This window comes from Rhinolophus sinicus, chromosome 3, assembly GCF_057876585.1.
Source record: "Rhinolophus sinicus isolate RSI-liver-muscle chromosome 3, RSI-T2T, whole genome shotgun sequence".
NCBI classification, from domain to species: Eukaryota; Metazoa; Chordata; class Mammalia; order Chiroptera; family Rhinolophidae; genus Rhinolophus; species Rhinolophus sinicus.
This window is the reverse complement of record NC_142503.1, coordinates 183,681,437-183,825,615: the sequence shown is the minus strand read 5'-3', so window position 1 is coordinate 183,825,615 and position 144,179 is coordinate 183,681,437. Positions and strand designations below refer to the sequence as shown.

Here is a 144,179-nt window from a genome sequence, read left to right as displayed (position 1 = left end):
AGCAGGACCTGGAGACCACTTGCCAGGATCAAAAAGGGGACACTTTATGATGATCAGATACGATAATAGACGTAACATGACTAGCTCCTCAAATGATAGCTAGTAGAGGTTCTACAAATGAGTGTTCCTGTACTCTAGTAGAAAAAAAGGGCCAGAGTCCATGGCTGTAACAGCAGCTACCTATTACTTGACAATTACTATGTGCAAGACAGCGGATTATATACTTTCCATTCATTTCTCATTTAATTAGGAGAATTGGAGATCGAACTGAAAAGTAAATTGTGATCAAAAGGTGGGGAGGCCCTACGGTGTTTCCTCGAAAATAAGACTTAACCGGAAAATAAGCCCTAGCATGATTGTTCAAGATGACATCCCCTGAATATAAACCCTAATACATCTTTTGGAGCAAACATTAATGTAAGTCCTGGTCTTATTTTCGGGAAAATATGGTAGATGCCAGGCCAAGAAATCGTAGGCACATGAGAGTCGATTCTGATCTGTGAGCACAGGACTTACATTATGAAGAATATTCCCATCAAGGAGCCAAGGCAGTAAAGGAAGAAGACTTAGGGAACTCAAGGGAGAAATGGTTACAAAATGGGGGTAAGAGACAGGGACCTCAACTATGACTCTGACCGTGGGAAAGGAAAACAAAACAACAGCAGGGACAGCAATTTTGGAGAATAAAAAAAAAATGGGGATATTGAAAAAGGATAAGGAAAAGAAAGTAGTCAAGAACTACATTTTCCAAACAGTATGGAGGCTCCTCTAAAAATTCAAAATAGAACTAATTTATGACCCAGAAATTCCACTTCTGGGTATTCATCCAAAGTAATCTAAAACACTAATTTGAAAAGCTACAGGTACCCCTATGTTCATTGCAGCATTATTTACAATAGCCAAAATATGGAATAGACGATTGGATAAAGAAAATGTCGTACATATATACAGTGGAGTATTACTGGGCCATAAAAAAGAATGAAATCTTACCATTTGCGACAACATGGTTGGACCTGGAAGGTATCATTCTAAGTGACATAAGTCAAACTGTTGAGGATAAATACCATATGATCTCATTTATATGTGGAATGTAAAGAACAAAGTAAGCAAACAAACAAAACAGAAACAGATTCGTAGATACAGAGAATGAATTGTTGGTTGCCAGATGGGAGGGGAGTTGGGGGGCTGGGTGAAAAAGGTAAAGGGATTAAGTAGTACAAATTGGTAGTTATGAAATAGTCAAGGGGATGTAAAGTACAGCATGGTGAATATATTCAGTAATATTATAGTAACTATGTAGAGTGCCAAGTGGGTATTAGACTTATCAGAAGATCACTCTGTAAATTACATAAATGTCAAATCACTATCTGTACCCCCTCAAACTAATATAAAATGATATCAAATGTCAATTGTAACTGAAAAATAAATAAAAATAATTTTTTAAAAAAAAACCTAGATTTTCCAGGGGGCTGGAGACTTACTTAGTTTAAAATGATGATTCCACTATCTAGGTTTTTTAGAGAATCTACCCGTGTGCTCAGGCATGTTTATACTTCTCTGCCTCTGCTTCTAGCATCTGTCAGAAATTTTCCCCATTGGTGCCACTACAGAGTTCCCATAACCCAGTGAGACTTATTTTGGTCTCACAATATCCAGCAAGATATTATTTTTCAGCCAGTCAATGGACCCAGCTATTACTGCATTGTCACAAAAATTACAATTTTGTTGTAGTCCTAAAATTTAAACTAGGATTTAGGATCCATACGCATGAAATGTACACATAATATTTGCTTCTCTCCACCCGGCCCCTCTACCCACACTTGGAAACTCTGGATAGTCCAACAGCTCTAGTATCACAGAAAACTCCCTCGTTGTTAACGTGAGACTAGAAAATAAAGTTAATACAACGGTGCCATCTAGTGGATGACAAGTATTTCAAAAGGGCATGGATCCATCTTGAATTTCAAGATTCGAACATTTTACCCAAACAGATCCGGTGTAGAACAGGACTGGTATTAGATGAAGTTGTATCACGTCATCATCAGCCCTCAGAACATTGCTGTGTGATTGAACACTGCCAAATTTAGGGTGACTCTTACTGTAGGTACATAAATAAAATGAAGAAGTTAGAAATCCATAGTTTCCTCTAGAGTCAAACGTTAAACAACACTAATTGTGTGTTATTTAAGAATCTAACACTAATCGTGGTAAGATCGGCAACAGATTCCCGTCTCCTGATCCCAGCTCAGCACCTTCTGTGACCCTCAGCCTCTGGTGCCAGGAACACCTCCCAGCTCTGTGCTTAGTGCTCGGGTGACCTAGGGCAAGTGACACCTCTCTGACCTTTGGTTTCCTCATCTGCAAATAGGCAGTGATGATATAATAATACCCACCCATGGAGAGTATTCTGAGCCCTATATGAGGTACGGTTGGAAAAGTGTGTAACACAATGGTTTAGCATGATCAAAGGTAGTTCTTTCCTCCAGTCTTGCCCCTTCTCCTTTTTCTGCTCATTTACCAAATGAGAATGAGACACCTAAGTGTTTGTTTCTTTACAACAATGACATTAAATGTTTTCCTTAATAGATATTGAGGCCCCACTATGTGCCATTACCACTCTAGGCTCAGAGAACAGGCAAGCTTCCCCCCTGGTGGAACTCACTTGTAATATGAGAGGATCTTGGAAGAAAATCATTCAGAATCATGGTATAACGAGAGGTTGCTGTTTCAGGTCTGGTGGGGAAGAAAAGCCTCTCAGAATTGATTTTGATTGAGTTGACATGAGTTGGAGGGGGATCCGGACCAAAGGTGACATAAAGGAATATTCCTGTGCTGTCCTAGAAGACCAGAGGGAGCAGTCGCCAGGTTATCTAATCAAGTCACCCCCAAAAAGGAGAGGAACTGAGAGCGTTATCTGAAGGAAAAGGAGGTGTCCATCCGCCACGATGAGTAGTCCTAGCCCTTGATCAAGCCCTCCACACCACTTCCCCCAGGGGTCGCTCGCTCCACCATCATCACAGGGACTGGGGTTCGTCCATCACAGGATTGCCTGCCTCTGTGTTAACCACACTGACAGGCGGCAAAAATAAAAATCAGGACTCACCTCTGGCTTTCTTCCTCCTCTTCTCCCATTTCCCTCTGGAACCTCCAGGCCCTCTTCAGATGGCCCAGTGTTTTATGTAAAACAGTAACATTTTCAGTGTTCTGGTTTATCTGGTTTAGGATTTATTGCCTGTCTGACAGGGCTGGTCTCTGCTGCTCTTTAGCTCTGCAAGGTACACAGTCAAATCTCAGCTGCCTGCTGAGAAGACCTGCCTGCCTGTGGATCCAGGTTAGTGCTTTCCAGTGTCATACTTCACACTACCAATAATTTCAACTTTTCTTTAAAAATATTTGTAAAGCTTTATAATCCCACACTTTGGCTGGAAGATATAAAATTAAACAGTTTTTTTGTTTTTTTTGGAAGAGCTTCTAAGTCCTTGATATCCTTAAATCGTCAATTTCTGACTAGTGCATGCTATAATTCACAAAATTATTTAGCAGTAGAACCATTTCTGCACAGAAAAGTTTCTCCTGGAAATACACTTTGCAAAAGGCTAATTTCAGGTCTCTTTGGTGCCTACTCTTACTGCAGACTTTGCTAGAACCTTACTGCCTAGTGAAGCTTTTCCTAATGCGTCACAGCCCCCCATCCCACTGTCGCCTTCTCACCCAACTCGCTGTAAATATTTATATCACAGCCTCTCTAACACTTTGGTGCTCTTAATTGATTTTGTGTCTATCCCTTTTTACTTTATTGTAGACCCTTAGATCAGAAAGCTTGCTTTATGTGTAGGGTTCCAGGGAAGCTCATGAAAATCTCTGGTCCCTGCACAATGTGTGGCACATAGTAGGGGGTGTCTGTCACACAGGCAGAAAGCAGAGAAGAAGGAAAGAGGGCAGGGCTGACTCTGATTAGAGAGATGGTAGTCTCGGGTCCACAGTTTGACTTTTGATCAATTACAACCCCTCTGAGCCTCGTTTCCTCCTCAGCCAAACAAAGCTGAAAACGTGTGTCCTGACTTCCTTCTAGGACTCATGGAGGGCTCCACTGAGACCATCAATGCAAACTCAACTTGTAACAAGAAAGTACTAGACCAAAGTAAGGTAGCATCGTCATTAGCATAGGGTCAAAACATCCCCTCCATGTCTTCTCCAAAGATTCCAGGGTGCCATGCCCACGCTGAGATGGGCTACTCCACGCTGCATATACTTTTAGCTAGGAAGATCCTCTCAGTCCCCCCCAAAGCTCCTTTTTCTAAATCGTAACAGAATTCCTAAATCACTTGGAATTTCTAGAACAGAAGATAAAGGCTCCATTCACATTACATATAATTCTAAATACTTAAAAAGTGCAAATTATTGGTACCAATGCCTTTCCTGAGAGAAATTTCAAAATGGGAAAATTCTGAGCCTTGAAAATGAGTTTAAAAGAACTATATGCAGGGTTTTTAAAACAAAAACTAAGTCGGGAGCCACAAGAGGAAATGCCAACCTCTTTAGAATTTTATATAGGGAAATTTTCAGATTAAACTAGCTTTAATTGGATACCTACTCAATAAAAAATATACCAAACATTCTCAAACAAACTATAAGAATAGCTGTTGGCGCCCAATAACCCTAAGTGTTGGGAGGAATCCATTCTATCAGGTTGGAAAACCAGACACCGACCTAAGCCTGAATTCAATTAAAACCAATTTAAATTAAAAACAAATAAGGCATTTTGTTTGGGAACAGGAATATTATATTCACTTGTAAAGCCACTCCAGCATCAAGAATGGCTTGTTATCTGATTATCTAAATGGAAGTCATTTCTGAGATTATTTTTATTGTTAATAACTTCTATCCATTTTGGATAAGGCCATTAACATGTTAATGGGAATCAGATTTTGAAAGAAAGAACTAGACAGCAGTCACAATCAAGGTGACCGGATTTCTCCCAATTACTGCCCCCAATTATTTTCACACCTATTGCTGACATGTTTAATCTCCTTCTCCTGGTCTAACGACAGCTTGCATGGAGAAAGAATGCTAGCTAATGCACTGCTCAGCAGAGAGTGTAGGTCCAATTTAAATAATTAGAAGCCTATTTCATTTCTTTTCTCCCTCTTGTAAGTGCACTTGAAAGGAATGTGCAGGCCGAGGTTCATTCCTTTAACATGCCGGGGGATGACTTATTGACTTTCTTTAAGCCCCTTTCCTTACCAGCCCTTCTCTGTCTCGTAGGACACTGAGGATAATTTAAAGCTATTGGATGATAATCAATAAGCAAGGGTCATCTCTACTGCCTGGCTTAAAGGTCTTTGATCGAGTAAATCGTCAATTACTGCCGCCTGTTTTAGCCTTCCTGTTAACCGCGTGACCCAGACTGGTCCTCTTATTTATTCTTCAAGTAGATGAGACAGGAGCAGCCCAGCAGTTTTCTGCTGAGGAAGTGAGTCTGAGGCTCACTTGGGCTTGGGGCCTGTCTCCAGTTTCTCTGCAAAGTGACTTCCCTCCTTTCCTCAAGGGGTTAGAAATCTCTTTCCAGTTGGCAAAGGTCTGAGGCATAATGTTTTTGCTTGACATAGGGACATTGCTGTGGGTCCCCTTCCTCGACTGCAGGCCTCGGAGTGCCAGACTACGTGAGGTGCTTGAGTTTCAGCATGCTCATCACTGTCCCAGGACCGCTCACGTGCAATTCGAAGATGCTTGTTGCAAATGAAGATCGTCCTGTCAGAGGGCCCATGACATACTTTTGAGACAGGTTCTGTGAATTTTCATCATTAACCCTGAACTTCCCATGGACCAATATTGTCTGGACCAATAAGGTCGTGGTGATGAGACTATTCCAGGAATCTGCATTTTTCACAATTTGTCTGGGTACTTCTTTTGCACATCAAAGCCTGAGAACTTCTGGAAGGGGTATAAACAAGGAAACAACTAACTTGTATTATTCAGTAAGAATGAAACAGAGGCTGAATATAGCTAGTAGCAATTTGTTGCAGGAGAACAGGAAAGAACAAGAAGGGATCAGGGGTTCATTGGTGTGTCCTTTAAGAGGCCCAGTTAGGTGATGGTTGGGAATAGGAGGGATGACATTCCAGACAGAAGGAACACCATGGGCAAAAGCTCATGGAAATATAAATGCGGAGTTTATTTGGGAACTGGGAAATAATCCAATGACTAGGGAGCTGAAGTGTGCACTAAGATCTGAACCATGGTGGGAATTGAAACTGACAACTAGGTGTCAATCACAAAAGTACTTGAATGCAGTTCATTAGACAGTAAGGGCAGGGATCTGGTCCAATATTTAAGAATGAATTTAAATAATCAGAAATTACAGTGGGATGGAAAGAAAATGGAATGGTGACCAAAATGTTTGAATATTCACAAAAGCCTTTACCCACTACCTACTTCATATTCATGCAATCCCATATGTACTGAATGCCTAAGACACACTCAGGAATAGGCTCAGGAGAAATAATGCTAAACTACACAAACATGGTCCCCCTTCCATTATAGGGTTTACAGGTTAGCATGTGGCAGGCACTGGACTAGCAGATAAGAAACCAAAATGGAAACTCGAGGAATTTACAGTGTAAAAAAGGATTAAGTCTAACACACACACGGACACATTTACATTTGTCATAACAAACCACAAGAAAAGTAGGAATGAAATGTTAGAGAACTAAGTGAAGAACAACTGCTTGAAAAGAGCCTTAAAGCACAGGCAAGATTTTTGACCAAAGGAAGATGAAGAAATGGAGCATTCTTGTCAAAAGAAAGCAATTAAAGAGAATGGAGAATGGAAATAATGAGAAGAGACTATGACAATGATTTGCCATAATAGAGTAAGTACTAGGTGCCAGATACTGCACTAGGCTTTTCATACAATCCTTACCCCTCATCCTCAGAGTATCCCTTCAAAGTAGGTAGTATTACCCCTGTTTTATATATAAGAAAATAATTCTTCAAGGGGTTAAAAAACTTGCAAAGATGGCAAGAGGAATAAATTATAGAGTCACGACGCATTCATATACTAGTACATTCACTCAATTTTTTCAAAAATATGTATTGAGCATCTATTATGTGATAGGCAGATCTGTCTTACACCAAAGTTCCTACAATTTTTCTCTATAACACCCTAAAAGTTAATAGCATGAGTAAAATCAGCACTAATAAATAATAGCATGAACGAGAAAAAAATGAGGACCATGGAAGAAAGGATAATATTTATAGCATGTTTTGTGATTTTTCAAAGCGTTTTTACATGCATTATATAACTTAGTCTCCTCTCCACAAACACCTCAAAAACAAGGAGAAAAAGAGTAATGCCTGGTAAGTATTGGGTATTCAATGTCTAATCTTTCATCTTTACCCGAATTCTTAAGATCTGATTCTTAAGGATTTTTCCCAAGGTTTTTATTATTATTATTATTATTATTATTATTATTATCATCATTATTTAGTCAAAAACTAGTTTTACTGTTTTTAAGAAGAATACAAAACAAAATAGGCCATACTACCTAAATATTTCTTAAATTTTTATTTTAAAATTATTTTAGACTTAGAAAAGCAAGTCTGAGCTTCTATACTATAAAGTTACTATTTCTCTCTTTGTAATTGATAAATACCTGGGAGAGATGCTTTGAGATCATACTAATATACTATTTCTCCTAAATGTTTGCCCACTGAATTTAGCATCTACCCACGAGATCTTTCTTATAACAATTATTACTGTGGTGTTGCCTTGTGGTGATTTGATATTTCCGTCATTCCTTCTACATATATTAATTGGAATTCTTCTGTAAAGAAGGGCTATCCCTTTTCTCCACTTATTTATGTATTTGATCATTTTTATCAGAATGGACACCTAGATTTATTTTATTCTTTGGATCATAATCCAATATTATTGTTACTTATTAGTTATTCCAATTGTCCACTTTAGTCATTAGGACTTCTACTAGGTTGGTTTCTGTTTCCTTTCGACATTGCTTCCTCTTTTAACATTTTTTAGAACTTCTTTACTTTCAGGTACTATAAGCTGCCCCAGCTCTAGAATCAGTCATTTCTCCTCAAAGGAGCCCATATTTCTGTTATCAAAAATGAGATGTATAAACCAACATCTAGGCACTAAATGTGCCCATTACTACTGAAGTGTCATTGTTCCTTGGCCTTCGAAAGATGTTCTAATCCAATTTCAGGGTTGGGGGTGCATTCTCCCCACACTACCATCAGTCAATGCTCAGGACAGCAGCTGGATGTTCTACAATTCAATGCAATTCTGACAGTAACTACCTGGAGATAATATCAGATCCCACATGGTAAAGGTTCAGGCTCACAACACCGCCCCCCACACTTCAGACATGCCTCTGACCAGCCAGGTATAGATTAAAAGTTGCAACAACCACCTCCTTGGTTTCAATTAATTTTCTAGAGTGATTCACAGAACTCAGAGAAACATTTTACTTACTAGATTATGCATTTATTATAAAAGGATATAACTTAGGAACAGCCAGATGGAAGAAATGCTTGGGGCGGGTTATAGGGAAACGACACGGAGCTTCCATGCCCTCTTCAAGCACACCACTCCCCCAAATCCCCATGCAGTTACAAAGACCCACCAACGACCCTTGAGGACTTTTACTATTCTCATTTTGGGCCTTTAGAAGACAGGGTTGTCCCTCAGTGTTTACAAGAACTTTCTGAAGGCAACCATGGGTAGGTCATTGGTCCCACCTGTCCTCAGTCCAGAAGTGAGGTGGGAGAAGTGTATGGTGGATAATAGTGCAGTTTCTGGAGTCAAAAGAGCTGTCTGTGTGCCCTTAGGTAAATTTCTTCCTGTCTTTGAGCTGCAATTTCCTCATTTGTGAGGAGAAATAAATTATATGTATAATTTATATATGTATGTATGTAATTTATACAAATATATAAGTATATATCATTTATACAAGTTGTTGAAATAAATTTCTAGGCACAAGATGCCAGCGGTGCCACATCAGCAAAGCCAAACGTAAATAACTTTCATTTCCCTGAATCTACTCCCCTTAACCAAAAACTCCATATATCCAGTCAGCCAATCCCCAAACACCAAGCCAACTCTGGGCCTTCTCACCCCAAACAAGTTGACTATGTGGCCCCAGACGATCAGATTGTTTCTATTTTTCTCTTACTTATTTTCCATTTTTTATCCTAGAAAAGCTTCCTGCCTCCCACTCGCACCATTTTGCAGTTCTCCAAAAGGAGACTGACCACATCACGAAGCGTTAAATAAAGTTTGTTTGTATCACCTAAGTTGTCTTCTTTAATCATTTGTAGCAATATATTATATATAATCTACATTAGTTATCCCTATTTTCAAATGAGGAAATGGAATTGTAAAATTGAATGAAATTATGTGCCAACTCTTTGAAATCTTCAGCATCTACAGCAGTCAGCAAATGTCAGCTCTTATTAGTACTATTATCTTTTAAGTGCTATTCAAAAATATACAACAGTAGCAGATGTTGTTCAATAACTGATAGTGTTTATTTTGTAAAAGAATAGAGTAATCATGTGAGTTGGAGAAGAGGCAGAAAAAGAGAACTGACATTTACTATACCTCATAGCAATCTAATGCTAACAATAACTCAGTAAGGTCAATATTAATAAATTCATCAGTAAAACAAAGATAAGTAACCTTGGATAAGTAAATCAGGTGACGCACCCACTGAGTGACAAGGCTGGGTACAGATCCAGATCTCACCATTAAAAAAGAAATACTGGGGAGTAAGTTAGAGATAGACATTAGGGCTTTTGAAAAGGGTCCTGAATCATTGCCAAGTGGCCCCAGAATACAGCCATAGAGTACGGCAAAGTCACTCCAGAGTGGAGGGCATGTACAATAGGGCAAAGGAGGCTTGGAACACGACCTGGTTCCTGGGTAGGAGCCCTCATTGGTAGGGTCTTCTTAGATAAGGCAATTCCATATTCTGGATTTTCCAGGTCAGGATTTATCCCAAATATTCCATGTCATTATCATCATTTGCACTTTTGGGTTAGGTTACGACTCCCATACATCCAAGGCACTACAGAAGAATTCCTAAGAGTTTAGATCTGTCATCTCAAATTGGCACCCTGTTTTTCAAGGCCTACAAACTCATTTTATTTGGGAGACATTGCTGAACTGAATCTGAATACTTTACAATGTTGTATGCAGGCTCCTTGTCCCCCAAAGTCCCCATTCCTCTCTGTTGCCTTAGTTCAACTCTTTTCATCCATATATCTTATGTGCATAGTCTCTAAGTGAGAATTTTTATGTTGATCAGGCCCAACTCCAGAGTGATGCATTCAGAATATCTGAGGTACGGCCAGGATAGGGATTGTGTAAAGGTTCCCTCTCTCCTCCAGTTTGTCTAATGAACAACCAGTGTTAAAAATGCCCAGTCTAGGCCCTTCCCTCAATCCATCCATCAACCTTCTCTTTCTCTTGTGTTTCTTTTATTCCTTTGTAGTGGGTTGGATAGAGTACCCCCAAAATTCATATTCACCTGGAATCTCCAAATGTGACCTTATTTGAAAATAGAGTATTTGTAGATGAGATTAGAGTGGACTCTAAATCCAATAACTGATGTCCTTATAAGAAGAAAAGAAGACACAGGAAAACACATAGGGAAGAAGGTGATGTGATGATGGTGACAAAGATTGGAGTGATGCATCTACAAGCCAATGAATATGAAAATTTCCAGGAGCCATCACTAACTAGAAAGAAGCAAGGAAAGACTCTTCCCTAGAGCCTTCAAAGGAAGCATGTCCCTCTTGTCAACTTGATTTTGCACTTTTAGCTTCCAGAACTGTGAGAGAATAAATTTCTGTGTGTTAAGCCACCCAGTTTGTGGTAATTTGTTATGGCAGCCCAGGGAACTAATACACCCTATCAATAACTTAGCTAATATCTTCCAAGAATTACTCAAATATCCTAAATGTCCATAGATGTCCTGGTGCCTCCAGAAGTCAACTGAAGCAAGCCTAACATTTAAAGGCACCGAAAGGACTATAGAAGGAAGTAACTGTCACAAGACACATGGTCAGATAGTCATGAGAGTCTAGGACCTTCCAGGGGCCTATGGAACCAGCTGGCAGGGAAGAACCCAGACTTCCCCAGTGCATTTTCTCCTCACTTCAATACCCCTCCATTAGTGGCAGTGGAGGACATGATTTGTCTCTTTAGTGCCAAAAACATTAAGACAATGAACTCTTACTATTAAGTTATTAAAGTCTTATTGCCTTCTCTCTAATTGTCTTCCTTCTTTTCCATGGTCTCTGTGCAGGTCCCATTTCTCACAGTTATTCTGCCTTTCTTTTATTCCTGCTACCTCTTCTTTTCACCCAGACAGATGGAGAAACAGCTCAACATCTAAAAAGCTAGACTTACTCCCCACCTCTCCCAGGCAACAGCTGCTTCTGCAAAACAGCCTTGTAAATATCAGCATCAGATCCATCATCTTCAAGCAAAGCTGGTCCCACACCAGAAGTCATAGCTGAGTCACCAGCAGTGATGCAGGAACCCAGGATATACTGGCAACCCCTTGGCTTTGCCAACCCTCACTACTGCCTGAGCATCTTCGTGAAAGTCAGGGAATGACAAATAAGTTTAATGATAAATACCTCCCAGCCACACCCCCACACAGGCCCCTGCTGTACTCATTCATGATTTGTACAATTCTTTCCTCGTTGTGACTTAAAGACTCTCAGTATTTTCTTTCCTTAAAAACCCAGTTCACTGATCGGAAAACTACTTCCCAAATATTTTCTATCAATTCAAAATGATGTAGAGAGACAGTTACCACGGAATAAATTTGTTGTTGTTTTCTTTTAAAACAACAGGTATATGTTGATTTGATTATCTTCTCTCTGAACACTCCACCACAATATAATTCCTGCAGGAAGACAGTGATCTGAGCCAACCTAATATTGGCTGGAGGTGGGGTAGGGCCATCCCAAGAATTCTGGAATTGGGCTGTATTTTAAATGCCTCTTGTCCTTATTAGAAGCATTGATTAGGAGTGAAAAACAGCAATAAGAATGGAGAACCCAGTGGGGAAGGGTAATTCTAACAGCTCTGCCACTGGCAATGCTCACTACTGATAAGACTTCACAGAAATATTCCAGACCAAATGCCTCTACCTAAGTGGTCTACGAGCTTTTCTGCACATTCCAATCACCTTAGGAGCTTTAAAAAATGCTGATGTCCAGCTCATCCCCCAAAACAATTCAATAGGAATGTCTGGGCCTGGGCGTCAGGCTTCCAGCTTATTTTAATATGCGGCAAAGTTTGGGATACAGAATGGTTACCAAAATGACCAAACGTTTAGATCCTACCATGGCTCTAAGACTCCACAAAATGGAAAGAATATGATCTCTTCCTCCCAATCAGAAATAGATTTTCAAAGACAAGGAGGTTTGAGGTTCTTAGAGAAAGACATTATGCAAATACAGGCTATTATTATTGCAAGTTGGCAGGTGTCTGGGACTTATATTTCATTCCTTTAATCATCCAAATGAGGCCAAAAGTCCCAGGGATGTGGAGTCAGCCCATCAGTACATCTAATGGGTACTGAGGATCCAAACACAGGTGTTGTGAGCAGCGGCAGGAGCAATCATTGAGTTCCTTTCTACCACTGGGATAACCTCCAGCTACACATTTTATTGGAGACCACTCTCCCCTTCCACCAAGGTCTTGGAACTGCCATTGTTTACTTCTGGCTCAGCAATGTGTGCTGCAGAGCAAGTGGTCTTTTCTTCACTGACTGCTAGGTATAAAAGGCACACCCCCACACCCACCCTTTTCTCCCAGGCACATCTAGCCTCGTCATGCAAAATGAGAGTTTAATATTAATCCACTCATCTGAGTCTAATTCAACATAAAACATAACCCAACTTAATGGCAAAGTTTAGAACTGCTGATATAACCACACAGTAACCTCCTGAGTCTTGTTTTTTCTTCAGCAGTAACTACAGCAGTAAAAGGTTGGAGGGGAGTATAAATATTTAAGGGCCAAAATAAATCTTTAAATGTTGAACAACTGGGTTATGTGATAGGTAACATGGCGACTGGTCCCGAGATGGTAACTTGTCAAATAATGATAGAAATAGCAAAACCTTGGCCATTCCTCTCCTATCAGTACCGCATTAGTGCATGTCAGCTTTGTAATAGCTTAACTGGCTAGAGCCAGCAGATGGTGTTTTTATGGCCCTATATAAACAGTATTAAGTCATTTTAACTCTTTCTCCATAACTCAGGTTTCTAATCTCGGCTACAGTTGTCCACCCCTCTTGTCCTCTGAGATGCTCATGAGGAAGAGTACTCACATTTATTAAGCACCCATTATGCACTAGACACTTCTCATAGGGATTTATTAACCCCAATTTATAGCGTGCAGCCACTAAAGGCAGAGCTAAGATTTGAACAGATTGCTCGATTTCGTGGCTATGGCTCCTCCCACTGTCTTATCATCCTGAACCTGTTTGCATTGATTAAATGCACAGGCAGAGGGAAAACAGCAGAAAACTATTTGCTAAATGATTGTCTTCATAATCCATGCTGAACAGCACCCAAATAAGTGTGGCTTGTTTCTATTAGAAATTACTGCTATGTGGGGTTTGTCACGTGTTTTTTGATATATTGATTATTCTTGCAAGAAATGTTATTGTCTTTTCAGATATGAAACTTAATCACTTGCTTCTTCAATAAAATTAGTTTTACCATGCATTGATTAAACTCCTATTTAAGCACTTCAGCGTCTTAAAACACAGTGCTCAGAAAGGTAAAATCATCACTCTCATTCAAAATCATGTATGACAAAGATTTTATTTGGCTCATTAACTAATGAGGGAACAAGTGAGAGATATATAGCCAATTTAATAAGTGAATGTTAAAACTGCTGGATTACATACAAAACTGACTAACGTCTTACTGGGCAATAACCATAACCTCTTGGATTACTGCTTCCAATAGACAGGTTTTATTTGCATATCTATGGACAAAAATTGACAGGTTTATCTATGCCCTTAATAGAGTTGTAAAATAGACCAGTCAATAATAGAAAGTCAAGCCCAGATCTAGGCTTCAAAATGCAGTGATATCTTTTGCTTATACTCAAGTTTGGGGTAGTTTTTCTGGCAGTGTTTAAGACACTGAAGTAGAAGAGATATGAATAGGCCTAATCACTGTCTGCAAAGCCCTACAATAAAGTTTCACGGTACAAAACTTGTATATATTCATAACTTGAAAAGTATCTACAGGCATGCCTGTTTTATTGTGCTTTGTTTTATTGTACTTCACAATTGTTGATTTTTTTTTTTTTTTTTAACAAATGGAAGGCAAGACCCTCCACTAGCAAAAAGCTTACGACTTGCTTTATTGCAATACTCACTTTATTGCAGTGGTCTGGAACCAAAACCACAATATCTCCGAGGTATGCCTGTATAAGTAATTGGGTGATAATGTAGTGTAAATTGTACACATTTGTGCTAAAGTAAATCAAAGTGAGGGGGAGATTATTATGAGCTAAATTTATAAGGGAAAAAAGGCATCTTGGATTAAAAAAAAAAAAAAGATACAACCTTGAGATGACCTTGATATAAATTATAGGACATGGCTTAATGAAGATGAAAAAGAGAGTGATCCAGATCAGCATGAGAGTAAAGATGGGCACAGAGATAAATCTGTTCAATATTGCCACCTTGGCAGCCCACTGCAATCTCAATGATTCTGCCAAGATCACAGGCTAGGCCAGAGTGCCTGAGGTGGAAAAAGGGCCTGGGGCATCTTATGTCATGTTTGCATCTCCTAAACATGAGACCATGGATTTAGTATTGAAGAGAGTACTTGACAACTGAAGTTCTTTAAAATCAGAAAGGAGATCATATTTGTCATTTCCACATGCTAATGCAAATTTCACATCACCTTTCCATTTCAATATCCATCCGTACCGCTTGGTCAGTGTCACCAGATAAGATTCTTTAAATATTCAGCACCTTCTCCCTACATTCTATCCCATCAGTCCTGCTGTATCGGGAGGTTTATAGATGAAAAGATGGCCATGGTATATGGAGTATTTAATGTGACAGATAATTCTCATGTCTCTGGATGCCCCTGCTGTCTCTTCCGGTACTGTGGCTCACCCCAGCTGGCAACCTCCATAAAACAGAATACTTAAGTGTCACAAGAAGTATTTAGGTGAATAGCTGAAAATTTGCACCTGTTTTCCCCACACCACCAAAGTGCTTGATAAACCTCACATACAGAAATCCTTTAACCTATTATGAAAAGTCAGTCAACAGAAGCAAATGGTAGGCTTTAGACAGAGCCCGGCACGGAGCAGGAAATTGTATTCCCGATACCTAGAGATTTAGCTGGTGTGAAACATAGTGTTCAGGAATAGGTGACAGATATCGGAAGACAGGTTTCTGACAAGAGACATAAATGGTCTGCTTTCTCTGTGAGGCAATAAAGGCTGTTGAATTCAGATCTGACTAGAGCTACAGACTTTTTCTATTTGCGAATTCTCATGGCCATCTTTTAACACCACCCTCACCAGAAGTCATCGGCAACCCATGTTGGACACTGAACAAAGGGTCTGGGTCTCAATTTTGTGTGATCTTGCTATCTTAGTTTCACTACACTGATTCCAATAGACTTAAACATACATCAAGCAGAAAATCCTGAACTAACATAAGCAATTTCCAGGAAAACAAATTTAGGCTTAAAAGAACTAAGTGGTGGGGGGTGAAGACAGAATTAAGAAATTCCATTTTCAGATTAATAATAGTACACAGCACCAAATGCAGAGAATGAATGAACACCGAAACCCACAGCTGACTATCCACTGTTACCATGTGTTTCGAAGAGAAGCATCAACATATCTGGATGAATGGCCTGGATTTCACACAAACGTGTCACTTTAAAAAATGGTGTTTCAAAGAAGATGATGTTTCAGGAGCTCCTCACATGCTGAAAAGAAGAAATGAATAAGACCAACATCCACAAAGCAATAGCATAAAGCAGTATCCTCTGTTGTCTGATAGGGAATATGTGGACCATAGGAATTTAGAGGAAGAGGAAACAGGCATTCTAGACTCAGGAATGACAGGACAGTAGGAGGTTTGCAAATTGGAGTCCAATTTGCAGATTGATCAATGTTCATATCTGTGCAAATAATAAAGCCATCTTTGTCCAGTTTTGTCCTCTGTCCAAGGGCACAACTGTCCTTACTGAACGAAGCTAAACAGAAAGGCCAGAGATGGTATCTACATGCACCTTGCCCAGCTAGCATGCCCTGCCAAGGTAGACATTTAACAATAGCCAGCAGAGGAGTGAGGAGAAGGTGGGGGAGGCGCATGGTGCAAGCACAGATCTGGTCCATGATGTATCTTCTGCTATTTCCAGGACAGAAGTAAGCCCCTATCGCCCCTCTGACAGAGCAGTCTCCAGGCATACCCAACACATACACACACCTTACACACCATATACTTTAAATTTATGGGTTTCAGTCCCAAGCAAGAAGAGCCAAGTGGAAAGGGGTGATGCTTGTGGTCATTTTTAATTTTTCTGATGTCCACATTTCAGACCCTTCACTTCCTAGTATATGTGAAGGAAGTATATACAAAGCCCCTACTGTATCATAGATGCTACCCCCACTTTGCAAGCTGAAGGAGCCAGATCCTCCCTCCTTCCTGCCCCTACATGACCTAAGGTGGGCAAATGATGTGGGCTAGGCCAATTGGGTGATGCTCTCTACTAAAATGTAGACTCAAATGACTATCACGTAGATGTAGGAACAGTGGAAGTTATTATAGCAAAAGAAGCTGACCAGATTGTTCTTACTGCAGGACCATTTACTTCAGTTCCTTCCCTCCAGAGCTCACTTGGTTCCTGCCTGTTTTCCAAGCCAACTCCTTGAGTCTCCTTGTGAAAATGCAAGATGCTGATATCCTTCCAATAAACGTCCCTTTGCTTACATGAGCCAGAGTTGGTTTCTGCTGCTTGCAACTAAGAATCCTGACACCATTATAGATTCCGGGGTCTCCTACACAAAACCCTTCTGAACCTAGTCCAACATGTCAAGAACCATTCCAGGGGCCAGCCGGGTCGCTCAGGTGGTTGGAGCGCCGTGCTCCTAACGCCGAGGTCACCGATTCGATTCCCACATGGGCCAGTGAGCTGCGGCCTCTACAGCTAAGATTGTGAACAACGGCTCTCTCTGGAGTTGGGCTGCCGTGAGCAGCCAGTGGTCGGCGTGAGCTGCCAGGGGGCTGCTGTGCTCCCATGGGCTACCATGTGCTGCCAAGAGCGGCCAGTGGCCAGCGTGAGTGTCCGGCAGCCGGCAAGAGCTGCCCTGAGCTGTTGTGAGTGGCCGACTGGCAATGGACTGCCTCAGCCAAGGGGAACACAAGGCTCATAATACCAGCATGGGCCAGGGAGCTGTTTCCTACACAACTAGACTGAGAAACAATGACATGAACCGGAGGGGAAAGGCAGAAGAAGGGGAAGAAAAAAAAAGAAGAACCATTCCAGCTGCACCTCTCCATGCCCCAGCTCCCACTTGTCTGCTGGAAGCTACATCATGCAAACAGCATGCTCTCTAAGCTCTGCCTTTGTATTTCTTTGTCTTCCAGTTCCTTTTCTGGTGTACTTATTAAAGCCTAAAAGGTTTCTCTGAAACGCCACCACTTGCTCCAAATAGTCCAGCAACATAGAGTTCTTAGTGGAATTACCTGGGTGCTCTGGGAGACACTAAGGAGACTACAACTGGACAAAATGCAAACTTTTCAATGCTTTAAGTTCACTGCATTCTCATCATGTACCCAACGCTATTTTATTTAGTTAGGTGTTCAGGGAATCCAGCTTCTATTTGTCAGGTTTATGGTGTGGATGCGTCTCTCTCTCTCACTGAGGTGTTCAGAGTCTTAATTAGATAGTGAGTGTAAAGTGCCTTGACAGCATCAGATGAAAGTGCTAAAGAAATCCCTAGGGAATTTCTTCATTTTTTGGGCTTAAAACACACAAGAAAATTAGAAAGCTTTAACAATCGAGCTAAGGTTTACAAGTAAACTTTTTGGTTTTTCCTATGCATCTGTGTGTGGTATGGTACAAAGTTTGATTTTTTTTTTTTTAATTTGTATTTTCCTAACTGTAAATGGAAGAGCCATGTTAAAACCCCCCGAAGGACACATTAAATTTAAGTTCTCCATGATGGGTCTGTGGGATATAAATAATCAAATTATTGTCTGTGGACCCAGAATCTTTTGAGCAAAGGGGAAACCTGCCCATTTACTTAACACTTTCAAGGGGAAATCTAGGATTTAAATTTTAGCAGAGTTATGAAAGGAAACACCCTGTAAAATACCCTCGGTAGAGGGTCACTTCCCTGAGATTGACATAATATTCATTTGTTTTTCGGGTTTGGATTTGGGGTTAATTTAATTACTTCTCAGGAAGCCAAATCCTCTGCTTTGAGGCAGATAAATGATGGTAAACAGTGGTCTGCATAGATCAAAAGCCTTTTCATTTAGAAAGAAAGGACGTGGGTAGAGGCAGCACTCTCCACTGAGCCAAACTCCGCAAACAGTGACTCATGCACACCCCAGGGAGGAAGGCAGATGTTGACCTGGAGTTGTATGCAAGTAACAGACTGGTATGTTTGACTGACTGAGGGTGAGACCAGATCAGAGTGAAGAGAAACCCAGCAGGCCTGCAGCTCTGCCCCAGAATCTGAAGCTATGCAAGAGCCAATTTTCTAGGGAAGCTTTTTAACATGCAAAACTCACCCACTACCCAAGCTGTTCACAACATACTCTTTTTCCATTTCTTATTGTAGAAAAGGTTGGCTTTAAGAAAAACAAAACAAAACAAACAAACGAAAAACACTTTGAGTCCATATTTGAAAACAATTCCCAAGAACTCACTAAGGGAAATTGGAAAATATTTGGAAATAAACATGTTAATCTCCTTTAAAAACTGCCATGTATTTTCATAAGAAAGACAAATATTTATTTGTTAATATATAATAAAGTTTCAATTCAAATCAATGAGGAAAAGCTGGAGCTGGACACCTGGCTGTTCTTTTCGATAAAATAAATCTGGATCCCTGTAGAACTCTTTGCACCAAAATAAATTCCAGATGGATCAAGTATCTAAAGATAGTTAAATATATTTGCCAAAAAAATTAGTGAGAGAGATTTCTGGTCAAGATAGTGCAGTAGGTAAATGCTGTGCTTACCGTCTCTCACGACCACATCAAAATTACAACTAAATGACAAAACAACCATCATTGAGAATCACTCAAAATCTTGCTGACCTAAAGGCCTACAACTAAGGACATGGCAGAAGAAGCCACCTCGAGACTGGTAGGAGGTGCAGAGATGCAGAATGGGCTGGTCCTACACCCACATGTGACCATTAGAAATTGGGAGGCATATCTTGGCTGCGGAGGTCCCCCCAGAGGAGTGGGGTCCCAGCCCCTCCCCAGCCCAGGGTTCCATTGCTGGGGAGAGAAGTCCCCATAATGTCCAGCTGTGGAAACCAGTGGAAATTGTAACTGAGTGAGATGGTGGGCGATTGCACTCCCCAGTGATCCTCTTAAAGGGATGGACTGTGCAAGGACTTACCCACTGATGGAATCATTTGCTCTGAGCTCCAGGGCTGGGGCAGCAGCTGGAGAGGCAGCAGGAACATAAAGGTGTGGGGGGGAGGGGTCTGACTTGTCTGACTTTAGGATGGGGCTGGAGGGGCAGCTTTCTCCTGGACAGAGGAGCTGGCGGAGGCCATGTTTTCTTTGTTGAGTGCTACCTCTTCCCAGCACACACATGCAGGTGGCTGTCATATTTGAGTCTCCATCAAGCTGGCTAGTGCCATTTGTTGACCACACCCTGGTGACATGAAATCCCACGCTGCCCAATATTTGGGCACACCTAAGTCGCTTCCAGTGGCTTTTTCATACAAAACACCTGTCTTGGCTCATGCTACAGACTTCCCTGAGGTATCTCAAAGGTTCATGGAACCCAGACAAGCAGCATCTGGCTAGAGTGTGTCCTGTGCCTCTGGGTGAGAAGCTCTAAGCCCAGCACTAGCAGCAGCCAGCCTTGGTTCACGGCTTGACCTCTCAAGGTACCTCCAAGCACAGCACAGCCAGTGGCCATCTGTGGATTTCTTTGTGGCTCCTGCCAGGTGGCCCTGGGTGGGGCATTTGCTGCAGTTGAACATGACCTACAGCGGGTCCCCTCCCAGGTGGCCCTGAAGCTGGTGCCCACAGTGGACAGCTTCAAAACAAACTGGAGAATTACCCAGCGGCCTCCAAGGATGACACACCCAAGGGGCAGATTGGGCAGGCACCAGACCTCTGCTGAGGCACATCCTGCTCTGTAGGGTCAGCCCTGCACCACAACTCCTCCACTGTAGTCAAGGCCAGTCCTCACAACCAATGAGCCTGAGGGTCAATCCCTCCCACTAATGTACAAATAGCAACCAAGGCTCAACTACAACCCCCAAAAGGGACACATCTGGAATGCATGGTAAAGTGACCAGGAATATTGTGCCACTGAGCCCCACAGCACACCTACTGCATGAGGCCACTTTACTGAGACCCAGAGACCAGAAGACATAGCAGCCCTACCTAATACATAGAAACAAATACAGGGAGGCAGGCAAAATGGGGAGACAACAAAACATGTCCCAAATAAGAGAATAGAACAAAGCTCCAGAAAAAGACCTAAACAAAATGAAGACAAGTAATCTTATCAAACACAGAGTTCCAAACACAGGTTATAAGGATGCTCACTGATAGCAGGGAGAATTTCAACAAAGAGATGGCAAACATAAAAATGGAGATAGAAAACATGATTAAGAACCAGTCAGAAATAAAGGATATGACAATAGAAATGAAGAATACATTACAGGGAATTAACACTAGATTAGATGAAGCAGAGGATCAAATCAGCTGTTTAGAAGGTAAGGTGGCAAAAAACACCCAATAGGAACAGCAAAAATAAAAAAGGATCAAAAAAATTGAGCAGAGTTTAGGGGGCCTCTGGGACAACTTCAAGAATACTAACATTTGCATTATAGGGATACCAGAAGGAGAAGAGAGAGACCAAGGAATTGAAAACCTATTTGAATAAATAATGACAGAAAACTTCCCCAACCAAGCAAAGGAAATAGATATACAAGCCCAGGAAGCACAGAGTCCCAAACAAGATGAACCCAAACAGGCCCACCCCAAGACACACATATAATTAAAGTGCCAAAGGTTAAAGACAAAGAGAGAATCTTAAAAGCAGAAAGAGAAAAGCAGTTAGTTACCTACAAGGGAGTTTGCATAAGATTATCAGCTGATTTCTCAATAGAAACTTTGCAGGTCAGAGGGGTTGGCACAAAATATTCAACAGGATGAAAAGCAAGGACCTACAATCAAGATTACACTACTGAGCAAAGCTCTCATTTAAAATCGAAAGACAGATAAAGAGCTTCCCAGACAAGAAAAATCTAAAGGAGTTCATCACCACCAAACTATTATTACAAGCAATCTTAGAGGAACTTTATTTTTTTCTTTTTATTTTTTTAAATTTTATTGGGGAATATTGGGGAACAGTGTGTTTTTCCAGGGCCCATCAGCTCCAACTCATTGGCCTTCAATCTAGTTGTGGAGGGCACAGCTCAGTTCCAAGTCCAGTTGCCGTTTTCAATCTTTAGTTGCAGGGGGCACAGCCTACCTTCCCATGTGGGAATTGAACCAGCAACCTTGTTGCTGAGAGCTCGTGCTCTAACCAACTGAGCCATCGGCAGCCCCTCCAGAAGCTCAGTGGCAGCTCGTTGTCTTCAATCTAGTTGTGGAGGGCACAGCTCACTAACCCATTTGGGAATTAAACCAGCACCCTGTCGTTCAGAGCTCACACTCTAACCAACTGAGCCATCTGGCTGACGCTAGAGAGACTTCTTTAAGATTAAAACAAAAAAATGTCAAAAATATGAATAGAAAAATGTCAATAACTACATACCTATCAACAATTACTTTCAATGGAAATGGGTTAAACACTCCAATCAGAAGATAAGAGAGCTGAATGGATAAGAAAACAAGATCCTTACGTATGCTGCTTACAAGAGACTCACTTCAGATCGAAAGACATACAGACTGAAAGTAAAGAGATGGAAAAAGATATTTCATGAAAATGGAAACAAACAAAGCTGGGTTAGTGATACTTATACCAGACAAAATAGACTTTAAAACAAAGACTATAACAGGAGACAAAGAAGGACCTAGTTTTATCCAAACTCCTGGGTATTTATCCAAACAAACCCAGGGGATGTACTCATCCATATGTTCATTGCAGCATTATTTACATAAGCCAAGATATAAAGGTACCCTGGGTGTCCCTGAATGGATGAATGGACAAAGAAGATGTGGTACATATATACAATGGAATATTACTCAGCTGTAAAAGAGGGCGAAATCTTGCCATCTGTGACAACATGGATGGACCTAGCAGGTATTGTGCTGAGTGTAGTAAGTCAGACCATGAAAGGCAAATGTCATATGATTTCACATATAAGTGGAATCTGAAGAACAAAATAAGCAAATAAATGAAACAGAAACAAACTCATAGATACAAAGAACATTTTGATGGTTGCCAGATGGGAGGAGAATTGGGTGTAGGTGAAAAGGGGAAGGGATTAAGAAGTACAAATTGGTTGTTACATTATAGTCATGGGGATGGAGAGTGTAGCATAAGGAATCAAGCCAATCATATTGTAATAACTATGCATGGTATCAGATGGGTACTAGATCTATCGGGGTGATAGATGGGAGTAGCGTTGGGGGCAGGGTGAAAAAGGTGAAGGGACTAAGAAATACAAATTGGTATTTACAAAACAGGCATGGGGATATAAAGTATAGGGAATATAATCAATAATATGGTAATAACTATGTATGCATACTGCCAGATGGGTAATAGTCAGGGGGATCACTTCCTAAATTATATAAATGTCTAACCACTATGCTGTACACCTGAAACTAATATAAAATAATATTGAATATCAATCCTAACTGAAAAATTATAAAGGGTGGGAGATAAAGAAGCATAAGAGGTTCAAAGTTCCAGATATAAAACAAGTCTTGGGGATGTAATATACAACATAGGAATATAATCAATAATATTACTATAGTGTGGTACAGTGTCAGATGGTTGCTGGACTTATCATGGTGATTACTTCTTTAGCACAGGGAATATAATCAATAATGTGATAATAACTCTTGTATAGTGCCAGGTGGGTACTGTTGAATATGATGTACACCTGAAACTAATATAATGTTGTATGTTAGCTATATTTTAATAAAAATATTTTTAAAATTAAGTAAATTTTGTTTATAATTTTGAATGGCAAAATCCTTTCTAAATATGATATAAAATTCAGAAGTATAATGGAAAAGATTGGTAAATTTAACTATGTAAGATATTAAAATTCTTTATGACAAAAATGTCATAATCAAAGTCAAAAGATAAGTGTCAAACTTTGACAATTTTTTAACAAATATGACACCGAGGGAATGTCATGAAAAAATTGAGATTTCTTACAAGTCTATAAAAAAAAGCGAGAGAGACAAAGAGAAACAATCTAATAACAAAATCAATAAAGGACCTAAACAAGCAGATCACAGAAAATAAAATAAAATAAAATAAAATAAAATAAAATAGCCCCTAAACGTAGGAAAGGTTGAAAGTCACCCATAATGAAAGAAATATAAATTTGAAAACAAACAAACAAAAATGAGTTTCTCCTATTACCCTGACAAAGATGAAAGCATTTGCTAATCCTCAGTGTTATAGACGTGAAGAAATGGGCACTCACATACATACACTACTGGTGAGAGCGTGAATTGGTGTAATTTTTGAAAGGCAACTAGCAATATTTAGTAAATTTATACCTGTAGGAATATATCCCACAGAGACACAAATATAAACATAAATAGATGTTTGCTACAGAATTATTTATAAAAATCAAGATTTTGGCAACATCTTGTACATTCATCAATAGGAAATTGGTTAAATAAATTATGGAAAAACTATACAATGGACAGCAGCCATTTTAAAGATTGGCGTATGTCTATACACACTATTATAAAAAGATGTCTGAGACAGATACTAAACTATAAAAAGGCTAGCTGCAGAGATGTGAGTGTAGTGTGATCTCATTTGTGAAAACAAAATATGTGCTTAATATACAGACACATTGGACATTTCTGGACAGAGACACAGGAAACTTCTAAAATGATTTTTCTCTGCACAGTGGAAATTTCATTTTTATTTTTACCCTTTTGTATACTTTTAATTTTTGCCATTGACTTGCTTTACTTTTACAATGAGAATCTGGTTTCAAAAATTAAAATAGAGGCTCAGCTACCACTTAAAATTAAATCAAAAGTTATACTCAAAGAATATGTAGTGAGGGTGACTATTTACTGGACACTGAAGATATTAGGTTGATGCAAAAGTAATTGCAGTTTTTACAATTATTTTTAACCTTTTAAACCACAATTACTTTTGCACCAACCTATATAAAGATGGCTACAATGCAAGCCCTGCCCTCCAGGATCTTATCTCATGTCTAGAGGGGTTGAAAGAGCCAGACACCAACAAAAAAGTAATTACCCACCTAATGAGTGCTATAAAAAAGACCCTATCCTTGGAGATACCAAGTGCTTTGCCAAGTAGGACTCCAAAGAAGCCCACACTAGACTCGCACAAACTACAGTTCGTCTTGTGAGCTCAGACACCAGAATAAAAACCCCACGAGGAGATGGTCTACACAGCTTCCCCGGGATTTGGAATATAGTCCTCCTTTGAAAGACCATTGTCAGTCATTTGATGAAACATTAACCTTTGGAACTCATCTCTCAGAAGACCTGGGTTAACAGATCTAGCTTGCAAATATGAGTCCACTCTCCTGAGGAACTGCAGGTCTGTTAAGCCTTCAAGACAGAGCAATTATGAGGAAGAGGGAGAGAAAATGCCTGAGGCCTTCATGATGGGCAAAGGGGTCTCTGCTATGGCTGTGTAACAAGTATTATTCGCAAAGCATCATTGCTTTTTCCTCCAACCCCCACTTTAACACTAACACCCAGCTTATCACAAGAGCTTCTTTGATAGTTGTATGGAAAGCTCAGAGGTGGAATGATTTCCCAGCTTCCCACACTTCCGCATGGCATGACTCCAAAGCCTGTGTTCTTCCTCACACAGCCCTGCTGTCAGAAGATTGAGGTCAAGGAACAATCCAACATCTAAAGCCTCACTGGGCCCTTTGGGCCCTGGGCCCCAGGCAGTCCTTCCACCTGAAGCTCTTGGTGAAGGCCAGCAAATTGGGACTAATGAGGTAGTATAGTCTGATCCCGCTGGGAATATGGCCTTAGGCGGAGATCCAAATCAAAAAAATTCACAAACGAGCAGGAATTAAGGATGAGGGAAGTTCCACTAGGTTGGGCAGGGGAGAATGTCAGTACCCCTCATCAGCAGTCCCAAGTGAGCACAGCTTTCATGAATAACTTTGGACTCTTTCCCTTCATCCTGTGTGTAATTCCAACGGGCCTCCAGAGGGGCTCTCTGCATGTGATCAGCATGAAATAGCCCCTCCGCCTTCCCAACCTCTACACAGAGAGACACACAGAAATATTGTGAATGCCACAAATAAAGTGGGAAGGAGATGATGGAAAAGGTCTCACCCCTTTCCACTGGTAGCAAAAGCCCCTCGACTGGTCAAGGTAGACTAGCAAGAGGCAGTCAGAGACCTGGTCCTCTGTGCCAATGTGGCAAGACCTTAGAAAAATCTATCTAGGACATAGTCACCTTATCTGGAAAATGCTGCCTACCTCACAAGCTATCAGGGTTGTGGGGGTTCAGAATGAGCCAACCCAAGATGTGTCTCAGTAGTGTGTGGATTATTTTGAGCTAATTATTTTGCACGTCCCTTTAACAACCTAGAAGAACATGAATTAGGGGTCTTGCCCATAATGAGAGATTATCAGCAATAATCTCTTTCAACCTACCTATATGGCAGGGCAAATTTCTACTTCCAAACATCTGCTCTTTTGTTTTATTTTGTTTTGTTTTCTATTGGGAAATATTGGGGAACAGTGTGTTTCTCCAGGGCCAATCAAATCCAAGTTGTTGTGCTTCAGTCTAGTTGTGGAGGGTGCAGCTCTGCTCCAATTCCAGTCTCTGTTTTCAATCTTTAGTTGCAGGGGCCACAGCCCACCATCCCATGCAGGAATTGAACAGGCAACCTTGTGGTTAAGAGCTCGCGCTCTAACCAAATGAGCTATCCGGGTGTCCCTCAGGAAGTTCAGCGGCAGCTCATTGTCTTCAACCAAGGTGCGGAGAGTGCAGCTCCCTGGCCCATGTGGGAATCAAATTGGCAACACTGTTGTTCAGAGCTCAGACTCTAATCAACTGAGCCATCTGGCTGCCCCACATCTTCTCTTCTTATCATCCTGCAATGACTCTTTGAAACCGCCCCAAAATGCATTACCTCACTCCTAGCTCAGAATGTCTTATATACCTAGATCCCTCTTTCTGTCTCTGAACCTCTCCTGCATGTGGGGTCTCTGATTCTGCTATGTATGTGGTGTTCACATACATATATGTGTATTAAATTTGGTTATTGTCTCTTGCTGATCTGTCTCATGTCTATTTGACTATTAGACCAGCCAGAAGAACCTTGGGAAAGTTTGTTCCTCCCCCTTACAGTGTAAATTAAGACAACACTAGTGAATGAGCTTCATTAATGAAATGTCATATTCACACGTACCCTTTGGTGCCAGATAGCTGACTCATGTCCTCCCTACTCTGGGAAAAAGGAGGCAAGCTCTCTGGGATGTTGTCACTTCATAGACTAGCAGCGGGGAAATGCACGATGGTATCATACTGTGGAATTCCTGTGCAATGGGTGCTCAAATTTTATGTTTTTAATTTGGAGGGAGGCTCAGCAGATAATAAAAAACAGACTTATTTCACATTGGTCCTGCAAAAGAGATTAGATAAATTTCACATTATTTAGCGTTTTGTTTTTGTTTTTTAAATACCAAGTGGGAAAAAAGCCTGTTAGCGTGACAGGACGCTGCAATCGTGTGATGGTAAGAGCCTCAGGAAGCTATTCTACTGCTTGGTGCCTCGGTTTCCACATTTGTAATAGTTCCTACTTAATAGGTCATTGGAAGCACTTAGAACATGCCAAGTACCTAGGAAGCACCCAAGACCTGCTCTCTTGTTAGTGGCTCCATTTTGTGCTGGAGGAAATGAGGCAGAGATAACGTCCTTTCTCAGAAAGCAGAGCAGTTTCCTGAAAGGCTGACCCCCAATCTGCGGCTCTTTCTCGTATCTATCCCTTTCTTTCACTTACCTACAACACAAAGACAAAATCTCCTTACTGGTTTCCCAGCCTCCTTATCCTGCTGCAATCCTTCATCATTGGTTCCTGTCATGTTTCTCTACTTCTTAAGAATCAGGTCAAACTCTACATTTTCCAAAACGTACTTCACTTCTACTTAGCATTTATAAACTCAGTTTGGGTCCCTCCCAGAGACCGCCTCTACTCTCAGGCCCCACCCACTCACAGGCCCCGCCTACACTCAGATCCCACCCACTCTCAGGCCCCGCCTACAATCAGGCTCTACCCACTCATAGGCCCTGCCCACTATTGGGCTCCTCCTGCTTGTGGGAGTAGCTGCTCTTTTACGGTTATGAACCAAGGTGACTACATATTTCACCTTCATTTTCCACATATTGGAAACCCATCGCTACCCAGTAGGATGGGGCTTGACCCCCCCAATCACCAACAGGAAAACTGCTTCATCTCTAAGTCTGAGCTGTATTAAAGGTACAGTCTAGGGTGACGTCCCCCATCTCTGCCTTGCACCTTTCTTACTGCCTTCCTCTGGTGCAAGGTGAAGATCAGTTCTGCTGTCCTTCTTGCCCTCCTCCAGTCTTCACACCTCCACAAATAGCACTCTTTAGCCATAGCCCATTTTAAATTAACACACAGAAAAGAAGCATTTCTCTGAAAGAGACACACGTCTTCTGAGATGCAGGAAACTGACAACATAAACATTCAGTCTAGTTCCTTAGAGTCACAACCTCTCAAACACATATTCTGATTATGATGTGCATTACATTTACCTAGTAAAATTACATATTTGGGTTCTTTCCAGAACAAAGAAAACAGACTGCTTCGAAAACGCGCTCCAGTCTTTATTTCGTACAAGAGAGAAAATTGCGTGGAGCTTTCAAATGCAGGTTTATCGCTTTTTGTCACTCCCCTCTTGGTTTTGAGAATTTTAGGGCCAGGTTTTAGCCAAGACTCAGATTCACAGCACTTGGTGTCTCTCATCCTGCTAGCCTTCTCTGCTGAAAGGACGCACAGAACTCAGGAATGGCAACTCAGACTCATTATTGCAATAGAATATCTATTTTCTTCCCCCACACTACTTGCTCAATAGATCTTTACCTTTTCCCTCTGGAACTGATAACCAAACTTTCTCAAAAATCCATACCCATCCTCTCCAGCTGGGACGTCCTTTGTTACCCTACTTCTGAGAACCAAGAAGTATGTGAGGATGCAAGCCCTTTGGAGTTTCCAGACATTGGGAAGGGAAAAGTCTCCCTGGCATGAAAGCAAAATGCCTTACAGAAACGTCCAATTTCTCTCGAAGAGAACTTCTTACTTTGACACAAATTATAAAGAAGGAGGAGGGAAAGGCCCTGCAAAACAAATGAGCAACTTTTTAAAAAGCTTTCAGAATCAAATGTAAAATTCATTAAGAAAAGTAATGGAAATTTTATGGCTGGTGCACAGATAAATTTATTGCTGCCTCTTAATTCATCAAGCACACATACAAGAGTATATACCAAATTAATTGGAACTAACAGCCTCTTAGAAACTCTAACCAGCTGCAGACTCAGGGTAAACTAGTTGGAACAAAACAAAGAACCCCTCCTCCTCCTTCCCCCAAGGTCTGATTGAATTAAAGGCTAAGCTTCTCAACTCTAAAAATGTTGAACAACTTTTTTTCTTCCATGATTGCCAAGCCTATCTGCTGTTCAGACTGAAGCAGGGTCAGAACTAGCTACAAATAAGGTTTCTTTGGATAATAGGAATCCCAATTCTATTTCACCATAGCTGAAAGACACAATCAAAGAATTCTTCAAAAGATGTTCTAACACTGATGTTATATGTTGTTCTGATCCAAGTGCATGGATAAGGTGAAGGAGACTTGGATTTGAGCAATTCTCTTCCCATTACTTTCTAGGATAACTTGGAGAGAACCCTCTTTACTTCTTTCTTCAGCTTAATGCTCTCGTTCTTGGACATGGTTTCCAAACAGGCTATCCAACAGATCCAACAAGAGAACCAAAGAAACTCTGTAAGTCATGACAATTATTTGTTTAAAAAAGAACACAAAGGCCATATGCTCCTGAAGACAAAGTCAGCACTTGTCTACTTTAATCTAAAATAAATTTTTGTCAGACTGCTGAAAATACTATTGTATTAGTAAATATTAATTATTCATAACTGACAACTTAATGACATTAATCTCATGAATAACAAGTACCATTGTTGAGGGCTTAGTTTATGCAAAGCACTGTGCTAAGCCTTCTACCTGTGTTACCTCATTTAACCATCACGACAACCTGACGAGATCAGTACTATTGTAATTCCCATTTTAAAAAGAAACTGAAACTCAGCGAAGTGAAGGAACTCACCCAAGGTCAGACAGCTACTAGCATATCTGTTCCAACCCAAAGGTAAATTGCTAAAGCTCAACTATCAATGATGGCCTGGTAGGTAAAAGTTGAAGGCAGAAGCCTACAGGTTTTGGTCTTCAGAGAAACCACAGAATTTGGGTGAGCCAACAGAGAAGCTTGATTTTAACAACCACGTACAGAAGGCGGGTTTGGTCAGAAAGTGTTCAGACTGATTTTGATCCTTCCGTTTGGGGTGCCACATAGGAACTCTGAAGGTTTTGTCTTCCTACAGTAGCTGCCTGGAGATTCACCCACATGGACAGGGGAGAAATGTTCCCTATGGGTCTACAAAGTACTCATGTGAGGTTTTATGTCTAAGAAAGTAAAGATAATGTGGAAAACTAACAACTTCTTATTTACGTTATTAGAAGTACCAGGTAGTTACTGTGAGAGGGGAAAGTCTTCCGAGGAAAACAACTCCCTAATTTGAATTGCCGATTTCTTTTGTTCCTCTCCTGCTGCGAAGGTCTCTGACAACTTCCAGAAGACATCTTTAGGGTAGCGACTGCCTGGGTTAGTATTGTCCATCAACTAGGGCAGCCTGTTAAAAGTTTTAGGATCCTTTCCCAAAAAAGGGATAAAAATGAACCAATCCTGAATGAGAAGTTAGTTTTACTTGCACAATGCCTTCAATTTATCCATATCATAAACATTTGCTGCTCGCTTTCTACACGTCAGGCTCAAGGCAAGATCTAGAGACATAAAGATGAATAATCGTAAGTGGTTTTTTTTCCCCCTTTAAATGAAGAGAGTGGTGATTCAAATAAAAAATTGCAGTCATTTAAAACAAGGGGCTTTTGGGCTGGAACATAAAGGCAGATGCTTCGATCAGTCTATACCTTTCCAAAGATATAACATATCTAATTAGGTCTCTGGAGAATTGATAACTTCAGACGAGCAGAGTTTTGTGTGTTTGTTTATTTTAATTGAGTTTCTGGATGGCTGCTTAATTAGCTACTTGTAGGGAGCAGCAAGAAAGCAAAAGCATACTGAGTTTGTTTTAGTGGTGGTTTTGACAGAGCCTCTATATCAGATAGAAATTCATTTTCCTGTAAGTATAACAAAATCTAATTAATAGTGGCTTAAACATATAAGGTATTTATCTCAGATAACAAGAAGTCTGAAACTGCTTCCAGGACTGGCAAAGAAGCCAAAATTACTGTCAGATACTAAATCATCTATCTTTTTTCCCTAGAGTCAGCATGTTGGCCTTCATCCTCATGTAAATTCCCTCTGGGTTGCCAAGTGGCTGCCACATTGCCGGCCATCGTGTTTGAATTCCAGAAAGGAATATGAAAGAAGGGGAAGAAGAGACACGAGGAGATTTTGGCGTTTATCTCATTGGACAACAGTATCACATGGCTACTGCTGACTTCCGGGAAGATTAGAAAGTCAATGTTTTGTTGTTGTTGTTTTAACAGCCTCTTTAATAGAGACAGAAAAGAGAAAGAGGTTGGAAATGAAAGGTTGGTCGAATAAGAATATCTGTTACTCCTCTCACCTATAAAGAGAGGCCGAGGCCATTTAGGGGGTTCCTAAATGGATTTTTAAAGAAAGAAATGCAAAAACAGGGGGGGAAGTTGCAAGAAATGTAGCATAGTATAAACACGTATACTGTACATATCAAACAAATGATTTTTTTAATGCAGTAACTATAGGTAGAACCTCATTTGGCAGCACCAACCTTTGAGAGGCCAGGCCAAATGGTGCTCCCATAGAGCTCCATGGCAAGCCCTGGATATGGGCTCTGGAAACAATGATGACGGGAGGGCCTGGCAGCCTGAAGGTATTGCCCATCAGTGTTCTCAAGAAAAATTGATCATGACAGTTTTTACTATATAAACCAAAGGGAATCTGAAAGCAAAAGGACAAAGTTCCTGAAAAGTCCATCCTTTATAAAGAGAGATCATTTAATAATGTTCACAAAGGAAGAACAAATAATCCTAAAATATTTGGGAAGATTATGATTTAAGTGTTATTTTGAAGAAAATCACTGACTGTTTGCTTTATGCCGGTCCTTAATGAGTGCCCTTCTTATATCCATTTGGAACTCTGTGGTCCAGTGCAAGTAGCCATAGCCACATGTGGCTACTGAGCACTTGAAATGTGGCTGATCCACACTGAGATGTGCTATAAGTGTAAAATGTGTACTAGAGTTCAAGGACTTAGTAAGAAAAAAGATGTCTCCTCACATATTGAATATGTGTTGAAATGATATTTTGGACACAGGAAATTAAATAAAGTCTACTATTAAAATTAATTTCACCTGTTTTTTAATGTAGCTACTAGAAAACATAAAATTAAGTATGTGGCTCATATTTTTTGGCTTAGTTTATATTTCTATTGCACTGCACTGGTCTAGAAGGATGACGTCTTACAAAAAGCCTACCTGTAACAGGTGTCTCACTCTTGTCCCCTTGGCCCATTTCTGAGTACACCAGCAGCCTCCAAGGAGAGTTGCATGTGTACCAACAGCTTCCCAATTCCTTTCTCAAGGTGGTGTCTCTCTGCTTCTCAGCCTGAAGACCTCCTCTAGAACCTTAGGACCTTGCTCAGGTCAGGTGGGAAGTGTCCAGGATTGGATGCTCCCAGGAGCAACCCTCAATCAATAGGGGATGGTGACTAAATGCCCGCCATTTTGAAGTATATCCTGCATGGTCTCTCAGAGGGTCCCCAGCAGGATGGAGCTCCAGTTGCCCACAGCTTACTCATTAACACAGATTTTTTTTTACTCTCCTCCCTTTCCTATCACCTTCTATCTACCTTCCCTCCCTTATGCTTCCTGGGATCACCTCCCAGATAACTCCCTGATCCCCAGTGTTTGTCTGAGTTCTGCTTCAGTGGGTGCAACTAAGAGAACAACTCAAACATCTTCACAGCCCTCTTGGTAAGACCCATGCCAAGTAGCCTTTGACTTTACAACTCATGCTGAGTTTTTCTTTCTGAGCTATTATCAAAGAAGACGTCTTTAATTGCTATTGTTTTCCATCAATTCATGTAGCTATTGTTAATGGCTTTTTAAAAAAGATTCTGCTCTAATTAAACAAATAGCTATCATTGGAAAGAGTTTCAGTATTTTTTCCCTTTTCAAGTAATTTGCTTACATTTAAACTGTGCTTATGTAGTGTTGTCTTAATTATTAAGTCATCAAAGACATTGATATGGCCCTTTGAAACATTTTCTTCTGCCTTAGGGCAGTGGCAGTTTCTTTTACCCAACAGAATCAAACTTCACAGGACTATAAATCACATTTATCATCTGATCTGCAAAAAAAAAAGGCACAACCAGCAGGGCAGCAGTGTTGGAGGGGGACAGCCACCGTTCCCTGGGCTCTGTAAATAAGAATCAAACAGTAGGTACAAACATAAGGTGCTCTAGATGCCCTGATCTGCAATACAGCTCCTGCAGTCTGCTCCTGTGTCTGCCTTGACAGTATGATACAGTTAAAAAAGAAAAGGGGCGGGGGGGGGAGGGATTTAGAGCCCAGTAGATTCAGGTTTAAATTCTGTCTCCACCTCTTCATTAGTATGATCCTCTTCAAATCACTCATTCTTTCTGAGCCTCAGTTTTCCTACTGACAGTATGAGAATGGGAGCTATTACAAAGTGAGCAAGAGGGACATTTGGCCCACATTTAATAGTGTGTCATGTTTAGATTGCTTACGTGGTCTTCAAATAAAATCTGTGTGCATGTATGCACACATGAATATATTATGTATCGTGTTTTCCCGAAGATAAGACCTAGCTGGACAATGAGCTCTAATGCGTCTTTTGGAGCAAAATTAATATAAGACCCAGTCTTATTTCACTATAGTATAAGACCAGGTCTTATATAATGTAATATAATATAAGACCAGGTCTTATATTAATTTTTGCTCCAAAGGACACGTAAGAGTTGATTGTCCTGCTAGGAAAACCGTTTTCAGGGAAACAGTACATTTAAGGTTTTTAAAAACACCTACATTTTTTATATGCTTTTCTGGCATTTCTTCAGTCTTTTGTGCACTAGCAACCTTAGATGTATCCTGGACCTCTCTTGACCCAGACCATGATGAGAATAATAATTCCTGTATGTCCAACAGCTCCTTTCATTGATGCACAAGGAGTATTAGAGAACATGAGACTTGTTTCAAACCACCCATCCTTTCTTTCTTATTTCTTCACAGCAGGCTCCACATGCAGCTTTTCTGTAGCCGCTGGCATCTCCAGAACTCATTTCTCTTGTGTCTGGCTCCTGAACTGGGCATTCATAGGACCTGTCATTCCAGGAATAGGTACTTGATGTGGCCTCAGAATGCTCTCCCTCGTGAACTGTCTCCATGGAGGGTCCTGACAGTCTCTTCCTAAATCCCTAGAACTAGACCCTCGGCTCTCTCTCCCTGTTGGATAACATATCTAGCAATATCACTGGCATATAGCACTCAATCGTTGCTAGGCTTTTCCCTCTTCTAGTTATGTCTCTTTTGGTTTGAAATCTTCTCAGGAGGCTGGGACTCTATTCAGTGTCTCATTTAATTAGAAATAATTATTGAGTGCCTACAAAGTGTAGAGCACTTTGCCAGATTCTAAAATAAGGAGGAAAAGAGGAAAGCTACAAAGAAGTTTAAAATGTAGCCCCTTGCTCTTCCAGGACTTATAATCTAGTTGAATCTAGTACAGAGAAACCTATCATGTCCCCAGTAAAAGCTTGTTAAGTGAATAAAAGACATACATACAATGAAAAGCTAAAAAAAGTTACTGCCGGGATACAAAACTAATATTCAGAAAGCAGTTGCATTTGTATACACCAATAATAAACTGTCAGAAGGAGAAATTAAGAAAACAGTTCCATTTACAATTGCTTCAAAAACTATAAAATACTTAGGAATAAATTTAACCAAAGAAGTAAAAGACCTGTACTCAGAAAATTGTGACACTGAAGAGAAAAATTAAAGAAGATACAAATAAATGGGAACACATACCATCCTCATGGATAGGAAAAATTAATATAGTTAAAATGTCCATACTGCCTAAGGCGATATATATATTCAATGCAATTCCTATCAAACTACCAAGGGCATTTTTCACAGAAATAGAAAATATAATCCTAAAATTTATATGGAACCATAAAAGACCCTAAATAGCGACAGCAATCTAGAGAAATAAGAACAAAATGGGAGGTATAACTATACCTGACATCAAATCATACAAGGCTATAGTAATCAAAATGGCATGGTACTGGCATAAAAACAGACACATAGATCAATGGAACAGAATAGGGAGCCCAGAAATAAATCCATATCTACATGGTCATTTAATGTATGACAATAGAAGCAAGAATTTACATTGGGGTAAAGACAGTCTATTCAATAAGTGGTGCTGGGAAACCTGGACAGACACATGCAAAAAAATGAAGTTGGACCACCTCCTTACACCATATACAAGAATAAATTCAAAATGGATTATAGACTTAAATGTAAGATCTGAAACCATAAAACACCTAAAAGAAAATATAGGAAGCAAATTTGCAGACATTATCCTTAGCAATATTTTTACTGATATATCCCCTCGGGCAAGGGAAGTAAGAGAAAAAATAAACATGAAATTACATCAAACTAAGGAATTTTTTCACAGCAAAGGAAACCATCAATAAAACAAAAAGGCATCCTACTGAATGGGAAAAGGTATTTGTCAATGATATATCTGATAAGGGGTTAATATCCAAAATTTATTAAAAAACACATTCAACTCAACACCGAAAAAACAAACAAGCCAATTCAAAAAGGAGCAGAGGACATGAAGAGACACTTTTCTAAAGAGGACATACAGATGGCCAACAGACGTATGAAAAAATGCTAATCATTACAGAAATGCATACCATTAATCATTATAGAAATGATTAATCCTTACACTAATCATTACAGAAATGTAAATAGAAACCACAATGAGATACCACCTCACTCCAGTCAGAATGGCTAGCATCAATAAATCAACAAACAATAAATGTTGGCGAGGATGTGGAGTTGGTGGGATTGCAGATTGGTACAGCCACTATGGAAATCAGTACGGATATAACTCAAAAAACTGGAAAGGGAACTACCTTATGATCCACCAATTCCACTCTTAGGTATCTATCCAGAGAAATCAGAAACGCTAATTCAAAAAAATTTATGCACTCCTATGTTTATTGCAGCACTATACACAATAGCCAAGATGTGGAAACACCCGAAATGCCCATTCGTAGATGATTGGATTAAGAAATTGTGGTACATTTATACAACAGAGTATGACTCATCCATAAAGAAGAATGAAATCTTACCATTCGCAACGATATGGATGGACCTAGAGTATATTATGCTAAGTGAAATAAGTCAGACTGAGAAAGACAAATATCATATGATCTCACTTATATGTGGAATCTAAAGACTAGAATAAATGAACAAACTAATTAGAAACAGTCTCAGAGATATAGAGAAAAACTGAGGGTTGCTAGATGAGAGGCGGGTGGGGGTGAGGGAGAAGGTGAGGGGATTAGAAAGCACAAATTGGTAACCACAAGATTGCCATGGGGATACAAAAGACAGTTTGGAGAATGTAATGAATAATGTTGTAAAGATTTTGTAGGGTGCCAGATGGGCACTTGTCTTATTAGGGAGACCACTTCATGGACGGTGTAGATACCTGACCACTGCGGTGTATACCTGAGGCTGAAGCTGAATAACGATGAATGTCAAATATAATTTAATATGTATATGGGCACAGGATGTGGAGTACAGCATAAGAAATACAGTCAATGGAATTGTAACAGCTGTATATGATGTCAGACGGGTAGTAGATTGGGGGAGGGGGGTTATCACTTTGTGAGATGTATAAATGTCTAGTAGATTGTTTTGTTCACCTGAAACTAATAAAAAAAAAATTACTGCAAGGGTTTTGATGAGGTTTGACTTGCTATTGTCAGAGACACCTAGGAATGCCTAAATCCTGCTTTAGACAGCCTCCCTTCCACACTGTGATGTCCCTCACACAAGGGACAATGAGTAATAGGAAATAAAGAACCGTACTATTTTTAATTACCCGGAATTATGCTCTAAATTCCTGTAATGGGTTGGTTGATAACCTGGTGGGTTCATGTGTTCTGCCTGAAGGCCATCTTCCCAAGCCCAAGCCCAAATCTTGGGATTGTACCTCTGACTGGAGGTATTGCACAAGCTAGGCACAGACTGGGCACCCACAGGAGAGAGGAAGAGAGAGAGTAAACCTGGCTGGACCTGTCGAGGGCCACCTGTACAAGCACTGGTTAAGTTTCTGAGGCCACTGGTGGGAGACAGTTCCCATGTGTGAGACTTTTTAACACACAGCTGCCCTCACCATTCAACAAGGCCCAAGGAGTGAATGGAAATGTCATCTCTCTTTCCCCCTATGCAGACATGAAGTAATCATGTCATGAAGCAATATCTCATTAATGGATAAGAAAATGGCAGACAGAAAATGCAATAAAACTCAAAGAAGAGTGAATTCACTTTGGGCCAGAATAATAAAGGAGGTAGCAGGGTGAGGGTAAACAGGAACAACTACATGGTGATGGAAGGAAAACTGACTCTGGGTGGTGAACACACAATGTGATATATAGATGATGTATTACAAAACTGTACACCTGAACCCTATGTAACTTGACTAACCACTGTCACCCCAAAAACTTTAATTTAAAAAAAAAAGAGGTAGCAGGACATTATTTGACAGAGTTGCTTCTGCCTTAAACACTGAAGAGTCCTGTCGTGTCAGGTAAGGCCAGAGGTAAATTTGTTCCTGCCATTCCTTCCACTGAACCTCCTCGGCATTCTTATGAGGGAGCCTGCTGTGCACCACTTCTCATGCCTTACAATCTCCATCAACACTGGCTCAAGTCGGCAATCAATTACCCCCAAGTTCACAAGCTACTTGCTCGTTTAATGGTATTCTTTTCACAACTTCTTTCTGGGTATTTTCATAATTGAATTGTCTCCAAACAAAACAAGGATTGCTGTTTCTAATAGCATGTGGCACTTTGTAGACACCTTTGAATGAAATGTAACAAAGCACTTCAAAGAAATGTTCATTAACTTGCAGCTCTGTTTGAGAGCAAGACACTCTACGTGTCTCAAATGAAAGAGTTCGAGCAATCTAAACATGTCTAAGAAGTCCTGAGTAACTCTTGTTCACCAAGTATTGTGGAAAATGGCATCTTTGGACAAAGATTAATTTTTCAAAGGTTGTTCTCTCTTTGTGTTTCACTTCACTAATGTATGTGTATAGAGAAATGTTTTATTTTGCATTGGCTAGAGGAAATGACTTTAAAATTCTGGGACCCCAACTGCCTTTATCTATTCCACCCCATTCTATTATCTGTATGTCTTTCTGCCCCTTCGTCCAGGTGTGCAGCCCAAATACGTTTTGCTCCCTCATCTCCATCTTCATGGACCTGGAAACTGTGATAAACATAATACAGGTTGTGAACCTGTCTTTTCCACAGTCATTCAGTTTTTTCTTGTGTAGTTGGGTCACATCATCAAGAGTCTTTGTTCTTGAAGATTTGGCCAGAATGGAAAAAACAAAATCAGGAAATAAGAGATGAAAAATTATCTGCATTTAGCATGCATTTGTACCTCTCCGTATTTCTGTTATCCCTTTATATTATCCTGATTTCAAAAGAAACAGTATATAAGAAATGGAGAGAAGGGGCATTGAACCACTGGACAACTCAGGTACTCTAGATGGCTCCAGCTTTCAATTCCTACCTATGGCATTTGGAAAAATATCCAAAGCATATTTATTCCTCCATATATATTTTAATATTCAAAAATACCTTAAAGAGTTTGGGGAATTAGGTATCTAACACATCACACGTTGATGTCTCCCAAGGCTGGTAGGAATGGTATGCAAATTTTTGCCAGGGATATATTGAATAGGATTCTGGTCTGTAAAAATGTGTCAGCATTCACCCAAAAGACAAGATGATAAAGGCATTACAGGCCGTGAGAACACTTGGGCAAGATGCTTGCATTTTCTGTTCCATAAAATACAGCTTGTAGTCTGAATCTACTCTTTCAATAAGAAGAAAGACTGCAAAATTAGTATAACATTCCTTAAAAACAGAATATACATTTTAGCAATTGTTTTTTTGTTTTGTTTTGTTTTTTTAATAATCTAGAATAGTGTTTCTCAAACGCTGATATCCAGACCAGCAGCATGAACGTCACCTGAGAACTTGTTAGAAATAAATACAGATCCTTGCCCCCCACCCACTGACTCAGAAACCCTGGGGTAGGCAGCAGCATGTGTTTTAAGATGCACTTCAGGGGACGCTCATGCTCAACAACTGCCCCAGAGCAAGTTACTTCGCATCATCCTGTGACCTGCTTTCTGCATCTCACCAGTGAAAATAATGAAAACTTTCTTAAACATAATTCATAGAAATGCATTACATTGCTGGTTCCTAAACTTCTGTCCAGGCATCAGCGCCTGTCTTGACAAAATTTTTCACTGATCCTCAGCTCAATGGATAAATAAAACAACCAACAGATTTTTATGAAGCTAAGTTTTTTATTCACTGAATAAATGTGAGGCCTTTATTGTGAGATTATATTCTTCCTTCCTTTTTACTGTTAAAGCTTCATTATTTGTACGGAATAATGGTAGTAAAAAAAAGTGACTAGTTTTCAAATAAATTTTATTGGAAAAATAGATTGCAGTCCTATGTTGGTTCTCAAAAGGTTTGTTTTTTGTGTTTTTTTTTAATGTATTGGTTCAAAAATCCAGACATTTATAAACCACTGAAATTGATAAGATATGCATAGCTCTGGCAGAAAAAAAAAGCCATCTGAATGTATTTTTCTACTGAGAGTCAAGAAGGTTTTACTGAGATATTTATCTATTTGTATTCCAAAATGTCCAAATTAAGTTTGAGATTCATAAAAACAAGTTTCAGTAGTATATAAATTTAATAAATGTCCACCATTTCTAATGATTTTTATTCTAGGATTACCATTTACTTTATGAACTGTCATTTCAAAGATTTCTTATTTGTGATAAAATTATATAACTATATATATGCGTGCGCAGGTGTATTTGTTTGGTAGCTTTTTGAGATCCCCAAACACTTGGCAGGGAAAATAGAAAGAGTGAGTAGAGACAGTATCATAAACTATTATTATTTATAATGTACATTCTTCATTCTCATGCACTAATGCACAATATTATTTATTAGTTTAATCACTGTTGTGAGAATTATTATTATTATTTCATGACATAAAACTGAAAATGGAAATTGGAAAACAGGAAAGAGAAAAATACATTCTCTCTGGAGGACATGTAAGACCTAATCTGTACACAGACAAACTATATTTCGATTACAATACCTTGTTCATCAATGTATTAAATTGCCTCCTACGCTAGTAGCCATTAAAGCATTAGTGACCAGTGGAACATAAACCTCATTTTTTTCCCATCACCCTCCCTTGTCCTTCCCTTTGTTTCCTGTCCTCCTGTAACTATCCTAGTCCCAGACTTTAACACCTCAAGACTCAAATTACGGCAGCGCAGAACAGGTCCCAGGCTTCAGAGGTTTCTAGGAATTAAAAAACTCTGCATCAATTCAGATGTCCCCATTCCTACTCTCAGAGTCCTCTGTCCTCCCACTCAGGGTCTTGACCTGGTGAGGTATACCTGCTGGATTGTGAATTCAAACTTCTCTGGAGATTTGCGGTTCTTATAATTAAATACTGGACCTGTTCTTTAGATTTTTCTGTTCTCTGGCTACAAGAGAAAATACTGTTTATATCTACCATGGAGGACCTCTAGCTTTCACTACTCAGTGTCCTTAAATTGGCCATTGATTATTCTCAGTCCCTCACCAGTGCATCGATAGCCCCCAGCAAGGACTATTCAATTAGTAGTCCTTATAATTACCACGCTCCCAAACCTTCCCTAGGCCTGAGCTATTGAACCCACCAGTGTGTTCTCTTTCATTGGCATTTCATCCTGGTTGGCCACTGATGAAAGTTCTAATGATTGCACCATTACTGCATGCCAAGGGCTAGCATTACTCCACCTGCCACCAGCAATGGGGTTTTCATTGCAAGCAGCTTCCGTAGAGTCTGCTTCCTAAAACTACTTCTGTCTCCACTGGCTTAGGTCAGGTTCCCAAGGAAACAGACACTGAGACAGTACATTTCCATGCAGAAAGTGTACTGGGGAGTGCCCTCCTGAACCACATCTGGGAGGGAGTCAGGAGCACAACAGAGCAGAGGGAGACGTTGAACTGGGGCAGAGACCTCAGCCCATCCCACAGGAGCTCTGAAGTTGAGATGGCCCTTGAGAACTGACCCACCATGGGGCAAGAGAACTGGGGCCTTGTATCATCTAGTCTTTGAGTAGGGGCGCAACACTGAATGAGACAGCTGCCTTCCCAGGGAGGGACTCAGCTACGAGATCTCAGCAGGCAACGCTCCTAGCAGCTGGCTATGAAAGGGGCACCTGGGCAGCGCAGGCACCACAGCATCTATGACATCCCTGGGAATCAAGAACTAGGACGACGTCAATGATAAAGATTGCCAATGCAATCCAGCCTCCTCCAGGCTCATCTACCACCACACCTCTACTCAGACTTCTTCAGCCAACTGGTCTCCCAGGACTTCCATAAATAACCCACAAAGCATACTGTCTCTGGCCTGGGATACCCTGCTCCTCCCCTCCCTTTCTCACTGTTTCACACTCAACCCAAGCCCCAACTTTTCCAGAAATCCTTATGGTTGTCTCCAGCCACACTGCCCTCCTCCTGTGACTCCAACAGCAAATACCCTATACTCATCATATGACACTGAGACAACCCTACCTCTACTAGTTCATATTCTCAAAGACATTTTCCCCGACTTCAACCAGAACTTAAGTTCTGCTACTTGCTAGGATGCAATCTTGGGTAGTGAGTAGGTCTCTGAGCTTCAGTTTCTACATTTGTGTTAAACCCAGAACTTACTCGCTTATTACTTTAATGACCATCTGAGCACTTACTATATATCTAGCCTAATAACAGTCCCTTTCTTCCAGAGCTGGGAGAGGAGGGTGGGAAGCAGTGTGTGGGGACAGAGCCCCAAAAAGCAGTTTCCAGGCTCTCGGCTTCGCATAGAAAGGTGCTGGCTCAGGTAGTAAATGGCCATCAACTGTGATTGGATGGTCATCAGCTGTGGCTAGTTGGCCATCAGCTATAACCAGTGAGCCATTGGCCACTAATATAACTGCTGTGGCTACGCTAGCAGAAAATGGGGGCTAGCAAGAAGATGGGGGCTGAGCTAGAAGAGCGGATTGCAGAGAGACGGATACCGCCAGGCAGAATATAGTGATATGACTCCCCCATCTATGGCTCCGTGGGTGTCCCTTTTTGACCTCACCATATCCTGCGTTCTTATGTGGGGAGCGGGAGCAGAGACCCCGCAGGCCACCCTGCATGACACATGGCACAGCGAGCAGGGTCTCCCGCATGACACAGTGCAACCTTGTTAATGCAATCTTTAGCTCAGCATATAAAAGCCAGTAGGAGGACAAAAGGGGAACAAGGGAAGAGAAAGGTAGATTCTGAGGGAAATGGGCCTGGAAGTAAATAATACCCAAACCCCAACTCCATACTCACTTTCTTCTGCTGTGACTGACTTTCTATCTCTGAGCCATTACTAACACCTAATGTCTGTAGCTACTAGTTTTAACCCAGTTCTCCCCAAATCCCAGAAATATTCTTCTCCCTCTTTCCAAATATAAAAAGAAATTCAGGAAAAATGGCAAAAAATAGAAAATTAAAGTCAGTGGGGATGAAAAAGTAACTTTAAGAGTTTGTCTCTAAACCTACACTAGTTCCTTTCAAGATTTTAGAGCCCTGAGGCAATGACCATTCTTTACTCCCAATTTTCTGTAAGGATCCAGCTCCCTCACAGGTGTTTGTCTCATGGCTTTAAAATTGTGCCCTCAGAATGAACTTCTCCAGGGCTGGGGTAAATAAACATCCTTCTTCAATGAGATCATGTCTCCTTCTCATAAAGTATTTTTGTTCCGTTCTCCTGGAATTTCTAAACATGTGCTTTCTCAATTTTGCAAATGGGAAGGCCCTGGAGAAAGGAAAAGAGTGAGGAGAGAAGGGGCAGGTGAGGGCTGAAGATAAAAATGTGGCAAAACACAGATCTCAGCCCAGTCCTGTCAGAGCATCTGCCAGGGGCTTATCTTGAAAGAAGCACAAACTTACAAGATACAGACTTTTAATCCCCAGGTGAGAGAATCCTGTCGGTCAAATCTGCCAATTTTAGGCTAACGACCTACGTCTGAGAAGGTGAATGAGGCAGTAACTGCAACTCTCACCTGCTCTTAAGCTTCCGTGGACCTGTTTACTCCCTGCATTACTTCATCACCGATCCTCTCATTCCCACGGTCCTGAAATAAACCCACAGGTTAGACCTTAACAGTTGTGCACAGGGACCCATCTTGTTCCTGAATGCTCTGCCTCCACTCCCTCACTGCCAAGTGGCACCTTGCCTTTGGGCCGTTGCTTCTGTGTCCACCAGCACTCCTGGTACCAGCTCTGACTTTGTTCCCGAACGTGGTCTTCTCCAGCACCCGGGATTGTCCAGGTTCAGCTTCTCTTCCATGGACACATCATAGAGAACTGTGATGCTTCTGTAATTGGATAATGTGCTGAACTGCATGTGAACCGAGGAGAGGAGAAAAGATGGCAATGTTTTCCTGAAATAAGGAAGTGAGCGTTTCACCACAAGGACACACATGCTACTGGAGTTGGAGCATCCTCACGGATGGCCCATGGGCTATGCCAGGCAGTTTTCAGGGTCCACTTTATCCCCCAGTCTAGTTTCTGAACTGCTGCGCTTCTCTGTAAGCCAGTCCTTCCATTCAAACTCCTTACTAGCCCAAAGTAGAGGTGCTTACTATAAGTCGGGATGCTGAGTGCTTTTGTCACAGCACTATTACCACTAATATGAGCCTAAGCAAGCCTTCACCCCTCTGGGTCTCAGGGTCTTTACTTCTCAAGTGATGATGCTAGACCTGCTCACCTGTGTGGTCCCTTCAGCTCTCAGTACACACGAAACACATGTGCCTCACACACCTGTTATTCTCTTACAGCTTCGGGGCCATCGGCTAGAACATCTCACTTCTCCCTCTGAATAAAGTTTAATTCATGTGTAATTTTGCAGGTCCCCCAGTGGACTCCTGTGGAGGTTGGTAATTGGTCAAGTTGGAAATAAAGAGAGCACTTAGGAAGAGAGCACACACCTTTCAGGTAACAGCTAGCTGGTCATTCCAGAAAACAGGAAGGCATTTGCCCTGCTCATCAACTTGCTCCCAGAGCAATTGCTTCCATCGAACTGTGCGTCCCTCTATATATACATCATCTGAATCAAACCCAACGAAGAGAAGGAAACTGTAGGTAGAGAAAGAAACTCTAAGATAATAAAACTAGAGTAGGAAACTGTCGATGGACGAGTGGGAATTTGACTTTAACCTTCATGATATTTTGACCTTGCCATGCCTGCCTTAAAATACCAAGGGAAGGGTCAGACCAGCATTGTTAGGGTATTATGAATGAGCTGGTAACTTTTTAGCCATACTAGGTTTATGTTTTACCTATTGCGTGGGTATCATATCTTCTTCCTATTAACATAGCAAAAAGTGCTCTCGTTTTTGGTGTAAAACTTTTGTTTCACTACTTTTCATTGACGTATTTACCTCTGTGTCAAGTGCTTAATAAATAGAATAAAATTCCATTACAAGCTCAATGAAAAAATTAACACTTATAAGCGTTCCCAGACTTTACTAGGTGTTACGCTTCAGGGGGAAAATTGAGTCATGGCATATTTAAGTATATGCAATGATGAATAGGTCTAACTGTTCTCTTGAAATTTCTATGATTTTCCCAGTGCCTCAGAAGAGACTCCCAGTACCCAGACACTGTCACTTTTCTCCTGGACCACCCATGTGTTGCCATATGCCATGGCAGCTCGTCAACCTGCAGCTTGTTATGACAGATCGCACAACCCATTCTGGCCAGCCAGTCCTGCTATCCACCTGTCCTTGAATTTCTTAGGCAGCCCATAAATGAGAATTACATAATTGTTATTCATTCTCCTCCTTTTTATTTTTCTCTCTATAATTTTTTTAATTAATACAGAAAAATACAAAGAAAAAAATCTAATCATCCAATTTTCACCTGCCCAGAATTAACCACTGTAATATGCCATATTGATTTCCAGTCTTTCCTTTGGTTTTTAAATAACAAATCACTCATTTGGTAAAAATGGCAAATGTCTGTTACAAAAATGTAAAGAATGTAGAAAATAAACAGTGGAAGGTAAAAAAAAGAAAAAAATCCCATAGCCAGGAATAATTGTTCAAATTTTTTAAATGATCACATGTCTTTCTATGCATGAATGTAGAAAGAAGGAAATAGAGGGAGTAAAATGCATTTATTAAAAGATACTTATCCTTATTTATGCATTTTCCATTAAAAATGTTAATTTCAAATTTACTTTGATTTTACAAAAATAAAAGATTAACTACAATGAAATAGAAAGAACTGTTGAACATCAAATAAATGCTTCCTCACTTTTTAGAAAGATACCTCTGAGGTTAAGAAATGAGTTTATTAAACCTACTAATTTTTTAAAGACTTTTTTAAAGCTACTAATTTTAGTCTAGACAGTTACTTTTCATTCCCTATTTGCTAGGAAAGATGAAGACCTTCCTATTTTCACATTTCTTCCCATATGCTCCCCCTTCTTCGTGCTCTTTGTTATATTATTTTTACATTGTCTGTGTTTACAACATTCACATTTTGCTCTTTTCCCATAATTCTCATAGTTGTTTAGTATTAATTCTACATTTCTATGAATTCAGGGTTCACCCCCGATATATACCAGGGCATCTGTATTTCTGTAGTTCATATTTTGATTCACAATGGCTGGATTTTACTTGCATGTCATTTTTTCATTTTTTCCAAAAATTTCTTAGGTTGCTGCATTCGTTAAGTTTTTTGTGTTTCTAAATCCCTTTACACCTGAATATTATCTTAGACAAGTAAAAGGATTGAAGGTCAAATATTTCCCCATCAGGATTTTAGAGCTCTGGTTCCATTGTCTTCTGCTATTAAACATTGTTGTGGGGAAATCTGAAACCAGCCTGAGGTTTTTTTCCTCCTTATAGAGAACTTTCTTTTTCTCTCTAGATTCCTAAAGAATTACTTCTTTATGATTGAAGTTCAGCTTCTTAACTAAAATACATCTTGTTGAGCTTTATGCTTCTAATTTTCCTAGAAGCCCTTTGGATTTGCAGATTCAGTTTTGTCTTTAATTCAGAGAACAGTTTCTCCATTATTTCCTTGAATACTTCAGAGACACCCAATATTTTTATGCTAAGTTTTTTTATTTTTTGTGTGGTTTTTTTTTTTTGCATTTTACATCTGCTAGCTTTAATTTTTATCTTTTTAATTACATTTGGTAAGACTGTCTGAAACCTTTGTTCTATGTTAATAGTTCAAATTTTAGACATGTTTAAATTTTGTTCTTACTATTACCAAATATTAGTTCTGTTCTACTCTGACCCAATGTCTTCTGAATTTTTTCATAGTGACATTGTTTAGTTCTTAAATTTAACTCCATAGCCCTTCCTTAACTCTGATTTTACTCTATTTTTTATTATCTTTGAGTTCTAGATGTATTATATTTGTTCTCTTATAAAGTCAAATTATTCTATTACATAAAGCAATTACAAAGAATTGTTCTTTTCTTAAGTTACATTTTCTTATAAAATGAAATTTGTGTGATATACTTCTTGCTTGCTCACTTCAGTTTGTGGTTTGTTTGTTATTTCTTTTGCTGTAGGTTTGCATTGCCGCCACACAATATTTTGCTCATGCTCAATAGCCCTGAATAGACTTTCTGGTCTGATACAGTGGGCTGGCTTCCTGGCTCTCTTCCCACTGTATCTGAGACCAGTTTAGTTTCCTGTCCAAGACACATATGGGAGAACTCACCTGAGACTGTGGGCAGGGCAGATTGGCTTGGAAAACTTAATCCTGCTCTTTCTTACACTATTGGGATATCTGAACTGTACAGAAAGTCACCCTACCTAGTGCACATGGTGATGGGTGTATCCCATTCCCACTGACAGGTGACCTTGGGCTTCAGTAGGTTTCTCCAATTCCATGCCAACCCATGCCTACCCTCTTTCTTTGGGTATCTGTTCCCACTATTTCTCAGATGAAAAAAAAAAAAAGAAGGTGAGTTTGCTTAGCTTCTCTTCAATAAAAATTTTCAGAATTCTATTGTCTCACTGGTCTGGCTTCTGGAGGGTCTAGGCTAGGATAGGATTCTACTCTGATCCAGTGTCTTCTGAATTTTTCCATAACAGCTAGCTTTGTAAGCATATTGTACTATACGTTTCTTTCCTCCTTTGCTTACTATTTATGACTTTTTTGTTTTTTATGCTTTTTCCTTATGTAATTAGTTTTTGGGAAAAGATGGAGTTTAAGTTTGCCATGTTAACCCAAAGTCCTCAAGTTTTTCTAGATGACGTTAAATTGCACAACACACTCCCACAAGCACATGTGAGAAATTTCCGGTACATTAGTCGTGCCTCCTTCCTTTCTCTCCTACTCAAGGATGCGTATAAAGAAAGTAATAAAAGCCACCTACTCATTCAGTAAATACTGGCTGAGCATTTACGTACTCTATGGTCTACACTGTGTAGACACTAAAATACAGCAATGGGGGGAACAGGGCAGAGTCTGAGTCCTCAAGGAGCTTAGAGCCCAGTGGAACCAACCAACATTAATCAAAGTATCACATAAATAACAAAGTTAAAAAAATTTCAGTTTTATAAGATGAAAACAAAATTCTGTGGAAGGATGGTGGTGACTAACAGTAGCATATTGATGTGAATGTAAACTTAATACCATGGAAATGTACACAGAGAAATGGTTAAGATGGCAAACTTTATGTTATGTGTTATTTTACCGCCATTTTAAAAACTGAGAGTAAGTATTATTAGAGGGAGATGAATAGTGCTATGAAAGCATAGATGAGTGTAAGTCAGGGGAGTCTTCCCTGAGGAAGAAATGATTGAGCTAGCATCCAAAGGAACAATAGGATGGAAGTCATTATAGGGATAACCTTGAAACCACTCCAATTTATAAAACAGGTAAATCACTCACAAACGTTAGTACTTTATTATTGGTGTGGCAGGATAATATACTTGAAATATTAACCAATATTTTTCCATGTATTTCATCTCACCTTTCTCCCCGTCTCCTCATACCCACCCCCGAGCAGCTGGGTCAACCTGGGCTTATTGTGTAGGGAGAAGAAAGGCAGAGAGACACAGCAAGGAGAAAATCAGACAGTCTTTAAAATTCGTTCTGGGTTTGGGATTTTTGTGGCATTTGTTTCTTGTGTGTTTTTCTTAAAGACTAGGAATTTAGGTGAAACAAAGAGAATTTTAGGTACAGGTTTTTTGAAGAGAAGAAATAAATCATGAATAAAAGAGCAAAGATACTTCCCAGTTCTAGAATTAAAAGAATTTCCCAAACTTGAGATAGAAAGCCTAAGGGGAAGCTATGAGATCTTAGAAGTTGACGATGCAGAGAAAGAGGCACGTTGGGCCAACTCCAGGGAGGCATTAAGATCCTCAGGCAGGTGTGAAATGCAGCATCCGAGGCTTCCCATTCTCAGGGAAGAGCCCTGGAAGGAGGCAGAAAGAGGCAGAGAGGTAATGGCTGCCTGGTGTTTGTTTTCAGGACAGCTAGATGAAGCCATGGCAGCTGTACAAAGCATGACAGAGCAATTCCTGTGCCCCCAAAGACACAGGAGGCAGTAGAGTGAGCTAATGAATCTGAAACTTGTGTGAGAGAGGATGGATGTCTCCTTGACAACCTGAGTGAACTGATAACCAAGGACCAGATGAGCAATGGACTTTCCAACACATGCCTACAGTCCAGATAACATCCGGAGCTTAAAGGACTGCCCCTGCACACACGCCAGGGCCTACACATCACTCTCTGCCTCCTGTGGCACCACTCAGCCCAGAATTAGAGACATGAGCTGACTAAGATGAAGTCTCTGCCATCCTAACAAAATGAGGGAGCAAAATAAAATTAGAATGACTCATAGGCAGATAAAGCAAGCTACAGATTTGGCTCCCTGATCTCCAGGCTAAGATTCAAAGCCCAGGCATATCTCAGATACATTGCAGGTTTGGTTCCAGACCGCCACAAGAAAGCAAATATCTCAATAAAGCAAGTCACACAATTTGTTTTGGTTTCCCAGTACATATAAAAGCTATGTTTACACTGTACTCTAGTCTATTAAGTGTGTGATAGAATTGTGTTTAAAAAAAAAATGTGCATACCTTCATTAAAAAATACTTCATGGCTTAAAAAATGTTAACCATCCTCTGAGCCTTCAGCGAGTCATACTCTTTTTTCTGGTGGAGGGTCTTGTAAAAAAATATGCAATATCTGTTAAGCACAATAAAATGAAGTGCAATAAAACGAGGTATGCCTGTAATGGCTGATTTCCCCTATGTACTCCTTACGTTCTTAGGAATATACCTGTGTATCATGGCACAAAGGTTTAGAATCACCGATAAAAATGTTCCTTGCTGGGACATCATTGGCAGAGGCCAGCCCATCAGCCATGAGCAAAGGCTATGCTGGGCCATTCCAACAAAGAGATTACAATATTGTAGTGGTCCTGCCCTATGGTTTCAACATATTGTGTTTCTTCTTTCTTGTTTGTTACTTTCTATTTAGGAATTTGATAAATCTCATACACTGCTAAATAAGCAATGACGGCATAATTTTTGTCCTTTTTTTAATGTCCTGCTGAATACTCAGCTCCTAGAACAGTGCCTGGTACATTGTAGGTCCTCAATAAATATTTGTTGAATGAAAGACGGCATCTTTGAATCCTCTATCTGGTATAATGTCTCGAACAGAGTAAAGAATTTATGCAAACTTCAAATAGCTGCCAGGCGGCCTAAGCTGAACAGCTTGGCCAACTCTCCATGAAATTCCACATATACCCAATGACAGCCTGATGTTTTCAGATAAGTTGGCCTAATTTTTAAGACTCAAAAATTCAGATCCAGCTGATCTCTAACTGCAAAAATATTCTCAACATCTGGAACACAGAATACTTAATTGATCATTCCTATCGATACCCAGTTGAATAGAAACCTGGAGGTTAGAATCTGCCACTTTTAAAATATTATGCTAAGCTGTTTAGGCTTTTAAAGGTTGTGTTAAACTCAATACCAGGGTAATGCTGTGTTGGATGCTGAGAGCCATCTGTGCGGGGGAGAACAGCAGGTTCCAAATAGTGTGGTTATGCTGCCATCTCGTGGAGAAATGCCATAGCACCGGAAACATTTCAGGGGAAAAACCTCCTCCACTACTACTAGTACGTAGTACTACCAAATGCTTACTGACCACTTTCTATGAATTAGTAAACTGTACAGATGTTATTTATTTCACTTCATCTTCGTAACAACCCTACTTTCAAGGACACCACTAACGTCCTCGCATTACATATGAGCAAACTGAGGCTCAGAGAAGTTAGCATGCCCAAGTTCACTCCAGAGGGAGGAAGTGAAAGAGCTGGGATTCAAATCCAGGTGTGTCTGATTCCAAAGCCCATATGCTTTCCACTATATCATACAAATTATTAACAACATTTTGTCACATAATATGTTGAGCGCCTGCCTTGCATACATAGTATTTGATTATGCTCAAGCTGAGCAAAGTTAGACTTGTTCTGATATATTTTTTAGCTCATTATTTAAAAGCACTTAAGCACTTTCTTTATACAGATACACGTATTCATCCGTCAACATGCATTTATGAAGAACCTACTCTGCTCCAAACACGGTTCAAGATGCAGTGAGGCTTCAACAGTTTGAGTTTCGTGCCTAAAGCCTCGTAGCCCATCTGCTGCTTTTCCCTTCACCTAAGAGCTGGAACTAGATTGCAATCCTGCATCTATTCGCCTGGGGGGTTCTTGGAGCATGGGCCTCGGTTATTAACATCCTCGATTATCTAAATTGCTTAACAGTTAGTAGCATGTAAGAGCTTTTTAAAAAGAAGAAGGAGGAGGAGGCTTGCGTTGTGTGTTTTAATTGTACTCATGAAGACAGCCCTGGAACCATTGTCAGTATTTGTAAATCTGAACCTTGGGCAGTTTCTGTAACTGTCAAGGGGACCACTTCAGAATGGCAGGACTAAAGCATTAAGACCCCAAGCACTGCCTGTTTCCCAGCTTAGTGAGCCACTCCACAGCCGAACATTCAGGGAACGTGAGCAAAGAACGGGAAATTTGAAGGAACAGCCATTTGGGTATCTATCCAACAGATATTCTATTCAAAAATGAAGATATTTGAATATATGTTATTGAACCAAGGTTCAGACAGGGAGAAATGCAAGTCATTAAATTCCTATTTGTACAATAGAAAACCGAATAATCACTAAGAGCCCTTCATCTCCATAATATTCTGATTGAAATTAGAAAAAAATTGCCTTCCTGTTTTCTTTTCTCTGAGATCAGAGATTCGATGTTAAACATACTCCACTGTGTTCTGAAACTTCAGCCTTCTTGTTACTGCAAATTTATTCATTCAATTAACAAAGATATGTTGACTAAAACTATGTGTGCAAGCTTCGTATCATTTGGGGGCTGGGTTTTGAAATGGAAAGAAAGCTGGTATCATTGCTTTGTATTCGCCCTTCAGGCTTTGACCTCCTTGGATGTGTCTTTCTTACTTTGGTGATGGGGACACAGGGGGAGTCCACAGTAGGTGAGCAGCTTTCCAGAAACTGAGAGTCTATGAGGTGATGGCTTTGTGTGGCTTTGGTGATGGCTTTGGTTGTGAGTTAACCCTAAAGAGGACATTCCTGCTTGATGTAAGGATGCAAAATTTTCCAGCCCAAAATTTGTCTCTCTGGCACAAGAAAATATTGTAAAGAAATATAAGACTCAGGAAGAACCCCCCCAAACTGCCTAAAAGAGTTGAAGATAGGTCTGTTCCAGGAAAAACTATCGCTATAGATAACCACAGTAGAATCTGAACTATAATTAATCTGAACAGTGGTAAGCAGGGAGGAACCTAGCAAAGCCCATTGGATCAAAGTTTTCTCAGCCCTCTCTGTGATCTACTGTCTCTACATCGTCCAGCAAACATTTATTTATTAAACATGAACTCTTTCACCTCCCTGTGAATTGCCTTACTTCCCTTTGAAGTCCAAGACCCCTACCTTCTTTTCCAGTCCAGAATGTCACATTTACCTCATTTTGCCTTACTGTCTATGGTTCATGGTTATGTAAATTCCCCGAGCGTACATACTGTGTTTCCTCGAAAATAAGACCTAGCCAGACCATCAGCTCTAATTTGTCTTTTGGAGCAAAAATTAATATAAGACCTGGTCTTATATTAAAATAAGACCAGGTATAATATAATATAATATAATATAATATAATATCTGGTCTTGTATTAACTTTTGCTCCAAAAGATGCATTAGAGCTGATGGCCTGGCTAGATCTTATTTTCAGGGAAACACGGTATTAAAATTTGATTTTCTCCTGTTAATCTGCCTTATGTTATTTTAATTTATTCAACCAGCCATAAGAACCAAGAGGGGAACAGGGGAATTTTTCTCTTCCCGACACTAAAAAGTGGCCATGAGAAGGGGACAGACTGGGGGTCGGTCATGCAGACTTAATTGATCAAATACAAGATGTACTGACCTTCCCATTCTCAAATCTGATGTCTGGGTCTCCTTTCCCCTAGTGTCACCAGCCTGCAAATAAATTTTTCTTCATGAGAACTCGCTAAGGAGAAGGAAAAAAAAAAACAGCACAAAATCCTCTGTATTCTCCTAGCTATGAGTAGCTGACCATTGCAGGCAGCCAGAGGCCAAGAGGTGATGGGAGGAAGCCCATTCAAGCAGGAAAGCAGGACTCCCTGACCAATCTAGGGTACTCTCCCCCTGGCTGTCAGGAGAACAGACATTCCCATAGGACTTACGCATGGCATTTGAGGGGACCCTCAGCAGATCTTGCTGCTCAGCATGTCACACGTACCCCACAGACAAAGATCCCCCATATTCCAGTCTTATCAGAGCATGCCTTCGGCCTACCATGATCCTGGTTGACCCATAGCTAGGTGTTATAGTTTTAGGAAAAGCTGTCCCTTTTACAGGTCTGTGATCTTTTCTAAAACGAGAGGGTGAAATTAGGTGACATTCAAGAACTAATCTAGCTCTAAACTTTCCTTTAAAACAAAGGAAAGGAAACTGCCATCTGAGGTCACCTCTTAGTCTTCAAAATCAAATGCTTCAGAAGCTGCAGATTTGCAAACCATTTCCACCTTCTTACCTACTTGCCCACAAAATTGCACAAGACATATAAAATTTGCTTGGCTGCTACCAACAATTTTAAAGGCCACGCTGTCTTTATGGTTGGATTTATTAGATTTCCTTCTGTAGTCCTAGTAAAAGTAGAATGTAAAATAAAACAAGATAAATAAATAAGGAAAGGCCTGGATGCCCAGTGTGGACAGAATGGCTTACTTAGCCTGAGCTTCATGACTCCTGCATTATTTGGTTTTTGTAGAGATGTCCTTTCCTAAAGTAAACCCTACTGAGCATTCACCCAAAATTCCACATAGGGTTGAATTCAAATCAATGTTTCTTAAGCTTCAAATACATGAAATGCTCTTCTGGGGCAGTCTGACCTTCAGGCCTAACTGCAAGTTTTTGTTTACATTCCTTCTAACAATGGCTTTTTACTCAGCTCCCATCTGAGTTCAAGCTGTTAGTTTGTTCCACCAGCAGCAGCCCTTCTGGTGTGCCACAGGATCCCAAGCTTCTGCAATGTTTTTAAGAATAACAGTTTTACTACGTTTTTGCCTCTTATCTGTATGCCAGGCAAGCCCCCTCCCCCACCCCACCCCCATCTCCCTACAGCTCTTTCCTCTAATTTACCTTCCACAAATACAGCTGGCGGGCTCACCTACACCTGGGCACCTCCTGAGCCCAGCAATGGCTGAGCCTTCGCAGTCCACCGCTCCACTCTAAGCATTGATCTGCTTTTGTTTCCTTACTTTCAATGAATAAAGCTTCTACTCTGAACATTCATTTGGAGCTACCCCATTTATGTCTATCCACTTCCTTGTTATCTGTCTCCCAGTTCAAGGCCCCTGGCCATCTCACACAACCTCACTAACTCTCTCAAGCCATCATTTCAAAAGAAGTGAAAACTGGGGTCTCTCTTTGAAGCCAGAGATGCTAGGATGCCTGCAGGCTCAGGAACGCTGGGACTTTGGTGATTTTTGCCCCATTTAGCTATTTCCATCACCCCCAGCCCAATATGCTGAGAAAGAAGGGCCCAGCAAGCATGCTGAGAAGAGCCCCTATTTATTGTGTTGACCTATGCGACATATTCACACAGGCTATGCACACACTCTATCCATCGTGTCCCCAAATTTGTCCTGTTGTTTGCACAGCCCTGATGTCCTTTCTCTTGCAATTCTACTCCCAGTGTGCAATATGGTATTTTTTTTATTAAAAGAGATTGCAATTTTTTTTTTTAATCTCTGGAAATGTTTAAAATACCTCCTGAAAAAAAGTGGGGAATAGGGGATTGTGAGTATTGCCTATATCCTCCAAGGATATAGTTGAACTTGCAAAAACTAAGGCATCTCTCTTTGAGTAAGTCATAAACATTGGCAGCAAGCAGACATGTCAGTCATGTTATCAATAATAATGCTGTTTTTATCTCTGACTCCTGTGTCTTATTTCTTAATAGATTCTGAACCCAGAGAAGGAAGAAGGTGGGATTTATTATCTTCTTCAAACCTCATCAAAGAAAACAAATGTCAAACAGATAATATATATTAAAAATTAACTGCAAATTAGGGTAAGTGCCATGGAGTATAACAAAGTGCATAAGAAAAAGCTCAGTCTTCCTCTTGTGTCTCTGCTTTACTCTCACACTGCTACACCACTCAATACTTGTGACACCAGATGTGGGGGTTTTCCCCTTTCTAAGCAAGTCTGCGAAACCAGCTGTGTTTCCTACAATTTAACTCAATTCTGACACTCTCTTAACTGGAGATAGAATCAGATCCCACGTGTTAAGGGCTGTCCCACAAGATCCCCCCTTCCCACTTCAGATGCCGATAGAAAGGCCAGGATGTCACCTGTGCTTCTGACAAATCAACTATAAATCAGAGGTTCCCACAACCTACTCCTTGGGTTTGATTAATTTGCTATAGTGACTCACAGAACTCCCGGAAAACTGCTTACTCCTGCTCACCAGTTGACTATAGAAGAATGTCATAAAGGATACAGATGAACATTCAGGTGGAAGTGATGCATAGGGCAAGGTAAGTGGAAAGGGGGCACCACTCTCCCAGCACCTCCACATGTTCACCAACCCAGAAGCTCTCCAAACCCAATATTTTGGGGATATTTATGGAGCCTCCATCACATAGGCATGATGAATCACAAACTCCATTTCCAGCCTCTCTCCCCTCTCTAGAGAATGGGGGGTGGGGCAGGGCTGAAACTTCCACTCTTCTAATCATGGGGCCTTTCTCATGACCAGCCTCCCTCCAGGAGCCCACCCAGAGTTGTTAAAACAAAGGACAATCCTATCCCCCAGGAGATTACAAGGGTTTCAGGAGCTCTCTGACAGGAACCCCAACTGGGGGTAGGGACCAATACATATATGTTTTCTATTATTCCACACAGGGAGACATAACCTATTGATATTATGCACACGGCTCTTTTTCATTTGTGGATGAATATTTTTTTTGGATTACCTGTGCACTTGGAACTATAAAAAACATTTGGTGGTCTGGAAAAAACTATGGTTATTACTCACTTGACAATATTTTTGAAGGTTAGTGTTTTCAAGTAGGGTTTTGGGGGGATTGTTTTGTTTGTGTTTTGGCTATTACCTTATAAGAATTTAAGCTCATTTTTGTCTTCAACAATTATTTAAATTAGAAAAAAAAGACAAAATGGATTCCTAACTATAAATATATTCTTCTACCCACACTGTTCTGATGGCAGGTATCAGTACTGCCCTATTTTGAATAAAAGGGGATTTGTCCTGGACCCTGTATATTAAGGTGCACACAAAGGTGTGTGCAAGCACCGAGAATGTACTCTGGCTCAGTGCAAACTGCAACCTAAACATTACTCATGACTCGTACCATCCAGGCTCGGGAAATGATTCTGCATATCTCCTGCCCTAAGCCCTTGACACAGAAGGCAATTGCATCCAGATGTCCTACAAAGGTTTGTAATGCTCTGCTGCCAATGTCAGAAATAGACACTGCTTTGGAAGAGACAAAAAATTAATTAACTTGGAAGACAGCATAAATGTAATCAATTCTGCTATGGTCTGGATGTTTGTGTGCCCCCAAAATTCAGATGCTGAAATTCTGACATCCAAGGTGATGGGATTAGGAGGTAGGGCCTTTGGCAGATGATTGGCAGGAGTCTCCACCTCTATGATGGGATTAGTGCCCTTACAAAAGATGCCCAAGAAAGCTCTTTTATCCCTTCTGCCAAGTGAGGACACAAAGTGAAGTCGGCAGGAGCAACCTGCAAAAGAGTCTTTAGAAGAACTCAACCATGCTGGCACCCTGATCTTGGATTTCCAGCCTCCAGAACTGTGAGCATTCAATTTTTGTTGTTCATAAGCCATTCGGTCTAGGCTATTTTGCTGTAGTAGCCTGACCAGACTAAGACAGATATTTTTCAAAATAAACTATCATTTCCCAGCTGTGCCAAGCATCCATTTTTCTTGATTGGCTTCATATTCCAGTTGACACTTCTGGAGATTGTCACAAATTTCATGATGTTCATAGTAGTTGCACATGGCAGTGAAGGGACATTTTGCAATTTTCAACAATTTATATTACTCTTAAATTTATAGACATTGGCTTAGCCATAACAGATATAGCTTAATACTAATTCTTCACATTGGCAGATGGATGTTGGATGCTGGAATTGCAAATAGTATTATTTTTATAAAATATTTAATGTGATTTAAATTTTAAAAATTAAGTTAAAATATTTCACCTTTCATTTTTATTTAAAAAGTTAATTATAATTTGTACATTACCTTTTAATTTTAATATATAATTTTGAATAGTTCAAAAGAAAATTCTTGAAAAGATATATGTAAATTTCCATTTTTCATTTTCCTTTATATTTTAGATAGAAATGTCCAAATTAGGTACACATTGAGTTCTATTGTGTAATGCTGTAGATCATTGAGATCATGATAGAAATAAAATATATGCAAGTGGAACTCAAAAAGAAAATTAGTTCTTCATAAAGGCATATTGCTTAAATATATTTAAGTTAGAAACAATGAAAATGAACAAATTTCTGTCAAGTATGACTCAAAATTCCTGACTAATTAATTATATATTCTCTATTTAATGGAGATTTGATAGCTACCTAAAAAATGAAAATTAGCAAATTATTCTCATCAATGTGAACAGGTCAGATGAAATTCCTACAACCTCATATTCTTTACCAAATGAAGATAAAATTACACATCACAAAACAATGTGCACACAGAAAAAGCACAAATGCAATTAGCAGAACTGAAAAAATAGACAGAGTAATTGACAATATTCAATAAAAACAAGTAAACGCCAATTGAGAATCTTACTGTATGTTCTTAAAAGGATGACACTATGTACCCAAAATTTGCCAAGCATAGTGATGCTTTTTGTGTCACTTAAAGCAAGTATTTACAGAAAATAATGGAAAATGTCTAGGTTTAGTACAAATGTTTTCAACTTTTGATGCTAAAATGAACAAAAATATAATACAGATAAATATAGGAAGAAAATGATCACTCTCAAGAATAGAAAATTCAAAATGAGACCATTAATTTAATGAGTAATAAGGTGAGGGAAGAAAACACAGATAAATTCATCAGAGCATTAGTTATAATGGGGGGATGGAAACAACTTAAATATCTAACTTCAAGACAATAGCTAAATACAGAACAGCCACTCAATAGAAAAACATAGAGCCATTAAAATTATTTATGTATTTATTTGTGTAAATAAAATCACAGCTGGTAAACCCTACCCATGAGCTTTAGTTGAAATTTCTCTGACCCCTCTAATTTTATACCCTGATGAAGTGTCAAGCTCCTTCCTTTGGGTGGGAGGTGGCAGGGGAGGGTGGATCTGCATTTATGTCTCTTTGTCTTAAATGCTCTGTCTTCCTGGTGTTCTGCCTCTGTCCTACTGTTTCAGTCAGGGTTTAATCTGAGAAGCAGTTTTCAAATCTGGGTATTTACATAAGATTCGTATTTGTTATAGAGATTTATGTATCTTTCCACAATAGTGGGAATTTATTAAGTATTCTTTGCATCTGATGTTAGAACTTGAAGTCCACTAGGCAGACAGGCAGGAAGGGAAGATGATGTAAGGTAGGGAGAGAAGGACATGCTGGATGCCACAAGAATGAGCTGGAGCCCATGAGGACATACTAGTGAACTGTGTCAGTTCTTGTGGCCTCTGACTGTAATGATTGTTATGGGCTGAATTATGTTTCCCACAAATTCATATGCTGACGTCCTGACTCCCATGTAATGGTTGATTTTATGTATGAACTTGACTGGACCATGAGGTGACCAGGTTAAACATTATTTCTGAAAGTGTGGATGTTTCTGGATGAGATTAGCATTTGAATGGGTTGACTCCGTAAAGCAAATGGCCCTCCACAACGTGGGTGAGCCTCAGCCAACCCACTGAGCGTCTGAATACAACAAAAAGCATAAGAAGGGAAATTCATTCCCTTCCTGCCTGCCAAAGCAGGAACATCAATCTTCTGCCCTTGGAGTGAGATATACGCCATCGGCTCCCCTAGTTCTCAGGCCATCAAACTCAGACTATAATTACATACTGGCTTTCCTGGGTCTCCAGCTTGCAGACAGCAGACCCTGGGAACTTCTTAGCCCCCATAATTGCATGAGCCAATTTTTTATATTATTACAAAGAATTTTATGTATTATAGAGCATGTATGTAATATATACACTTTATATATTACCTATAACATAAATATTATATAATATATAATACATAATACATAATATAAACAGGATATCTATAGACATATATATCCTATTGGTTCTGTTTTTCTAGAGGACCTCAACTAACACTACTTCAGAATGTGACTATTTGGAGATGGTGTCTTTAAAGAGATAATCAAGTTAAAATTAGGTCATTAATGTGTGCCCTAATCTAATGGGGCTGGTACCATTATGAGAAGAGGAAATAAGAACACAAGCACACACACAGAGGGGAGACCATGTGAAGAAACAGGGAGAAGGTGCTATCTATAGGCCAAGGAGAGAGGCCTCAGGAGAAACTAACCCTGCCAACACCTTGATCTTGGACTTCCAACCTTCTTAACTGTGAGCAAATTAATTTTTGTTGTTTAAGCCATGCTGTATTTTGTTATGGCAGCCCTAGCAAACTAATGCAATGACACTGGTGTCCTATAGAAGCCAGAGGCTTTCTTCATTAAGCTTAATATACCCAGAGTTGGAGATGCTAGAGGGTTCAAGGAAGGTAGAGCTGTTGCTGGTCCAGCTGCTGCTTCATCAGCCAGGTGAAGCAGCAGATCAGCAAGAATGTGTGTGGGCTACACAATGTGTGTGAGTTGCTGCTTCCCTTGCACCTTCCAAATCTCCCACAAAAATTTCGTGACCCACCCTAACCAGAAACGTAAAGGAAAGGGAATTATGAGGAATACGGTTCAGCCAGGACAAGTTGGCATATTACTGATAGGGTAGGTCGAAAGGAAGAAATGCACAGGAGAAGGAGAGAACTAGCCTTGTTTAGGAGGCTCCTTGCAGCTGCTCTCACTTGAGGCACAGATACCTTGCAAGATATTGAGAACAAGATATGTCATTAGAAAAAAGAAAAATGCTGGAGAGAGAAGCCATCCCATGTATCAGAATGTACACTGTGCTTCTCAGAGCCATTGTAATGAGCTCAGACAACCTTGGGAGCAAGAAGCAGGCATGCCTGCTGGGAGAATGAGAAATACTGGAGAAGGAGAGGAAGAGACAATTCTACCCATAGAAATAAAAACTCTCATGCAATGTAAGGAGAGGCTGCTTCCCTTTCTTGGGTCAGGCTGCTCCATGTCTCAGAGTACACTCACATTTACTAATAAACTGCTTGCTGTCCTATGCCGCACAAACTGTCTCTTAACTGAATTCTTTCCTTCAAGAAGACAAAGCCGAGGTACAACGTTATTCCCGGTAACACTACAAAGCCAACACAAAACTTAGCCCCTTCTACCATTTCCACGGCAACAGTCGTTCTCAACTTGGGCTGATTTTGCCCCCCATATTTTGCAATGTCTAAAGATACATTTAGTTGTCACAAGTTGGGGGGTGAAGCTGCCATTGGCACTTAGCAGGTAGAGGTAAGGGATGCTACTAAACACTCTTCAATGCCTGGGGCCCCACAACCAAGAATTATCCAACCCCAAAATGTCAACAGTCCCAAGGCTGAGAAACCGTGCATTACAACAAATTCCTTCACACCAAGAATTCAGAAGTATAGGAGATGTCATGGAAGCTGAGCTGAGGAAAGGGACATGGGCAGTCACACACAAGTACCCAGCATGCCACCATCTCTTTTGCCTCTCCTTTATCCCTCCTTTTGCTTTTCGCTCCCACCTCTGTCTTTTAGGTGTTCTACATTCTTCTCCTCTAGTTTGCAGAGTAGCTTCCCTCTTCTCAGAAATTTTAACATCATATCCAACATCCTGAAACTCGGCATCTCAAAATCCCAAAGGGAAATTTGCATGCTAAGAGGTAAGGTAAAAAAAACATTCTCACTTTTATATATACATATGAGTATATACCAAAAAATGCCAAGACAAAAAAATCTGGAAGTATGTAACAGGAAATGTTATTAGAGCTTACTTCTGAATATTACAATTTGAGTTGTTTTCCTTGTTTACTAATCTATATTTTCCATTGCTTTTCCCACTTCAAAGACATTTTCAGTAAAGGGGAAAATATGTCTATGGAGGTGACATATATAACATGTAAAAATCCTTACAAAATAACGCCAAGTGAATAACGTATCAAATTTAGTTGTATATACAGTAAGTCCTCACTTAACTTCATTGTTAGTTTCTTGGAAATGATTACTTTAAGTGAAACAAAGTATGACAAAACCAGCTTTACCATAAGCTAATGGATATAAACAAGACTTAAATTCCTGTAACATATTCCTGGTCACAAAAACATCACTAAACAGCCAAAACACTTACGAATATTAAACATTGAAACAAATGTGAGCTATACACACATTTAAGAAAACTTAATGAAAACAAGTGAAATGATTCTTTTCCATCCTGCTTACTCTGATTTGGGGATGGCCGGAGCCTCTCCCGGCAGCTCAGGGCAGAAGGCAGGAAGCCATCCTGGACAGGACGCCCTTCCATCGCAGCGCCACTCGCAGCCACACTCACTCAGACAGGAACAATGTAGACACACCAATTTATGTCCCATGTGTATCTTTGGGATGTGGGAGGAAACCCATGCAGACATGGGCAGGATGTGCAAATTCCATACAGACCATGCCCCCCAACCCGGAATCCATGTTTTTTTCTCATCAATGTTACAACAAAACCTTTAATAAAATCATGTTAGCCAAAGACCTGCTATACTGTATGGCTCTATTTTTTAAGTGAAAAAAAAAAAAAAAAACACACACACAAAAAAAAAAAAAAAAAAAAAACCCAAGGGGCATAGGAACAGTAACAAAAAGAAATGACTAGAAAGAAATACATCAATATGGCGTTTCATTCAGGAAATCAAACAAGAAGTGATCCAGCAGTGTGCTGGAAGGTCCTGGGGATTTGTCTCTTGCTTCAACAGTGTTTGGACAGAACAGACTCAGGGACGCCCCTTCTTCCTGCCTCCCACCACCCTCCATCCTCTTTCCAGTTGCAACTTTCCGAACCTTTTTCTCAGCCACCCTTGGCCTCCAGGACCAGCCAACCACCACCATTTTGAGCTTAGCTCCTTATTGCTCAATAACCTAGAGCTCCCAGATTCGTCAATTATTCCACCCAGGTGGAGGCCGGGTCAACCACCAGGTCAACCTGCATCTGTGAGTCACACCTACCTCTCTCTGGGCTCAGGAGGTGGTTCAGGAGGGTATGGGCCATGTCTTCCGCAAATTGGTGGAGGAGAAGCAGGAAGGTGTCCAACAACATCTCTTGAAGATGCAAAACCAGCACAGGGGGCCAGGGTGGGTGGGGAGCAAGCCCTCTTCCAGGATGTGCAGAAGCTGCCCCAAGATGAGTAGGATAAAACTCAGGACACCGTGGTCCTGGAGAAGAACCTGAACCAGGCCCTTTTGGATCTGCATGCCCTGGGTTCTGTCCGCACAGACGCCCATCTCTGCTACTTCCCGGCGAACCACTTCCTAGTTGAGAAGGTAAAACTCATCAAGAAGATGGGTAATACCTGACTGACCTCTGTGGGCTAGCTGGTCCCCATACTAGGCTGGGTGACTATCTCTTTGAAAGGTTCACCCTCAAGGACAAGCAGGAGCCTTTGGCGACCAGATGCTTTTGAGGGGCCCCTCTGGATGTCCCTGGTTCTGCCTGAGCCTCTCCCTGCAGCCACTCGGCAGCCTTTTAACCACCCGAGAGCCCTCTTCCAGGCTTTGGACCAAATGGAAACAAAGTTTTCTGCAGGAAAAATAAATAAATAAAAGCAAGAAGTGACTTTGTTTTCCCCTGTTGCTGTTTCTCCTAATTTTTAAAAAATGTTCACAATGTATACATCCTGTATAACCCTTCGGCCTAGAGTATGGTAGGAACCTTCAAATATGATGGATATCACTCCTATGATTAGGTTACATTATATGGCAAAGGTGAGAGATTTTCACAGCTGTAAGTCCTCTAATCAGATGACTTTGAGTTAATAAAAAGTGAGATTATCCTGTGAGGACCTACCCTAATGAGGTGAATCCTTAAAAAAAAGGTTTACAGTCCAGAGATTTGAAGCAACAGACTCTCTCCTGCTGGCCTTGAAGAAGCAATGAGTTTGCCGCCATGAGTTTTATAGCTTCAAGGTAGGAACCTCGACCAACATCCATGTAAGCTTGGAAGAGCACCCCGGGTCATAGATACCTCATCTGCAGCCTCGTGAGGCCATAGGCCCAGGACTCAGCCCAGCCTTGGGGAGACTCGTGACCTATGGAAATGATAAGATGATAAATGTGAGTTTTAAGCTGCTAAATTGTTGTAATTTGTTAAGCCTAAATAGAAAACTAATACAACCTACTAAGTCTCTAAAGAAAAAATCTATTTTAGTAAATAAACATCAGACTGCAACCTAAGAGAACTGGGTCTATATCACCACAATCAATTCAGCGATATGACCATAAATAAGTCACTTCTTAAGGCATGGAGTTTTTAAAATATACAATGTGAGAGATAAAGGTTTGAAAATTCTATGATACTAAAATCTTGCCACAATAAACTACTTACTGGGCTTCCCTCTCCCCCTTGCTTATAATGGAGTCGCATAGTGCTAAAGAGAAGTAGCCCATGGAATGGGTTGTCAAAACCTTTTCATAACAAAGAGATTCTCTATATAGCAGTATTTATTCTGCAAAACATGGCACGTGCCTCACTACAACCCAGTTATAATTTTGGAATAAAGTATGTAGCAAAATGCTTAAGATCAAATATATACGAGCTAAACTAACACAAAGGACTATTTTATGAAAAGGGAGAAAATCCAGCAAAAGAAGGATTAAACTGGATATATAGTTCTTAGAATTAAAAACTGGGTTTTGAAAAGGAAGATTATCAGAAAATAAGGGTAAGCAGTCCAGCTGGAGGAAAGATGTAGGACCATGCAGGACAGTGCAAGCAGCTGTAATTGCACCTGAAGCAGAAAGTATGTGCTATAAACAGAAATTGTGTCACCCAAACACCACCCCCCCAATCCACATTTTGAAGCCCCTAATGCCCAAAGTGATGGTGTTTAGAGCTGGAGCCTTTGGGAGGTGATTAGCTTTCAATGAGGGGGAGTCCCTCCTGGTGGGATTAGTTAGTACCCACATAAGGAGAGACATCAGAACTAGAGAATCTGCTCAGTCCCTCGCCTTGCCATGTGAGAACACAGCAAAAAGCCGCTGCCTGCAAGAGAACTCCCATCAGAGCTCCACCACGCTGGCACCCTGCTCTCGCCCTTCCAGCCTTCCAACTGTTAGAAATACATTTCTGTTGTTTAATCCACCCAGTCTATGGTATTTTGTTATGTCAGCCTGAGCTGGCTAATACATATGTGTTAGGGGAAGAAGAAAAATATGATTGGGGATGTGGCGGAAAGGAGAGAAGAAAGATGCTTGGTGGTCGAGCAGGGGAATTTGAATTCAGTGCCCAAGGTCATGGGATACGCTTATCACTTCTTGAGAAGAGCGTTTGAGGAAAATGAGTCTGATGCTGATCCCCTCAGCAAGTTTATGTGACATGAAGTCATGAGGGCGGTCACTAGGATGGTGACCATGAAAGTAAAACTTTCAGAAAACATTAGGTGACAGCAATTGCCAGGACTTTGAGAGGAATTTAATTGTTATTAAATAATGAACTCAGTTCTTTAGCCAGAGAAGTGAGAAATTCTGGGGAAGGAAATAATTGGGATCTGGCTAATTAATATGGAGGAGTTGGCAAAGGAAGCTGGCCCTTATTACTGTTGGAACCTGTTACATATGCTCCCCGGCTAAACCCCCAAGGGGTTCTGAAGAAGCCATAAAAAACTGAAAATGTGTGTTGATAGTTTTTCTAAGATTGCTCAACAGCAGAATACCCAGGTTGACCTCTTTTTTAGCTGCCAACTAATCAGTGCCAAAAAATTGCTAAAAATGCTGTTTCTAGGCAGTCTCCAGTTTTTTCCTCCCCTCTTTTTCTCATAAATCCTAGTTTGCCTTTGTTCCTTGACTGAGCACAAAAATCACCCCCTCGTATGTATATATGCACTCCTCTTGCATGTGTGTTTGTGTAAACTATATAAATGTTTCTATGTTATTCTGTGACGCTAGCTCCCACACTCTGAGCTGTACACGTGGGGGAAGTTGCTTAACGTTTCTATGCCTTGGTTTCTTCGTCTACAAAATGCGGATAACGAAAGTACCTCCTTCATGTTATTATTCACATGAGGCGTAAGTGGAAAGTGCTACCAGAGTGCTAGGTACTTTGAGTGCACAGTAAACCTTAGTGATCACGATTAGGGACTCAGTGAACCTGGGAGTTTTCCAGAATGCCAGCCAGAGTGAGATAAGCAGAGAACAAACAGGAGTAGAATAAACTGTCAAAAACAAACAGGAACATATTTTTACAACTTTTTATGAGTTGTAAACTATTTCAAAATAAAAAGTGTTTTTTTTAAAAAAAATGAACAAAGACAGCCCGATAAGAAGTTCTTCATGGGACTTCGCCCCTCTACTCTAGTTTTCTGTCCTGCAGAGCTAGATAGCCAACAGCCTGACCACTCTTGGTCACTGAGGCATTTATGCTGGATAATGTATAATGTTTTTGAGAGTCATTCAAGATGTGCACATGTCACTCATGCTTTTGATTGCCGAATAGTATTCCATTGTATTAAGATACCACAATTGTGGGGGTTTTTTTACACCATTTATCAGAAGGTGGACATTTTAAGTTGTTCCAAGATCTTCCCTATTGTAAATATAGCTACTGTGAACATTTTCCACAAGACATTTCGTGGACGTATGATTTCATCTCTCTTGAGTAAATACTAAGAATGAAAATGCTGAGTTATAGGGTAGGTAGGTGCTTAAATGTATAACAACTGCTGTCAAACAAGTTTACTCGGCGATTGCAACCTTTTACAGCCCAACCAGTTGTATATGAAAGTTTCAATAGCTCCATATCCTCAACATTTAACATTGTCAGGCTTTTTAAACTCTATTCATGTTGGTGGGACTAAATGGTATTTCATTTGATTTTAACTTACATTTTCTTGATGAATAACAATGTTGAGCACCTTTCACGTGCTGATTTTCTACTTACATATTTTCTTTGTGAGGGTCTGTTCAGATTTCCCATTTTTTACTGTTTTTTGGTATTTTTATTATTCAGTTGTTTATAGTTACATCACATTTGCATTATGCATATTAATTAATTAATATTATTATGTCTATGTTTATAGTACACATGGTTTTAAATAATATATTCCTTATATGCTTATTCTTGTGGTCTTCATATATTTTGAACACAAGTTCTCTATAAAATATATGTACTGCAGATATTTTCTCTGTGGCTCATTCATTTGTTTCTTCAGAGGATTAATATATAGAAAGAAAGAGATATATATAGGAATGGGTATCAGTGTGTGTGGCTGTGTGTGTGCATAGGTAGAGATATAGACATAGATATAGATAGATATAGTGTGTGTATACATACATATACATACACGCATATATACCACACACTCATACACACACACACACACACACACACACACACACACACACACACTTCCCAGGTCTGTCTGCTAAGAAACTTCAGAAGCATTAATATCCAGTAGCAATGAATACTCCTGGAATATAAACATCATTCTCCACTGAAAGAAAACAGGCCTCCTTGGAGAAATGGCTGATTCCAAGATTGGGTCAGGGGAAGTAGAAAAATACAAATGGTACAAAAATGTAAGAATGTATTCAAAGAATGAGGGGATATGTCAAAAGATACTGGAGACAGTTTGAAGGGCACCCACTTGCCAAATCTGAGATACTCTGAACATCAAAATAATGATAGTAAGGATTATAATAAAGAATATATGAATCTGTACCAATATAAATTAATTAAATGAATAAAGAAACAAGAAGATAAAGCTCTGCCTAAACTAGAGACCTAATAAAAAATATAGAAGGAATGATAGAATGAGAAAATCACTATTTGGCAACCATATTAGTAATAATGATTCAGGTCAGAATCGTGACTGAGGTAGGACAATTAAGTTCACGAACTCATCCTAAAAAACGTGCTACTTACCTCATTGCTGAATATCACCATGGTCACCTTCAAAGTACTCCCCTTGGGAAGCTATGCACTGATGCCAGCACCTAGTCCTCCCTTCAAAGCAATTTTGAAACTCTCTTTCTAGAATGGCCATCAGAGCTGTCATCATATTACCCTTGATGTCCTGAATGACATCAAAATGTCTTCCTTTCAATAGTTCCTTTATCTTCGGGTCAAGAAAGAAGTCATTGGGGGCCAGATCAGGTGAGTAGGGAGGGTGTTCCAATACAGTGATTTGTTTACTGGCTAAAAACTCCTTCAGACAGTGCCATGTGAGCTGGTACATTGTCGTGAACCATAAATTGTTGGCAAAAAGTTCAGGTCATCTAACATTTCCACCCAACCTTTTCAGCACTTCCAAATAATAAATTTGGTTAACTGTTTGTCCAGTTGGTAAAAATTCATAATGAACAATCCCTCTGTTATCAAAAAAGGTTAGCAACATCGTTGCAACAAGTTTGTGAATTTAATTGTCAGACCTCATATACATGGTAAAACTAGTAGGTAAATGAGGAATAATGAGATATTTACAGAGTCTCAAAGTATCCTCTACAAGATACAAATTAATTACGGAAGGTAAATACAGTGGAAACACCTTCTTAGCCAGTTGAACAAAATTATCATTGCCAGGGTTTGGAGTAACCAACATTTGGCTCCTGACATGATGCACTGAGAAGAATTCAGCATTATTTCCTTTTTTTTTATTTCCCTTTCTTCCACCTCCCCCCTCCACTCTGGTTCAAGCCGTTGTTTCTCAGTCTAGTTGTGTAGAACACAGCACCCCTACCCATGCCCGTGTTACCAGCTTTGCGCTTCCCGGGGCTCAGGCAGTCTCACAGCTCACGCCAGCCCAGCTCCAGAGAGAGCTGTTGTTCACAATCTTAGCTGTAGATGGCGCAGCTCACTGGTCCATGTGGAAATCAAACCCACCACCTCAGCATCAGGAGCACGGCACTCCAACCACCTGAGCCACTAGGTGGGCCCCAATTCAGCATTACTTCTGTGGTGTTCTTACCAAACGTGCAAAACCTGAATCTAATCATGACACAAATTGAAATTAGGGCACATTCTACGAAATAACTTGTTCAAACACTTAAATAGTGCCATTATTATAAGGTTTAGGAAAACACACACACACACACACACACACACACACACACACACACACACTCAGGAACTATTCCAGGTTAACAGTTTCAGGAGCTGTTAATGAGACATGAGAAACTGGAGGCACCTCATGATCTTGGATTTTCTATCGTTAGAAAAGACATCATTGTGGCAGATCAGCCCAGTCTAAAGTCTGTAAATTAGATGATAGTATTGAATCAGTGTTTGAAGTTCCTAACTTTGATAACAGTTCTCTGGTTATGTAAGAGAATTCCTTGTTTTGGGGAAATACACACTAACATATTTAGGGATAAACAGGCATCATGTCTGCAACTTATTCTCAATTGTTTTAATTACATATGTGTGTGTGCCTGTGTGTACATACATTTTTCATGTATATATGAAATATATGTTTATTGATGTATATTTTAATATAGATCTAACACATATATTGTATTTCTTTTTTGTCAATGCCGTCCTTCAAGTTGGATCACATAAAGTCAATGTGTATAGCTGGGAGCCTATTCGAGAACTGGAAGTTATCAAAAACGCTATTTTGCATCATAAATGTTTTCGTGTGTGTGTGTGTATGTGTATATTTAATAAAAGAAAATGTTTATCTGCTTTTAAAACCTGTGGAAACTACACTGTAGACTTACCTTCTCAAAGTTTATGTTTTGTTTTCTTTAATTTAAAAAATTTTTGAATTACAGTTGACATTCAATATTATATTAGTTTCAATATTATATATATTATAATATAATATATTATATATAGCATGGTTGTTAGACATTTATATAACTTACAAAGTGATCCCCCCATATGTCTAGTACCCATCTGACATCACATATAGTTATTATAATATTATTGACTATATTCCCTATGCTGCACTTTGCATCACATGACTACATAAATATTTTCTAAACTTATTTCCCAGTGACTTGCATTTGCAAAAATATTACTTAAATATTTCCAAGATCCTTATTTGGAGATCCTTCTCTTAATGGCTATTTTGCACTTATCCATCTCAATTTCTAACCAGGGTATGAACTTCCTCTGAATCAAACTTTTGAGTACAATTGTTTTAATTGGTTATTTAAGCATTATGTCCAAACAATTAACAAAGAAGTTTGTGTAGTTAATTTGGCCATTTCTGTGCAGAAAAGGGGAAATCTTCAGGCCATTATCCAAGTCACACTTCAAGATAGTCAGTCTCAGAGTCATAACGAGTAGCATTCTGATTAGTCCTTAATATTGAACTTAAAATCCCTAAGCCATCTGACTCCACAAACACTTCTCTGACCTTCCCAGTCCCCTTCTCCTGCCCTCCCTCACCCTCTTCTGCAGCCACAGGTCTCCCTTGTATTATGAAAACATAACAGATATGCTCTTGCCTTGGAACCTTTATTCCAGCTTCTGCTTATCCCTGGAAGGCTCTTCCCTCCCATATCTTCACAGCTGGCTCCCTCATCACTTTAAGTCTTTGCTTAAATGTGAGTTTTACAAGGAAGACTTCCCTGAACTCCTTACTTTAAATTAAATAATTCCCTCCCCTCCCCCAGGATCCTTATTCCACTTACTTGCTTTACGTATTTTCTCTATAGCATTTATCACCTTCAATTATATCACAATTTACTTTTTTATTTTATTATCTTTCTCTCCCTGGCTAGAATATAAACTCCATGTTTTCTGTCTGTTATACTGATTGCTGAATTCTCAACATTGAGAACCCAGTGTGCCTCACAGTAGGTGCTGAGAAAGAAAAACGAAGAGAAGCCCGTGACAGTCAGAAGCTGACCTGCCACTCATGGCCACACTGTTATTTTCCTATTGGACATAAACAATCACACAGAATAACAACCACAAACAGCTTACTCTGAGACCGAAATACAATGAGACAAAGCAAGGCAGTTTTGCAATTTTATCTAAACACAGACAAAAGCTAGTTCTTGGGGCCACTCACAAAATACTAAACACTTCCTCTCTTAGCCAAAATCAGTAACTGTTACTTCTTCATCAACAACAGTTTTATCCTCATTCTAGTCACTTTTCCCTTAAGATAACTTTTATTAATTGATTGCTACCAAATCATAGAAATCGGAGGTACTTCTAACATCATTCAATCTAGAGCAAACCTGGCTTCCCTGGGTCTTCCTACAAATCACCCAACCAAAGCCTAAATCCTGTAAAAGGGTTTGTCTAAAGCCTCTGGGGGGACAGAGCCCCAGAGAGCAGTTTCCAGGCTCTCGGCCTCACATAGAAAGGTGCTGGCTCAGGTAGTAAATGGCCATCAACTGTGATTGGCTGGCCATCAGCTGTGGCTAATTGGCCATTAGCTGTAACCAGTGAGCCATTGGCCACTACCACTATAACTTCCACGGCTACTCTAGCAGGAAAGGGGAACCAGCAAGAAGATGGTGGCTGAGCTAGCAAGCTTGGATTGCAACTAGCAAGCATGGAGTGTGGCAGAGTGTGGATTGCGGATTCTGTGGTTCCTGTTTCCTGTGTCTCCAACCCAGTCCCCAACGAGACTGTAGTGAGATGACTCCCTTATCTATGGCTCTATGGGTGTTCCTTTTTGGCCTAGCCATATCCTGCATTCTTGTGTGTGGAGTGGGAGCTGAGACCCTGCAGGCCACCCCGCACGACACATGGCACAGTGGCACAGGGAGCAGGGTCTCCCACATGACAGCCTCCTTATTGAGACCCCCCCCCCCAGGGTATGTGTCCTTCCTCATTACAATAAGTACTAAACCTAATGTGTTCAGCTACCGGTGTGTCCCTGGTGGTCTTCAGCCAGAGGGCATTGACTGTGCCCCCAAAATATTTGTTGAATGAATAAAGGAAGAAAGGAACGATTATCCTATGAATACAGTCAAGCACTGCAAGATGACATTTCAGTCAACCACAGACCCCATGTAAATGGTGGTCCCAGATGATTATAATGGAGCTGAAAAATTGTGATTTCCTGGTGACATTGTAGCCGTGGTAAAGTCTTAGCTCAGCCATTACTGTGCTGTGTGTGTCTCAGTCCATCAGTGAGGCTGGAAGTGCCTGTGGGCACTCACCTGGCCCTGGTGAGCTTCCACAGACATTTCCCCTTTCGAAATCAATGTTACTATTGGATTGACCCTTGTGGTTCTTATTACGTTTGCAAGATGCCCTTCAGTGATAACCACTAGGAAAATTTGAAGAAAAAAAGAGTTTGTTATTTACAGGCCCTGGAGTGGAGCAGACAAGTCATGCCAGGGAGTACACAGGCAGTTGTAGGGAGAGAGGGAGAGAGGGTGGGAAGAAGGGAAGAAGGGAGGGAGGGAGGGAGGGAAGAGAGAGAGAGAGAGAGAGAGAGAGAGAGAGAGAGAGAGACTGATGCTCTGCTTTGATTGGGGTCTAGCATAAGGTGTTATCAAACCCCAATAGGTGAGTCCATCCACCTGCTCTCAATGGCCAAAAGAAGATGAATGAGCAGTTTACAGTAGAGAAAGGAATTGATTTATTAGGATTGACGTCAATACAGAGTTCTGGTGAGCTCCTGTTCCAAAAGACCCCGGTCCCCATTGGCAGGTCACTAACACAAAGTCACAAGACACCATAGATTAGGGGCTTGGGAGTCATTTTAGTAGGAGATGATGGGTCAAAGGTGAGGTAAGGGTAGTAAATCATTTCTTCAGGTCACAAGGACAGTTCTGGGGTCAGCTCCAGAGCCCCTCTGGTTTCATGGAGAGGTAGCTGAGGTGATGGTTCTGCCATAGGGCTCAGGAGCTGAAACATCGGTCAAGATGTTATCTTCAGCCTGCCAGAGCCTCAAACCTTGTGCCATTAGTCAGGACAGAGCTATTGCCTGTGTTTCAAGGGTTAGTGATTATCAAGGGGAAATGCTAAGGTCTGTGAAATGTGCAGAGGAAAAAATTGTTTTTAAAACTAAGGCTGCAAATCAAATCAAAATTATAAGGACTCTTGGTTTCAGTGGGCCTAGGGTTTCATGGGCTCACTCTTTACTGGTGAATTTGAAGCATAAAAGAAAATGTAAAGCATGGGAAGAGAAATAAACAAGTAGCCCAAATAGTCATCAAAATCAACCAAGATCTCTAAAACAATGGAGTCTTATTTAGGGGAGGCAGGCTGGATATTTATCTAATCTTGTGGCTGGCAATGTGTTTATTTGGGAGCCTTCCTTGAAAGGGATGCCTCTTTAAGATGGATGCCAGCTTTCAAGTGGATACCTTTGCAATGAAAGCTTAGGTCAAGCACTTGCGTTACAAAGAGAAAAGCCCCATTTATACTACAATCAATCACTCAGGTGTTTGTGGTGATATTAGTGTAAACAAACCTACTGTGCTGTCAGTCCCATAAAAGGATAGCACATACAATTACAGTAGTAGGGTGGACCATCTAGGTTTGTGTGAGTGTACTCTACGATGTTGACACTGACAAAATTGCCTTATGACACATTTCTCAATATGTATCCCTGTTGTTAAGCAGCCCATGACTGTATAATGTTCATAACCCAACATTCACTCATCACATACATTGCCATCTACTCAGGATTAAGTACTTAATCCTGAATTTGATGAAAGCTCCAAACTTTTTATTTCTACCTTGTAAAGTTCACTCATTCAAGTTGTTATTGAAAATTAGTTTTAATCCAGTCTCTCTCCAGAAATGGTAGTTAACAAATTTATGGGGGGAAAATGGACTAAAAGATGCGTGTCCATGCCCTTATTGCATAAAGGTATCCTGGCTTTTCCTTTATCTGGTAGGAGTCAACACTGCTCAGAAAGAAAACACACCTCCAAAGTAAATGTCACTTCAGGATGAAACTTGGTAAATAGAACCTGAACACACACACACACACACACCACCACCACCACCACCACCACCACCACCACCACCACCACCACATTCATCCTATCAGCTTCAAAGCTTAGGTGTTTTAATTAAATACAGAGCTCTACACCCTGGGATCTACACTGATCTTTATGGCTTTTAATGATAATCATAGAAAGTGACATGAACGTTCAAAGCTTATTTACTTTGATTACTGATTATGTACCTGCCATTCATAATCCTGAGATTGTAGGTGATACAATGAGGTATAAAAACAATTGTCCATTTACTCAAGGAGTTCAGAATGTACATGAAGAGACGCCAGGTCCTTTCTCATGATATGGTGCAAGGATTTGTATTTTCACTTATCCATAGAAAAGAAACACAAAAATAATGATTTTAATTTACCTCATCATTATCAAAGAAAGTACATTCTTCTCCAAGCCCTGAGGGGAGAATATATTTTTTCCCTGCCTCTCCCTAATCCTACACAGGCAGATATGTTGATACAAGAGCTGGCAGCCTGATCCCATTGTCAACTCACGTTGATCCCTAAGAAGAGCGCAGCAAAGGATATAGCAGACTAGAGTTAGTGACAATAACTCTTTTTTTGGGAAAAGGCTCTGGGCATTGTCTCTTCATCCTTAAGTAAAGAGCAAGTTGGATTTCTGCCCTCTACACTTTCAGGAGGATCTCAATATTTGCTGATTGCTTGATTCATTTCAACCAAATGAGGTCACGTTACAGACATCAGCATAAAAAGGTACTTCTTATCTACCTCATTGGATCCAATGCTGTGTTGTGTTGCAGAGCAAACAGGTTTTCTGCAACTTGGAAATCTATGGCAATGACGCAGGACACTGATATGGACAAATTGAACAGAGTACAGACAGCTGAGCAAACATTAAAGAAGTCTATGAATTACTAAATAATATAACACAAGTATAGTGAGTACATAACGTTAACTGGGAATGTTGGCAGGAATTCTTAAGGAGTATATGCTCAGACTGGATAAGACCATGGAGAATTCACAACCTTTTCAATAATTAATCAACATGCAATCTAGCAAGCTGATAAAATAAATCTGGCTTTCCCACACTATGTTCTAGACCAGCTTTGGAGCCTTGAAATTTCTTCCAAAAGTCAAGGTCCTATGAGCATTTTCAGAACATGTCAATTACTCATTTCTAGCTAAAGACAATAGCTCTAGCAGCTCTAAACTCTTTTCAAATTAAGGGAACAAAACTAATATTATTAGTCTTAATACAATTATTTTTTATTAGTTTCCTTTGTTCCTTTGCTTCAACCAAGCAAAGAATAAGAATAATATTTGTAGAACATTCTGTAATGAAGAAAGCACCATTTTTCTTGCGTATTTCTTTTGAACCTCACAACTGACCAGGTGAAGAGGCTGTAATACAGGGACTCAGCTCCCGCTCCCTGCACCAGAACGCAGGACATGGTGAGGCCAAAAAGGAACACCAATGGAGTCATGGATAGGGGGTTCATACCACTATATTCTCGCTGGCAGCTGGGTTGGAGATACAGGAACCAGGAGCCGCAATCTGCCATCTGCTTCTCTGCCAACCAACCAATGCAGCCACGACAGCTATATCAGTGGCTAATGGCTAACTGGTTACAGCTGATGGCCAACTAGTCACAGCTGATGGCCATCTACTACCCAAGCCAGCACCTTTCCACGTGAGGTCAAAAGCCTAGCAACTGCTCTCTGGGACTCTGTCCCCACACTCCACCCCTCAGGTCTGGCCTCACAATCTACGTGACAAACGTCTTCTGTGAGGGGCCCTGTGTCTGGAACCCAGCTCATGAGAAAACATTCTAGTCCAGTTCGTCATGTCCCAGGGGATGTCCCTCAGTGTCCACCTCCTTTCTGGACACAGCCAGGGTTCTCAGTGTACCACCAGTCCTTCTGTACACTGAGAACCCAGGAGCCAAAACTCCTGGGCACAGCCAGGGTTCTCAGGACACTGCCAGTCCGTCTGGGCACTGCCAGACTTCCCGGGCACAGCCAAGGTTTCTCAGGGTACTGCCAGTCTTTCTGGGCACAGCCAGACTTCCTGCACACAGCCAGCCAGGGTTCTCAGGGTACCATGCTGGAACAACAGTGGTTCAGAGCCAAAGTGCTTACATATTCTCAACAGCGGCCGGTCGAGACACAGGAAGTAAACATCCACCAGTTCCACTACAAGGTAGTACGTTCCTAAGCAAACAGTCAAGCTTTCCATCAAATCAGGGATGGGAGGCAATTCCCCACAGTCTAGTCATTCACCAAGGCTGTGTGTTGGCCTCATAATGTGTGCCCTCTCCACAGGGCGAGGGCTCCAAGTCCTCCCCAACCTGGGGGTAAGGGATGACCTTGACCTCACCTGTATCTTCCACCAAGGACTCAGCAAGCATTTCCTCCTGGGATTACAAGTCCCTCACCTGGGCTGCCTCAGCAAGCACTTCCCAGCCCACAAGGCCACAACAACCTTCACTTTCTCCGGCTTATGCTGGTTGGAGAACTGTCCATATCTTTCCACCTCTCCATGGGAGTCCAGCTCTCCAGCAGCTGCTTCTCATGGGCTTCCTGAAATTGAGTGTTCATATGCACAAACTGCTCCCCTGCCCTTCAGAGAGCTTTGGCTGGCACCATTCCCTGCCCGCTGTGCCATGCGTTGTGTCACGCAGGGACTCAGCTCCCGCTCCCCACACCAGAACGCAGGATATGGTGAGGCCAAAAAGGAACACCAACGGAGCCATAGGTAGGGGAGTCATACACTATATTCTCGCTGGCAGGTGGGTTGAAATACAGGAAGGAGCCGCAATCTGCCATCTGCTTCTCTGCCAACCAACTGCAGCCACAGCAGCTATATCAGTGGCTAATGGCTAATTGGTTACAGCTGATGGCCATCTGATCGCAGCTGATGGCCATCTACTACCCAAGCCAGCACCTTTCCACATGAGGTCAAGAGCCAGGAAACTGCTCTCTGGGACTCTGACCCCACAGAGGATATTATTAATACATCCATTTTACAGATGAGGTGCATAGGAGTGAAGTAAATTTTCTGTCATAGGGGTAAAAATGGTCCTTAATGTTTTCCTGTAAGATATTTTAAGATTAAACTTATGGTAGATAGCAAGTACTCTGAAAACCTTATTATTAAAACACTTTAAAAGTAGGCTGTATCTATCAATCAACAAAGAATTATCTAGGTTTAGTAGGTGGAAATGCTATATACCTATGTATGCTATATATCTATCCAATGCTATATACCTGTATTGTTTTATATAATTGTCTCTGGCCTCAGCAAGCTTACAACCCATTTAAAAGGCAAAATTGTGAATGTTCTGTAGACACTTAGAAAAATGAAGATCAATGAAGACTGGCCTGGTGAGAGAAGGCTCAGCCAAGATGAGATGCAAGTGAGAGCGGGAAGGATGCCAGAGTTGTGAATAAGAAGCAGCAGCAGGGGGGCAGTGGGGAGAGGGGAGGGGGTCCCATGAGAAGGCAAGGGTGTGTTATTGTGGAAAGCTGGTGAGGGGAAGCAGAGTTTGCCCTCCCAAAATGTGCCTTCTTGGGATATTAATTATTTTAAGCTGATCTTTTTTTTTTAATGACTCAGAAAGAACACTTGAACCTCTACCTTTACTTGCCTAAAGAAATTCAAATAGAAAAACCTGCTTAAAGGAAGGGAGCGATCACCTTAGTATCATAACATGATCTAAGTGTGGCAGACAGGGAGAAGCCAAGCCAAGTTTGTTTGTTAGACTCCCCTCTGTGTCCCACTGTTTCTGGGTGGCCCAGAAAGAATTTGTTTACTGAATCGTTGCTCTTTTTCATTTACCAGTGAATTGCCTATCTTTCCCCTGGAATCCCAGACCCTTCCCTCCCTCTCCTGAGTCCAGAATAGCACATAAGCCTCAACTGACCAATATATCCTGAGGTCCCCTATTCTTTGGGAACCCTCATATGTACATATGTAATAAATTTTTGTTCTTCCCTGTTCATTTATTTCATGTTAAATTATTAGAACAGTCAACAAAACTTAGAAGGTAAAAAAAATATTTTTTCCTCCCCACACTAGAAAAGAGTAAGAGAAGTGGTTAATTTGTCCATACAGCACCTAACACAGGGCATTAAATATAAGAAGCACTTTAGTAAAGAAAAGGATGAAAAAAGAATGAGTCTTTACTAAGCAGTGAACTTTCCCTAATCTTTTTTTTTTTTAAATAATAGTGCTTTAATATAAACAATTGTTGGAATCAATCAATATCCAAACTTTGCCCAATCTTATCAATCAGATAATAACTGCTTCTCCTGTGGAAAGCAGAAGTTTCTTCCCCAATTCTTCCCAAAGAAGTAAAACTATCACTATAAGTTCCTATTTTGTCACTAGAAGTTCTAATTTTTTTTATTTTATGACAAATGCGGCCATTGAAAATTTTGATACGAATATGAAAACAGTGTTTAAGGAATATTAATCTGGCCATGGTATGTGGTTTAGGTTAGAATGAAGAGAGAATAATGTTGGTGAATGCAGCTAGAACTCAGGTGCATCAGGTAGGTATGGGAAAATAAGGGCCAGGAGGGAAGTTTTCAGTAAGAAAGAGAAACGTGGTTACATAAAAGAGTGATTACATAGTTTAATTGTTAAGACTCGATGATCAATTGGATGAAAAAGGGAGGAAAATATACCAGATTTTACACTGTGATTTATAATCGGACAAAATCTAAGGAAACATTGTTAGTGACAGAAATAGAGATGAGGTTGTGACCCTGGAAGGCGGATCCTGGGAGAGGTCAGATTCTGTGGTCAAAAGGGAAGCAAAGGAAGGTTTGTCCTGCTCGTCCTGTCTGTCCTCTGCCATTCAGGGCACGGCCTGAAGTGCCACAACTGTCTTAACCCAAGTGGTAGCTGCACTGGCATCTCCAGTGGTTCAGATAATTTTGATGAGTGTCTATCCATCAAAATCCAGACAGAAACATTGTCATGCAGGGAGGCCGGCGGGGTCTCTGCTCCCGCTCCCCATACAAGAACGCAGGATATGGCGAGGCCAAAAAGGAACACCCACGGAGCCATAGGTAGGGGAGTCATACCACTATATTCTCTCTGGCGGCACTATACTCTCACTGGAGGCTGGATCCACACTGTCCGCAAACCGCCATCCACACTTGCCAGCCCAGCCGCCATCTTCTTGCTAGCCCCCATTTTCTGCTAGCGTAGCCACAGCAGTTATATTAGTGGCCAATGGCTCACTGGTTACAGCTGACGGCCAACTAGCCACAGCTGATGGCCATGCAATCACAGTTGATGGCCATTTACTACCTGAGCCAGCACCTGTCTATGTGAGGCCGAGAGCCTGGAAACTACTTTCTGGGGCTCTGCCCCCACAAACATATTATCAGTGTTGGAGGTTTGATCATTGCAATTTCAACTACGTTTCAAAAGGCTTAGGGGAGAAGGAGCTACAGTACAACCGCTGACAGAAGGCTCTGTGTAACAATAAACGATGGGACAAGTGTATCAGGAAAAACACATCTGCTGGTGACCCTGCTGCTGGCAGCAGCCTGGAACCTTTCTCTAAATCAATAGCAGGGGGTCTTCTCCTAACCTCCATGTCGTGCGGGGGACCCTGCTCGCTGCGCCATTTGTCGTGCAGGAAGGCCTGCGGGGTCTCTGCTCCCGCTCCCCCCATAAGAACGCAGGATATGGTGAGGCCAAAAAGGAACACCCACGGAGCCATAGGTAGGGGAGTCATACCACTATATTCTCTCTGGCGGCACTATACTCTCACTGGAGGCTGGATCCACACTGTCCGCAAACCGCCATCCACACTTGCCAGCCCAGCCACCATCTTCTTGCTAGCCCCCATTCTTCTCTCTTCTCTCTTCTCTCTGCTAGCGTAGCCACAGCAGTTATATTAGTGGCCAATGGCTCACTGGTTATAGCTGACGGCCAACCAGCCACAGCTGATGGCCATGCAATCACAGTTGATGGCCATTTACTACCTGAGCCAGCACCTGTCTATGTGAGGCCGAGAGCCTGGAAACTACTTTCTGGGGCTCTGCCCCCACACTCCATTTCTGTGTATTCCTTATTTCCTTTGCTGCTATGTTCCGTTTATATTATAGAACTAGATCCTGTTGGAAAAGACTAAAACTAGCTTGAGCAACTTGGATAAGAGAGAGACCCAGAAACTTTGAAGACCAGTCTTGTTTGCAGAGAAGGCTCATTTGTGGGAAGAAGTTTATCAGTGGAGAACGTATGATTTGAGCTGGGTTACATGCTTCTCCTTCTGCTCTTTGCAGTGACAGCTTGACTAGATTCTCTGCAATCCTCAGTTATTTCCCCTCTGATTCCTTGGATGTAGTTAAATAGTATGATCAATACTTTGGGGAGTTCTTTCCAACAATCTCTTTCACAGGAGATGCTTTCATCCTCTCCTTTCATGGCCATTGTGTTACCATACAGGTATGATGAATGTTCCAGATGTAGGCTGTTCATCAGGGGCAACAAGATTCTTAATGCAGTGTGATTGCAATGAGTGTTATATTCTCAACAAGAAGGTGTCTAGCAGAGTGGGAGATAAGCTTTCCAGATGACAAGGCATAGAAACACCAGGTCTGTCTTTGGAAAGATACCAGTGGCTAAAATCTGAGTTTTCTTCTGTCCCCACATTTTGTACGGGCTTTTGCTGTCTTTCACTAGAAAACCTTAATCGCATAAATTAATGGTGTGTTAAAACTATTCCCTTCCCTTTTTTATTGGAATATGGTGGGATATTTTGGCATTGTCACACAAGGTTCAAGATTGAACATTTGAACATTCTATGCTACATGTGATTTGCAGTAATAAGTGAGCTTGTTTAAAATATAACTGGTGAAAATACCCTTCAAATGTGTATGTATACTGTATGAACGCAATGGGAAGAGCCTTTGGAGTTGCAGTTTGGGAACTCCAAATGTCATCATAAACAGCAACAGGTCTGCAGGGGATGTTTTACCTGCTGACATCAAGCCTGGTGTTGACGCCTAGCTGACTTGGCACAGATTGTGTAAAATATATTTATAAGGACTATTAGCATATCGCACATGTTGAAACTTTCAGAAGTTCTACTGGTTTCCTAGAAAGTGATACAACTTTACAAGAGTGCAAAATTTTGCCTTTTTCTTGTGAGTGGTGGTAAATAATTCTCAAGATCCAGAAGACCTAACGACATTTGTTTTCTTATAATTTTGGCTGTATTTAACAACATAGCCTGATTTTTGCAGATGAAGGTGGAATTTCTTAATTAACATTTTTAAAACCGCTTGATTATGTAATCTGTTAGACAAAGTGGAATAAATGATACCTTTCTGAAAATAAAATCTAATTAAAAAAAGGAAGGAAGGAAGGAAGGAAGGAAGGAAGGAAGGAAAGAAATGAGTTGAGTGACAACAAGATAGTAGAAAAGAGAACCCTTTTTAATGGGACAGTATTTTTCCTTCATCCCCTCCATTGTGAATGTGGAACAGAGACTCTATGAAAGAAGATGGGCGATAAATGCCCAGAAGTATCAGCATATGCAGCAAGTGTGACTTTTCCAGAACTCGGAACTCAGACTACCTAGGTTCCAGGCCTAAGAGCTGTGGTTAGATCCTAGGGAAAGCAGAATGACACAATTTGATGAAGTTGGCAGGAACACTAAGCCATTGCCCTGCCACCCAGCTGGAGCATGCCTGGAGTTGGTACTGTCGACTGAAAAATAATATTGACTAAATAGTCCATCACCAAAAAGGTTTCATTTGGGAAAAGGACAAAGGAAAAGAAAAAAGGGCTGCAAACCAGCACTTGCACGTGCAGACCCTGCAAGCCATGTGCAGTGCACATACTGGCTTGTGTGCCAAGATGGAGAACATAAAAGGCAAAGAGACAGGAAGTTAGAACCACAGAGTTTTATGAAGTTAGGACCGTAGAGTTCGCCTAGGTGGGCCCATCAACTTCCACGAGCTCAACTACTCCCATAGACCTGCCAGCCTGATCAGTTTCCTTAAAGCCCCAGTTCCTATCAGTACTTAACACACAAGACTAGTTCCATTTCTGCAATGCACTTACTGTCACCTTTATTTCCAAAAATATCAACCTAGCTTTCTGAATCTAGTCAATGAAGAAGAGAACAATGTAGCTTGCAAAAAGAGAGAGATGAGGACAAGTGATTGAAACGGTTTTGCAAAGGCTGTTGGAACGTTTTCCAGATGATTAACATCTGGTGGCCCTCGTAAAAATCAAAACTAGTATTGAAATGATCTGCACTGGATGGGGTTTATTTCCTTTTGTTTTGTCAGGGAAAGGAGGATAGGTAGTGAGTTCCATCCTGGTTTCCCTATATACGGTGCTGTTTTATCTAAGTTAAAAAAGAAATACCTCATTTACCTCTGTGAAAAAAATTTAGATTAGAAAAGTGTATATTATAAATTTTGACCTATTTCACATACTTAAGTGTCATATCTTTTCTATTCAAAAGGAGTTAATAAATGTCACAAAATATGAAAAAAAAAAAAGAAATACCTCGAATTCGCTCTAGCTGTCGCATTTTTTCCTCAGTGCTGGTATCACTGTTTCAATTCAAATTTTCTAAATAAAACAAAGAGGAAGAGGAGCTTAATACATTACAAACTCTTCACCTAATAGTGGCTCAAAAAAAAAAAACACAAAAAAAAACCCGTGGGTTCAAAGCCTTGAGTTACTGTCTGGCCCAGGTGTAGCTAAGTTCTCTTCAACAGCCACCTTCACTTTTAAATTTTGTCCCACGAATGGACTGTGCATCCCAAGAGCACATTCCGAGAGAAGCCCATGAAGTGCATTGTGGGAACTGTAGTGTTCGGTGACTTGATGTTCTCCTAGCCCTGGACTCACGCTCTAATTCCGGGATGGTTGAACTCCGAAGCTGCCAATTAACTGGGGCCATGTCGGTGACGCCGTGGTCCAACCGGGAAAGCCGGTGTGAGAGCCTCGCATAATGATTGGCCAATGCGTGACACCCCGGGGGCGGGGCAGTGAGGTGGGCGGGAAGACCACGGCGATTGGGCGAAGCGACCGCAGCGGCAGGCGGGGATTGGCTGCGAGCTAGGGCAGAGAGGCCTGGGAAGGGGCGGAGGAAGGAGACCAGAGCAGGAAGAGCAGCGGCGAGGTGGCGGCGGCTGAGACGGTGGTGGCAGAGGCGAAAGCGACAGCACCAGGGGGTGACAGCAGCCCCGAGAGCAGGATGCGGGTCCGGGTCGGGCTGACACTGCTGCTCTGTTCGGTGCTGCTGGGCTCGGCCTCGACGTCCTCGGGTCAGTATCCGCCCCCTTGGACTGGAGGCTGGGAGCCACCGCCCCCCGGCCTCCATCCCGGGGCAGGGCCTTCGGGGCTCAAGCTGGAGACTCCACTGTCTCTGGTCACTCCTCGCGCTAGCTTGTCATTCGCTGTGCTTCCTTGGGTTTCGGTTGACCTGAGCTAGACAAGGTGTTTAGGGAACTAGAGAGGGGAGGACAAGAAGGGGCGGTCACCCTGCCCACACCTCTTTCCACTTCACAAACTTTACACGACTCCTCACGAATGAGGAATTGGTTCCTTGGGAGTGAATTCCGACAGCTGGCTTAGACCCACAATGACACACTGGAGCTTCCTCGATTTTCCCGTAGATTTTGTGCTGCATCGGGTCTGAAACTCAGTTTGGGATTTGTAATTTACGTACTTGACTCGCCTGGGGCTGTCACTGGGCAGAGCCAGGTCCATCAAAACCAGAATGTTAACAGTGGTTTGCTTAGTACCTGAGATGGTCCCTGGTCATCTTTGTCTATTTAATAATGAAAACTTTTGTTGCATTGGTGTCCATTCCCCCCTTTTCAGAAGTATTCTGAGAAAGTGGGTTTTACCTCTGTCACAGTGTTTCTGAGTTGTCCCATGTTTGTTGACAGTAATTTTATGGTTTGGGAGAACATCATGGTCCCTATAAATTTAAAAGGGATAGCAACTCATAACTTTCTATATAGATGAAGAAATTCATATGCTTTTGAATCGATCTTCCAATTTAGCTGATTTATACTCTGGTTCTGAAAATAATTTTCTGTTTTAATAGTTCAATCTGCCTATATCTGAAAACTTCTATTTTGAAAGTGTTGGTATGAGAAACACTTAGTGTTTCTAAGTGTTTGTAAAGAAACAATTAGTGCAAGAAAGCTTTTGAATTTTAATCAGTCCCTGTTAACAAGACAGCTGTTCTGTAGCTTTAAATTTTTTTGGAACAAGGCAGGGTATAAATGTCAACTCTTTTTTTTTTTTCCCAACAAAAAATTTCCCAGATGGTTATTTGAATCCCCAAATTATCTGTCCTAGTTGTAAGTCAATGCCATAACGTCATTCTGCTTCCAAAATAAGACTACTAAACCTAAAATTTTATCCATAATGTGGTCTGAGATACGATTTCAAAAGCAACAAGCATATGCTAGTTACTTTACTGCCAACATCATGCTTTGAGGTCCGCCTCCCCCACCCTTGTAGTGATAGTTTGCATCCATGACCAAAACTTTAAAACTTTACATGACTCTTGGAATGTTGCCAGCAGTTATATGATCAAAGAACGTATGACATGAAACTGTTGAGTGTAACGGATGGAGGAGCTGATGGACCATGTGCCACCTGCATCAAAATCTCTCTTAGGGGTTTGTTAAAAGTGCAGTTTTAGATCTGGCACAGGTCAGGGTGTCTGTAGTTTAACAAGCTTCACAAGTGATTCTTTAAACTGTGAGAACTGCTAGTTAAAGAACATGGTGTATACCCCTCTGAATTCAATTTACAGACTATAAAGAAAAGCATACAAACATTTTCCTGTATCTTCCTTTGACTACATTTCATAAACTTTAGAGTTTCATGTTCGTGGAGATGATACGTGAAGTCATTTAATCAACACTTGGGAGTCCCAGTATGTTATAATAGGAGACTCTTGATACTGACATGTTAACTCTCTGGGTTGTGTTCAGGTAAGCAGAGGACTCGTTTCGAGAAATGTCTGCCGTGATTTCCCTCACAGTTAAATTGGGCCCAAACGTTTCTCTGGTAGGGGCAAAAACCTTACTTAGCCAGAATTAAAACAGTATAGATGTGCATGCTGACAGGTGATAAAGGCTGTACTGTGTCACATGAAGGGAAAATGCCATAAAACACCTATGTGAAGTGAAGTTTTATAAATTGAGTACGTTGATTTTCAGTGGACTTTTTTACTCATTAAATTGCTTATTTATGTGGGATGTCAGCCTCGTTTTTAGCTTAGATTTAAAGATTTGCATCTATTTAAAAATCAACTTTTAGGTCATCATGTTGTGTTGACGTAAAGTTTGAATGGTAATAGTTGCACTTATTAGCAGGTAGAAGATGTTCAGCCAACAAAGAGAATCTTGAGCCTATCACTGTTAGTAGCTGTTGTCTAATATCTTGCTTTTGAAGGCATGTAAAAAATGATACTTTTATTGGAAGTATTTTCCTGTGAGTAAATACATTTAAAGAGGAGATTAAAAATATTTCTCCTTCAGTTTCAGTGGCATATTCACTGAGACATCAGAAGACTGGATGTCTCTTTGCACCGAACTCTTAAGACTTTCTGTATTTGAAGGTGTATCAGTATAATTTACATAACAAATGGGAAAATGAATTTTTAATGATTACTTTTCCCTGAAAGAATATCCCTGATGCTTTGCAGTTTTGGTAGATGATGAAATAAAAATGTAAATTGGTCTTTTTCAAAGGAAGGTGTACAATTACTAAAGTAATGTAAACCATTATATTTTGGATATGATATTAGTAGAGTAAGAAATCCATAACTCCTCACTCAAGTATTTTGCATTTTTCTTGTTGTTTGATGTCTGTGTTGTGATAAAAGAATTGCTATTTTGTTTTTAGTTATGCATAACTTCAGTGTCTTTAATCCTTACCTATTACATATCATAAGTTTCTAGGGTATAAGCAACTTCTTTAAATGTACTATGTGAATGGGTATATCAGTTTGAAAGAGAAAATAGCTTGTGCTTTAAGACTACCATCTGGAGTAGCTTCTCCCAGTTTAGTAAATGAGAAAGAATTCTCTTCTTTACCAGTAACCTTAGTATGTCTTCCTAGTTTGTGAAGAGAGAAGAGAAAGAGAGAGAAGCATGATGCAATTCACATGAAATAACCCTGATGTCACAAGTTCCCACATCTCAGAGTTCAGAAACACATTAATGGCTAACAGCTTGTAGTGTCTCAAACATACATGTCTTAAAATGTATTTATAAACATCTGTATTATTTACCGATGAGCTACATAAGTGACATGTTGTGACAAGGTACTATATTTAGTGATTTAAGAGTTCCAGCTAACTAAAGTTTCGGTATTTGGAAATATACTGTATATATTTGCATATTTAATGTCTGCTAGTTATTGTTTGTGATTGATTAAATACATCCACACATACAACTTCCATATATAACAGAGATGAACTTTTTTCCCTTTATCCAAAGATTTGCTGAGAATGGAATTTGAACCATATGTTAGAACTTGGGCTTTGGGTGATACTTGTGAAGAAGTTAGCATGAAGGATGATTGTCACTACCTAAATGTCATGGGCATTATGGGACTAATAATACATGCCATCCACTCCTCCTCCCTACCCACCAGCAATGAAACATATACTGAAGGTGACCTAAAAGCAGTGACTGTGAAAGTAGCCATAGTTTAAATTCCTTTGAATTGACAGCACTTTTGTGTATGATAATACCTCACGAAGTAGACTGGTTTTTCCCCAAAATATTCAAAAGAAACAAATATTGTGAAATAGAGTTGTGTATTTCTTACATAACTTTGAGTTGACTATACTTCTTAAAGTTAGCTCAGTACTGTGGTAAAACAAATTCCAAAACATGTTTTTGTTACACTTTAGAGTTACTAGTTACAAATAATATTTAGGATATGTGAGGTGAGGTAAAGATAAATGGCAACCATAACACCAATTTTTCTAGTAAAAATCACATGGTAATTTTTTTCCACTAGTTAGTTTCTCACATAACTTATGGAACGGGCAAAACTGAAATTCACTCCGAAATGAAATCAGGTAATTTTCAGAGTAAGAAGGAAACTTAGAGATCATCTGACAGTTGTTGGTTTGTTTGTTTTTACCAGGCCAGGAACACAGAGATCAAACATTTGCCTTGGGTTGTTGAATGTGTTTTTATAAGAGCAGAAAAAAGAATAACAAGTGGCAAAAATAAAAGTAATAATAGGAAAGCACAGAAAGAATAATAGAAGGAAAATTAATGTAATCAAACAAAGCCAAAGCAGCCGATATAAATTTGGAAGAAAGGCGTAATTAGTGGCTGGATTCATTGTTGATTTAATATAAGCTATTAATTTCTTAATAAATAATAAATATGTCTCATGTGAGTGAGTACATGATAGTAAGATGGGTATCTGGATATCTCTTCAGTAAGATACAACACAAATTCTAAATATCTCAGCCTGGCAACTCTGCTGTGAATAATAATAATTATTATTATTATTATTTGAAATGTCCATCTTTAGTAGTTTTAGTGAACAATAAAGTGCTAATTGGCACTAAAATAAACTAGTGCAACTCCAGATGCTGAGCAGAGGAAAAGAATAGGTGGAATCCTGAACCACAAAATCAGAGATTTATTTTTATGAACTTAGTAACTCATTCTCTGTAGTAGAGTAAATACTTGCAGAAGAATTGGATGATATCTGAAGTGTGTGTTTTTAGGGTGGTGGTTGTTGGTTTTCCTACCTGTGTAAACTTATCAAATGCTTTCCTGTAATAATACCTGTGATTTCCCAACAAGAAAAATGACTAAATTGTCTTGAAATTTCTTTACAGATGAGGAAGGCGGCCAGGATGAATCTTTAGATTCCAAGGTGTGTACTAAAATTTGCATGGACCCATATTTGATGCCCAATTTAAAAGCGTGATTTATGTATCTTAGAAAGGATATGAAATCTGCATCTTTTTAGCAACATAATTGGGTTTTTTTGAAAAAAGAAAAAACGATAACTGATAACTGGTATCAATATTAGTTCTAGTTCATCAGGAGGCAAAAAATCACTGACCCATGGGAGAAAAAATAATAAGTATTTCCCTTAAGAGTGTTGGTTATTAGGTTTAATTTAAACTTGAATGTACGTGTGTCTGTCTGTCTGTCTCTCTCGCTCACTCGCTCGCTCGCAGATAGAGAGAGAGAGAGCACCTAAAGGCACTAACATTTTTACTACGAGAGATTGATTTTATTCCTATTTTTCTAGTTTTTAGGTTTTTTTTTAAATTTTAATGACAACCTCTGCCATTTATTTTCACTTAGGTCAATTTTTAAAAAATCATTGCGTTAATGCACTTAAATTGGTTAATTGAATGGATAAGGCTGATTATTACATATCCAAAGAGACCAATCAATTATGATCCCTGATCTCTAGACTGAAAGGAATATAGATAAGAAACAGGAAGTTACAGTACAGGGCTGTCACAGGGGAAGTGTAAGGTACGTTGGGAGCATGTAGGGGAAGACCCTAACCCAGACTCGGGAATTAAGAAAGGCTCTGGGGGAAGTTGTATCTAAGTTGAAATTTGGAGAAAGAGGGTTAGGCAAGTGATGCAGACAATGTGGTGAACACGTACCAAAGCCTGCGGACATGAGCTGGTACGGCACATTCAAGGAGTTGACGGAGATATAGCTGCATTTCAAAAGTAATGGTCACATTCGGTGGGAGGGAGTTTGGTACGCTTAATAACTGAAAATACTTCCTGTTCTCAGACTTCTTTGCCATCAGATGAGTCAGTAAAGGACCACAGCACAGCAGGAAGAGTAGTCGCTGGTCAGATATTTCTTGATTCAGAAGAATCAGAATTGGAATCACCTATTCACGAAGAGGAAGACAGCCTCAGGAGCCAAGAAGAGGAAAGTGCCACAGAAGAAATCAGCTTTCTAGAATCTCCAAATCCAGAAAACAAGGATTATGAAGAACCAACGAAAGTACGCAAACCAGGTAGTCTGGACATTTTCTTTGCTTTTGCCTGATTTAGGAAGGAGACAACCACAACTTTAAAGCTAGTATAGAAAGATGTGACAGTCTGGTTTTACTGATTATTAATCACATACGAGGTCTGACAATTAAGTTCACAAACACATCCTAGAAAAAGTGCTACTACATACCTCATTGCTGAATATCACTACGGTCACCTTCAAAGTGCTCCCCTTGGGAAGCTATGCACCGATGCCAGCGCCTAGTCCACCCTTCAAAGCAATTCTGGAAATCTTTCTCTGGAATGGCTATCAGAGCTGTTGTTGTATTACTCTCTATGTTCTAAATGTCATCAAAATGTCTTCCTTTCAATATTTTCCTTTATCTTTGGGTAAAGAAAGATATCATCAAAATGTCATCAAAATATTTTCCTTTCAATATTTCCTTTATCTTTGGGTAAAGAAAGAAGTCATTGGGGGCCAGGTAAGGAGAGTAGGGAGGGTGTTCTGATACAGTTATTTGTTTAGTGGCTAAAAACTCCCTCATAGACAGTGCCTTGTGAGCTGGTGCATTGTCGTGATGCAAGAGCCGTGAATTGTTGGCGAAAAATTCAAGTCGTCTAACTTTTCCAAGCAGCCTTTTCAGCACTTCCAAATACTAGTAAACTTGGTTAACTGTTTGTCCAGTTGGTACAAATTCATAATGAATAATCCCTCTGATATCAAAAAAGGTTAGAACATCATTGCAACAAGTTTGTGAACTTAATTGTCAGACCACATATAATGTACAGAAGGTAGTTCTACAGGATTTTCTAGATTTTAATATATCGACGTTACTCACTTAATGGATTTGGCACATTACATAAGCCAAATTCGGTAGTCCAAATTGCATTTGCATTAATATCCTAACATTTCTCTTTGGACTCCAGTATGTAAGAATCTGTTGGCGTGGTCCACACAATAGAAAGTCAGGAACGATGGTCTAACATGCTGCTTTGGTTGTTTTCAGAATTGTGTTAGTAACCTTGTCAATCATGCTCGGTAATTTGATTTAGGTGTTTATCCCTCTCCAGTTGAAGCTTACATAAACTTTAAACATGACCTTTTTCTTAAATTTAAATTTTTGAATTCACAACATAATCATTCTCACAGTAGAGTGTGCTAAATATCTATCCTTTAAAGAATTAATTATTAATGTGTCCACTTTGCCCTGTCCCACCACCCTGTCAGTTAGTGGTATGTCAAATATCACCACCGTACTTCTTATTTCATTATTAGCCACTTTCAGGAATTGATCCAGATTTTACCTTTTAAAAATACAATTTTTTATTACAAATATTCTGTACTCGTGAACAGAAAAACCATTTTTAAAAAATTTAAAGTACCTTAATCCCATCAACTAGAAATAACAACTGTTAACATCATGGAGAATAATTTTTCGGGGTTTTTTCTAGATGTATGGTTTCAAGAAGACTAAATTGGGTCAACATATATACTATTTTACAGCCTGCATTTTGCACGTAACAGTTTATTTTGAACATTGTGCCATATTATTTAGTACTATTTGACAATTTAGTGCTTAATGGCTATAAAATATTTTACATATAAATCTACCATAACTTAGAAATTGGTTGTTTACAGTGTGCGTTTGTTTGCTGGGTGATCATTTTAGATGTATCTTTGTGCACATCAATGAAAATTTCCTGAGAATTAGTTCGTAAAAGTGAATTTGCTGGACTGAATGTAAAATTTTAAAAGACGTTCCATACGTACTGCTAAATTGTTCTTCAGAAAATTAACTTTGTTTACTGCCTTTGAAACTACTTTTTTTCCTGTACCTCTTCCAAGTGTGTACTACCATTTTTAAATTTCGGCCAAATATTACAGTTTATTCTTTTATATTTTTTAGCAAGGAGATTTCCAAACTTGCAGAAACATAGAGGGTGTGATGACCCCCTTGTACCAACCGTCACTGAGATTCAACACTCTTGTTCTTGTCTCATCTTTACCACTCCACACACATTTACTTTGTTTTCTTTCCTAAAGTATTTTAAAGCAAATTCCACATATTATTTTACTTATATATGTATATGTACAAATAATTGTTTGCAAAAAACCACAATAGTATTTTAACACCTACAAAATTAGCTCTTATTCCTGTATCACCCAATACCCAGATTCTGTTCAGTTTTCCTGGTTGTTTCAAATGTCTTTTTATAATTGGTTTGTTTGAATTAGTATCCATGCTTAGCTCTTAGCTTTCTCTTAATCTATAACACTTCTCCCTCCCTTGTTATTAAGTGTCATTTTATTTGTTAAAGAAACAGTGACCTTTATGCTATACAACTTCCCACATTCTGGATCTAATTGGACATATCCTTGTAATGTTGTTTACTTTGTTCCACTTTCTGTTGTCCAGTCCATAAACTAGAAGTTAACTCTAGAGGCTTGGGTACACTTAGTTCCATTTTTTTATTGAGACTATTTCATAGATAGTGTTTTCTATTTTCTATTGCACTGCATTGGGAAGCATATAGTATCTGATTGTCTCACTTCTAGTGATTTATCGGTGAGATTGGGTGGTATCAACCTGCCCAATCCAGCCATGCAAAAGTTCCTCACTGCACTTCACCTAGAGGTTTTGGCAACCATTTTGTTTATTGTCTAGATCCATTATTTCATTAGAAATGGCAAAGTGATGGTTTTCTAATTTATCATTTCTCCTGCATTTGTTACCTGAGATTCTTTTATAAAGAAGTTTACCTGAAATATAGTTCATACAGGGAAAACAGGATAAAAGCTTGATTTGTTCCCTTAAAATATTTTCAAATAATAATTTGGTGCCTTAGCAATCTACAACATAGACCAGTGAGTGTGGTTTTTGTGTGTGTGTGTATTTGTTTGTTTTGCGTTGCTTTTGAGTATCATTACAAATCCATGGGTTTTATATTTGGTTGGTGCAAAAGTAATTGCGGTTTTAAAAGGTTAAATATTTTCAAAAACTGCAATTACTTTTGCACCAACCTAACACATTTATGCTTCACTCTACTGTAATCATTCTTTTTCGTTGCTCATATCCCATTTTTTGGCCATTGAGAGTCCTTTTAAGGTCATTCTTTTGTCCTTTTGACTAATTGTAGGTGACTTGAACTTTTTTCAGGAAGGACAAGATGTCCCAAATTCATCGTATACTTTTCATGACCCAGAAATGAATTTTCAGCCATTTTTCCAAGGAACCCAAGTTCCTTTTAGAAAATTTTATTTATGTACTCCAGTCTGGGCACCAGGGATATGCATTGCAACCGAGTTGTCATTACTAATAAGCCTTGTTCATGGATGGGGTTAGGAAATGTATCATTCATACTGATTCTTCCAGTTCAAATTAAGTATTACACGTGAGATAACACAAAGGGTCGAATTGACAAATTGGACGCACAGGAATTAGAAGTAATACCCACTATCAAACTGGACTAATATTTTCAAAGATACAATGATCACAAGACAAAGGCAAAGTGTGGAGAAGTGACTGTCGAGCTGTGCCCAGGTCCGGTCTCAATTAGGATGCTCTCTGGTCCAGATTTCAACATAGGAGGCCTCTCAGTGATGCATATGGAGTGTGACTTCCACAAAAGGAGCTATTTCAGTTTATTCTGCAAAACCACACAAGTATCAGTTACCAGAGAATAGACATCTCCAGTTTATTCTCTGGTAACTGCATACTTGTGTGGTCTTTTGTAGGAAGTCATGCCTCATAAATGCATATGTCCCAGGTTTATGTCCAGTGAGCAGTCTAGACAGACCAGGTCCATCCTCCTAAAGCATCCCATAAGTAAGGATTCTCCCTGCCAGAAGGTCTCCTGTTAGCAGGGTTTCTACGATGCTTTCGTTCTGTCACCTCTGTGTTTCTCTGTTTCTTGGGTGGTAAAAGGAGAGAATGGACTGCAGTTCTGCTGCTAGCCCTTTCCATCAGGGTTTTTGCTTCTTCCTTTTATGTTTGTGTCTCCTTCCCCTGATGCTGAAAATCTTGGTACCTCACCACTTTAATGTTATCCTAATATCCATGTATTGCTTTATCTTAATATACATGTCTTTATAACTATGTATATATAGTTTCAAAGTAACAAAGCCCACCTTACCACTAATAATGGGACCACTGAATGCAGTTTAAGATTTTTTTATGGTTCTTTTTGTTTCTTATATATACTGGAGGTGCCAAAAAGAAAAACTGTATACACATGACTGTATTCATCTTTCATTATCGGTATATATATTGAGTATTACAATTTTAATACAGTTTTTTCCTTTCTTAAAATACATATACATTTTTTTGGCATCCTCTGTATTTTAGTAAGGATTTGTAATAATGGTGTTTTAAAAATCACTCTGTGTGGTTAGACCAACAACTTTATAAACGTTTAGATTCACTTGTTTGATTTATTTTAGTTTTTCAATAATTGCCTTGTTTTTTTCCTTTTCATTTAGACTTTTTTTTAATTTATTATTAATACATGGAAAGGCTTATGTACTTATATATAACACAAATACATATGCGTGGTTTTGTGTGTGTGCAGTCCCGACTACATTAGCACTGGGTTATGTGACAGTTAGTTCTGGACTTGCTTCCTTTGTCAGCCTCTCATCCATGTCGCTGCCATATTGATCTTCCTAAAGAAGTTCAGCCTACCTGCCAACTTCTGTGACTTCCCCTCTGTGGCTCTCCCCCAGTCCCCCTTCTCTGCAGCACTAAAGCCATCACCATTCTTCAGATACACCATGCAGCGTATGCCTCTGGACTTTTGTACAAATTTTCCCCACTGCTTGGAATACCTTTCTCATTCCCTTGCCCAATTCATCTCTCACATTTACGCATCCATAAAGCTAGCTTTCTCCTGTCTGAAGCAGTTCCTGAGCCACCCAAGGATAGCTGAAGAGTCTCGTGTGTGTAAGAACTTCCTATCTGGTCTCCCTGTTTTTTGCCCCATTGTCAGTTCACCAACAGTAGCCAGACTGATCTCCCTTCCTGTTCAGAAGCCTCCATGGCTTTCTGTCACATGCACAATAAAATCCAGCTCCTTACCTCTACTAACAGGACCTTATGTGATCAGGCCCCCCGTGTCTCCGACTTCATCTTCTGCCACTCCCCTTCACTCACGTGATTTCAGCTACACTGGCCTTCTTGCTGGGTCTTGAACATTTCACGTTTATTTCCAACCGTATCGGGGCTCCCCGAGAGCATACCGCCCAGCTCAGTGATTCGCTAGAAAGACTCACAGGACTCAGCATATAATCATATTTACAGCTGTGATTTATTACTGCAAAAGAATACAGAAGTGCATGGGGTGAAATCTGGGGAAACTTATGCAGGCTTCCAAGGGTGCTCGCCCAGGGGAGTCACACAGTATATGCTTAATTTCCCCAGCAACAAGTTGTGACAACACATGTGAATGTTGTCTACCAGGGAAGCTCATTAAAGACCAGGTACCTGCAGTTTTTAAATCAGGGGCTATTCACATAGGCACTCTGTCTAGCATGTACCAAAATTGCAGACTCCCAGAAGGAAAGCAGATATTCAGCATAAACCATATTGTTTATACAGTTGGAGCGAACAGTTAGGGTAGTGGGAACCCTTCCAAAATCAAGTTCCCTGACACCAGCCAAAGGCCAACCTTGTAAGCAAGGCTTTTCAAGGATGTAAATTTAGGCTGAGGTACCTCTGTCTGCACAGTGTGCCCCCTTGGTCATCGGCCAAAGTGTCTTTATAGCAGTTATTATCAGTAAAACCAGACAGTTGAGTGAGACCAACCTGCACTGTTAATTTCAGTTATGCCCTTCATGGGTCCTGGATTTAGCCAGGTAGCAAATCCCATTACTCATAAAGGTCTTTCTTAGAAAGCGGTGACTTTCTCCTTATGTTTCTGTATTTACCTTTTTTCACCTGGTCCTAAGCATCAATTCAGGCCCAGCACAACTCTGGCCAGTAAGTTGAAGCTGACTTGAAAACCATCCACGGCTGAGGCAGTGCCGTGGTAGTCAGGGTACATACAGGAGTGCAGTTCCAGAGGACACATGTGGTAACCCTGGAAACAAAAGAGTTTACAAAATCATCGGGGCCCCCCAAGCAGGACATAGGTGTCTGTTAGGCGGTACGGTGTGGCCTCCCACCATGGGTGTCTTATCCTCGGATTTCCAGTCCAAATAACTTAGTTCAGTCGTTAGTTTTAAAGGGACTACCAGTCAGTTCCAAACAGTTTTGTTGTCCATGACATCGATTCATCCACCCCATATGTGTGGACAACATCGGAGGTGGAAAGTGCAGGGCTGGGCCGCCACCTGCAGCCTGCCTAACGGTCAGCCCTGCCAGTGTGCTCTTAGGCTCAGAGGTCTGAATGCAAAGCACTCTCCTGGTTTGGAAAGGTGCACAGAGAGTTTTCCTTTAGTAAGAGGGAGATGTTTCTAGAAATAGTTTTGATAAACAAAGATCATGATACCCTTTCCCCTCCCTTATGCATCTCCAGATGCAGGGCTTTTGGTTTATTTTCCTTGGTTTTCACAAAATCACTGTTTCCATTCAATAATCATAATTTTATTTATTTTTTTCAATCATCCCTTACTCTCATCCAGAACTCCTGTCTAGAGGGGTTGTATGCAAGAGGGTCAAAACAGTTTCAGAGAAAACGTTTTTATACAACTGGACCAGAAAGACATCACGTGATGTTCAGGAATTGGTCAGGACAAAATTCTGAATTTTCAAAAAAATTTCAAAATGGGTTTACGTAACCTCCTTCCCCTTTCACCCTGATTACTTATCCAGTGAGCAGCCTAGAAAAGGTCACCCCCTTTTTGAGGACAGCGCGTTGAATAATCAGATTGTACTAAGATGTATGCAGTTTGAGAAAGGTGACAGAAGCAGTCAGGCCATACGTCCTTTGTCTCAAAGAGCAGCTATTCAGGAGACGGGGTCACAGGGAGTCAGCCAGAGTGACACATGCTCCAAAGGGGGTTGGGAGTCCTTTCAGCCTGTCAGCAGTGCATGGAGGGTCCCGGGCCCTGTGATGTGTCCTCTTCCAGCGTGTAGCTTTGGGCTATAGTCACAAGTTACATCAGCCTCTGTCAGAATACACAGCCAGTCAGCAGCTTGATTTCAGATGGTCCCATCAAGGAATGAGTCCTTTCAGGTAGCATTTGTGTGTGACCTGGACAGTTCAGCCAGGCATTCATGATTTCCTCACAGTGCAAGGACCCCCAGAGAGGTGGCCCAATGTGCGGAGGTCACAGAGTCTGAGTTCTATTTATCGATTCTATGCCTGCTTTCAGTTCAGCACAACTCACACCGAGGCTGGAAGCCTCTACCAGACATTATCAGGTTGTAGCTTAGCATCAAGTCTGGGAAATTAGGATGTGTAAATTCAGGAATTTAAAAAACCCGGAGGTGCGTGGCCGGGTAGCTCAGTTGGTTCGAGTGCGTTGCTCTTAATAAGGTTGCTGGTTCGATCCCTGCATGGGCCACTGTGAGCTGCTCCCTCCATAACTTGGTGACCTGGAGCTGATGGGTCCTGGAAAAATACACTTAAAAAAAAAAAAAAAAAAAAAAAAACGCCAGAGGCTTTTCTGTGGCAGCGGCCAAGTCAAGTTGCTGCAGGGCCAGAAAGTCCAAGCGGCAGGCAAGACTTTCCTCTACCGTTTGTCTTGTCTGCCTTGGAGTCCAAATTGACCCACTCGCAGATAACAGCAGTCTCTAAGGGGCAGACCTCCACTTTCACAAGCACTCGTTAGCAAACTAAAATGTACTTTTCAGAATTCCAAAAGGATATCTCCATTTGTAGATTACCTCTCTCAGTGTCTCCCTTTTTTCAGAGGCTCTGATAAGCAAAAATCCTTATTGTCTATACTGTGAGAGAGGGGAAATTTCCCCTCTTTTTCATTTTGGCTGGTCTAATAATCAAATTGACATGAGACAGTAATAAGAGAAAATAACCAACCTCATTACGTATGTACATACGGGGGTCCCTTAAAAATATGGGACCAGTGGGCAAACGGGGCATTTGACACTTATATGCCATCATGAGCTAAGGTGGTAGTGGTTTGGACATCAAAGGGATGATAGGCAATTCACAGGTGGATGAGAAGGAGCAAGTATTTGGTGAACAAATTCTTGCTGGGCCACCCAGAAACAGTGGGACACAGAGGGGAGTCCAACAGATTTTGCTGGGTGCGCCACTTAGTTCATACTGTGCTAAGGGGATCCCCCTTCTTGGAGCAGGTTTTTTACCTGAATTCCTTTAGACAGTTAAGGGGGAAGTAAAAGGCTCTTCTTTTTAAATTAAAGTTTATTGGGTGACATGGTTAGTAAAGTTACATAGGTTTCAAGTGTACAGTTCTGTAATACACCATCTATATATCACATTGTGTGTTCACCACCCAGAGTCAGTTCTCCTTCCATCACCTACAGGCTCTTCTTGAGTTTTTTGTTTCTTAAAAATAACCAGCTTAAAAGAAACGATATCTCAAAAAGGCATATTTTGGGGTGGCAAACTCTGCTCCCCTCAATAGCAAAACCCATCAGTTACAGAAACTTGTTCTTTTTCCAATACTCAAGAGTTCAGATTCCACCCCGCCCACCAGTGGCAAAAAGCATGGAAGTTGTGTCCCACTGACCCATTTCTTGTGTGTAGCTTCCCCGATTGGGATGATTCCTCTGGAATGTATAAAATGACAAGCATTTAATATATCACTTGCTACCATACATTCAGAGGTGATAGCCACAAAGTACAAAGCCACGAAAAACATCCCCTTTATTTTTCTCATTGCAAATTTACTTAAGTTCCCAGCAGTAACTTTAGTATTTGTAGTGTTTATATTACAGCTGCCAGAGAAGATCCAAGATGGAATGCAGGGAGGACAGGGAATGGGGGAGGTTACTGCAGTCGCAGCAAGGCTGAAAAAACTGCTGAAATGTTACCTGCCTCCCTTTTTTTCTGTTTTATCTAGAATTTTGCTCCAGCCCTGGGACCTGTTTTAATTCCCTTCCCTTCACCACACCCCTCTCCCCACTTGAGGGAAAGAGCAGTGCAAGGTTTTAACATTTTGATCCATTTACTTTTGGGAATTTGGAGGCCTTTTTTGCTCCCATCTGGAGGAGAGAACAAAACCCAACGGCATCACTTCAGCCAGCATGGCCCAAAACAGCTGGGGAATCCAGCAAGCCCACTCTGCTGGAGTTAGGTCTGTCATCCTCAAATGCCAACTGATGTTGGGGGCCCCCAGACCACCTCTGGTTAGCAATTTGCTGGGAGGACTCAGCATATAGTTGTACTCACAAGTGTGAGTTTATTACAGCGAAAAGTTGCAAAGCAAAATCAGAATGGGGCGAAGTCCAAAGGAAACAAAGTCCAAGTTTCCAAAGATCCTGTCTCAGCGGAGTCATACCCGACACACATGTGACAACACACATTAAATGTTCTCTTCCAGGGAAGCTTATTAGAGACCCAGTGCTTGGAATTTTTAATGGAGACTAGTCATGAAATAACTTTCTGCCTGGCATGCACCAAAATTACAGACTCCCAGAAGGAAAACAGATGTTTAGCATAAACCACATTGTTTTTACAAATGGTTTAGGCACAGTGAGTCATTTCTATCAGTTAAGGTGGTGGAAACCCACCCAAAATCCAAGCTCCTAGATGCCAGCCAAGGGTCCACCTTTTGAAGACTGGTTGTGTTAGCTAGTTTCTTCACACCATCTCCATACACATTTGTTGAAAGTGAGTGAATAAATAGCCATCAAGACGGTGATGATTACACTGTGGTATCCCTATTACAGAATACGCATAGCCATTTTCAAAGGGACATGTTTTGTTGCAAATAACAGAAAATCCATCAAACAATGGCAGAGGCAGACTCACACAACCAGAACCCCAGACAGACAGTTCAGGGCTTGTGCCATCAAGGACTCTGGCTCCTCCTTTCTCTCCTGTTCAGTCTCTGAAGTAAATTGGCTTCATCCTCATGTTTGATCCATGTGGTCACAGCTGGTGGTGGCTGTAGGTCCTTGGTACTCAGGAAGAAGTGGTACCTGCATCAACAGAGCAGGAGCCTCCCCGAGAGGTCACGAGAACTGCCAGATGTATCACTTGAGCATGCCTAGCTCTACAGAAAATGAGAAAGAGGTTAAGAATTGATAGTGAGCCAGTCTGTACTGTCAGCACCTGGAGGAGTGTGAAGTGAAAATGTCACATTGAAAATAATTCTTAGTATAAGCCTGTATTTGTTAGGGTTCTCCAGAGAGATGGAACCAGAGGCGGTCTGCTGGTAGAATTCCTTCTTGCTCGGGGGAGGTCAGTCTTTGTTCTGTTAGGCCTTCAACTGATTGAGTGAGGCCCACCCACATTATAGAGGGAAATCTGCTTTACTCAAAGTCCATTGATTTAAATGTTGGTCTCATCTAAAAAAACACCTTCACAGAAACATCCAGAATAATATTTGAACAAATATCTGGATACTGTGACCCAGCCAAATTGAAAAATTAATCATTATGGTTCCCTTATGTAAAAAAATAAAAAAATAATAATTTTTCCCATATGTTTGCAAATAAAAAGAAAAATGATTTTTACTAACAGTTATATAGTTATTACCTTTGGGAAAAAAGAGAATTTGCAATGGTAGTTAAATGTGACTGATTTTTATCTAATTTTGTATTTTCCTGTTGCTTGGAATATCTTTTCTGCAATAAATACATTATCCTTATAGTCTTAAAAAAATAAAGAAGAAAAATTAAATAACGAGCATCTTGCTGTTTCGAATGGTGCGAAAGGAACTGAGTTTATACTTAACAAATCATGCTTAAAATTGGGTCCTGAAGTAAACAAGTTGGTCGAGTAATAGGATGGCTAGTCCTACTTCATTGTCACTTACATGGGGGTGGCAAGGAATAAACAAACCTTGATTGAGTAATCAGATTAAACAGAAGTTAGAAGGTTAAGGAGACACAGGCCATTGCCTACAGCAGGTCCTGACTTTAATGAAAAGATTATTCTTGTTACTGCTGTTTCTTATGTTTTATTGTACAAGAAATTATTTGTCTAAGGAAACTCCCTTAGGAGACCATCCCTGTGGAAAAGCACCCACCTGGGCTTTTGAAAGTCTAAGAACTCCCTTCAAGTCATTATTTAGAGAAACTCACTGTTCTTAAAAAGCAGTTTTCCTGAGCAAGTTTCACTCTGTATGGTTTCTGACAGTGCCTGTTACCTAAGTATCTGGGAGCTTGTCCCTTTCTTCTGAGCACAGGGGCCAGTGCGTGCTTCTTTAAAATGATTAGTTATTTCTCACAGAGAGAACTGAACTTGTATGAACTGATCTTAATGTTTTATTCCTTCTCCGTATGACTACATTTCATTTTTCTTCCAAAAAATATACGTTCATCCTTAATGCAGTGCCTTCCTTAGTATAGTCTGCCTGTCTTTACTTTCTTCATTAACATATGTAATTTCTCAGCTGTACGTAGTTAGCAGTTCTCAACCTTGGGTGAAAGCAGTCTGCTTGTAGCAAATTACCTAACATTGATATTTTCCCCCAAGAGATTATTATATAGTATTTCCCAGCCAACAGTACATACCTCTTTATTTGGCCTTCACCATTTGCTTTAAATCATCGTTCTTAGTAGTTTGATGATTTTTGATGGTGATTGCTTGATTGGGTTTTTATCTTGGTTACTGAAATTGATGAATGCTGTATGACAGCTATCTTGAGGTTGATATCTTTTTAATATTAAATAATTGTGTTTCAACTACTTTGACTACAAATAGATTTGACTAAAATGCTGCTTACTGCTGTGTGTTTGGAAGTGCAGGATTACTTCAAACAAGCAGCCTAATTAAATAGTTTTCTTATTCACAGAACTTATAGATACAATATCTTTCTGTAATGAAGTGTTAAAAGCACTGTTGTTAGTAAGTTACTAGAAAGAAATTTTGTGTCTCTCAGCTGTCTTCTCCAAGGAAAACTGCTATTACCTTTTGGACTTGTTTTAAAGTCTTCCAAAAGTTACTGACCAGGACTTCCTGGTTAAGCCAATTATCTCAAGTAGATAGTCTTCATAATAGTGTTAATTTCAGTTAATTGTTTTTCTGCGGATAAATTCTGCAAGAATTATAAAGTTTTTCTATGGATAAATTCTGCAAGAATTATAAAGCTGTCGTTTTAAAAACCATCACAAAAACAGTACCAGTTTTAAAAACAATGTTAATCCCTGCTCTGGTGTAGTGAAGCTGACTCTGTAATTTAAGTTAATAGCCAGGAGTCAAATCTGACACTTAGAATGAAAAATGTGATCGATTTTGAATCAGGTGTTCTGACTCCAGGACCTACACTCCTAATCACTAAGCTCTGCTGCCTAATTAAATTCTCCATGGGAAAGCAACCAGTGGTCGTTGACACGTATTCATACTTAATATGGTTCTAGGCTCAGCCCTGGCCCCCTGGTCTTCTCGTCTACCTCTCACTCAGCATTCCGATGCATACTTTTGGCTTCAAGTATATCTGTACACCGGAGAACTTTCTCTTTGGCTACTGCTGATATAGTCACTTGTTGTGTTTTTATAACCGCCTTGAATGCAGCAGAATCAGAGCTTCACTTGTCTCTCTCCTGATCCATTTCGTCCGTACACAGTAACCTTCTCCTCCTTTAATGTTCTCTGTTTTAGTAAGGACAACCTCCGACTCATTTCCTGAAGCCTAATCCCTGGGAGCCTTCCTTGACTCCTCTCTCCTCTCACCTGCACTTCGAGTCAGTCAGTAAATAGTACCACGTCTACTTTCTTAGCATCACTTGAATACTTCCACTTCTTTCATTGCATTATCCTCTTCAGGCTACCATTAACTCTCAGACTACTGTCACAACCTTTCAACTGGTCACCTCACATCCAGCCTTGCTTCCCTCCATTCCCTTGTCCACTCTCAATAAAATGTAAGTGTGAGAATTTCACTCCTACTTAAAAACTCTTAAGTGAATTTGCATTGTTCTCAGTATGAAGTCCAAACTCCTTAATAAGACATGTCAGGCCCTCCTTAGTCTGGCCTATTCGTGCTTCTTCAGCCTCTTCTCTTGTCCATTTTCATACTCACACTGCACGTGCTAATGTACTGAACTCTGTTTTCTCTAATGTGGCAATGTGACACGGGAGACCCTGCTCGCTGCACCATGTGTCGTGTGGAGCGGCCTGTGGGGTCTCTGCTCCCGCTCCCCACACAAGAACGCAGGATGTGGCTAGGCCAAAAAGGAACACCCACGGAGCCATAGGTAGGGGAGTCACACCACTATAGTCTCACTGGAGGCTGGATTCACACGACGTGCGACCTGCTGTCCGCTTTTCTGCCAACCGACCGACTCCCCTCCCCAGCGCAGCCGCGGCAGTTATATCAGTGGCCAATTGGCTAACCTGCTATAGCTGACAGCCAATTAGCCACAGCTCACGGCCATCCATTACCTGAGCCAGCACCTTTCCATGTGAGGCTGAGAGCCTGGAAACTGTTCTCTGGGGCTCTGTCCCCACAGGCATACTTTCTTTCATTTTATCCTTAAGACACTCTGTCCCTCTGTCTGTAATACTTCTCTCCACCCCACCCCCAGCCTTTCAACCAGCCCCGACTCCTACATATCCTTGAGGTTCAGTATAAACTTCAGTTCCTGACAGGGGAGGCATTCCTTTCCATAACATCAATCGCACTTTTGTTCAATGTCTCTCTTCCTTGCTAAGCAGTAAGTTCTGTGTAGCAGAGATCGCTCCTTCACCTCATTTCCAGCACCTCGCATAATTCCCAGCACCTGTGAGACGGAAAGAACTTATGGAGCAAAATTGGAGATATGGTCTCTACCCTTAATAAGCTCAGAGTCTAGTGGAAGCTAGAGTATGGTGAAGAGAGAACCTCGGTGCATATAAGTGCTGTAATAAAATGCTGTGGGATCACAGAGGAATACATAAGTAATTAACTTTGCCTGGGGGAGCATTGTTCCTGTATAACTTCATATTACTGAAGAAATTGACTTACAACATTCAGATAGAGAAAAGGAGAGTTGTGCTCAGCAGTGGAATTGATTCAGTTGCATTTGCCTTATTTTTTGCTCACTAGTTGGGCAGGAGTTTTATAGTCGACAGCATTCCAAGGTAATTGCATCTCAAGACCTCCAGGAATTTTAAGCTAGGTATAGAGCTGGGTAGTCAGTTAGCCATGCTCTCTAAGTTGACTCACCCTCAGGTCATCCCTAAACAGAATTGGTGCTGGCCGTTTTATGTTCCCCATTACAGATCATGTATCTTCATCTTCAGATTCTAATAGTTGAAATTGATGGTGTTAAATCCATGAATACCAGAGGTGCCGTTCATGTTTAGATTATTTTTTCTTACCTTTCCAGCACTGACCGCCATTGAAGGCACAGCACATGGGGAGCCCTGCCACTTCCCTTTTCTTTTCCTGGATAAGGAATATGATGAATGTACATCAGATGGGAGGGAAGATGGCCGGCTGTGGTGTGCTACAACCTATGACTACAAGGCAGATGAAAAGTGGGGCTTTTGTGAAAGTAAGTATTGCTCAGTAGAAGGCATGCCCACATTGCCTTAGGTCTCACACAGCATCTCTAAGGCCTTTTCCTGCCATCATCCTTCCACCTGGGTCAGAAATGGTAAGCGCTGATGACGTGGTTATAGCCTGAAAGAATGGACGGAAGCACAAGAAGCATGCAGTACTCACTTATTTCCAGCCTGCCACTTGGGCAGCTTATTATACTTGTGTCTTATTTAGAGATGGTTTTCCGTTGGTGTGCACAAGTTGTTCTGCAAACCCTCAGGTTCAGTTGATAAATGTAGAACATTTTTTGACGGTAAAGGAAACCGAACGTTACTGAGAAGGTTTATAGTGGTTAGAAGAAAAAGAAATAATACCTTTTAAAACACTTTGAGTGTAGTGTGCTATGCCGAAGTAACATTTGACAAATACAGTATATTTAACCTTCCTATGAGTTAATGTCTGTGTAAAGGGGATGACCGCTAACGGCTAGGTATGTTTTCAGGAAAAACTTTGTAACTAATAAAGAACAACAGAAAATCTTGAACATGTCTCCTGTGATACCAAATAACATTTTCAGAATAATGGCATTATTAGGCATTCCTAGAAGATAACATCAAATATAGTCCATCTTTGGGTGTAGGCCAGTGTGATTAGGTACTCTAGTATATAGTACAATCAGACTTTTTTTATGTACAAGAACTCACTTCTATGTATGTCTATAAATATTGGTCCTGATGAAATATTCAGATGTCTCTTAATGAGTTCTAGATTTCTGTTAAAGGGCTATATTACAGTAGCAAAATAATTTTTGAGAAATCTATAACAGTTTTGTGATTTTCAGTGTTATATCAGTGCATAGGAAAAAATAGTGAACTTGAACATTAAATCAGGATCTATATTTAATAAAAATCAATTTTTTTACAACTTTTTTTTAAAATTAATTAATCAAATACTTTCTCCTCATAAGGATATACAGCATTTCAGGTTAGTCTAATGTGTCCTTTGGCTACAATGTTATTTTTCTGACTACTGTGTTTTAATGTCTTTCTGTTTTCAGCTCACCTCGGCATATAATCATAGGCTGCTACTGAAATTTTAGTTGAATTATATAAAAAGTTTTAGGATTACTAGCAGGAAAGTACCCTCCAAAAGCAGGTTGATACTGATATTTCTAAAAGAAAGTGATTTAAATGAGGTTTTTGGGTTTTTTTTTAATCTTTTGTCAGCTAAAAGCCATAGTTAAATCATGTGTCTTTAGAGTCAGATTTGTAAATAGTGAAAAATTATTAATTGTGTTTGTATGACTAAAAAGGAAGAATACACCCTGACGTTTGGTCAGGAATTGGTATAGAATAAAAATCCATTTAAATGCATCTGACATTTTGTTTTTAGCTGAAGAAGAGGCTGCTAAACGACGGCAAATGCAGGAAGCAGAAATGATGTACCAGACTGGGATGAAAATCCTCAATGGAAGCAATAAGAAAAGCCAAAAAAGAGAGTAGGTAGCACTGCCAGGTCCATCGCTCCCTTAAGATGTGGCATTACAGAGATAAATAACTAAGTCCTTTTTTAAAAGTGTATTGCCAAAAACAGGATTTCTTAAGTGGCATCACAACAAATTTACTATGATAAATGGACTTTACTAGCCTTGTTTTTATCAGATTTTAGCTTGTTGGGTTAAAAAGGTTACAAATACTAATCACAAGAATGAGCAATGAGCAAAATGGAAATAATTGACTAAAGTTGTAGTAATTTCTAAGAACCAAGAATACATACGCTATTCAGAATTTTAAATGATATAAAACAAATAAGGAATTGTTGTCAGGTGTTTTGTTTTTTATTTTTGCTCTGTAATTTTCTTGCAGACAAAGACTAGAATTTAGGAATTTGCACCTGGAAAGAACGTAAAACAACTATCTTCTAACATTTTGTGTCCCTTTAGTTTCAGCTGACATTTGTGATAGTCATTGCAAAGATTTAAAAAGAAAATTGCAATGGTTATCATTGGAGTATTTACTGGACACCATATTATAACAATTCTGTTATTGCAAATCTAATTAACTTTTTTAGTAGAAGTTTTTAGAATTACTATTAGTGTAATTAGACTGTTCCAAGATATTAGAATGACAGAGAGAACTGTAAAAAAAGTAGCCAGAATGTTTTTTATATACATAAGTGACATGACTTAATAGGAATAAGATATTAGAGTAATTCTATAGAATGTTAGAGGGATTCTACAGATTATAAGGAAACTATTTATGTTGCATTTTAGTAGATCTTGAAAAAAAATTAATGGAAGTCCAAAATATTGCTCATTTGTTTTTTAATTGTTTACATTTAAAGAGCCTATCGGTATCTTCAAAAGGCAGCAAGCATGAACCATACGAAGGCCCTGGAGAGAGTGTCATATGCTCTTTTGTTTGGTGATTACCTGACACAGAACATCCAGGCAGCTAAAGAGATGTTTGAAAAATTGACGGAGGAAGGCTCTCCCAAGGGACAAACTGTAAGTGTGCTTTCATTGGGAAATCTCTCTGCACACAGCACTTGTTTACTTTAACAGCAGTTTACTCTTTATGCCCTGACTTCTGACAAATAAGACTGGAAGGCAGAATATCTTTAAATATTAATTTTGTGGCAGATCGTTTTACCAGTCTTCTTAGACAGCCTTTACCCTCCATCTGAGAACATTTATGGTCACTTAAGGCATTTTTGCTGTTGCATCTTGCCAGTTATATTTGTAGTTTTCCAAATTTGATCTGTAGAGAATGAAACATGAGGATAATTGTTTTTTGTCTGACATTACTCACCATTGCATTTTTCCCCAAAGTTCAGATGTTCCAGCTCATATTAATCTTGATTTGGGAAAAAAAAAAAAAAAAAAAAACTATTGCAGAAGCAGTGCATGTCCAGTATAGGAAACCAGAAATACAAACGAAAAAACTAAGAAAGTGAACGTCCCATATGTACCAACTAGACATGAGCATTGGTAATATGTCAGTGCATGCAAACCCTCCTAGACCTTTCTCTTTGTACAGATACACGTGAATTCTACTGTTCCATAATGGGCTCTTTTCAGTCAACAGCCTTCACCTTCCACCCCAGTAATTTTTTACATCATATGATACAAACAACCATGTTCACACGGTGTTGAACCGAACCATGTTCTTTATACCGGTTTTGCCCAAACCAGTAATCCAGTCAGGACTGCACCTTATGTTTGGTCGTTATTTCTAGCATAGCCAGCCCCTTTCTTTTTTTTTTTTTTTTCCTTTGTTGGAGATAGAACCAGTTTTTCTACAGAATGTCCTACGTCAGTTTGTCTCTTTGCTTCTCATGGTGTTCTTTCATTTTTTTTCTCATCCTCTATATTTCCTGTACACTGGATTCACAACTAAAGACTGATGAACTCAAGTGAAATATTGTTAGATAAACTGCACTGTAGGGGATGTTCTTCATTCTATATTACATTATACCATTTAATACATCTGTTTGATTCCCCATTAGTAATGGTAAGATTGACACCTGGATTTAGGGAGCCACCACATTTATTTAAAATGCCTCCAATAATTCAGGTTTATTGAAGGTGTGGGAGTTGCTTTCAGATAAAACAAAATTTCTAGTCATCAGGGAAGGCTGATTTTCAGACTATTTCAACATTAACAGGAGTTGTGACCATTGTTTCCTGTAGGACTGAATACCTGACCAGCCTGCAACTTGTAGTTTTAGTTTATAAACAGGGTGTATCTTAATCTCTCCCCTTTGTTTTGAAAGCTTTTTTTCCTTCTTTGTATAAATCAGTTTACATAAAACTCACACTTCTATTCTTTATCTTCAGACACATTCTGCTCTGTAGCATCATTTAATACTTTTAATACTTTCCTCTCTAATAATAGAATCTTACAATGCTGCAGTGCTTTATACATTGCACAAGACTCTCTCCACAGTAATTAATTCTAGCTGATGAAACAAAGCGCCAAAATCACAGTGGCTTAACACTACAATTATTTCTGGTTGTGCCAGATTTTATGCAGCTGTCCTGCCAGCATCACTCTCTTTCAGATGGTGACTCAGGGTCTAGGACTGCTTCTATCTTGTCACTTCTGAGCCATGGAGAAGAAAGGGCTACAGGTTTCTGGGGGATGTTTTTAAAAGCCAGCCCCAAAATAAGCATCCATCCCTTCCAGCCACGTCCCAGGCACATGGCCCTGCCTAACTGCAAAGGAAGCTGGGAAATGGAGAGGAGCTCGTGGATTTTGAGGAGAATAGCACCTCCCTTTATAGCTTTAGCTTATACTTTTATGTTATCCAGGATGGTCCCCGGAAGGCAAAGGGTGGAACCTTACCAATGCATCGTTTGGTTGGTTGTGTACTCTGGCGTTGTAAAGTGACCGTTCTTCCTTGACTGCTTTACCTTGACCCTTGCTGCCTCTTTGTATTCCTGGGACAGTTGATCCTGTCAGTCTCTCATGGATTTTCATTGTGTATGCCCCTTTGCGTTGATGGTAACAATCTAGGAGTTTTTTTTGGTTTTTTTTTTTAAAGATTTTATTGGGGAAGGAGAACAGGACTTTATTGGAGAACAGTGTGCACTTTCAGGACTTTTCTCCAAGTCAAGTTGTTGTCCTTTCTTAGTTGTGGAGGGTTCTGTTCAGCTTCAAGTTGTTGTTCTTTCAGTCTTAGTTGTGGAGGGCGCAGCTCAGCTCCAGGTCCAGTTGCCGTTGCTAGTTGCAGGGGGCACAGCCCACCATCCCTTGCGGGAGTCGAACCGGCAACCTTGTGGTTGAGAGGACATACTCCAACCAACTGAGCCATCTGGGAGCTCAGCTCAAGGTGCCATGTTCAATTTTTAGTTGCAGGGGGCAGAGCCCACCATCCCTTGCGGGACTCAAGGAATTGAACTGGCAACCTTGTGGTTGGGAGCCCACTGGCCCATGTGGGAATCGAACCGGCAGCCTTCGGAGTTAGGAGCACGGAGCTCCAACCGCCTGAGCCACTGGGCCGGCCCCCACAATCTAGGAGTTTTCTGTTCTCGTAATAGTTGTTCATCAGGATCAAGTAAAAGCCATGTTTGTGTTCAGCTTTGTTTCTCTAGTTAATATTTTATTAAATTATGTTTAATCTTCAAGCTAAACACTTTGACTTGATTAAAGTTATATTTCATTGTGTAGTTTGTAAAACCTTAAATGCATTTCTGAGGCTCTTTAATTCCACAGTTGTACATACTTACACCAGTTCAAATTGTTCAGCATTTCAAGATTTTTGCATCTTTTCATAGTTCTTAAAACTATGTCTATCTTGGATAAGTTCCACCAAAGGAAGAACTCTTACTTTTGTTGTTTTATTTCAGGCTCTTGGCTTTCTCTATGCCTCTGGACTTGGTGTTAATTCAAGTCAGGCAAAGGTAATACTATTAAACCTTTATTATATACTACAATTTGTATTTTTAATTATTAATTTTTAATAAATATTCTAAAGCAGTTTTAAATTCCTGGCAAAACTGAGGGGAAGGCATAGAGATTACCCATATAACCCCTGTCGTCACTGTTATATACTACAATTTGAATTGGGTAAATATATGTGCCTATTTGAATTGGGTGAATATATGTTAAGCATCTTTTGTTCATTTACAGGCCCTTGTCTATTATACTTTTGGAGCTCTTGGGGGCAACCTAATAGCCCACATGGTTTTGGTAAGTAAGACCTAAGTGGAAGGCTAGTAACATTAAGTAGCAGAAGGATTTTTGGTTACCAAATGGCCACAACTTTTCTGACTTTCATGATTGAGATTTACTTATATTCGTTAAGATCAAATATTCAGTTGAATGTCCTTCAAATTCTTATTAATGGATACAACACTTGAATCTACATGTAGATAAAAATTGGTAGAGTTCACAAATTTTCATGCAAATGATTAATTTGGCTGATTGTCCTTAAAAATAGAGATCTGATAAATAGCTTTTTAGTTTTTGTTAAGTTGGAATTATTTGTGAGAATAATTTTTTAAATTCGTTATCATAGATTTTACATTTTAATTGGTGAAGGGTTTAACTATACAAAGAACCAGTGGTCCTATTAAAGTTCTTTATAAATTATCTCTTATGTGTTGTCTGATAACATTGATCACTTAAATGGCTTAGTGGTAAAATAAGAATCATTCTACTAAATTGTTTTCTGCTGACCTGCCTTCTACTTTATAAACTGACTAAGGTAAGTCACGTGACCTCTAACCCATGTCACTGTGTTTCAGATGAATACATAAATTCATTCTTACAGGAATGTAAAGGATAGATTGAGCAGAAATGAGACTGAAAGCAGAAAAACCAGACCCCCATGAAAGAGTCTATAGGCTTGGTCACTGGTGGGATATGAGACTTCAAAAAGAAGAAAAATCTGGTTTTATGGCTAACTGGGTGGATCCTAGATAATTATATACGTGCATATATATGTGTATATGTACACACATATACATGTATGTGTATAGATACACCCATGTAAATTTCAAAAAAATGTTTATTGAGTACATATATGGGGATTCCAAAAATGAATACGATATAGTACTGGTCCATGACAAGCTTTTAATCTAGAAAGGGAGACAGAACTAAAGAGACCATTACAGTACAACATGGGAATGTCAAGGAATCACCTAGTGAGGGCCTAACCCACACTGGCATTGGAAGGAGGGGGATTTAAAAGATACTTCTGAGGAAAGAAGCAGCTAAAATGGCACCTGAGAGATAAATCATACGTAGTGAGTGAATGCAAGAAGCAGAAGGGTGTCCAGACAGCAGGAGCAGTATATGCAAAGGGACAGCAACGAGAGGGAAGGTGGTGTTTGCAAGAAAATACAAGCCCTTTGTGGTGGTGACCAGAGAGTCGAGTGCCAGGTAGTTCATCAGCAGGGGAGGTGGACGGGACACACAAACCGCTGATGGCCATGGCCAGGCACCTGGACTTTGTCCGTGTACAAGAGTAAACCGCTGGAGAGGTTTAAGTGGGAAACAAGGGTGTTGCTCTTTCTTTTTAATTGCTTGCTAATCTTTTGAAATAGTGGCTATAGCATAAGAGCAAGTAATGCCCTAAGCATTATTCAGGTTTGTGAAGTTACTTGAGTCTGTGCTCAATGACTCTAGAGAGCGATACCTTCTGTTCTCTGGTCATTTTTATAATGACCTGTCTCCCCCCTTATTCTGAAGTCATTTAAGGCCAGTCTGCTTCTAGTAGTCTCATCTTCCCTGTGGTGCTCATCTGTTCCTTCTTCTTTGCTAGTTTGGGAGATTAACCTATTTTTGTTAAAATTGTGTCTAAAATAAGAACAAAATCTGTTCTAAGCAAGAGCCTAAGTCATTTTCTCTTACAGGTAAAGTGTACATACTGCATATATAAAGTTTATGGCATCTATTTGGATTGCTCTAAGAACTTTATTACTTATTTTCTAGTTCTTAGCTGTAGTCTGATTGTTGAAGTTGCTGAATACATTTTCCTATAACCTCAAACTCAGGATAAATGAGGTGATAGTGTATGTGGATCAGAGGACAGCAAAACTGCATTCTGAGTATGTAGCCGTATTGGTTCCAACAAGAATGCCGCCCAAGCATGTGAAATTGCTGCCTGCTCACCTGAGGTTGTGTTACAGGGTTACCGATACTGGGCCGGCATCGGCGTCCTCCAGAGTTGTGAATCTGCACTGACTCATTATCGCCTCGTTGCCAATCATGGTATCTATTTTTTTTGCCTTTCACCTTATAAAACAAAACAAACCAACAAAGAATTTTAAATGTATTTATTTTTATTGAAATATCATGAATGGCTTTCTCAAGTGGAATCATCTTTACACTAGTTGATTAAGAAGTTATGTAGTTTTTAAACATTTTTGGGTTCCACTTAAATATTTTGTGGTGGAAAAAACTGAATTTACTTTAGATCACTATTTTGTACTCTATAGACTACCATAGAAACAGTTTCCTGTAACAGTGTCTGTCAACATTTGGAGGCTAGACTTGTACTTCTCTCTGGGGGACAGTGCTTCTGACTTCCATCCACGGTATTACTTTGTCCCCGTTTCAGTTGCGAGTGATATCTCACTGACGGGGGGCTCGGTAGTACAGAGAATACGGCTGCCTGACGAGGTGGAAAATCCTGGAATGAACAGTGGAATGCTAGAAGAAGATTTGATTCAGTATTACCAGTTCCTAGCTGAAAAGGGTGATGTACAAGCACAGGTATGTATTTGAACATCCCAAGAGTGTCTTGCTGCATTATATGAATAAAGTCTCTGGGGCAAGCACTTACATCTGTAAGTACCATTTTCATTGCTCTGGCACTTATTAGTCACATTATTATTAGCCACATACTAGTCCCACCTTCTCAAGACATTCCATTTGAATTCATCTGGGACGTGGACAGGGTATTCACAGCTCCTAAAAGCCAGCCGGGTAAGTCTACTGTGCTCCACAGTGGAAAACTGCAGCCTTGCAGTGATGAAGAAGCCTCTTCATGGAAACACCAAGGGTGAAAACTGTCACTTTCTCTAACCAAAAACTCTCTGGAACATTTAGAATTTCAGATGCTCCTGAGAGCTATTTTTTATTCATGTTTCTTTTGCTCATCTTATCTGATAATTTTCTCAAGTTCAAGGACAGAAGTAGACTTGTGTAATATAAATGTATGATATCCATCAAGGTCCCGTATATAATTTGTTTCATGGGTTATTTTGATGATATTATAATAAAAAGGAAAACTTCAACATCTGCGGGTTTTTTTTTCTATTAAGTTTATAGTTCTTTCTGATTCAGAAACATGTAGAGATGAGCAATAGCTGCTTTTTAAGAACAATTTTAAGACTAACAGAAGGGAGTATTAAATTAAAAAAAGAAAAAACTACAGTGAAAGATCCAAATCTTAGTTCATGGAAATTTTAATAAAGTTATCTTGCTCAATTAAACATCTTGCTTTTACATTAGAAGCCAATTAAAATTCAAAACAATCTAAATGCTCAATAACAGGGAATTATTAGCTCAAATATGACACTGGATTAATGGAATTCTATGCAGTTGTTAAAAATCATGTAGAATACTATTTAATGTGAAAAGCTGATTTCAGTGTATAAAATGAAAAACTCAAGTTTAAAAAAGTCTGTGTGTGGTATAGTATATCTTTTTTTTTCTTATTGAATTATGACATGAATACAGAAAATGACACAAATCTGAAGTGTATGGCTCAATGAATTATCACCAAGTGAGTTTCTTATGTGGGTGTAATTAGCACCTAAAAGCCCCTATTTGGAATTCTACTCACTAACTCCTTCCTCCCCATAGGTAACCCACTGAGCTGACTTCTAACGCTATAGATTGGTTTGGCCTGCTTTCAAATCTTAAGTAAAAAAACAAAGTCATACAGCATTTATTTATTTTTATTTTTTTGGTATCAGCTTCTTTTGCTCAGCATTATGTTTCTGAAATTAACGCATGTGTTTTCATGTAGCTGTAATTCATTCCTTTGCATTGTGGTGTGGTATTTCACTGTATGACAATCCCGCAATTTATCCATTTTATTATTCTCCAGTTTGGCCTCTGGCAAATCACCCTCTGCGCGTCTTCATGTATATCTCTTGTCCAGTACTGTCTTGAATTTTCATAGCTTTATAGATTTTGACATTTGGTAGAATGCATTCTTCCACTGTCATATTTTCATTATATTTAACTCTCATTTTCATTGTGATTTTTTTTTGACCCATGTGTAATTTAGAAGTGAGTTGCTTAGTGTCCATATACATGGGGATTTTCTATTTATATTTTTTGTTGATTTCTAATTTAATCTACTGTAGTGAGACTATACTCTGTATGATTTTAGTTTTTTGAGATGTATTTGAGACTTGCTTTATGCCACATCACTTAGTTTTGGCAAATATTCTGTGTGCTAAAGAGAATATGAATTCTGTAGTCATTGGGTGTAGTGTTCTATGTGTGTTAATATAGTCATGTTCCATAATGCTATTGTTTAAATCTTTTGAATCCTTACTGAATTTACTATTTCTGTCCAGTGGTGAGACAAAATTATTATTTAAATTTCCCTCTCTGAATGTGGGTTTGTCTCTTTCTCATTTTAGTTCTGTCAATTTTCATTTATATATTTTAGGCCGTGTTGAGTGCATACAGACTTAAACCTTTCTGTTGAAGTAACTTTTATATCATAAAATGTTCACTTTTATCTCTAGAAATGCTTTTTTTGCTTTAAATCATACTTTGCCTGATACTAGCATAGCTAAACTCCTTCCTTTTGGTTAGTATATACATGCAATACCTTTTCTATCTTGTACTTTTAACCTTCTCATGTTTAAGCTATGTCTTTTGTAAGCACCGCATGACTTATTTTAAGTTTTATCCATTCTGATGAACTTAATTGGAGTAATTAATGATATATTTGGGTTTAAATTTTCTATCTTGCTTGCTTTCTTTTATTTTGCTTTTCCATGTTTCTTTTCTCTCCTTTCTTGCCCTATTTTGGTTTGAGTGTCTACATGTGTTTTAATTCTACATATTTTTGAACCCCACAAGATATTATTCTTTTATACAGTCCATATAATTCGGATTTACTCAGAAATTTGCCCTGCCTTTGTTTTTTATTTCTTACTGCATCTTTAAGCTTCCCAGGATAATTTTCCTTCTTCCTAACGAAGATCCTTAATATATCCTTTAGAATAGGTTCATTGCTGACAAATTCAGTTTTAATTTTGTCTGAAAATGCCTTTATTTCCTCTCCATTTCAGAAAGATACCATATAATTAAAAGCAGACATTTTTAGGTTTTAGCAAAGGGAGGTTAAAGTAGTGTAATATCTTCAGGAGTTAAGTCTAAATCTCTCATTTTTTGAATTATAAACAGAAACTTTTTTACAACCATGTGATTTCTTGTTGGTCTAATTTAATTACACTCCAGATGCTACCATGTACTTTTGCCTAATTTTTGTTAATTTTCAGGTTGGTCTGGGACAGCTACATCTGCATGGAGGGCGTGGAGTAGAACAAAATCATCAGGTAACTTTCCTGTTTCTAGAGCTTTGCACTTCCAGTTGTAGCAAGAAATAATTCTCCAGATGTATTTCCTGCTAAGTCAGTAACAGTGTCAAGCTTGTGTTGCTAAGACAACCATCACAAATTGAACTATCACGATCTAACCCCTGAGGACGCTGAAGAGTAAAAATGTGATTATACTTCATAGGGGTGGGAAAGGTTTGATTAATTCTAAAACCTAGTTCTCAGTATTGCCATATGTATGTATGTATGTGTGTGTGTATATAAATATATGTGTGTGTGTAGTCTTTGTTTTCTATAAGTATGTGATTGAAATATGTCTTAAAACCCTTGTTAGAAAACATTTCACAGAACTGAAGACAATTCATTGTAGAGTTTCTACAAGTCTAGCTGTCAGATTTCTATCTAATCTGCTTTGTGTCCTAAATATCACTTATCTCTTCCCTTTTTTCCATCAGTACACCTATCACTTGTGTGAGTCATCTACTGCTTGCATTTCCTAAGCAGCAGCCTGGCACTCCGAACCATACATCTGATCATGTGGTTCCCTTGCTTGTGACTCTTGAGAGCTTCACCATTTCAGCTCATTTAAAGACCAAAGCCTTTAACATGACCTCCAAGGCCCTGTACCCATCTCTCTTGACCTCACCAGCCCCTTGCTTTTCTGAGTCACAGACACACGGACCTTTTCTCAGGTCTTTGAAAATATCAAAAACCTCTCTCTCAGGACTTCTGGAATGCTAGCTAGTCCCTGTGTCTAGAGTACATACTACCCCAAGTCCTTTCTTCATACAGCTAATTCCTAGTCATCCTCCAGGACTCACCTCCAGTATCTCTTCTCCTAATATCTCCTCCGGCCCCAACCCCACTCCAGGAAGAAGTCCTGTACCACAGTTATGGTTCCTGAATATCTGTATTCCTTATGGCCTTTGTCTGTTGTCAATTAGTTAATTATGTAATTTAGTTTCCTCTGCTAGAGCGTAAAGTCCAACTATCTATGCCTTTTTAAAAATAAGATGGCATTTTTGACAACTTTCATTGTCTTTAAGTCATTAAAATGTATGTCATTAGGCCAGTGGAGCATCAGGTGAACTGATTAATAAAAATGTTAGGCAAGAGAACAGAATTCTGGATAAGAGTTTGCTGCATACCTTCTACACACAAGTTTTGAGATATGTGTGATGGTGTATGCTGCCTACCTATGAAGCAACTACATGATGATAAATTATTTCATCAGCTTCACAGAAGAAAGAAAAGGAATTCCCAATATATAGCTGCAGATAATTCAACAAATATCTGAGTGCCTACTATGTGCCATTCACTGCTAGGCATTCAGAATACAGTGCTGAGCAGAATAGCGTTGGTCCTTGAGGCCTTACAGAGCTTCAAGTTTAATAGAAGCATTAGGTATTTTTTAAATGATCTCACCAAAAAATATGTAATAAAGGGTGGTTGTTACTAAGAAGAATTAAAGGGTCCAATAACAGGTTAATGAGTGGGAGCTGACAGTGGCCTCTGAGGATAGATGGATTACATTGAAGCTGAGCCTGGAGGGAAGATCATTCCAGGCCCAAAAGAACAGTGTGTGCCTAGGTCCTGAGGCAGGAAGGAGCAGGCTGGTATGCCCAGAGTGCAGAGAGCAAGACGCAGCAGTACTGAGGTGGACAGTGTCTGATCGCATCAGTGTATTCCCAGCAACGGTTCTGGGGCTGTAAGGAGCAGCATATTGAGACTTAAGGACAGTCACTTTGGAGGACCCCAAGAATAAAAGCAGGGAGATCAGGGAGGGGGATGTTTCGGAAGTTCAGGTGAGAGAGATTACAGCTTAGACTAGAGTTGTGGTAATGGAGGACAGTAGATGGATTTAAGGTGTATGTACTTGGTGGTAAAAGTAACAGGACTTAGTGATGGATTGGATGTGAGGGGAGGGGTGTGGGCACCTTGAGCAATCAATAGATGTCATGTTGCCATTCACTTCAACTGAGATACTGCAGTATAACAAGATTTTTCAAATGTTCCCGAAATAATTATTTTGGTTAAAGGCCAAGGGCAGAGTCTATTAAAAACTAATTATTTTAATAAATTCTTTCCTCACAGAGAGCATTTGACTACTTCAATTTAGCAGCTAATGCTGGCAATTCACATGCGATGGCCTTCTTGGGAAAGGTACTGTACATCCTGGGAATGTATTATGCTAATAGCAAGAGGTGTTTGCAAAGTCAGTGCATGTTATAGTCAGGATCTAAATTTACCAAAAATAAACTGGAAATAAAATGATTGTATCTTGTCATCAGGCAGTGCTGTTCTGAAGCATTTTCCTAGGCAACGTAAACGTACCATAGCATTTACTCATCAGTATGTTACTTCTGCATTGCAGTTGGCTCTCACTATTTGAGCTCCTACTTTTTGTATATCATACGCAGTGATGAAGAATTTATGCTGTGCCGTTTTCTGCTAGTCTGTCATAATTGCCTGTTAACTTCCATGTTGAATAGAGGCAGTTAGATTTAGTTGGAACTTGTCTGCAGACCTTTTAATGGTCTTAGATATGATAGCCGTTACCCATCTCTCGGTGCAGTCCTTTTCTCAAGCAAGGAGATACTTAATAAGGAATACATTCCCTATGTCATGGTCCAATCTCATAACTGCCTTTTTCATTGGTTTAAACTAATACAGTGTAAACCAATGGGTATTTTCATCTGTAACTAAATCCTAAGGTTAGGAGGGTCAGATAGCAGAACACATCTCAAAGGTTTTACAAATAGAAAAATCTGATCAGTATTTGCCACAGGATCACAATTAGTTAATTGGGGTCTGAGAACTTTACATTCAGACATTTCAACCACTGTAGCACACACATTGGTATTCCCCACTATTTTTATTAAGCATTTAACAGCTTTTCATTTGAGCCCTTTCAATTTTTTTTTTTAACTTTTATTTATTTAAGTGTGTTTTTCCATGACCCATCAGCCCTAAGTCAAGTAATTGTTTCAATGTAGTTGTGGAGGGCACAGCTCACAGTGGCCCATGGGGGGATCGAACCGGCAACCTTGTTGTTAAGAGCACTGCACTCTAACCAACTGAGCTAACTGGCTGCCCCACCCTTTCAATTTTTACTCTGAATTACTAAGTAGCCATACCTCAAAACGATGTCCTTTGTCGTTTCCTTATTATGTAGATGGATAAAAACAGTGTTAGTCATTCTGTTCTTTCACTTGGTCCTTCATCATGTTCCATACGGATGCTCTATTCATTCAGTGCTTGCAACCTTTTAAAATAACCTTTTAGTTATTTCTTTTCCTGAACTTAAAACCTACCCTTTATCTTATCCTAAGAAAAGTAGTGGCAGAGGAGAGATTTTGCTGACAGCTTTCCTTACCCCATTTAATCACTGATCCCAAGCAATTTATCAGCCATTTAACTGCCCTGGGACAGAATGAGAAAAAAGACTCATATTGGGGTGAAAGATTTCTCCTGAGATTGATCTATAAATTGATTTTATATATTTATGTCTATAGGTAAGTCATAAATTTGATATGACAGAATATATAATAATATAAAAATGTCTACTTTTCAGGTTTTGCTTTTAATTCTAAATTATCCTGTGGGAAATTTTAAATTTTGTTGAAAGATTTCCTGAGATCTAACAGAAACCAAAATGAGGCAAGATAGGAGGAAAATGTAACTGGAGAGAGGGTTATAGCTCTTAATAAAATTGAGGTCTGTTTTCCAGATGTATTCAGAAGGAAGTGATATTGTACCCCAGAGTAATGAGACAGCTCTTCACTACTTTAAGAAAGCTGCTGACATGGTAAGAGTTCTAAACTCAGGGTATTGAAATGTATACCATATTACTATTATTTTAATAAATAAGTTGATTATATTGAAGGATTAATCATAACCAACTCATGCCATAAATTATTGAAAGCATTTATGTAAATATGATTCATGTGAATGAATTGAGTGGAAAAAACCTTCTTAATAAAAAGCAATTCATTTATTTTTTTAGGAATCAGATTATTGAATAGTAAAACTCTCTCTAAATATCACTGAGAAGTTTCCTGATCAGGGAAATAACTGATTTTAGTAATGGAATTGAGAGTTCTATTATTTACTCTATCTGTGTTGAAATTTGTGGTCTAAACCTTACATAATTGGGTATTTTTTATAATCACAATACATAATTTAGGCTTTCTTTGGGCCAGGGAAAGCAACATATGAGTACTTAAGACCCTGTATGCCTCCAGTGTATACACTTAACCTTTGCCAACTACATGTCATTATAGTTCCAAATGGTAGTTGAGTATTTCCGAAAGGAGTGCTTAGATACTTCGTTAAAATGACTTCCATCCCTCTGAGTTTAGGTGAATTCTAGAGTTTTCTCTTTCAGATTTCAAAACAATGATTATCTTGGTTTGTGACCCCCTAGTAACCTTAAGCATATCTTTGCCACCTAATCCCAGTATTACTGCTATGTATGATGTGGTCGTTGACTCTACCCCATGCCATCTTCTTCTTTATTGGGGAGGGAGGTTACCAATGAAGAACTACCCAAAAAGTGACCAACTTGTTATCCTAAAAAGATGAAATACATTAGTCATGTTTTGTATCATAAATTCTTGGAACAGATGGTCATAGGGTAAGTCACCAAAATGTAATTCTAAATGAATTTACTATTTACTTTTTTCAGCAAATTATTGAAAGCCCTCCAATCTCAAAAAGTCAGTATTATGTGTAGCCTGATGGGAAGGAGACAAACTTGTTTTGACTTGAAACGTGCTAAGACATGTTTTGAATATGTTTGTGTAATAAATTATTTCTTTTGCAGGCAAATGGTCTTGCCTACTTTTTAATGACCCTTTTCATTCTTTTCTCTCTGGTTTACAGGGCAACCCAGTTGGACAGAGTGGGCTTGGAATGGCTTACCTCTATGGGAGAGGAGTTCAAGTTGTGAGTTTTCATCTAACATTCTGATTTTAACAAGCAATCAGTGGGTGAGGTAGGGAAGGATTCCTTACTTTGTCACTAAAGCCTGAGAAAGTGCAAGTGTCTCCTATTTAGGAGAAGGAAAACTTTCTCTTCCACCCTTTGCCCTCTAGCTACCACCTCTCTTCTCTGTGGCCTTCACTGCAAAGCCAAGTTTCTCCAAAGAATGAACTATATTAGCAGCTGCCATTCACTCTTAAGCTCATAGCAGTCAGACTTCTGCCTCACGTAACTGCTCTACACAGATCACCAGGAACCTCCTAAATGTCAACATTTTTGGTCCTGTGTCACTTGAACCCTTTCTTCCCTAGAGTTCTGTGACTGCAAGCTTTCTTGGTTTTCCGGGGCCATTGTTCTCATTCTTCTGTTCCTCATGTTGGATGCTGGGTTCTCAGTGTTAGCCTCTGCTCTTCTCTACTCTCTTCTCTTCTCATTTCTTCTCTTCTCTTCTCTTCTCTTCTCTTCTCTTCTCTTCTCTTCTCTTCTCTTCTCTTCATGATCTCTCTAAGCAGTAAGTTCTTTTAATTTGGGTCTGAAACTAAGAGCTAGGTTTAGGATTCTAATCTATTGGCATTCTCTAGCACAAGAGACAGTAATATGTCTCATTTTGATTCCTTCTAGTCATTTTAGGACTAAAATTCAGTACTGATCTTTGTTTCAATTTTTTTCTGTGGATATGTATGGTATTTGAAATCTAATTATCATATAGTGTTCAGTATGTACACAGAGAAGGAACGAATGAGGAGAGAATAATTATGCTTATTTAAAATTAGAAAAGTTCAGGCTTAAATAGGATTGGTTGATTAGTAGAAAAGATATGACTGTTTCTTAAATCCTGTCCTTGTGTTCCACTAGTGTTGTTTATACTTGCCACGAATGAACATGCCAGTTATTTCACAAAAACTCTAATTTGCTTTCTTCAACGTCTGAAATATTAATCCCTCTATGATTTAAAGTATGTTACCATCTGTATAATATAAAATATTAGAAGGTAGTCCTTTTAATGGCTCTTGGACAATATTTTATTTGTGCTTTGTTAAGTCTTTTTAATGAAGGAATCTCCTCCTAACTTCTGAGCCTATCAGCCTTTTGAGCTTTCTCATCATGTGATCGTGTGACCTCTTTTTCTATAGAATTATGATCTGGCACTGAAGTATTTCCAGAAAGCTGCTGAACAAGGCTGGGTGGATGGGCAGCTGCAGCTTGGCTCTATGTACTATAGTAAGTAATGTTGGAATTAAGGATGGCTACACCGAGATCTAAATTACCTGTTTTCCACTAGATGTCATTATGATATGGAAATGAGAGCAATCAAATTCTGGCTGATTAGTGTTCTCCCAATTCAGTGATTTGTGCATCCTGTTCTTTATTGTAAATTGTACTTTTATTATTATCAATAATGCACAGATCCATACTAATAAGAGTCACATCTTTCCTAATAAGAATTCTGCATTTCATTTAGTTTTACTCCTATATAAGGCTTCTCTGATGCTTCAGCTAAATCTTACTTAAGACTATTCCTGACCTTTCATGTGATTTTCCTTACAGATGGCATTGGAGTCAAGAGGGATTATAAACAGGCCTTGAAGTATTTTAATTTAGCTTCTCAGGGAGGCCATATCTTGGCTTTCTATAACCTAGCACAAATGCATGCCAGTGGCACAGGTGTGATGCGGTCCTGTCACAATGCAGTGGAGGTAAGGGCTTTTCTACCAACTTCCACGCAGGAAATTCACTTGCCCAATGGGAAAGTCTACCATTTTAATTCTGGTTTTCTTCTGTGTGATTTCTTCTCGAGTAGAAACAGACTCAGCCTCCTAGCATTGGTATACTGAGGGTCTGTGTGTTACTATCACACTTATTTATTTCATTCATCCCTCCATACTAGAGTCAGTGTTTATAAGGGCAGGTATTGTTGTCTGCAGTCTCCCTACCATGTAAGACAGTGTCTGAGACATAGTGTCAAAAAAGTGTATGTTAAATGAATGTTGCAAAGGGGAAAGCTGATATCTCCAATTGGAAGTTTTCCTCTTCAGCGCTCTCATAACTGGCACTTTAGAATGACATTGATAAATGCTTAGCAAAGTTTCTAGACCTCTTTGTGCTTTAGTTTCCTCACTTGTGAAATGGGGCTACTAAATAGGACTTACCTCATAGAGTGCTCCCCCAGGCACTTCATGGGGGATTAAGTGAGTTAATACACGTACTGTACATAAATCACTCAAACGGCACCTGGCAAGCATAAGTGGTGTATAATTGTTTGCTATTGTTCATATAAACTATTCTAAAGACTAAGTGAAAGTTTCAAATAAATATCCCAGACTTTTATATATGTTTAATCAAACTGCCAGACATTCAGAGAGCATGCTTAATTACCAGTCACTTGTAGCCAAAGTGAAAAATGATTTTCTGAAATATCTTTCTTACTTTTTATTGACTTTTTTTCCTTTCCTGTTCTCACAGTTGTTTAAGAACGTATGTGAACGTGGCCGTTGGTCCGAGAGGCTTATGACCGCCTATAACAGCTACAAAGATGGCGACTACAATGCCGCAGTGATCCAGTACCTGCTGCTGGCCGAACAAGGCTACGAAGTGGCACAAAGCAATGCAGCCTTCATTCTCGATCAGAGTAAGGTTCACGTTAGTCCTGCCTGGTCTTTAGAATACAAGGGTTCACATCGGGTTAACATGTTTAATAGTGAAAGCCACAAAAAAACTTCTTTATTGTTGTAAATAGAACTCACTACACATGCTTAAGTTATTTTACCTCAGATCTCTAAGCCATCAGGTTAGTTTTGTAGAGATGACAGAAGAAATAGATTTGGCAGTCATCGTAAAATCACCTGTTTTCAGTAAATACATTTTTTCAAAATATAGCAGGTACAAAAATATTGTTTCTCCAGCAGTATGTAGATCCCTAGAAGTGGTTCAGTAGTCAGTCTCATTATTGGTTTTATGGATAAAATAGGAAGTCGTGTTGTCCTAAATACAGTGATCTTTGAACTCAGTATATTATTCTGATACTTGTTTAATTTCTGTACAGTATTTTTTTCACTTAATATTTGTTATATCCGAATTCTTGTTTAAATTATGCTCCTCATATTCACCCTAGTTTGCAAATGAAGCCTGAAAGCGTAGTGTCTTTGCTTCAATGCCTGATTTGTGTTACATCTTTCCCTGTAGGAGAAGCAACCATTGTGGGTGAGAATGAGACTTATCCCAGAGCTTTGCTGCACTGGAACAGGGCTGCCTCTCAAGGTGAGTGCTTGGGTAATTCTAAAGCATAAGTTTCACCCAGGGACCTTTCTTTATTGTTTTTTGTTTTTTTTAATCTCCCATAAAAATTAAATCATGTCATTCATCACCTTAAAATTAAGCAGACATACTAACGATTGCTTAATTTGTTTGCATAGTGATTGGTATTTGTTCTTAAATTGGAAGTTCTAGTCCCAGGATTTCTAAATGGAATTATAAGGTCTTTGTACTGGACATTTATAGCGTGCTATGGTTTACTGTCTGGTTTTTAGTTTGAGGCCAGTATATTGTGTAAAATCACAATTGAATAGGATATATAATGGAATATTAGTCTAAAACCCAAAACATTTTAACTTTTCCCCCTACTTTTCTTTGAATATTTACTTCTCACACATACTACTCTCTACATTGTCTTCCGGTCTCTTCTCTAAGCCTAAACAATGGTCCAGTTCAACTATTTAAAATGTAAATAACATGATTGAATAGTGCATGATCATTTGGGAGAGTATTATTCATGAAATAGGGGTTACCACCCTCCTTGTTTTATCTCTCCCCGACTATTACAAAGTCTTCTTCAAAACAGTTTCAATTTTTACTGAATTTATAGCTTGGCTCAAGGATTTGTTGTCAAGTTTGTGTACTATAAATTAAAATTCTGTTGCCTGTAAGCATATTAACAGGAAGAGAAATAACAGTTGGTCTGTTTTAAACACACTTTATTTATTGGCAGTTTTGACTCTGTTGTTTAAGGCTATACTGTGGCTAGAATTAAGCTTGGAGACTACCATTTCTATGGATTTGGCACCGACGTGGATTATGAGACCGCATTTATTCACTACCGGCTGGCATCTGAGCAGCAGCACAGTGCACAAGCTATGTTTAACCTGGGATACATGCATGAGAAAGGATTAGGCATTAAACAGGTGAGCGTGGCTTCAGAACAAATGTTTGAATAATAAAAGTTGTGATTTGTGATGAACATCTGCATTTTTATAGAAAATACGCTTTCATTGGAATTTGCTCCGATTTTAGGTACCAAGTAATGAAATATTTCAGAAGACTGCCCTTGCGTCTCTCCCATCTTCCAGCACGCACTCATACTAATAGCCATACTGTTGTATTGAGGATAGTAACCCAAAGACAGATTCATGAAAACAGAAATGCAGTGATGCCTCTGTTGATAACTCCTTGTCTGAGAAACTGCCCATCTTCAGACAAATTCTATTGTTTCTAAATTATTTTGAAATGAATTACAGTGGTTGCTATTGATAAACATATTTCTGGTTCTTTATTCTTCTTAATGAAGTCTAACATTCTTTAGACCGATGGGCTTTTCGCCTGTGTACCCTTAAGAGAATTTTGAAAAGCTATATTATCCTCTACATTTTTAAGTTGACACTTAAAATTATTCATCATAAGTTTCAAAGGGTTTAAGTTCTAGTGAACAATTTTTAATAAAATGATTAAATTACTCTAAATTGATTTAAATTATATTTGATACACTCATTAATTTTTTTAAAATGCACAGCAAATTTTTAATTGCAAATTGTATCTTTTCCTTCCTGAATTTATGTTTTCAGTCCACTATTCCCATAGACTGTATACTAATGTAATGTTTTTAGTGCTTACGTCTTTTACCGCTCTGTAGTATTTATCTGTATATATCCTGTGATTTATCTGTATATATCTTGCTCTATGTGTTAAGAAAAATTTTTGAGATATTATTAATCACAGTTGATCAGTTAATATACTGTTGATTGAATCAACATAATAGTATAAATTTGATGAAATTCTACATTTTATGATAATTATTGAAAATGCCTTTTTTACTGAGATGAATAGAGCAGTATTTTTAATTATTTTAAGTATCATTGAGTCAATTTAGCATTCATTCTATTTTTCATTTGTATAAATGTATGACTGGAATCTTGTTCACATAAATTAGTATATGGGAATGGAAAGAATTTTATTATAGCAGAGTCATTTAATTCTTGAAACTACTTTAGAGTTCTATGCTTTCTTATTCATTTGGGGCTGCTCTAACAATACCATAGAGCAACAGAAATTTATTTCTCACCCTTATGGAGGCTGGAAAGTTAAAGATCAAGGTGCTGGCAGATTTGGTGTCTAGTGAGGGCTCACTTCCTGGGTCATAGACAGCCATCTTCCTGCTCTTGTCCTCACCTGAGGAAAGAGCAAGAGAGAAGCTGAAAGCTCTTTTGGGACCCTTATAATAATGCAAATTCATTCCCAAGAGCTCTACCCTCGTGACCTCATCAATCCTAATTATCTTTCAAAGACCTTACCTCCTAATGCCATCACCTTAGAGGGTAGACTTTCAACATATGCATTTATGGGGGACACAGACATTTAGGCCATAACACTTGTCAAAGATTAGAGTGACCTGTCGTTAAAATTACTTTTAATGATCTACCTACCACCTGACAAGTTGGTTAGGTCCCTCTTCAGTTTTGTCTCTAGAAAGCAATCTAGAGATCTGTAATCTAGATGTATTTCCTGATCACTGGAGTCATTCACTTTCTCCGTTTCTGAGAGGAATATCTAAAAGACTTTACCACAGCTTATCAAATAGCTAATTATACCTCTTACTCTGACCTAATGTGCTTTAGGGAAAGTTGTTCATTTGGTTTTGCTAATGCACTGTTTTTGTCAAAGTGCTTTCTATTTTATCATACTTGAATATGAATTTAATTTAATTCCAATATGTAAGTTTTGATGTTTCTCATTGATAACAATATTACGTACTTGAATATCATGGATCAAGACTCTGGAGGTGCGGGCTGAGTGCATTCAGTTTATGGAAGATCTCTGCCATGTAACGTAGTTATTGAAGCCTCTCATTGTCAGATCAGTCAGCCAGGTCAGACTTAGTTTCTATCAGAAAGTTACTTCATTTTTTAATTTAAATAAAATTAATATGTTTGATGACTAATATAAAAATCACATGTGTTATGATTTTTATGGGATACACCTAGTAATAACTTACTAAAGGCTATCAAGATTAAAGTGATGTAATTCTAACAGTCTGTTTTTATAATAGGTTATAAACCAAGAAACTAATCAATGTGCTTTTCTGATTTCATAATTTAATTTGTAAAGTAATGTAACGTATAGCTTATGTGATTCTTGTGAATAAAGATAGTGATAAAAGGCATAAGTGGGGAGACGGAACTCTAGGATTCAACTTTTAAGAATAATTAAATAAGTATGTATAAAAATCACAGTAACTCCATTAGTTTTTATAAGACATAATGACGTTTTCCTATTTTTCCTTATTTTTTAAATGAAAAAAATATTCATACTACTAAAAACTATAATCAGTCCAGCATCTAATACAGCTAGAAAAATATTAAATACTAAATAAGATGAGGATTGTTTATGATTGGAATTAAAAAATTCAGGATATAATTGATAATTGATAGATAAAATTTAGTTACCCCATTGACTCATCACACAGAGCCTATGCTATCACGTAGTTGGCTCCATCATCTTGAAAAATATGGCAGTCCCCCAAAATTTTCAGTTTTATATATATTAAATCAAAGACACTAGTCAGACTGTTACTGTTATGTGAAGGTGCTCTTTTCAACTAATGATGCACCCTAGGCACGCGCGTAGGGAATAGCTGAAAGTAACTGCTTTATTTAAATACGTGAAAAAGGCATTTTTCATGTTTAGCCTTTCTTTCCTGTGTCTCATGGAATTCTTTCCTAGGAGCTATTCTTTGACAATAGGGCATGGAAGAAGTAAGGTTGGTAAATGAAAATTTCACAACTCCTACCATCCCATCCTATATAGTATATCTGAGTGCAGAACACTCCAGCCTGGGCCAAAATTAATAATGACTTGTTTCACCCTTTACAGAAAAGTGTCTGAGGTAGACGCAGGATGTGAGTCACTTAACACGTCCTGGCAAGTGTCCGTGGGAGCACCTTGAGTGTGTCTACCCCATATCAGCGCTCCTGCCTGAAACCAGGAATTGCTTACAATGACTCAAGTTTTCTGAAGGGAAAAATGAACGTGTGACATACAGGTCCCCCGTGGAACTGTCCCGGTTGACAATGTTATGTGTAGAGCTAGAACTGGGACAGCATTTAACTCTGAAAGTCTTCGAATGTAGGCAGCACAGCCAATGGACGTCAGACTGGGGGAACATAAGTCGTAAAATTTTTCAATGAAATTTTTCAAAATTAAGCAGTAAGATAAAGAACTATGACCCAATTGAAGCCTGGGTTTTTTCTTCAGGTAAGGGAAATTTTAAAATGAAACTTGAAAGGTAAAATAAATTTTCCTAATATATGAACTAACTAATTATTGTTACTCATTTTAAGAAGAAGTGAATTCTCGTTTGTAACCTGTATTATAGGATATTCACCTTGCCAAACGTTTCTATGACATGGCGGCCGAAGCCAGCCCAGATGCACAAGTCCCAGTCTTCCTCGCGCTCTGCAAACTGGGCGTTGTCTACTTCTGGCAGTACATACGGGAAACAAACGTAAGTGGTCCATGCCCCTATCAGCTAAAATGATGTAATACCTCAGTCTGGAGGTTTGTGTTTTAAAAGTTGGGGGAGAGGGGAGAAGGGTCTGGTCACTTCCCTTCTTCCCCCGGGTGAAGTACCTGCAACCTCATCAGGTGAGGTGTGACAGTGGCCACAAAGCAGTTACAGTTTTCAGGTAGCATTTGGCAGGTGCTGAAGTGCTGAAGTGTTTTTCATTGATGCAGTTTTCTGGTTTAGGGAAAACTGAGACTACTCCATGGCAATTTGAAACAGTAATTAACTAAATTCAGTAAACATTAAACAGATGACTGCCTAGCAGTGACTCAGACAAGTCCCTTAAAAAGAGTATTATTCCCAAAAAACTTTAAAGAAAAAAAGAGAGAATTTTTAAAAAGGGAAGAAGAAACAGAACCTGAGAAACTGCCCAGGCTGTTGGACTTCAGATTCATCTGATAGTGAAACATGTAAATACCACTGGTATTTTGTTCTCTAAAAATACCTTGAACTATTCAAATAGGCTGATGGTGGAACCTCCGTAGGAGATGGATTAGCCATTCTCTTCAGAACTACCAGCTTCACTTAACAATACTTACGTGGAGGTGCTCTTGGGTTCTCCAGTTTGACATTTCCTGTTCAGTACCTGTAGGTCCTCATAGTGGATTACGTGGTGCAGCACTTGATCTGAAAGTCTTAAGATGTATGTGGAAATGAGGGCTATGGAACTTGCATTCATTCCAGACCAAAAAAGGATGATGCTTCCACCTTGTGTTAACATCTTTCAGAACACGTTGATACACCATTTCAGCATAAATTCCAGAGTGGGTTCCTTCCTGTGTTACCCAGATATAAATGGACTCTTTGGTGCTCTAGCATCTGTACAGAGAAAGCCGACAATGTCTCCCTTTTGCGACCCTGGCCCGTGCTACCAAGGGCCTCCGCGTGTAGGGCTCCAGGGGCCTGGAGCTGTTGGACTCTGTCCTCTCGGCTGCTTATACATTTTTGATGGCAAATTTTTAGTTGTCAGAGAGCATGAGCCAGGGTGTGCTGTACCCTCTGCTAATTGAAACGATGTCCGTTTCTTTATTAAAAAGCTAGTAGTATGTCAGCGTGCTGTTTCTCTCTCAGGACTATTCCAAATCCTTGTCTCTCAAAATTTTTAAGACTAATAGACTGTTCATTGCAGTCTAGGATTTTGTCATGCAATAAAACGTACTAAGTATATTATATCTTTATTGTTTTTAATACAGAAATATGAGGAAGACAATAAAATGCCCCATAGTCCTACCACCTAAATATTCTAACTAAAAAAGAAAAAAAGTAATACATATTGATGGTAAGAAAGTCAAACGGTACAGAGAGATAACAAAATCTCCCATCACAGTTCCGTCCTGGGAAACATAATTAATATATATAGTTTCTTACAATTTCTTTCCAGAAAAATTTACTGCCTGTACTTAAAAACATATTTTATGGGGACCTTTAAAATGTAATTTTACTTAAATACCAGAGTTATAGCTCATGTTTATTTACTTTGTGAGCAACAGGCAGTCAGAAAACAACAGGAATAACATAAGTGACACTAAAACAATTAAAATATGGACTAAGAACTTAACTTTTAAGTTCAAATTCAGGTGTTAAATATTTAGTTAAATCGTAACTGAAGAGCATTACAATAGTGCCTCGGTTTTCAAACACCTCTGTTGAACATTTTGGTTTATGAATGTCGTAAACTGGAAATAAATGCTATGGTTTTCGAACATGACTCAGAAGTCGAATGTGTCACACAGCTTCCCCTGAGTGTAAGATCCTGAGGCCTAGCTGTCGGCTGTTTTTGAATGTTTCAGAACTCGTGGATTACGTTTGAAAACCAAGGTACCATTGTATTTGAAACACTTGAATTCCTGCTATCTTCAGTTACACGAGAGAAGTCATGGAATAGCTGTGCTATCATTAGAACAGAGCCTTTTAGGTAGCTGGTGTGCCATCACCACAGAGGTTACAGGTGCAGCGAGATTCTGATTTCCCCTCGGCCCTCCCTTGTCCCTAGTGTTCCTTTCAGATATTTTCTGTGTGAAATGGTTGTAAATTAGTTCATTAGATTACTGACAGAAAGAAACCCTGTCAGACGCTTCATATAGTCAACTGTTATGAAATAATAGCTCAGTTCCTGAGACACATTTTTTGAGTTTCAGTTGAAGGCTCTTAAAACCTTAAAAAAAAAAAAAAAAAAGAAAGAAAGAAAAAACACACATTGCAAAATGTTCCTAAAACCAATTACTTTCCTAAGTTCTGTATTTATCTCTAATTTGTAATGTAACTTTCCTACTTCCTTCTCTGATATTTTAGTGCTCATAATGATTTTTACATTATTCTCTTTAAGATTCGAGATATGTTCACTCAACTTGATATGGACCAACTTTTGGGACCTGAGTGGGACCTTTACCTCATGACTATCATCGCATTGCTGTTGGGAACAGTTATAGCTTACAGGCAGAGGCAGCACCAAGACATGCCTGTTCCCAGGCCTCCAGGGCCCCGGCCAGCACCCCCGCAGCAGGACGGGCCACCAGACCAGCAGCCAGCACAGTAACAGCCACAGCGTCCAGCCTTGATCAGTGACAACCAAGGAACTTGTTTGCTGAGAACACCTGCCTTTGATTTAGGACTTTGGATCAGTGGCCACCTCCTGGAAGAGGCACGAGGAAGCATTGAATTCCTAAAGCTGCTTAGAATCTGATGCCTTTATTTTCAGGGATAAGTAACTCTTACCTAAACTCAGTTTGAATGTTTGTTTCGTGCCGTTTGGAATAACAATTCTCAGTGGCTTTCCTTTTTTTTTTCTTCCTGGAAGCATATGTGAGACACTCAGAGTAATGTCTGCTGTATCCAGCTATCTTTCTTGGGTCCTTTTAGTCATTCTCTCCATGTGCATAAGTGCTTCTCTCAACCATCTTTAAGGTCTGGTACATTGACACTAAAAACTGATCTGTGTAAAAAGGAAAACCCAGTCAGTTGCAAGTTTAACCTTAATTTGTCTAAAAGTTTGAAAATGGAACTTACCTTTTAAGTTAAAAAAAAAAAAAAGGTCTTCAAAGCATTTCAGAATTGCGATAACTGAGAAACTTTTACCAATCCTCATGCAAGTATACATATTCCGCATACTTGTATTTTAAAAGGGAAGGTAGAGATGTTTCTTACTATTGGTGATTGTCATACTTCATACCGTACTTCTCTCCTTCAGAGACTGAAAGGCCTTCTTAAAGAGTTTTATGTGGACTTCATTTCTTTGGAATGGAATATATAGAAGACATTGTGAACTGACTCTTTGAGCTAACATGTGCATTTGCCCCACCTACTTAATGTATTATAATTTGCTTGTTTGTTTTGAGTATATAGCGCCTTGATCTGGAAGCCAGAGGATGGGCTAAATGGGAGAAGTTAGAAAACAATATTAAAGAACTCTGAGTGGAGTACTAGCATCATAGATACACTTTCCCCAACGCTGAAGCATTTTGTCCCAGGATTTATTTCATTTGCATTTCTTACTGCAAAGGAACAGATCACGCTCCTGAATTCCTTAAGTATAAAATGTCATTGCCAAGATACGGCGTACAGTGACTACCATTATAATACTAAAACTCAAAGAATCTAAGATGCATTGAACTCAGTGCTTGAGGAAAGCCAAAGCCTGTGTATCCCATTCAGGAAGATTTTTACTTCTGCAGTTTCCTGTTACAGTATAAGATCCACCACTTGCTTAGCTGTCACACTCACCACCCTCCCACTGTTAACACTAGGAAAATCAAGGCTATTACACTTCAGAACTGTCTGGTTAAGTAGTGTGGAAAACAACAACAAAGAAAACTTGAGAACTTCACATTACATACAAATGAAAAAATTAAACGGAATTTGTCTTTCTTTCCATGGTCAGATGGTGGTGTTCCCCGGCCTGTATCTAGTCTGGGAGTCTGTTGGTACCTGAGCAGGCTTTCTAGGCCCACTGATCTCAGCCTGTTTGTATTAACCTTTGTACTCTTTTTCCATAATCCCTCACCTACCAGAAAACTTGAAGAGTTTATTACCTGTAGAGTTGTAAGACTTTGGTTCTTGAAGTTGGGATTGTATTTAGAACTAGATTTCATTAGTCTGTAATGAACATGAAGGCTTTAAATCTGAGGTTGTGTGCTTTTTTGTGTTTAGAGTATTATGAGAAGCCTGGTAAGCAAGCTTTCCTCCCAGATAATTGCTTCCAAAGTTGAAGAGGTGGTCACAGCGAGAACCGTATGTCCAAAAGATATGTCCATGTCTGAAAGGTAGGAAATTTTACCCTCAAAAGTATAATGTCGTTTGGGGCAGCTCTTGTAAATACAATATGAAGACTTGTTCGATCTCTTACACTTAAGAGGTTCGAGTGCAGTGGGTAGGATATGTTGCTGTCTTCACTGCCTCTCCCCACCCTCCAAAACCAGTATAACCCTTGGTAGCAGCCAACCTTCATTTCGAAGGAACCTTTTTAATTGATTTAACAGTTTGAAAACCTCCAAGATGACAAACTTCCATTTTTTCCCTCTGCCATCCACCATTTCTCCTTTGGCCGCATTTTTATCTGTCTCGTTACTTCCCTTCATTAATACTTTGACAAAAACATGTCATTCAACAGTGTGTACTACCTACAGCTCGATGGGAAAGGGCATCTCGTTCTTCCTGCAGTAACAAACTTCCTAGTAGTTTACCACTTGCCATGTGCTTTTTATTATTAATCATACTCCACATGTCCTTTCCTTGGCTTTTTTCCGAATCCTATTTTACCCTGGGTCTTTTGCTACTGGAAATTTGAACAGTATATTTAAAATAACTTAGTTCCTATGGCTTCATGACTTTGGTCCTTATGACTGTCTCAAAATACTTTGCTCCCTTTCACGATACCTAGGCAAATAGGAACTGGGTTTGGTGTTTCTCCTAAAGTAATGCTCAATATTTACCTAATCAAATGGCATCCATTTGAATAAAATGACAGTAACTAAAGCTAGTTAATGTCAGTGACATTAAACTAACTCCAAGATTGCGGAGTTTTAATGGTAGAATTTAGTTAGCAGACAGAGTGTGGCTTCTTTTCTCCGTGGTGGCCCCTCTCCTGACCCTTTATCACCTGTCTTCCTGCCTCCCAAGGTGACGACAGTAGGAATACTCAGCTAATACTCTCTCATGCATTTGGTTGATGGTCAGTCAGTATTTCAAACTCTTGAGACTCTTCGTTTTGCTTTTATTTTACATTACAAAAGTAGCATTGATGTTTGGGTTTCTTTGTGTGTGTGTGTCTGAAATTTTTGTTTCTGTTTTCTGAATGAGGCTTATTTTTGGTGAATATTCAGTGGCACAGAAAAAGTAAATCAAAATCCTTCTTTTTTTTTCAAAGTTCATTATTTAACACTTAAATGAGATTAACTTGTGACTCATTAATCTTAGTACTTTTGAAGATGTGTTTCCCTTGTGCAGATAAGGTTAATTTGTGAGAGTTTTACTGCCAAGCTGTTTTATTTCTGTACCACTGGGAAGTGTTAGAGACTTCCACCCCTGATAGGGCAATGATCTGATGCTTTATTTAATAAGAAAGAGCTGCTGTTGCCTCCGGGAAACTTAAATACAGGTCTTTCCTATAGGATTTTTTTTTTTTCTTTTCTATACATTGTTTTTCCCTCCTTTGTTCCTCATGTTTGTTCTTCAAACCAGTGTTTGGGAAGTAAGTGCGCAACCTATAAATGAAGACCACAACTCTTCATGTGTGGAGCATGTGTGTTGTTGTCTGGCTACATCTGCAAAAACTTCCTCCACAGAGGTTTGGACTAACATTTCACATGCACATTTCAAAATAAAATGTTCCCGATAAAACGGCCCCTTTATCTGCCAAGAAGAGCAGCGTGGGCCACGTTTGCCCCAGTGACAGCTACGATTTATTTGGAAAGTGGGTTTAATATATATTGCACAATATTATGACTTCCTAGAAATGTGCAACAAATAAAGCAAAATAAACTTCTATTTTCATGAAAGTGTTTTTTATCAGTCATTGCTCTCAAATATAAATGAACATACAAAATTTCTGAATATAATATTGTCTGAGGCACTACCTGATTTTTAAATGTGTAGTAGTCATTGAAAAGACGCTAAATTTCTCCTTTCACTTGGTATTTCGAGAAAATTTAAAATACCCCAAGTAAAAAAGATTTGTGTTTTAAAGTGACTACTTGCACAAGTAAAAATCGGATTTTGTGTGCATGAGAAGGATGTCTTAGTATGTGCAGGGAGTCGTCTCAGGCACTGTTTTTCCTACTTGGAATGACAAGCTGATACTATTCTCTTTTAATAAAAAAAAAATCGTAATGTTGATAACGATCAAGGTGTAACCACTATCAATATTTAGGAGAAGTTTTAAAAACCATAAACTGGCATTGGAAGGAACACCATGGTAGAGTTTTTTGTAAATTTATTTTGTATTTAATTAAATACAGTATAAAGGCTGGTGAAGTGTAATATAATTGTGTAAACAAATCCTGTTAATAGAGAGATGTACAGATTCGTTTTGTACTGTATCTTGAAACTTGTGAAATAAAGATTCCACCTCTGGTTACGTTGTATGCTGTAGTATACCATGACCAAGCACCTTTCCAGTCAGACTCTTTTTTTTAAACCTGAATGATTCAGTTTTTAATGAACCTGTTTGGAATTTCAGAAGCTTTTGGAAACATTTAGTTGGGGTAGTTTGAGTCCATCGTTTCTGGATTTTTAACTCCTGAAATTCAGATTTCTGTAAGTTGAAATTTACCCTAGGGAGAAAATAAATTTGCTAAGAAATGTTACCATTTTTTTAATCTCTGAGATCTTAGACCTGCACCAGGCTGTGATATGTAGTAAGTGTGATTCACTTTAATCCTCATTATAATGAAATATATCTAAAGTTTGTTTATACATTACCTTTTCCCAGAAAGGTTTTAGGAGAGCTTACAGAGCTGCATATAATACAATGATGAAATTTATGTAGAATAAGAAATATGATCTAAGTAAAGGAAAAATGAAAAAGAAAACAATGTTAAACCAGGAGTGAATTTTGTACACAACACACGTTAGAGGTGGGCTATAAATCTGGCCCTGACTTCCTAGCAGCCAACTCAAAAAGGAAATTGAGCTAAAATATTACAGCTTAGGAGCCTCAGATGGTTGGATAAAAAGTCTGTTGATGCAGATTGTGGCAAGTGAGAAACTAGATCTCAAATTTTACTTCTGGGAGCACAATAAGCCACACAGATGACCTTGACTAACCTTGGTTAAAATAAAAGCTGTGGGGATGTCAGATGTCAGAGCCATAACAGTAGCAGTTTGACCATTCAGCCTGTAATTGGGTGTGATCCCTATTTACCACTGAGCACCTTTCTGACAAGTCATTAAGATGAGTCCTCTGTCTTCACTGGATGTGACTTGATGAGAAACAGCCTCTTTAATACCTTTTATGACACTAATTTTGATTGGTTATACTAGCCTTGAAATTTGCTCATACTGTGTTACAGCATATACCTGGATATATGCAAGTAAAAAATTAGAAGTAATTTCCATAGTAGAAACAAACAAACAAAAACCAGAAGGAAGATTTTGTTTTTTTGGATATTTACCAAACACTTAAATAGTCAGGTAAAAATATAATGAGCTTTAGGATCTACCAGTTCAGAAGGAAGTGCTGCTGTGTTATGGGGCTTGTACGTTTCTTCCCAAGTCATTTCCGCCATGGCTTTGAAAGCTATCAGGTTAAACAGCCTTATTATTGGATCCTGAAAATTCTACTAGCCTGGTAATTTTTTGTTAGTAGTATTACATTTTGAGCAAAACTTTGACTTTCCTGGTGGCCAAGTATTTTTTGTCCTGATTAACTTCTTTTAAATGTGGCCAAGTTTAATACTGAACTGTGTATTAAATCCCACATAATTTTTTCTCATGTAACTTGAGTAGTAGAATGTGGTCAGTTAATTGACTTCAGAACATTTGCATAAATATTTTCACTCAATCCAGTTTGCTTTTTCTTTCTCTCTGCCTCCCACAGAATTCTGTTAATTAGCCTGTCAGGATGGAAAAGGATTTCTAAGTCTTGTAAACATTAGGTATGAGATTCACGTATCCTAAAGCAAGGATTCTAACTTTGAAAATAGAGACTGAGTCACTGAGTATTGCATGACTCGAGATTTACATGTGAACAACAGAAACCCCTCTTTCTTGGAAGCATATTTATATCCAGATGTGAAAGCGCAGCTGTGAGTTTCAGAGTTTGCGTGTCTGGGTTTCCCCACTCCTCCCCTGTGTCCTTGCCTATCATTTTTTTCTTAGGAAAATTTGATTAATTGAATTTTTTGCTCTAAATAAAATATTTTGAAAGGAATAGAAACAATTGCTGGTTGTGCAAGGGAGGAACGGGGAGGAAATCATCCAGCTGCTCTTGTTTCTCTTATGTGCTCGTAAAGAACTTTCTTGAGATTTTCCAGGCTGCACATCTATGTTATTTTTCCTTTGCACACCATTTAGACAGTGTTCTTTGGCTGGTAACATCTTACACATGGCATGGAAATTTACTGCCAGGACAGAGAGGTGAGAACAGCACACTATTTTCCTATGGTCCCTATTTTGACTCTAGATGAAAGAAATGCCGTAAGTGGAACTGTCTTCACTGGAGCCGTGAACAGCAGCCTTTGTTATTTCAAAGACTAGAAAAAAAATAGTTCAGGAAACCTCAAGTTTACTTAATTGGTATCTATATTTCATCACTCACTTGAGACTTTAATCAAAACTGCATAGCTAAATTGGTACAATGTGTACTCAGGTTCAGTAAACCAAAGAATCTGGTAGCTCTCACCCAGCACAGGAAAGTAAGTTAAGAACAGGACACGTTTGCCTTAGACCACTAAAACAGAAGACAGGCCAACGAACTAGGGTAAAACCCCAACCCATCAGACCTATAACCACTAATGAAAAGGGCATTTTAACACTGAGTCACCAATGCAGTGCAAGACCCATGATGACAGATGGGACAGATGCATGAGGGCGGGGTCCACACACAGCCTCCACGGCCTATCATTGGGTCTTGCGTTCCCAACAGTTTCTCCCATTGACTCCCAAGTTGCCTAGTCCCTTCATAAAAGAGATTAATGACCAGTCCAGACCCCACTGGATGGCCCTGAAATGCAAAGGGAAAAGAGAAGGAAGCCATAGTAATGGGGGAATGAGTTCTGGCCCTGGCTCTAGTCCTTCTGGAGGGTGGATGGCCTTGGGCAAGCCACTCACATTACACACACGTCAGGAGACTGTACTGGATGGCCGTCAAGGTCCTGTGCAGCCCTCGGAGGTCTTAAATGCCAAAAGCAATTGAGTTGACCTTTTTTTTTACTGACACCTGACTCTTAACAGGACTGCATGGTGGAAATGACACATTGTACTGTCCTAAAATGTTTGGCTCCAAATAATTTACAGGCCAAGTGGCGCTTTAAGGTCAGTTTCAAAGCTCATAGCATAGGGATCCACTTTGTAATTCATTCTGCAGCCTTTATTAATCACCTACTGTGCTCCAGGCACTGCAATGTATAATGAATTTAATGATGGGTAAGACCCCAGGCGCTTGTCCTCTGGGGTCACCATTACCATTTGATTGATTGACCTCTCTGTGAATGTGTGACAAGCACTAAGTACCTTCCATGCATTATTGAATTTAACCTTAAATACTTAGGATGTTGGGACTATTCATGTCATTCCCACTTAACAGACGGAGGCTTAGAGAAGCTAAGCAACTTGCCCAGGGTCACTCAGCTAGTGTAAGTAATAAAACAAATTCAAAGAAAAGACTGTCTAAACTATAAAACCCAAGTTCTTGAGTAACATACAACGTGGTGAGGTCTGTAACGGAGGTGTGAACACAGTGTGTGGGGGAGTACCAACAAAACGCACAACATTCTCTGGTGTACATGTCACCTTGTTTAGGTCCCTGCTAACATGCATGTTCTCAGCATGTGCTGCTGAAGCAGTATTGGCAGGTATCTACTGCTATTTTGCAAATTCAAAGGCACAAAAACCATCTAGGTCACTTTAAGGTCAGCTCATCTCTACTGCTCCCTGTCTGGGTGGGGCCTCCGCTGGGGTGGCTGGAATGGCTTGAGGAGCCCTGTGGCTGGGGCCCAAGCCGTTTCCTGTTTGGCATCTTCCAGGGCCAGGACATCCAAGACGGCTCCTTCACTCCCGCCGTGCCTGGGCTGGGCTGGGCTGGCCACAAGAGCTGAGCACTGGTCCCTGCTCCAGCTATGGGAGTCTCGGGGTCAGTAAAATTGCCTCAGAGTGGGCATTACAAGAGCCTCGGTGGAGCTGCAAGGCTTCTTAGGACGTGGCCCTGGAAGTCCCAAACATCATTCCCACTGCATCCTGCCGGTCAGGAAGTCACCTAGGCCAGCCCACATTGAAGGCATTTGGGGCAGAGGAATCCACTCCACCTCCCAAGGAGGATCAGCTGGCAAACGAGGGCAGGAATTGATGGGGACCTTCTCGGGGATTGGCTGCCACAATCACAGATTCGTTTTCCTTCGCAGCATCAGCAACCTTTGAAGTCAATAAATAGTCGGTTAGTTACGGAAATCCTCCGTCTTTGATTTACTTCCTGATGATGTCTCTGTCTACAACTCCTGCTATTAATTGTGGGAATGCAAGGGTGACACCAGGGCCACATTGGCCCCCTCCTCCCGGACACCACTGAAAAAGGGCCTCCAGGAGCTTTTCACAACCAGAGAAGCTTTTCCTGATTGCAATTTTTAAGAGCTTCTAATTTAACTCCAAATGCTACTAATCCAATTTGTGTACAAATTTAGCACTAGACCTCCCACATTCTTTTTCCAGAAGTTGCTGAACTAGTGAAAAAGATTAGTGGAGCTAATGGAGGAGTCTGCTTGTGAGTGTTACTCATACCGGCTTTGTTCGGTGCTTCACACTGCCCTCCTCCCTCCCTCCCCCTGCCCTTGGGCCAGGCCTGCTGTCCCCCTGCAGTCTGCCCAGACCTGCCTATCCCCACGTTAGAGCAGGCCGCCTGTTATGCGCCCCTCTGTATTTTTCCTTTATAGCACTTATTATCATTAATTATTCACAGTTTTTGTTTCATCTTTGTCTCCCTGTTGGTAAATCCTTAGAGGACAGACACCCTTTCTGTCTCATTCAGCAGTGTGTTCCCAGAGCTTGACACCATGCCCAACACACAAGTCAGTTTGATTAATGTTTGAATTCGTGGGTGGACTCAGAATTAACGTTATGAAAGGCAGTTAAGATCCAGAGTCAGCTCTTGAGAAAACCTGCTTACATGCAGATGTATTTGAAGGGTTTACTATTGTTGATTTACCCATGCAGGATCTCGGCCCCACTCTCCCCATTCCCACACAGGCAGGAGAAACCCGTGTGGGGCAACAGCTCTCAGGGAGGGACAAGAAAAGGAGTGCGGCCAACAGTTGCTTCTGGGCCTGTGAAGGACCCAGGAATGACCACTCTGCCCCCACAGAGCGGTGGCTGCTCCTCTAGAGAGAAGGGCAGGAGGGCTCTACATGAAAGTGGCCTATTGAAGTGACAAAGCCCTTTGCAAACTGAAAAGCAGGGAACAGTACAGACGCCACCATTGAAAAGAAACCAAGACAACCCACCCCTGAGTGGCAGTTTCACTCAGTACTGCCTGGAGGCTTGTTGTGTACAAGACTTGGTGCCAGCAAAGAGGGGAACTCTGGCGGAGTTGGGGGTTCGCTGGACTGCAAATGGGCCTGGAGCTGCTGCCGTCTCAGTGTTGGGTGTGGATACAGTTATCTGGGAAATGGGCCTTTCCACATATACCTTCCCTCATCCAGTAGATTGATACTGTCATGGGAACATGATGAAAACCTGTCAAGGAATATAGTTAGGGAATTGCTTAGCTGTTTTTCAAGTCTCACCTAGTAATGTTACTATTGAAAACTGACAACTAAGACATTTTCAGTCTCTCTTCATTACTGAAAGCACCTCCCCCTTTCTTGGGATTTTGTGACAGGGAGCTACATGGCTATCTTTATTTCCCTCCTGCAGGTGGCCTCCCCTGACTGGTTCGGTCCCTGTACAGGGGAGGGCAGTACAGAGGACAGTTCGAATCCACAATGCAGGTGCGCCAGCATCGTTTCTCTCGAGGGTGAACAGTAAGTCGTAGTGGGTTACAATAGAAATGCTCCAAGTTCCTTTTGTTGTTTTGTTTAATTTCTTTTATGTCTCACATAGCTAATCGGTTTAAATCTGTGAATATTTTTCTCTGAAAATTAAGGCTTTGTGTTACCACAGGTTCCACTAGAGGGCGACAAAGGGCTATATCTGAGAGAAGGTGGGCGAGGAAAAAAAGAACTCTTTTCTGGGGGTAAGTGAAATCTGAGGGGCGTCTGCTCCCCAGCTTCCCATAATAAAATCATTGTAACTGTGAGAAGCATCACAGAACTTTATAAGTATACTGGACCAGCCGTGTGGGTGTGAAACGTACACAGAGCTTTTTTGCTTGTGTCACTGACACAAGTGCCATGTCCCCTGCCACCCAAAATATTTCAGTCATTGTTAGTGGGTTCAATGGTGGCTCCCCAAAAAGACACTTTCATGTCTTAACTCTGGCACTTGTAAATGTGGCCTTATTTGCAAAAAGTTAAGGAACTCAAGGTGAGAGATTCTGGATTACGAGGGTAGGCCTTAAATCCAATGACAGGAGTCTTTATAAGAGAAAAGCAGAGGGAGATTTGACACAAACAGAAGACAGTCCTTGTGGGGATCAGGAAGAGATTGCAGTGACACAGCCACAAGTCAGGGAATGCCTGGAGCCACCAGGAGCTGGCAGAGGTGTGGAAGGACTCTCTCCTGGAGCCTCAGGAGGGAGCGCAATCTGACAATACCTTGATTTTGGACTTCTGGGCCCCAGAACTGTGAGAGAGTAAATTCCTGTTGTTTTAAGCCACCCAGTTCGTGGTACTTTGTTACAATAGTACTAGAAAATGAATACAGTTGGTGGCCTCTTTATTTTGTCGATGGTTTCTTTTGCTGTGCAGAAGCTTTTAAGTTTCATATAGTCCCATTTGTTTATTTTAGCTTTTACTTCCATTGCCTTTGGAGTCAAATTCATAAAATGTTCTTTGAACCCAAGGTCCATAAGTTTAGTACCTATGTTTTCTTCTATGCAGTTTATTGTGTCAGGTCTTATGCTTAAGTCTTTGATCCATTTTGAATTAACTTTGGCACATGGTGACAAATAGCAGTCCAGTTTCATTCTTTTGCACGTGGCTATCCAATTCTCCCAGCACCATTTATTGAAGAGGCTGTCTTTGCTCCATTGTATGTTTTTAGCTTCTTTGTCAAAACTTATCTGTCCATATTTATGTGGTTTTATTTCTGGGTTCTCAATTGTATTCCATTGGTCTATGTGTCTGTTTTTCTGCCAATACCATGCTGTTTTGATTATTGTAGCCCTGTAGTACAAGCCAAAGTCAGGAAGTGTGATACCTCCATTATTGTTCTTTTTTCTTAAGATTGCTTTGGCTATTCGGGGTCCATTGTGGTTCCAAACAAATCTGATGATTTTTTGTTCTATTTCTTTAAAATATACACAATGGAATACTATTCGGCGGTAAGAAAAGATGATATAGGAACATTTGTGACAACATGGATGGATCTTGAGAGCGTAATGCTGAGCGAAATAAGTCAGACAGAAAAAGCAAAGAACCATGTGATTTCACTGATATGTGGTATATAAACCAAAAACAACAAAAGAACACGACAAACAAATGAGAAACAGAAACTCATAGACACAGACAATAGTTTAGTGGTTACCAGAGGGTAAGGGGGGTGGGGAGTGGGGGGTGGGAGATGAGGGTAAGGGGGATCAAATATATGGTGATGGAAGGAGAACTGACTCTGGGTGATGAACACACAATGGGATTTATAGATGATGTAATACAGAATTGTACACCTGAAATCTGTGTAATTTTACTAACAATTGTCACCCCAATAAGTTTAATAAAATAAAAAATAAAAAAAGAAAGAAAATGAATACAGATACCGTATACCATGCATTCTCAATGGAGGTAGGGGCAGGAAATGGCTGGGGTGGGGGAGGAGGGGGAGGCATATGTGAAAAAGTCTTAGATGTGACAGTGGTTTGTCACCCACCAAACGACCACAGTACATAGACAAATACACAGTATATGTGTGGTCTTAGAATTTTATTTATGGGGAACAGAGGGGAAAGGACGATTAGGAGGGGAAAAAAGTCAAAAAAAGTCTCCTTAGGGGAATGATAATTTTTAAAAAGTTGAGAATCCCCTTCCCACATCTATGCTGCATACACCTCAGTGCTACTTTCAATTTTAAAGGTGAAACAAGGAAAAATTAAGATGTAACAGAAGCAAAAAGAGGAAAAAACAACAACAAAAAAACCAACTAAGACCAATGGATTTTTTTCCCCCAAAGAAAATCATTTTAGACTCTCCTCTTTTCTGTCCCTATAACTGCAGCTAACATATGTGTTGGGCACACAATATATAACGAAAAACTCAAGCTCACTGCCTTTAAGACTCACAGTCTGGAGAGGGGACAGACCAGACCATTCTTTAACCCAGTGGGTAATGGATATGATGGACGTATGACCAGGATGGGGCATACAGGACGCCACAGCTCCTGGCTGTTGATGGGAGATGGTAGTTAGGGGAGATTTCCTGAGAGAAGAGCTGGCGTGTGGAGCAGAAGTTGGGGTCAGCCAGGAAAAGGAGAGGCAGGGGCTGGAGGCAGAGGGACTACCCCCACCTGAGAATAGACGCCTCCTCTGTGCTCTGTGTCAGGTTCTCCATCTTCTTCGTTTCTGCTGTTAGCAGATAGTTTAACACCTTCCAGTCGTATCAGTAGCATCCTCATCCATCTCTGCCCTCCTCCCTCTGTACACCAGACTAATCTCCCTTCGACAATTTGCAGCAAACATACGTTTCCTCTGTTCAAAACCCTCTGTGGCTCACCACCACAGGCTAAAGCCCCCCCAAGCTTTCCGCTCAGAAGTCTAACCACCTGGCCCGTCTTTCTCTACCTCTCTCCCAGCTAAACAGCCCTGCGTTTTGTCAGACAGTGTCATTCTAGAGGCAAAAATATGATCACACTGACAGTCACAAAAAGGTTATTTCTATGGCTCCAGTTCCACCCTGCCTGTGAGAACTCTGTATCCATCTCAGATTCCTTCCAGTTAGTTCTTAGAGTCCCCAGGCAGGCTCAGACATGGTCTTAGAATCTCCTGCTAACTAAGACAATGTCTCCTTTTTCTCCAGTGCGTGACTTTTCTTTTGTGTGATGTAGGCCGCTGCCCCAAAGTGCTCTGAGGAACCCCCATGGGGAATGGGTCCCTCAGCCCCATTCCATCATCGACGCCCCAGCCGCATCACCGTGAGCTGTCATACGGGAGAGAGATGTTTAGGAAGCAGCTCCTTCAGTTTAATCATGGCGCCTCAACTCTTGCAGGAAGCGGGGACACAGGGACACAGACAGGTCCAGACCCCAGGCTGTATTGAAATTTGTACACTTGTCCATCTCTAGCCCATTGTCCTTGGAACATATCTCCATGTTCTGATGGCTAACTCGCAGGGAGCTCTTTCCCGTGAAGATCCTGAGACAAGGCTGGATCCTCTCCAATACAGCCTAGGTTCAGATTGAGGCCCCCCTGCATCTGTACATCTGGCCTTCGATGCACACAGAAAGTGTTCCCTGCCCCGCTAACCCACGGTCATTTTTCCATTCTCGAAACGCAATTATATTTATCACCAGGGCCTCTATTTGGCATCATCAGTGCTGCCTCCTTCCACTTCTCAACCTACATTTTGTTTTGTTTTGTTTTTTAAAGCGCTGAAGTAGCAGAGGACAGAGGCTGCTGACAGCAACCTGACAAGTCATCGTGTCTACCCGGTTATTGAGTGCAATGATATGAGAAACAAAGAGGCGCTCCCGTAGGTCCAGCCATACACCGCTTGCCCAGACCTCCTCGCCCATTGTCCAGTTTCACTTTTCCACACCCACAAGAAGCAGACGGAAGCAAATGGAGGCAGGCACTTGATGTGGGAAACTGATGGTGTGCACAGGGAGTGTCTCCAGCTGCAGGTCACTCAGAAATGGGCCGAATGTCTGCTGTATGAGGTGATCCCATTTTCCCAGTAAGAACCTCCAAAGTACACTCAGTTGTTTTAAGACAAATTAATGAGAGGTTGATCATCTTCCATGTATTACACGTCACGTGCGGTTCTTTCTCTGTGGACTGTGAATCATAGTGTTTGCTCCCTTTTCCTATCAGTGTTGGTCCTCATTGATTTCTCTGAACTTTTATGTATTGCGGGAATTAACCCTTCACTGTAAAATGAGGTGCAGTGTTGTCCCAGTCTGAGCTTTGTTTTTTGGTGGTGTTCATGGTGTTTCGGATCATGCATACATTTCTTTTTTTTGTCATGTAGTCAAATGTAATTAATCTTTTCCTTTGTGGTTTCTGGTACTTGAGTGATAATTAGAAAACTTTTTTCTTTCTTTTTGCATGTATGTTTCCGACAAACGAAGAGTGGATAGCTTAGAAAATATGCAAACTGTTTAGGACTGGACCAAGACACCTGGGTGCCCTGGGTAGGCTAATAATTGAGATGTTTCAAATTCGTATTCTTGAAATATTTGTTCAAATTCATTCCGAGTACATGGTGGAAGGCGAGGACGGTGCCAGCGGGAGGCAGCTCGGCCTCTCTCCACTGTCCTGGGCAGTCAGCTCCAGTCCTGAACATGCATGCCTCACGCAGGAAACAAATGCTCTGCCGCTGCCGTGATTCCCCCGAAAAGAAGACCTAACTGGAAAATAAGCCCTCGCATGATTTTTTTCAGGATGACATCCCCTGAACATAAGCCCTAATGTGTCTTTTGGAGCACAACTTAATATAAGACCCGGGCCGGCCCCGTGGCTCAGGCGGTTAGAGCTCCGTGCTCCTAACTCCGAAGGCTGCCGGTTCAATTCCCACATGGGCCAGTGGGCTCTCAACCACAAGGTTGCCAGTTCAATTCCTCGAGTCCCACAAGGGATGGTGGGCAGCGCCCCCTGCAACTAAGATTGAACACGGCACCTTGAGCCGAGCTGCCGCTGAGCTCCTGGATGGCTCGGTTGGTTGTAGCGCGGGCTCTCAACCACAAGGTTGCCGGTTCGACTCCTGCAAGGGATGGTGGGCTGCACCCCCTGCAACTAGCAACTGGCAACTGGAGCTGAGCTGCGCCCTCCACAACTAAGACTGAAAGGACAACAATTCGAAGCTGAACAGCACCCTCCACAACTAAGATTGAAAGGACAACAACTTGACTTGGAAAAAAGGCCTGGAAGTGCACACTATTCCCCAATAAAGTCCTGTTCCCCTTCCCCAATGAAATATTTTAAACAAGTAAAAATAGAAATAAAAAATATAAGACCTGGTCTTATTTTGGGGGAAACACAGTCACAGAACCCACCTCCCTGGAAGGCAGCTGGCAGACAGCCAGGGCTCCCTTGGGTGGGGGAGGGGTCATCCCCCTCCCCCTAGACATACCTGAAAGCAACCCTTCCTGTCCCAAGGTGTACTCCCCCTGAGAGGAAATCTCGTAAATGCACTTTTCTTCATCTGGTTGTATTTCAAGGGTGGTTTTAACATTTTGGTGACATTTTCTGACCCCTCTTGCTTTAAGGGATCCACCCAGCTGGCCAACCCTCCAACCTGGCTGAGCTCCTGCTGGACAACAAGAA

At 40.0% G+C, this 144,179-nt stretch overlaps 2 protein-coding genes and 1 long non-coding RNA gene across 3 annotated transcripts; all 3 read left to right on the top strand.

Annotated features, from left to right (window-relative positions):
- Positions 1-76,342: 76,342 nt before the first annotated feature.
- On the top strand, positions 76,343-78,570 carry LOC141570753 (CD59 glycoprotein). Its single transcript, XM_088797069.1, is given in 4 exon segments — positions 76,343-76,399; positions 77,798-77,939; positions 78,349-78,482; positions 78,484-78,570. Coding segments are annotated over 4 exon segments (420 nt in total).
- A 3,525-nt stretch (positions 78,571-82,095) lies between these two features.
- SEL1L (SEL1L adaptor subunit of SYVN1 ubiquitin ligase) lies at positions 82,096-132,974 on the top strand. Its single transcript, XM_019731117.3, has 21 exons — positions 82,096-82,292; positions 86,864-86,901; positions 87,792-88,023; positions 102,403-102,570; positions 103,950-104,055; positions 104,901-105,063; positions 107,908-107,961; positions 108,191-108,250; positions 110,194-110,275; positions 110,625-110,779; positions 113,536-113,592; positions 115,687-115,755; positions 117,323-117,400; positions 118,477-118,539; positions 119,709-119,796; positions 120,124-120,272; positions 121,039-121,204; positions 121,759-121,833; positions 122,581-122,753; positions 126,218-126,346; positions 128,733-132,974. Exons 1-21 carry the CDS (start codon positions 82,223-82,225, stop codon positions 128,940-128,942), a joined length of 2,385 nt encoding a protein of 794 aa, XP_019586676.2. The 5' UTR covers positions 82,096-82,222; the 3' UTR covers positions 128,943-132,974.
- Positions 132,975-138,439: 5,465 nt separating this feature from the next.
- LOC141570520 (uncharacterized) lies at positions 138,440-142,418 on the top strand. The gene is made up of 3 exons (XR_012494575.2): positions 138,440-138,570; positions 138,710-138,782; positions 142,284-142,418. It is a non-coding gene; the product is annotated as an uncharacterized LOC141570520 (long non-coding RNA).
- Positions 142,419-144,179: the final 1,761 nt, after the last annotated feature.

What these genes read in the sequence shown, in the direction of transcription:
- SEL1L (XM_019731117.3), top strand. Translation starts at nt 82,223, where the DNA reads ATGCGGGTCCGGGTCGGGCTGACACTGCTGCTCTGTTCGGTGCTGCTG. An exon ending in TTAATTCAAGTCAGGCAAAG is followed by an intron (nt 107,962 to 108,190) that starts GTAATACTATTA and finishes GTTCATTTACAG; the next exon opens with GCCCTTGTCTATTATACTTT. An exon ending in GAACAGGGCTGCCTCTCAAG is followed by an intron (nt 121,834 to 122,580) that starts GTGAGTGCTTGG and finishes CTGTTGTTTAAG; the next exon opens with GCTATACTGTGGCTAGAATT.